General features: G+C 46.9%; 1 pseudogene; it reads left to right on the top strand.

The window, feature by feature from the left end:
* The first annotated feature begins 54676 nt into the window (after positions 1-54676).
* Positions 54677-55525, top strand: LOC147596780 (syncytin-2-like; annotated as a pseudogene).
* Positions 55526-144179: the final 88654 nt, after the last annotated feature.

The raw sequence follows: 144179 nt of genomic DNA on the forward strand, positions 1-144179 counted from the left end.
AGTTAAGCTGGGCCCCTGAAGAAGCCAACTTACTGGCTGGAATTCCTTTGTGCTGCTCTTCAGGTGCTCTCCTGCTGATCTGTGATCCTTTCCCAGGCTCTGGGCACCTGTTGCTGGCACTGGCATCAAACTGACAGTAGTGGGACAGATTGAGGTTCCCCTCCCCCGGCAACATTAATTTAAAGCCCTCTTCACCAGCTTGGCAAGCCTATGGCCAAAGATGCTCTTCCCCTTCTCTGACAGATGGAACCCATCAGCCCCCAGTAGGTTTCTCAAAGCAAATCCCATGGTCTAAGTAGCTGAACTCCCAGCTGTGGCACCAGTCCTGTAACCATTTTTTGATTCACTGGATTCCACTAGCCCTTTCAAATTCCTTCCCTTTGACCAGGAGGATTGATGAAAAAACTACCAGAGTCCTTTATCGCCACTCCCAGGGTTCTGTAATTCTTCTTGATAGTCTTCAGAGTGCTCCTGGCTGTGGCACTGGTGCCCACGTGAAACAACAGCAGTGGATAATAGTCAGTGGGCTGTACGAGGCTTGGTAGTCTCTCAGTGACATCCCTGATACAAGCCTCCAGTAAGCAGCACACCTCTCTAGAGAGTGTGTCAAATTGGCAAATGGGTGCCTCCATACCTCTCAGGATAGAGTTGCCTACTACTATAGCCTGTCACCTTTTCTTAGTTGCGCTGGTTGTTGTATGGGGAGCAGATCAGGCTGCCTTACTCAGCTCCAGCATCTCTCCCGATGTGCTGGGTCTTTCCTCTTCAGTCTGCAGAGCGGTGAAGTGGTTCTGAAAGGGCACCTCAGGCTTTGGTTGAAGTCTCTTCTACCTATTGGTCCTTGCCTTTGCAAGCTTCCATTCTTCTGCATCGTTGCCTCCCCTCCCTTTTGTGTGTGCTGGTGGGGGAGTTTTTGGCTGTTTGGACAGGGGCTTTAGGTCCAGTGCACACTGTGCTTGGAACCAGCTATCTAACTCCTTCTCAGCCTCTCTGATGCTATGCAGCTTTCTCACTGCCTCCTGCAGCGCAGGCACCTGCTGCAGGAGCTCCTCCACCTGGGCACAACTTTTGCAGGCAGGACTGTTGCCTGTCCCTGCCCCAGGAGAAAGGTCTAGGCGCTTCCTGCAGCCTGAGGTCTGCGCTGCAGCCTTGTGCTTCAGCAGTTCTGTCCACGCGGAGGCATCGGCCACTGCTGGGGTAGCTGGTGCAGACCTCCTATCTGGAGCTGCAGCCTTTGCTCTTGGACAAATGCCCACCATTCTGCCTTGATGGTCAGGTAGGATGAATGCCCTTGGCCTGTGCAGATGGTCACAGAACAGTGTCCACATGGTGGGTTACGTGTACTTCAGCTCTCCCACTTGTCCAGTGAGTGGAATGCCCCTCCTTCGAAGAGGAGACACCCTCCCTGCCTTTTTGTGCAAACTGCTGTGCCACACACTGTTTGCTAGCACTCCCCAAGGGCTGGCTTTGTACTTGTGGAGGAGGGCTTGGCTGCCATTGTCCCTGTCTCTGCCCAAGTCTCCTCAGCCACTGTCATGCATGCCTGGTGGTTTCTGGTGACTATCTCTGCTCTCCTGGTGTGTGTGTCGTCCGTCCGCCCCCCCCTCCGTGCACTTCGCTAGGACGCTCCTCTTCAGATCGTGCTGGCACTGAAGCTGTTGCCTTGGCGATGGAGGCAATATCTCAAATTATATCAGTATTTTCCCTTTCATTCTGAGAATCTAATAGAATGTTTTCTTAAGGTATATCATCTAAATACTTTAGACTGAAAACTGAAGAGGAACAAAGAATCATCTTTGGAAAGCCTAGTTTGAACAGAAAAATTATTTTTATGTTATTTTTTTAATAGATATTACTTTTTTAACCTGAACTAGAGATAACCAGGAGTAGCTGAATTCATATTAAGTATCAGTAAAAACTGAGCCTTAGAATTTAAATTCAATTTCAGTCCAATGTTAATACAATAAATAGAATTTGAACTCTTATTTGCATTATAATGAACCTGAACACTGATCCAAAATTAGAAAAGTAAAATTACTTAAAATTAACAACAGTAAGGCCAGTTTGAGAAGTCTATTTTCTACATCACAGCTAGGAGAAAGGAGGAAAAAGTAAACGTAAAATAAATAGTAAAACGTGGAAGAGGTAATCTTTTTAAAAAAACTCTGATAATATACAATATAAATTATTCAGCAAAAGTCATATAAGATACAAATTTAATGTAGATACCATGTAACACTAATTTAATACATGGCTAAACGTGCATACAACTTGCTCCTATAACCTATAAATGCTAAAAATGCATTAATTTCCCAGCTTGTAAATTACTCAGTAAGAGTGCTGAAGGATTTGAGTTAAACTCCTTTGTCTCCTCCTATGTAGGAAAACTTAATTATAGTAAAGTGAGCCCTGATTATGGTGAATTCTGAATTATATATTAATAGTACTTCTTACCAGGCTTATCATAAAGTCAGTGGAATTACATATCTTGTTTTTCCTTATATGACTTAATAGGAGCCGGCTCTCTTGCCAGCTAACCTACCCCACACGCACTGAAGCCCCGCTCCGGGGAAAGCAGGGCATCACACGGATACCATCAAGCCAAGCCTTCAATTTAATGCTGCGCAACACAGGGTTAAATAACTGTACACCCGCTACGCACGCGAATGCGAACACACCTGCCCCCTGCGACCATGGATCTATCTGTGACAGGCACGGGACCGCACCCGCCCCCTGCACTCATGGACTTATCCACGCCTAATGCGCGAATCACCACGGACCGTCCCTCCTGCATACATGCAGCCCTGCTAACGTTACCCCACAATTCCCCCCCTCTGTGCTAAATCATCCTGGTCTAATGGCTGGTACTCTGGGGCGGATGCCGCCATAACATAGTTGATCATGGATAGTTGCCTAGTGACCCCTTAATCATAGCATGCAAGAAAGGTAACAATAACAGAAACAAACAAAGCCTTATCAAAGCAACTGCTACGATGGTCAAACCTACAGACACAATATTTCTTAGCCATCTAGGTAAACCGAACAAGTCTGGAAACTACCCCTAGTCCTTTTAGGGCTTTGACGTTGAATACCGACTGGGCAGCATGCGCGCGTCTTCTCCAAGGCCGAGGAGGCGTTCTTGCTGAAATCCAAACAGCAGTAACCCTGGAGACCTAGGACTCCCTCTAGATCGTTGCAACCGATGCCAGGCCTCGCAAGGGCATAATCTAATGCCAACTTCATTTGTGTCAGTCCTTCGTCGTGTGCTGCTAAAGCAGTCGCCAGTTCAGATATGGCGAGGGCTGTGTGGTTGGCATTCCCAAGAGCCCAACAGGCCACGCGCTATGCAAACCTGAGTAGAGTCAGCGCAGTTCGTGAACCGCTCCCAGAAATTAGTCGTTATCACTGCCATTGGAAGACTCACAATCAGGATCAATCCCACTAGGGTGAGCTGGAGAGCGCCGCGCTGCTCGGTTACCCTGCCGATCCTCCAGCCACGGCTGTACCAACCGGGCCGGGATCCATCAGGTCCCCGCACCTGTGGAGATATAAGCATACCCTCGTCCCCATGTTAGCAAATCAGTGGGACCTTCCCAACGTGGGTTTTCTGGCAGGCGGTACCAGACCTTTGGGAGTGCCTTGCCCCCAAACAGCGGCTGACGCGAGGAAAAATGGTTTTGGATAGGGGAAACTGACTGGGGGTTAGCAAAGGACATATGATTCAGTACTACAAGTGCTTTATCGACTAAGACCTCTGGCGAACCCCTCTCTCCCCCCTCTCTTAAGCGCGTTAGCTGTGCGCCCTGATGTAGTATTCTCTGTATCACTTTTGTAGGCAGGTGACCAAGCACGGAATGTTAATGATTATACCTAGTATGATGCCTAGTATCACAATTCTGATTTTAACCAAGGACAGCAACCACCCAGTTATGCCACACACAAGCTTAGCCAATAAAATTACTGATCACACGTTAAACATATTCATGACTGCTAAGCAAACCTAAGTTTCACTACCTTCTAGTAATTTTCTACTGCAGCATTCTTCTACTATTACAAACATAACAACTCCAGTAACTTCCTTATCTACAAGAGCAATGATTAGTTTCTTTTTCGCAAGCCTCTGTTGAAACAAGCCATAAATTCTGCTAACAATGTTTTGTATCTTAAAGCCTCCCTTCTCATTCCATGGCTGTCTTCCAGCGAGCATGATTGTATCCCTCTCCCAAGGTCAGTTTGCTTTCACTGACACCGTACTGGCTCAAGAAATACCCACATCTCTCTCTTCTTTGTTTATGATAAGAGGCTTGTTTCAACACTTTATCTATTAAAGTCTGCACATATTTCAACACACACACAGAATACAGATCAAAATACATATATAAAAAGCATGAATAAGCATCCTACAGCTACTTGTAATAAGCTTATATCAATCCACCAAAAGGATTTCTGAATATATCAAAATCATCACTTTGTTGCAATTTTTTGTACACCTTTTTGCAAGTTTTGAATACTTTATGAATAGATTCCGAATAATCAGACAGATTCATGTAGCAAAGCCCATCAAAATCCTGACAATCATGATTTTGTGCTAATAATAAAAAAAAATCTATTACTGATCTATTCTGTTACCAACCCATCTATGCCAAAGACACCGCTGAGCAAGAGGATGATGATCAGCCGGGTCAGAGCAGAGAAAGGAGGTAGGCGCAGCACCTTCAGGGCGTCCCCTGTTGTAAATAAAGTGTGCTCTGGGTGTGTCCTCTCTCCCCCGCTCTGAGCCACCTCTGTTTATACCCTCAGCAGATTCAGTGGCAGAGTACTGACTAGACGTTGCTGCACACGCGGCCAGCGCACACAACAAGGCCTGACCAGACGTTGCTGCATGCGTGGCCAGCACATGCAACAAGGCCTATCATATATGAGCTCTGCAGGCTAACAGCGGTTCTGTTTTGTTAAGTAGCGTAGTGTATCGAATCTACATCAGTTAACAGCATTGATAGTACCAATGCAGTTGTATGCGTTTGCTTAGCAAGCCAACAGCCCAATTTATTTAGCGTAGTTAACGCCTAGGCACTTGCCACACCAGGTGGAAAGACTGAAGCAGCAGTAATTTTACTTAGTTTCCAAAACTCTGTATTATCTTGTCAACTAGATTCAATGCTATGTATGCTTCGTTTAGGTCTTTTATGCTGTCTGGATTTTGATATGTGCACGCATGATTACACCATGCTGTGTCGTTGCAATGTATAGGTCTTAAAGCATTTACAATCATTACCCCTCTAGTAACATTAGCTCTTGAATAGTTAAAGAAAATAGGCAGAAGTCCATCTTTAGTGATCCCAAAAGTTCCATCTTTTGTAATTTAGCACTCAGCACTCGCAGCTGCTGTTGTTATACACAGAGTTGCCGTCCTACCGCTATCTGAACTGGCAGATTGACCAAGCATGTTCCGAAAGGCTTATTTGAAGATGATACAGACAGACAAATGGCGCCCCACCCTGTGGCACCAGCCATAGTTACCCACACATTTGTTCTTTCCATGACTTGCTGACGCGGAAGTCACGGACACTGCTGACGACCAATATGATCAAGCAAATTCCGATTTATTGTTGATACATCCTGGTTAATATAGCCCTTCTAATTCCGTATCATGCGCAAGCTCTCTACTAATTGGCTAACTATATCATGCACGTGCTTTTAGCTAAAATATGATTCGTTAAGTCTCTTTGTTCACGCACACAGTTCTCTCCACCTGCACCTTGCTTCACGTTCAGCCCCCAGTCACGTATGCTGGCTGTTCTCCTTCTTCTCAAGGTTGCTTCGTTTACTTTCTCACAGGCTGCTTCATTTACTTTCCCACAGGCGGCCTCAGTACTTTCTCACAGGCGGCCTCAGTACTTTCTCACAGGCAGCTTCAGCGATGTCCTTGAGGCCTGCTTCTCACAAACATAACAATTCCATTCGGTCTGGATTGTTCACTAAGTGCCCCTGATACTCCAGGTATCCAACAAATCCCCCTTTTTGTTTTGAACAATCCAGACCCACTTTCATCATACGTTCCATAGCTTTCACAAAGCATTTTAAAATACACCCCAAAATCATCAGTGTCAACAGCAAACCCATCAATAATCATAGAATCATAGAATCATAGAATGGTTAGGGTTGGAAGGGACCTTCAAAGGTCATCTAGTCCAACCCCCCTGCAAGGAGCAGGGACATCCCTGACTAGAGCAGGTTGCTCAGAGCCTCATCCAGCCTGGCCTTGAACGTTTCCAGGGATGGGGCCTCCACCACCTTTCTGGGCAACCTGTTCCAGTGTTCTACAACTCGCATCGTAAAAAATTTTTTCCTAATTTCCGATCTAAATCTACCCCCCTCTATTTTAAAACCAGTACCCCTCGTCCTATTGCAACAGGCCCTACTAAACAGCTTCTCCCCATCTTTCTTGTAGGCCCCCTTGAGGTACTGGAAGACCGCTATCAGGTCTCCCCGGAGCCTTCTCTTCTCCAGGCTGAACAGCCCCAACTCTCTCAGCCTGTCCTCATAAGAGAGGTGCTCCAGCCCTTTTATCATCTTCATGGCCCTCCTCTGGACCCTCTCCAACTGGTCCATGTCCTTCTTCTTTTGGGGGCTCCAAAGCTGGACACAGTACTCCAGGTGGGGTCTCACCAGGGCAGAATAGAGGGGGAGAATCACCTCCCTCGACCTACTGGCCATGCTCCTCTTGATGCAGCCCAGGATGCGGTTGGCCTTCCGGGCCGCAAGGGCGCATTGCCCACTCATGTTAAGCTTCTCATGCACCAGCACTCCCAAGTCCTTCTCCTCAGGACTGCTCTCAATCCATTCCCCGCCCAGCCTGTATTTGTGCCAGGTATTGCCATGACCCAGGTGCAGGACCTTGCACTTGGCCTGGTTGAACTTCATGAGGTTGGCACGGGCCCACCTCTCCAGCCTGTCACGGTCCCTCTGGATGGCATCCCTCCCTTCCAGCGTGTCGACGGCACCACACAACTTGGTGTCGTCGGCGAACTTGCTGAGGGTGCACTCTATCCCACTGTCCATGTCGCCGACAAAGATGTTGAACAGGGCTGGGCCCAGCACGGACCCCTGAGGGATGCCACTCGTGACCGGTCTCCACATGGACACTGAGCCGTTGACCACCACTCTGAGTGCGGCCATCCAGCCAACTCCTTAACCACCGAGTGGTCCGTCCATCAAACCCATGTCTCTCTAGTTTAGAGAGAAGGATGTCATGCGGGACAGTGTCAATAATACCAGCCCATATACTACCAAATCTTTTAGCCAGCCTGTGACCCCCAAGGATTTCAACCAGTCTGTTAACCTGCTTTCCACTTGTATTGCATGCTTGAGTATGATTCCGTAATGTTCTCATAGATGGAGCAAACATTATCAATTTTCCAAAATAACATGGTCCTCCTATGGCCCTTTTTGGTACTCCTGACCTTATTTTACTACAATACCAACTAGGTTCATGTAGGCCTCTACTGAATCTCCCCCCTTTCTTTTTGTTTTGTTTTTTTTTATGAGCCAGATTGTCTGTATTGAGTTGGTAATCATTTTTTGCAAGCATGGTATGTTAATGATTATGCCTAGTATGATGCCTAGTATCACAATTCCGATTTTAACCAAGGACAGCAACCACCCAGTTATGCCACACACAAGCTTAGCCAATAAAATTACTGATCACGTTATACATATTCATGATTACGAAGCAAAGCTAAGTTTCACTACCTTCTAGTAATTTTCTACGATAACATTCTTCTACTATTATAGATATAACCACCTGGAGTACTGTGTCCATTTCTGGAGCCCCCAACACAAGAAGGACATGGACCAGTTGGAGAAGGTCCAGAGGAGGGCCACGAAGATGATAAAAGGGCTGGAGCAGCTCTCTTATGAGGACAGGCTGAGAGAGTTGGGGCTGTTCAGCCTGGAGAAGAGGAGGCTCCGGGGAGACCTGATAGCAGTCTTCCAGTACCTCAAGGGGGCCTACAAGAAAGATGGGGAGAGGCTGTTTAGTAGGGCCTGTTGCGATAGGACGAGGGGTAATGGTTTTAAAATAGAGGGGGGTAGATTTAGATTAGAAATTAGGAAAAAAATTTTTACGATGCGAGTTATAGAACACTGGAACAGGTTGCCCAGAAAGGTGGTGGAGGCCCCATCCCTGGAAACGTTCAAGGCCAGGCTGGATGAGGCTCTGAGCAACCTGATCTAGTTGGGGATGTCCCTGCTCCTTGCAGGGGGGTTGGACTAGATGACCTTTGAAGGTCCCTTCCAACCCTAAACCATTCTATGATTCTATGATTCTATGATAACAACTCCAGTAACTTTCTTATCTACAAGAGCAATGACTAGTTTTCTGCAGGCCTCTGTTGAAACAAGCCATAAATTCTGCTAACAATGTTTTGTATCTTAAAGCTTCCCTTCTCTTTCCATGGCTTTCTTCCTGAGAGCATGATTGCATTCCTCCCCCAAGGTCGGTGTGCTTTCACTGATACCATACTGACTCAGTGAAACACCCACATCTCCCCCTTCTTTGTTTATGAGAAGAGGCTTCTTTCAACACTTTATCTATTAAAGTCTGCACACATTTTAAGACACAGAATATAGATCAAAATACATATATAAAAGGAATGAATAAGCATCCTACAGCTATTAGTAACAAGCTTATATCAATCCACCAAAAGGATTTCTGAATATATCAAAACCATCACTTTGTTGCTGTTTTTGTACTCCTTTTTGCAAGTTTTGAATACTTTTGTGAATAGATTCCGAATGATCAGACAGATTCATGCAGCAAAGCCCATCAAAATCCTGACAATCATGATTTTGTGCTAATAATAAAAAATCTATTGCTGATCTATTCTGTTACTAACCCAACTACGCCAAAGACACCACTGAGCAAGAGGATGATGATCAGCCGGGTCAGAGCAGAGAAGGGAGGCAGGTGCAGCACCTTCAGGGCGTCCCCTGTTGTAAATAAAGTGTGCTCTGGGTCTGTCCTCTCCCCCTCGCTCCGAGCCACCTCTGTTTATACCCTCAGCAGATTCAGTGGCAGAGTACTGACTATACGTTGCTGCACGTGTGGCCAGCGCATGCAACAAGGCCTGTCAAATATGTGCTCTGCAGGCTAACAGCAGTTCTGTTTTGTAAAGTAGCATAGTATATAGAATCTACATCAGTTAACAGCGTTGATAGTGCCGATGCAGTTGTATTTATTTGCTTAGCAAGCCAACAGCCCAATTTATTTAGCGTAGTTAACGCCTAGGCACTTGCCACACCAGGTGTAAAGACTGAAGCAGCAATAATTTTACTTAGTTTCCAAAACTCTGTATTATCTTGTCAACCAGATTCAATGCTATGTATGCTTCGTTTAGGTCTTTTATGCTGTCTGGATTTTGATATGTGCTCGCATGATTACGTCATACTGTGTCGTTGCAATGTATCGATCTTAAAGCATTTACAATCATTACCCCTCTAGAAACATTAGCTCTTGAATAGTTAATAAAAATAGACAGAAGTCCATCTTTACTGATCCCTAAAAGTTCCATCTTTTGTAGTTTTAGCACTCAGCACTCGTGGCTGCTGCTGTTTTACACAGAGTTGCCGTCCTACCGGTATCTGGCAGGTCAACCAAACATGTTCTGAAAGGCTTACCCGCAGATGATACAGACAGAGATCCACTTGTTTACTGCTCCTGTAAAGACATAAGCGTATCCCTTCCCCCATGTTATAAGAGGGAACGGTCCTTCCACTTATACAAAGCTTGACTCAGACAGGAGTATCTGTTAACCATGTCAGGGGCGGTGGGTTGCAGGCTTCTCTTGCCTGTTAACCTACCCCGCACGCACCAGAGCCCCGCTCCGGAGAAAGCAGGGCATCACACGGATACCGTCAAGCCAAGCCTTCAATTTAATGCTGTGCAACACAGGGTTAAATACCCGTACACCTGCTGCGCACGCGAACGCACCCGCCCCCCTGCACCCATGGACCCATCCATGCCCGCCACGCACCTACCCCTACACTCATGGACTTATCCGTGCCTACCACGTATGTGGACGCACCTGCTCCCTGCACTCCTGGACTTAACCGTGCCCACCACGTACATGGACACACCTAACCCCTGCACTGATGGATTCATCCGCGTCCAGTGCGTGAGTCGCCACGGACCGCCCCTCCAGCGTACGTGCATCCCTTCTAACATTACCCACAATTCCCCCCCTCTATGCTAAATCACTCTAGTCTAGTGGCTGGTACCCTGAGGCGGATGCCGCTATAACATAGTTGATTACGAATAGTTGCCTAGTAACCCCTCAATCATAGCATGCAAGAAAGGTAACAATAACAGAAACAAACAAAGCCTTATCAAAACAACTACTAGGATCATCAAACCTATGGACACAATATTTCTTAGCCATCTAGGTAAACTGAGGAAGTCCGAAATCTACCCCCAGTCTTTTAGAGCCCTGACGTTGAATACTAACTGGGCAGCATGCGCACGTGTCTTCTCCGAGGCCAAGGAAGCGTTTTTGCTGAAGTCCAAACAGCAGTAGCTTAGGAGACCTAGGACTCCCTCCAAGTCACTGCAACTGATGCCAGGCCTCACAAGGGCATAATCTAATGCCAACTTCATTTGTGTCAGTCCTTCGTCGCGTGCTGAGTAAAGTTGATGTAGTTCGTGAACTGCTCCCAGAAATTAGTCGTTATCACTGGCACTGGAAGACTCACAATCAGGATTAAACCCACTAGGGTGAGCTGGAGAGTGCCACACTGCTCGGTTACCCTGCTGATCCTTCAGCCACAGCTGGGATCCATCGGGTCCCCGCACCTGTGGAGATAAAATCATGCCCTCATCCCCATGTTAGCAAATCAGCAGGACCTTCCCAACGTGGGTCTTCTGGCAGGCGGTACCGGATCCCCGGGAGTGCCTTGCCCCCAAACAGCAGCTGACATGAGGAAAAATGATTTTGGATAGGGGAAACGGGTTAAGGGTCAGCAAAGGACATATGATTCAGTACCACAAGTACTTCACCTACCAAGACCCCCGGAGAACCCCTCTTTCCCCCCTCTCTGAAGCAGATTAGCTGTGCTTTCAGGGTTTTGTGTGCGCGTTCTACAATCACTTGCTTGGTGCTGTTCAGAGGAATGCCAAACGTATGGCGGACTCCCCACGTCTGCAGGAAGTGGTGAGATACCCGTGACGGCCCACGGTCAGTCTTTATTTTCCGAGGTACCCTAGGCAAATAAAAGCCCAGCTCTGGTGCAGGATGGATTTTGTGTTATGGACGTCGTGAATGGACACACGAAGAGAGCTCGGGAGCAAGTGTCGATCGCAACATGAGTGTATTTGAAACATCCAAATAGCGCATAGTCTGTGATATCTAGTTGTCGTACCTGGTTCGGAGCATACCTCCGGGGTTAACGCCTGGGTAGTATAAGGCCTGGTTCAGGTTAGGTGCTTGACATGCTGGACAGGCTGGCACTACCGCCCAACCGTGTGAGATGGGCAGTTGGAACTGACATCGTATGGCGTGTGCGTTCTGATGTATTATTCTCTGTATCACTTTTATAGACAGGTGACCAAGCACGGAATGTTAATGATTATACCTAGTATGATGCCTAGTATCACAATTTTTTAGCTAAGGATAGCAACCACCTAGCTATGCCCTACACAAGCTAATAAGATTACTAATGACACCTTATATATACATATAAAAAAACCCCTAAATTTCACTATTTTCTACTAATTTTCTATTATGATATTCTCTATTACTACAAGCATAATAACTTCAGTAACTTTCTTATCTACAAAGCCAGTGACTAATTTTTGCAGGCCTCTGTTGAAACAAGCCATAAATTCCATTAACAATGTCTTGTATTTAAAGTTCCCTTCTCATTCCATGGCTTTCTCCCAACGACTATGATTGTATCCCCCTCCCAAGGTCAGTGTGTTTTCACTGACCTACATCTCCCCTTGTTTGTTTATGAGAAGAGGCTTGTTTCAATGCTTTATCTATTAAAGCCTGCACATATTTCAACACACACATGGAATACAGATCAAAATACATATATAAAAAGAATGAATAAGCATCCTGCAGCTATTTGTAATAAGCTTATATCAATCCACCAAAAGATTTCTGAATATATCATAATCATCATTTTGTTGCAGTTTTTTGTACTCCTTTTTGCAAGTTTTGAATACTTTTATGAATAGATCATAGAATCATAGAATCATAGAATGGTTAGGGTTGGAAGGGACCTTCAAAGGTCATCTAGTCCAACCCCCCTGCAAGGAGCAGGGACATCCCTGACTAGAGCAGGTTGCTCAGAGCCTCATCCAGCCTGGCCTTGAACGTTTCCAGGGATGGGGCCTCCACCACCTTTCTGGGCAACCTGTTCCAGTGTTCTATAACTCGCATCGTAAAAATTTTTTTCCTAATTTCTAATCTAAATCTACCCCCCTCTATTTTAAAACCATTACCCCTCGTCCTATCGCAACAGGCCCTACTAAACAGCCTCTCCCCATCTTTCTTGTAGGCCCCCTTGAGGTACTGGAAGACTGCTATCAGGTCTCCCCGGAGCCTCCTCTTCTCCAGGCTGAACAGCCCCAACTCTCTCAGCCTGTCCTCACAAGAGAGGTGCTCCAGCCCTTTTATCATCTTTGTGGCCCTCCTCTGGACCTTCTCCAACTGGTCCATGTCCGTCTTGTGTTGGGGGCTCCAGAACTGGACACAGTACTCCAGGTGGGGTCTCACCAGGGCAGAGTAGAGGGGGAGAATCACCTCCCTCGACCTGCTGGCCATGCTTCTCTTGATGCAGCCCAGGATGCAGTGGTCCGTCCATCAAACCCATGTCTCTCCAGTTTAGAGAGAAGGATGTCGTGCGGGACAGTATCAAAAGCTTTGCACAATCCAGGTAGATGATGTCAGTTGCTCGTCCCTTGTCCACCGATGCCGTCACCCCGTCATAGAAGGCCACCAAATTGGTCAGGCACGATCTGCCCTTGGTGAAGCCATGTTGGCTGTCACCAGCCACCTCATTGCTCTCCATGGGCCTTAGCATGGTTTCCAGGAGAAACTGCTCCATGACCTTGCCAGGCACAGAGGTGAGGCTGACCGGCCTGTAGTTACCTGGGTCTTCCTTATTCCCCTTTTTAAAAATGGGGGTTATGTTCCCTCTCTTCCAGTCATCGGGGGCCTCACCAGACCACCACGACTTCTGAAATACGATAGCCAGTGGCTTGGCAACTTCATCCGCCAGTTCCCTCAGGACCCACGGATGGATCTCATCAGGACCCATGGACTTGTGCACCTTCAGGTTCCTCAGATGATCCCGAACCTGCTCTTCGAGTACAATGGGCAGTTCTTCATCCTCGCAGTCCCTGCTTGCACCTTCTACAGCTTGGGCTGATTCCGAATGATCAGACAGATTCATGCAGCAAAGCCCATCAAAATCCTGACAACCATGATTTTGTGCTAATAATAAAAAATCTACTACTGATCTATTCTGTTACCAACCCGACTACGCCAAAGACACCGCCGAGCAAGAGGATGTTTATCAGCAGGGTCAGAGCAGAGAAAGGAGGCAGGTGCAGCACCTTCAGGGCGTCCCCTGTTGTAAATAAAGTGTGCTCTGGGTGCTCTCCCCCTCCCCGCCCCGAGTCACCCCCGTTTTATCCTCAGCAGATTCAGTGAAAGAGTAGCCACTAGACGTTGCTGCACGCGTGGCCAATGCATACAACAAGGCCTGACCAGACATTGCTGCATGTGTGGCCAGCACATGCAACAAGGTCTGTCAAATATGTGCTCTGCAGGCTAACAGCGGTTCTGTTTTGTAAAATAGTATAGCGTATAGAACCTATATCAATTAACAGTGTTAATAGTACTGATATAATTGCATGTGTTTACTTAGGAAGCCAAAAGCCCAATTTATTTAGCACAGCTAATGCCTAGACACTTGCCACATCAAGTGCAAAGATTGAAGCAGCAATAATTTCACCTGGTTTCCAAAACTCTATATTATCTTGGCAATCAGATTTAAAGCTATGTGTACTTCGTTTAGGTCTTTTATGCTGTCTGGATTTTGATATGTGCTCGCGTGATTACACCATGCTGTATCGTTGCAATGTATAGATCTTAAAGCATTTACAATCATTACCCCTCTAGTAACATTAGCTCCTGAATAGTTAAAGAAAATAGGCAGAAGTCCATCTTTAGTGATCCCAAAAGTTCCATCTTTTGTAATTTAGCACTCAGCACTCACGGCTGCTGTTGTTTTACACAGAAGTGTCGTCCTACCGCTATCTGATCTGGCAGATTGACCAAGCATGTTCTGAAAGTCTTATTTGAAGATGATATAGACAAACAAATGATGTCCTGTCCTGTGGCATTAACCATAATTACCCACACATTTGTTCTTTCCGTGACTGATGTCCATGGAGCTGCCACACAGGTTGTTAACAATCTGACGGACGCAAGGCAGCTTGGAGCACTGGTTGTAGCCATCGTGCAGGGATCCATTTGTTTACTGTCCCTGTGTTAGTGATTTGAAAAAGAAGCTTAACACTTATTTAATAGGATATTATCACGCAGGAAAGATTCACTCGGGCATCGAACATGCATCTGAACCCTTTACTGCTGGACAAATCCATTTAGCAGGCACCCATCGAGGGCCACTTGCAGTTTGCACACATGCATAACCTCGGCCCACTTGCAGTAGTGGTACTGGCCCGTGCCATTCTAAAGTGACTGGATCACAGAAGCACACTGGAGCTTCCGCTAAGCGGGAAGACAATGTAGTCGAAAAATGCTGGGAAATTGGGGATATCTCTGTTCCAGTCATTTGATTGATTACTACCAGAGCTCTTGTTAGGAACTCATAATGCCCCCCAGGGGACACTCTCTCCCCCCCTCTAACCTGATCAAGCTGACGCTTGATTGTTTGATGTGCCCATTCCACTATAGCTTGGCCACCACTATTGCCTGGGATGCCAGTACGGTGTTCCACTCCCCAGTTCTGTAAGAAATTGTTATACAAGCTGCTTTTATAGCAAGGCCCATTGTCTGTTTTTATCTGTTGAGGTACCCCCAATGTAGCAAATGCAGCACAACAATGTCGGATAGCAGCACGTGCATTAGTTTTGATTTCTGCGGTAGCATGGATGCAACCGCTACAAGTATCCACACTTACATGAAGATATTTAAACCGTCCGAAGGGGGGATATTCTGTAATATCTTGCTGCCAGATCTGGTTTGCTTGAAGACCCCGCGGATTAACACCTATTGCTATGGAAGAGGTAGATTTGCAGCTAGGGCAAGCAGCAATAATTGCTCGTGCGTCCGCTAAGGACACTTTGAAAGTTCTGGCCAGAGCTCGAGCCCCTTGATGAAAGAACTGATGAGATAACTGAGCTTGTTTTAGAGCAGGAACCCCCACCGCTGCTATCTGTAACAGAGTGCTTGCGGCCTCGTCTGCCCGACGATTACCCTCTGTAATAGCCCCTGGTAACGTGGTATGACTATTAACATGCGCCAAAAAAAATAGGTGCACTACGTTGTTCTAGTGCATTTTGAAGCAGTCGTGCTGGGGCTGTAGTTCCGGGCAAACTAAGTGTACAGCGGAGAGCTAATTGGTAGCAATACTCACTGTCAGTCACAATATTTATCGGGATATTGATCCATTTGTGTATGGCATGCGTTATTGCTTGCAATTCCAAGCCCTGAATAGAGCCCTCTGCCTTCCAAACTTGTGTGTGCCAAGTTCCTTGGTTATACCAAGCAATAGCCGCTTGCTGAGTCCGTCCGGAGGCATCTGTGAATACAGTAAGTCCCTGCACTGGGGTCATTACAATTGGGCTAACTGGCAGTACTGTGACTGACTCCAATGCCTTTAGCGCCGTGCATGGCCGGGCTGGACGGATGTCACCAGAAAAGTGTGCTAGCGCCCCCTGAATGTTGGTATCCATCATCATTAAATTTTCTAATGTTGCAATAGATAACGAGGTGGACAGGATGTGAGGATCTTTTCCTGACAATTGCCAACAGCGGAGCCGCCCTCGGCGTATAGCATCCCCTAGTAATTCTGTGTATTGGGGTGCAGCCTTTTTCTTGATAGAGGTGTAAAGCCACAGTAGCGGACAAAATTGTTGCTGCTCATTCCACTGAAACACTACTGCGTTCGCCCCCTCCTTTTGCAGAGCTATATGAAGCTCCAATTTGACACCTGGCTGATATCTGGCCAGGGAATTTTGACTTAGCTGAGAAGCTAGGTCCTGTAACAGTGTCAATTGCATTTCATTTAATTTACGAGGTGCAGCCAAATCTGGTGGACCTGCTAAATCAGTTATTAGGGGACTGTCGTAGTTCAGCCCTGATCAGGACCAGACTACGCAGTCTCTCTCTCACTCCCCCCACCTTCCGAGAGAACAGGGAGAAAAAATATAAGGAAAAATGACTCGAGGTTTGAGATAAGGACAGGGAGAAATCCTTAAAGTTACCGTCACGGGCAAAACAGACTCGACTTGGGGAAAACTATTCATTTATTACTACAAACAGCAGGATAATGAGACAGGGAACAAGATAACCTCCCCCCACCCCTCCCTCTTCCCGGGCTTAACATTATCTCTACTACCTTCCCCTCCCGAGTGGCACAGGGGGGAAGAGGGAATGGGGGTTGCAGTCAGTTCATCATACGTTGTTTTACGCCGCTGCTTCATGGTTGGGGGAAGAACTCCTCACATTCCTCCCCTGCTCCAGCGTGGGGTCCCTCCCACGGGCCACAGTCCTTCGTGGAAGTGCTCTGGCGTGGGTCATCTCTTCCACGGGTGCAGTCCCTCTAGAACAGCTGTCCCAGCGGGCCCTCCACGGGCCACAGCTGCCTTCAGGCATCCACCTCCCCCGGTATGGGGTCCTTCACGGGCTCCAAGTGGATCTCTGCTCCTCCGTGGACCTCCATGGGCTGCAGGGGGGCAACCTGCTCCACCATGGTCGTCACCACAGGCTGCAGGGGAATCTTGGCCAGGAGCCGCATTACTCCTCCCCCTCCTTCTTCACTGACCTTGGCGTCTGCAGCCGTTCCTCACAACAGGCTGGTAGATGTCTCTCAGGATCTTTTTTACATCTTATTCACTTCTCATCTCCTCTCCACTTCTTGCAGCCGGGCCGGGCCGAATTGGGCCCAGTCGGCTGCCTGGCGGGAGGCCAGAGGGTGAGGCCTGCAAGGCCCATGAGGCTCGCGCCTCCCCCTCTGTGCCTCTGCCCCCACTCAGCTTCTTCACATCTTCTCTTCTCTTTTCTTTTTTTTTTTTTCTGTTTTCCCATTCTTAAATACGTTATCGCAGAGGCGTTATCACGAGACATTCTGCTACCAATCGGCTCGGCCTTGGCCAGCAGCGGGTCCGCCCTAGGCCTGGCCAAGTGCCCTGAACAAAGGGGAGCGACTCCTAGCAGTTTCCTACAGAAGCTACCACCTTAGGCCCCCCCCTACTAAACAAAACCACGACAGGGACCTAGTTCCTTATGTGTGATAGGAATAAACTGTCGTAGCCATTGCAGATTGCCCACCAATACCTGCAAATCATGCAAGTTACGTATCTCTTTCATTATGGTCAGTTTCTGTGGCTTTACCGTTGTTCGCTCTACCAAGGTTCCCAGATACTGCACAGGAGTCTGCAACTGTACCTTTTCTGGAGCAACTGTTAAACCCCAACTCTGCAGGGCAGCTGTAAGCTGCTCAACTGCCTGTTCCACCCCCTCTGGCCCAGATATAATAATGTCGTCCATATAATGATAAATCACCCAGTCTCTATGGGCCTGCCGAAATTCTTGCAAGGCACGAGAAACTTACAACTGACATAGAGCTGGGGAGTTTTTCATCCCTTGTGGTAACACCGTCCACTGCAGTCGTCTTGCAGGTGCCGCATTGTTGATTGTTGGAATCGTCATGGCAAATCGCTTACTGTCATCAGGGTGCAATGGTATGGAGAAAAAGCAGTCTTTAATGTCTATGACCGCTACCGGCCAGCTGTCCGGTAACATGGACGGCCAAGGCATACCTGGCTGCAGTGGTCCCATGTCTTCCAGTACTGCATTCACTGCTCGCAAATCATGCAAAAACCGCCAAGTTCCAGACTTCTTTTTTTATCAGAAACACTGGACAATTCCAGGGGCTTATTGAGTGTATCAAATATCCTGCTGCTATTTCCCTATCTACTAGCAAATTTAATTGATTCAATTTTTCTTCAGTTAGCAGCCACTGATCCACCCATACCGGGTTGTCGGTTAACCATGTCATTCTAATGTAGGGTTTTTCTGGATCAGTGGCCTCCACTAAAAAGGCTTTTCTATGCTGAGCTGAACTTTAAGGGATTGCAAAACGTCCCGACCTAAAAGGGAAACAGATAGATTATTCAATACGTACGGTCGTATAGTTGTCTCACCTTTTTCTCCTCTTATTGAGAGACGTGCTGGGTATTGGCTCCGTAATGCTCTCTGACTGCCGCCAACGCCTTTCAATGGGGTGGCCACTGGGGCTAAAGGAAGCTCCTTTGGCCAATCTGTCAGAGAAATTACCGTAACATCTGCTCCAGTGTCTAACATGGCTTCAAAGCAGTTTGGTGGCTGTTGGTCTGCTTCCGTGGAAGGGTACCTGTGTGGACGTAGCTCGCACACGACTACCGGGCGTGTTGAAAGATCAAGTAATAAACGGACAAAAGTTGACCCTTTGGGCAAATATACGGGCATCTCGGACACCGGAGTAACACACACTGTGTTTTCCCCGTTTTGTGTCTTCATTTCTGGCACCACCTCCACCCCCAACTGTTGTGCCCCTGCCCCTACTATTATTCCAGGTGGTATTTTTTCATCAATGTGTACATAAGTAGGGGCTGTAATCCACAAACCTTCCGCACAAGTTAGTTGTACTCCTGAGTGGGACCCGACAGCAGGGCCCGCCCCTCTCTGTTTAGAAAGGTTAGTGGGGGCGTTTCTTTGCCTGGCGTATCCCTCCGCCCCCGTAAGAGACCGCGCCTCCCGTTTCCCTGCCCCTCTGCCAGGCGTGGCTGCAGACACTGTTTGGCAAGATGTCCGCCCCGCCCACATCGAAAACATCTCCTTTTTTGGCCATTTGTGGGTTCTGTCTCTTGATTGGTCCCTGAGGGACACTGTCGCTTAAAGTGTCCTACACCCCCACAACCAAAACAGGTGGGGCCCACGGTCGGTGATCGCATAGCGGATACTGCTGCAATGAGCGCTTTTGCTTGCTGCAGCGCTTCTGCCTCCATGACTCATTTAATCATCTGCGCCACACCTGCATTCCTGGGCAATTGAAGCAAAAGTTGTTGAGTTACCTCGTTTGCATTCTGTTTAGCTAGTTCTTTCGCCAGTATAGGTTTCACATCCTCTGGCAAATCAGAATTCTCAATCGCTTTTTGCAGCCTTTCCAAGAAAGAGGTATACGACTCTCCTACGCCCTGCTTCACCTGAGTGTACGACCACTTCTTGCCCTCATACTTACCCATTTTTGCAAACGCCACTCGTGCCGCCCGTACAGCAGCGTTGATGTCTCTGCCTCGCATGTTAGCCTGTGCAGCCGGATCAGTGAAGTTACCTGAACCCATAATCCTCTCCACAGTAATCCCGTGCAAGGGGTGATTCGGATCTAAAGCTTCTAAAACCATCCTATCTGCTTCCTCCTTTAACGTGGCCTCCCACAGCACCATTTGGGGGGCTGTAAAAACCGCTCTAGCCAGCTGCCTGCAATCAAAGGGAAGCGGATTCGCTGCCCAGATGACATCTAAAATCGCTCGAGTCGCCACCTCATTAACACCTTCCTCCTTCACCACCTTCTGCCACTCTCTAAGCAACTTGTAATCTAACGGGCTCCACTGCCTCCCGTCCTGCCCCTGTGTCACTGGGCACACCATTATACCCCCGTCTCCGTCTGGTGGCCCTAGAGAAACTCCTTCCAATACGCAATTTCTAGCAATCAGTGTCCAATCTGTAAATCCACGAGTCATCCCCTTTTCAGCTGCTGCCTCCGCCTTCCGCGCCGACCCCTCTACTTGATGTAATGTTTTTTCTACATCCGACACCAACCGCGTGAACCTTCGGATTAAAGCGTGCACTAATCCCACTTCAGTGGCCCCCTCCCTTCCTTTTTCAGTCCATGAATCGTTAGGGAGAGATGGTAAATTGGTCTCATCCTTCTACAAATTTTCTAACCGTGGAGCTGATGGGGCAGAAGTAGAGACAGAGGGCATTTCTGTATCCTCGTATTTGGGGGGTTGTTTTTTCAATTCTGGCTCTTCCGGCAAGGAAGGCATGATACACGGGGGAGTACATCCAAATTCTACCATCCCTTTGCTATCCTTAAAGGCTGCCGGCCGAACCGGGCAGACCACGGGAGCGCCACCCCCCTTCCCCTCCGCGCCGTCTCGAGCCCCTTCGTCCTCCTCCCCCTCTGCCTCCGGGGGCCGCTGTTCTCCCTTGATTGCAGCTAAAGTTGTAAGCCACAATTCACGCTCCTCATGAGCCTTAGTCAGCAATCTTTTTACTGAACCTAAGGTCTGCAGCCTCGTCGCCACACCCCTCGCTCCGACCTCCCCTTCTTTCTGTAACTCTTTCCCCCCCGCCTATAACCGCGCCACGTCCATCACCTCTCCCGGCTTGTTAATCAAGCCCCTTTTCTGCATCCATAGGATGAACTCCGTCAACGGTGCCCTATGCACCGGACAATGTAAATCTTTACCCAACGCCTTTAATACCTTCACTGTATCAGAGATGGATGCCATCCTAACGGCAGGCAGGCAGGCAGGACCGCCGCGCGGCCCCAGCTCAAAACCGTCCGGACCTGTCACACGTCGGGGTCACCACTTGCAGGCTTCTCTTGCCAGCTAACCTACCCCGCACGCACTGGATCCCCGCTCCGGGGAAAGCAGGGCATCACACGGATACCGTCAAGCCAAGCCTTCAATTTAATGCTGCGCAACACAGGGTTAAATACCCGTACACCCGCTGCGCACGCGAACGCACCCGCCCCCCTGCACCCATGGACCCATCCATGCCCGCCACGCACCTACCCCTACACTCATGGACTTATCCGTGCCTACCACGTATGTGGACGCACCTGCCCCCTGCACTCCTGGACTTAACCGTGCCCACCACGTACATGGACACACCTAACCCCTGCGCTGATGGATTCATCCGCGTCCAGTGCGTGAGTCGCCACGGACCGCCCCTCCAGCGTACGTGCATCCCTTCTAACATTACCCCACAGGGGTGGGGGCACCTGGCAGCGGCCGTGGCCCCAGACATATAGGAGGAAAGAAAACTAAAACCCGAGGTTTAAGACAAGAATAGGGAGGGATCCTTAAAGCCACCGCTACAAGCAAAACAGACCATCACTAAAACCAAAGCAGGATAATGAAAAAGGAAACAAGACAACCTCCCCCCACCCCTCCCTCTTCCCGGGCTTAACACCATCTCCACCTCCCTCCCCTGCCCCCTGAGCGGGACAGGGATGGGGGGCGGGGGGGCGGGAAGAGGGAATGGGGGTTGCAGACAGTTAATCACGCGCCGCTTTATTGATATCAACGGTTTAACTGCTGCACCTACAGCAGCAGCCATGACTGTAGCCTTTTCTTGTTCTAACATTCGCTCGGCAGCTTCCAGCGGTTGCCCTGTACTAGATCCTTTTGGCAGCACACTAAGGGCTCTCTTAGTTTTTTCATTAGCATTATTAAAGGCAAGCATATCTAAGAACTTTGCTTTCATGTCATCATCCAGATCAGGGTGAGCCATAATTGCAGTGTGCAACCGATCAATAAATTTCCCATATGGTTCTGTGGGACCTTGCCTTACTGACGTAAAGGCAGGTCCGGACTTCTCATCGTGCACCCTAGCAAGCGCTCTATAAGCCAAATCTTGGCCCAGTTGTAATACTTCAGTAGCAAATTGTGCTTGCCAATCAGATCGTGTGTAGGGTCCCGCTTGCATCAGCGTTTGAGTTTGCACCCCAAATAATGGATCACCCTGTTGTCGAGGCGTTGCAGGTGCCCTATCACAAGCAGTCTGCCAGTACTGAAAGAACTGCAGCTGCTGTGACGGTAGCAAAAGCATCTGGACAATCATTCTAATATCATAAGGAGTTAACAACTGTGACAAAAAAATATGCTGCAACACAGATTGAGTATATGATGATTTTAGCACTGCACTGCACTTCTAGCTTCCTTCAATATTTTCCAGTCTAATGCTTGCCACACACTTCTCCCAGTATTATTGGTCACAACTGGAAATGCCATGGGCAAAGGCTCTCCTTCTATCAAACCATCTCGAATCACCTCTTTCCACCGCGCTGTCGGATTCGGATCCCCAGCCCCTCCCGCCGGCGTCCCTTGCAAAGGTGCAAAAAGACTGATCTCACCCAATGCTCCGTTTGGAACGAATAGGTTGGATGCTGGCAGGTCTAGATGTGGCACAGGCGAAGGAGTTGACAAGTTTCCCAGCGACGCTTCTAGGCGAACCTCTAGGGCTTCCAGCCTTTTTAGCGTCTCTTGCAGCTGTGCATCCTTCAAGCCGGATGAATGTTCATCCCCCTCTTCCTCACACCATGGTGGTGGGGAAGAAGGTGGTAACGGGGGATAAACCGGAGCTGTTGGTGCCGGCGAAAAGGCTCGTGACTCTGAGCCTGCACTGGCGCAGTGTGGCGGGGTGCCTGGCGGTGGTACATCTGATGGTGGTGAAAAGTCTTTGGCAGTTTTTCCCTCTGGGGCTGTGGCTGCATTTCCTGGAGTCCTTGCTGGGGCTTGAGCCGCCCCGGCTCGTGGCGGCAGGGCTCGTTAAACCCAAGAACAGCATGCTGGTAGTGGAGGTGGACCCGCCGGCTGGAGTTAAGGCCGCAAAAGCAGATGTGGCAACTGAATGCTTGGCTTTCATGCTTATCAATGTTTCGTTAATTAGCCTCCACACGGTGGAGAGTTTGCTCGCCTCCTTTGATCCTTTACTTTTTTCATCCCACAGCTCTTTTCCTATCTTTTCCCATGTCGGGAGTTCAAAAGCATCATTAACTGTGGGGATTAATTCCCTTTTCTTTGCCCACTGTGGCAAAGCTTCTAGGATGGCCGAGTCATAACTCAGTCCTCTCATAGAGAGCATATGTTGGAGGAGCTTAACCACTGCTGACTCCTCTTTGGTCGGTGTGGACCCCATCTCCTCCCCGGCCGCTCGCCTGGCCAAGACGAGATTCCCTCCGTACCTTTTGTACCTTTTTGCGCTATAGCGACTTCCCGAGTGCCGGGGCAGCACTCGCCTTCGACCGGCTTCTGCCCCCTCATTTCTTCTTTCCTTCTTTGGCTTCATCGGGATGTCCAACACCGATCTGAGGGTCCCTGTACCCTCTCTCTGAGGGTCCCTGTTCGGGCGCCACCTGCTGACGCGGAAGTCAGGGACACTGCTGACGACCAATATGATCAAGCAAATGCCAATTTATTGTTGATACATCCCGGTTAATATAGCCCTTCTAATTCCGTATCATACGCAAGCTCTCTACTAATTGGTTAACTATATCATGCACGTGCTCCTAGCTAAAATATGATTCCTTAAGTCTCTTTGTTCACGCGCACTGTTCTCTCCACCTGCACCCTGCTTCATGTTCAGCCCCCCCAGTCACATATGCCAGCTGTTTTCCTTCTTCTCAAGGTTGCTTCGTTTACTTTCTCACAGGAAGCTTCATTACTTTCTCACAGGCAGCCTCATTATTTTCTCACAGGTGGCTTCAGTACTTTCTTACAGGCGGCTTCATTACTTTCTCACAAGCGGCTTCAGTGATGTCCTTGAGGCCTGCTGCTCACAAACATAACAATTCCATTCGGTCTGGATTGTTCACTAAGTGCCCCTGGTACTCCAGGTATCCAACACACCCCTTTGTTTACAGTTACAGTATTTATAACCTCTCCCGGTTCCCCCATCGTGCCTGTCTCCTTTTTGGGAGCTCACAATCTACATTCCATTGGTTACTCACACCGTTCGCGGCAGGTACTGATTGGCCAAGAGTGTATCACTAGCCACTATACAGGTGTTAATTGGCTAAAAGTACAGAAGCGGCTGGTTCCATATTTGGGGTTGTTTAGAATCATAGAATCATAGAATAGTTAGAGTTGGAAGGGACCTTCAACGGTCATCTAGTCCAACCCCCCTGCAAGAAGCAGGGACATCCCTGACTAGATCAGGTTGCTCAGAGCCCCATCCAGTCTGGCCTTGAACGATTCCAGGGATGGGGCCTCCACCACCTCTCTGGGCAACCTGTTCCAGTGCTCTACAACTCTCATTGTAAAAAATTTTTTTCTAATATCTAATCTAAACCTACCTCCTTCTAATTTAAACCCATTACCCCTTGTTCTATCACAACAGGCCCTACTGAACAGCTTCTCCCCATCTTTCCTGTAGGCCCCCTTGAGGTATTGGAAGACCGCTATCAGGTCTCCCCGGAGCCTCCTCTTCTCCAGGCTGAACAGCCCCAACTCTCTCAGCCTGTCCTCATAGGAGAGGTGCTCCAGCCCTCTGATCATCTTTGTGGCCCTCCTCTGGACCCTTTCCAACTGGTCCATGTCTTTCTTGTGTTGGGGACTCCAGAACTGGACACAGTACTCCAGGTGGGGTCTCACCAGGGCAGAGTAGAGGGGCAGAATCACCTCCCTCAACCTGCTGGCCACGCTCCTCTTGATGCAGCCCAGGATGCGGTTGGCCTTCTGGGCCGCAAGGGCGCATTGCCCACTCATGTTGAACCTCTTGTCTACCAACACTCCCAGGTCTTTCTCCTCAGGGCTGCTCTCGATCCATTCTCCACCCAGCCTGTATTTGTGCTTGGGATTGCCACGACCCAGACGCAGGACCTTGCACTTGGCCTGGTTGAACTTCATGAGGTTGGCACGGGCCCACCTCTCCAGCCTGTCAAGGTCCCTCTGGATGGCATCCCTCCCTTCCAGCGAGTCGACGGCACCACGCAGCTTGGTGTCATCGGCGAACTTGCTGAGGGTGCACTCTATCCCACTGTCCATGTCGCCGACAAAGATGTTGAACAGGGCCGGGCCCAGCACGGACCCCTGAGGGACGCCACTGGTGACCGGCCTCCACATGGACATTGAGCCGTTGACCACCACTCTCTGAGTGCGGCCATCCAGCCAACTCCTTATCCACCGAGTGGTCCATCCATCGAACCCATGCCTCTCTAGTTTAGAGAGAAGGATGTCGTGTGGGACAGTGTCAAAAGCTTTGCACAAGTCCAGGTAGATGATATCCGTTGCCCGTCCCTTGTCCACTGATGCTGTTACCCCGTCATAAAAGGCCACCAAATTGGTCAGGCACGATCTGCCCTTGGTGAAGCCATGTTGGCTGTCACCAACCACCTCCTTGCTCTCCATGTGCCTTAGCATGGTTTCCAGGAGAATCTGCTCCATGACCTTGCCAGGCACAGAGGTGAGGCTGACCGGCCTGTAGTTGCCCGGGTCTTCCTTGTTCCCCTTTTTAAAAATGGGGGTTATGTTCCCTCTCTTCCAGTCATTGGGGACCTCACCAGACCGCCACGACTTCTCAAATATGATGGCCAGTGGCTTGGCAACTTCATCCGCCAGTTCCCTCAGGACGTGCGGATGGATCTCATCAGGCCCCATGGACTTGTGCACCTTCAAGTTCCTTAAATGATCTCGAACCTGCTCTTCGAGCACTGTGGGCGGTTCTTCATCCTTGCAGTCCCTGCCTGTGCCTTCCACAGCTTGGGTGGGGAGACAAGAGTTCTTATCAGTGAAGACTGAGGCAAAAAAGTCATTGAGTACCTCAGCCTTCTCCACATCCCGGGTAACCACGACACCCGTTACCTTCCGGAGGGGGCCTACATTCTCCTTGGATTTTCTTTTGTCCCCTACATACCTGTAAAAGCTTTTCTTGTTACTTTTTATATTCCTGGCCATATTCGATTCCATCAGGGCTTTAGCCTTCCTCACCCTATCCCTGGCCGCTCGCACAGTCACTCGGTAGTCCTCCCAGGCTACCTGTCCCAGCTTCCACCCTCTATAGGCTTTCCTCTTCACTTTCAGTTGGTCCAGGAGCTCCTTGCTCATCCACGCTGGCCACCTGGCCTTTTTGCCCGACTTTTTCTTCATCGGGATGCACCTCTGCTGAGCTTGGAGGAGGTGCTCCTTAAATATGGACCAACTTTCCTGGGTCCCTCTTCCCTCCAGGGCCGCCTCCCATGGCACTTTGCCCATGAGGTTCCTGAAGAGGCCGAAGTCCGCCTTCCTGAAATCTAGGGCAGAGAGCTTACTGTGCAGTTTCCTTGCCGCCCCATGGATCTTGAACTCCACCGCGTCATGGTCACTGCAGCCAAGGCTGTCCATCAGTTTCACGTCCCCCACCAGCCCCTCCCTGTTGGTGAGCACAAGGTCCAGCATGGCACCCCTCCTTGTCGGCTCCTCTATCGCCTGCAGGAGGAAGTTATCATCCACGCATTCCAGGAACCTCCTGGACTTTCTGTGCCCTGTCGTGTTGTCTCTCCAACAGATGTCAGGGTGGTTGAAGTCCCCCATGAGGACCAGGGCTCGTGACCGCTGTGAGGCTGCTCCTATCTGGCTATAGAGCGCCTCGTCCGCTCTGTCTTCCTGGCCAGGCGGCCTGTAACAGACCCCCACCGTAACATCCCCCGTCCGTCCCTGTCCTCTGATCTTAACCCATAAGCTCTCTGTCAGCTCCTCCCCCATCCCCAGGCAGAGCTCCACGCACTCCAGCCGGTTGCTGACATAGAGAGCGACACCCCCTCCTCGTCTTCCCTGCCTGTCTTTTCTAAAAAGCCTGTACCCCTCCATGTTGACGCTCCAGTTGTAAGAGTCGTCCCACCACGTCTCCGTGATGCCAACAAGGTCGTAGCCCTGCTCGCGTGCACGCATCTCCAGTTCTTCCTGTTTATTTCCCATGCTGCGTGCATTGGTATAGAGACACTTCAGCAGGGCCCCCGATAAAACCAACTTGCTGGCTGGAGTGACAGGTGTTCTTTTGTATCGCAGATTAGGTTTATTTGCACCTACCTGCGATCCTTCCTCAGCTTCTGGACCCCCGGTGCTGGCACTGGCACCATGCTGACAGCAGTGGGCTGAACTGTGCTCCCCCTCCCCCAGCAACACTAGTTTAAAGCCCTCCGGACAAGTCTGGCAAGCCTACGTCCAAGCACAGTCTTCCCATTCTCGTTTAGGTGTACGCCATCCGGCCCTAGCAGCCCGGGCTTCTCAAAGCACGCCCCATGGTCAAGATACCCAAAGCCCTGGCTGTAACACCACTCCCTGAGCCATGAGTTGACTTGCCAGATACGCCTGGCCCTTTCAGGCCCCTGCCCTTCGACCGGGAGGATAGAGGAGAATACCACTTGAGCCCCAGAGTCTTTGACTGTAGAACCCAGGGCTCTGAAATCCCTTTTGATGTTTCTTAGGCTGCTGCTAGCTGTGTCACTGGCCCCCACATGAAAGACCAGTAATGGATAATAGTCTGTAGGCCGTATGAGGCCAGGTATTCTCTCGGTAACATCTCTGACATGAGCCCCCGGGAGACAGCACACCTCCCGAGAGAGTGGATCAGGTCGGCAGATGGGTGCCTCCGTCCCCCTCAGGAGAGAGTCACCCACTACTACCACTCGCCTCTTTTTCTTGGAAGCACTGGTAATCACGCGAGCCGGTCGGGCTACCTCGCACAGCTCCAGTGCCTCCCCTGAGGTGCTGGGTCTTACTTCTTCGGTCTGCAGAGCAGCAAAGCGGTTCTGCAGGGGCATCTCGGGTTTCTGGGGAAGCTTCTTCTTCCTCCTGTTGTGTTTTATCCTTGCAGGTTTCCACTGGTTGGCATCTTCTGCCTGATTGCTTATGTTGTGTGTAGGTGGGGGGGGTTTTGATTGGTTCACTAGGTACTGCGGTTCCGGTGCAGCCTGTGCCTGGAACCAAGTATCCAGCTCCCTCTCCGCCTCCCTGATGTCCCGCAGCCTCCTGACTGCCTCCTGCAGCTCAGCCACCTGCCGCAGGAGCTGCTCCACCTGGGCACACCTTCTGCAGCCAGGGCTGCCGCCTGCCCCTGCCCCGAGAGTAGGGTCCAGGCACTGCCTGCAGCCCGAGGTCTGCACCGCAGCCTCCCCCCTCGGCTGCTCCGGCTGCACGGAGGCATCGACCGCCGCAGGGGGTGCCCGTGCAGACCTTCCGGCCGGAGGTGCAGCCTTTGTTCGCAGGCGGGTGTTGGCCATGTCGCCCTGAGAGCCGTGAATCACCAGGTGAGTCACCAAGTGAGAGGCGTGAATCACCCAGTGCCCCGGGGCGGCGCCCTCGCTGACGCGCCCTTCCTGCGCGAACTGCCGCGCAAACTGCCGTGCCACGCCCTTCCTGACGTGGCACACCCTGTTTGCCGGTCCTGTTCGCCGCCCTCCGGGTCGCTGGCGCTCCCTAGGCCCTGCTTTATACGGGGAGAGGGGGCCGGGCCGCCGGTGCCCCCTGGCTCCACCCACGTCTCGTCAGCCGCTCTCGCGCGAGCTGCGGGCTCCTGGCTCCTCGCTCCGCTCCCCCCTGAGCTTCCCTGCTTCGGGAATCCCCTGGCTGCGCTGCGCTGCGCTGTGCCGCGCCGCTGCGAATCGTGCCGACTCCGAAGCTGTTGCCTCGGCGACTGAGCCTGTGTTTACGTGCCTGTGGTCATCAGCCCCCAGCCCGCTTTTCCTGCCTTTTGTTCACTCCATTGTCAAGTGTCCTTCTTATGCAAACAGCGCTGTTAAGCAGGTAAAATCCTTAATTATGTCAAACTACTAAGGCAGGAGTGAATCCTGCCAAACACATTTTCAATAACTTACATAAACCTCTCAAATACGTTTATAACTTGAAACAAAACTTTTAGAACTATGTACATATCTTCCTGTTTCCCCTAAGCCTGTGGCTATATAAGAACAAACAGGATAATTAAAGATTCCATATACAAAGAGGGTCACATTTCACCATGCAACCCTAGTATTGCTTCACATTAACACAAATCAGGTGAACATATCTCACAGCTATTAATCTAAGATTTTTTTCCTGTGCCTGATTTCAGAGGCCAAAGCTATCCGTTCTCCCTATTACCTCCATCGACACACATGCTTTCAGAGGCCTAGGCAGTTTCTGAAGCTTGTACTGACCACCTTGCAAACCAGTACGGATACCTACCTCCCTGCTGAACATACAGGGCTCTCACAAACACCTACTACCTGGCAACAAGAGCACGTGGGCTATGCTGGAGCCCAGCTCAGCATCCCCAGTGCCACACAGCTCCAGGCTCTTTTGCACAAGCTGCAAGCAACATCAAGGCATTGACGTGCGGAAAGCAGACTCCACAATCTGTAAGACTGTAGAGTAGGTATGTTTATTCGGCGCCGGGCAGCACGGGGGGGGGGTAGTCCCGCCAAAATCGTGCGCCCCTGGCACGGCAATTCACTTTGAATTTTATACAACCAAGTGTTACATATGCATGAAGTTAAAAAAACACGCCTATACATATGCATGAGCTATCCCCGCTCCGTATTAAAATTAGTTCCAAGAGGTCATTTAGGTATTACAATTAGTTCCAAGAAGTCATTTAGGTATTACAATTAGTTCCAAGAGGTCATTTGTCCAGTTTTAGCTGGCTCCTGAAGGAGGCCCCTTGGTTCTTATCAGGACTGTCCTTGTGTGGGAGGTGCAGGACTTCTCGCAGGAGACCCCTTGGTTCTTATCAGGACTGTCCTTGTGTGGGAGGTGCAGGACTTCTCGCAGGAGACCCCTTGGTTCTTATCAGGACTGTCCTTGTGTGGGAGGTGCAGGACTTCTCACTTCAGATAAAGAGTTCAAAGCACAAAGCAAGGCCCCTCGGTTGGGGAATACAAGACTTCCCCCCCTCGGGTAGTTTTTACAATAGCTAGTTAGCAAAGCATCAAGCGCTATTTGTATTAGCATGCACAGCAATAATCAATAAATGCCATATCTATTAAAGTTTCCTTAGCCCCTCTTCTCATTCCCCCCTTTTCTAGAGAATTAGTAAATTCTTTTACTATACCTAATTCTGGCACAATGTTTATTTATTTTGCACTTTCTCAAAGTATTGGTTAGACTCAAGCCTCTGTCGTAATTGGTTTTTCTTCCAATTACTGTAGGAATTTCCCGTGCTCTGGAAACACCAGAAGCCACACCGAACTGTTATAAAAAGGATTATGAACAAAGCTATAATTATAATTGTTGCCAAAAATAGTTGTTTCAGCCATGTTAAATTTGGTAGCCAAGAGGTTAACTTTTCCCATAAGTCAAACCCCCAGGAAATGTTGTCCCTGGTTATTTCATGAAAACTTTTAGTTTGTTCCCAGATTTTAGATAAGTCTTTTTCTATCCTTTTCTCCTGGTTTACATATGTACAACAATGTTCACCTATAGCAGTACATAATCCCCCTTGCTGGGCAAACAACATATCCAAACCCAGCCTATTCTGGAGGACCATTTTTTTCAGGGAAGAAGTCTCCTCTTGGAGGGCTTGAATCGCATCCCCTGTTGCAGTACTGAGACTTTCCATAGTAGCAGAAATATTTACTAAAGCCTTTTCTAACTCACTCACTCCCAACCCTGGAATAAGCCATCGTATAAAACTATGAAAGCCAGTGGGCTTGTCTATCAGGGGGTTGTTACCACGCCTCTGCCGAAAAAGTCTCATGTGTGTGTGTAAGAATTTTGGTGTGTTAAGGTAGGTCAGGTTCTGTGTAACAGTAATGTTAGGTATTATGATCCCTATAGTACATCGGCCAGCCCAATTATATGGTAAGATTTTATATCCTGTATGTCCACAAATCCAGTACCAACCACGTGGGGCAGGGAATCCCATCAGTTTGATTTTTTTATTCATGTGGACTTGGTCTTTTGTCCATACGTATTTAGCTCCTGCCCACGGAAGATAGTTGGTACAATTGGGATATTGTCCTACGAATGTCTTCTCCTTACACCTTGGATCAGCGCTATTTTCCCCCGCAAGTGGTGCGGCAGTTTTTAAATTGCACTCTTGAATGCACGGTACACCTTGGGTTTCGTCCCATAAATTTAAGTTTATCTGCCAATTAAGATCTTCCTGTTTTATCTCTGCATACGCCTCGGGAGACATGCCTAGGAAAGCCTTGAGACCTTTAGGGAAGACCATGGCCGTTACAGGGTGTCCACTCCCCATGTTTTTCGGCAGATGCGAGCATAACCAACAGTCAGACCAATTCATGACTTTAGCAACTTTTTCATGGAGCTGCAGAAATGTGTTACTTTCCCATGCCCCGACTTTACTTGTCAGGATAACGACTAGCGTCGTGATAATATAAGTTTTTGAGGCTGTACTTGTGTGACCCTCCATGTAGACTTAGGTGCTCTTTTTACCCTGGTGTGGTGTATCCAGGCACTCTGTTCTCTGATCTTGATTGCTGTGAAGGAGGTGAGGAGTACCTGATATGGTCCTTCCCACTGTGGTTCCAGGGTTTTTTCTGCAAGAGACTTTACATATACATAATCTCCAGGTTGTATATCATGCACAGGTTCATCTAGACCTCTTCCCCGGGTCCCAATTACATGCTTTCTAATTTTATTGAGCTGTTTGCTCAATGCCACCATGTAGGAAGTCATAATTTCGTCCCCAATTTGCATAGATATCCCTTTTTGTATTCCATAGGGTCGTCCATACAGAATTTCAAAGGGGCTCAGTCCTTCCTTTGCCCTTGGTCTCGTTCGTATACGCAAAAGGGCTAAAGGGAGAGACTGAGGCCATGTCAGGTTTGCTTCTTGTCCCAATTTCACAATTTGCTGTTTGATTAAGTGGTTCATTTTCTCCACTTGGCCACTCGACTGAGGGCGATACGGGGTATGAAGTTGCCAATCTATACCTAAATGGTGGCTGATTTGTTGCACTATTTTTGAGACAAAATGTGGTCCTCTGTCTGAGGATATGGTTGCCGGAACCCCAAAACGTGGTATTATCTCTTGCACCAATACTTTAGTTACCTCCCGAGCCTTGGCTGTCCTAGTTGGGAACGCTTCTGGCCAACCTGAAAAGGTATCAGTTAATACCAGTAAATATCGGTACCCCCCTTTTCTTGGAAGTTCTGTAAAATCAACCTGCCATTGTTGTCCAGGCCCATTGCCCTTCCCAATCTGGCCCATTTCTGGTTTGGGAGTATTTTTTGGATTAGTCTGGAGGCAAAGGTCACACTGTTGAGTCACCTGTCTCACTGTGGTATATAAGTTTCTAGCCACGATTTCCCTTATCAAATGTTTATACAGAGCCTCTGTTCCCCAATGCCTTTTCCTATGTTCCTCCCGTATCAAGTGCCACAGTAAACAAGAGGGAATAATTAGTCTTCCCTGTGGGGTATAAGCCCACCCCTCTTCATTATATGACCCTTCTAAGTCTGTAATAAGTTTCTGATCTTCTTTGGTATATTTTGGCTTACCTTGTAGGGAGATTTGCCTATCAGGAATTAGAGCCCCTTCTATTTTTACCTTCGTTTTGGCCACTTGTTTTGCCTCTCTGTCCGCCAGTTCATTCCCTTTCTCCAAATCGGAGCTCACTCTCTGGTGTGCCTTAATATGCATAATTGCCACTTTCTCAGGGAGTTGGACAGCTTCTAGTAGCTTCAGAATTTCTTCTGCATGTTTGATGTTTTTCCCTGGGAGTTCAATAGTCCTCTTTCTTTCCAGATTGCTCCATGTGCGTGCACAACTCCGAAGGCATATTTTGAGTCCGTGTAAATGTTCACAGTTTTGCCCTGGGCCAACTCCAGGGCTCGGGTTAGGGCAATTATTTCTGCCTTCTGTGCGGAGGTGTTCATGGGCAAAGGCCCTGATTCTATTACCTCTTGACTGGTGGTGATGGCGTATCCTGCATGTCAATTGCCATTTAAGACATAACTGCTCCCGTCTGTGAACCAGTTTTCCCCGTTTTCCATGGGGCTATCCTTCAGGTCTGGGCGGCTTGCATATGTTGCTTCGATGGTTTCCAAACAGTCATGATGCACCGGTTCTCCTGTGTTCCCACTGAGAAAAGAAGCTGGGTTGACAATGTTAGTGACCACGATTTCCACATCATCCTGTTCCACTATCACAGCTTGATATCTCAGAAATCTTTGTGGAGAGAGCCAGTGCCCACCCTTTGCTTCCAGTACTGCTGACACTGCATGGGACACAAAAACAGTCATTTTCTGACCCAGAGTAAACTTTCGGGCTTCCTGTATGTTCAGTATCACAGCTGCAACCGCCCGTAGGCATCCAGGCCAGCCCTTTGCAGTCACGTCTAACTGCTTAGAGAGGTAGGCATCTGCCCGTCGATGCGGACCCAGATCCTGTACCAGTATTCCTAGGGCAATGCCCTGCTTTTCATGAGAGAAAAGAAGAAATGGCTTACTCACATCTGGGAGTCCTAAGGCCGGGGCTGACATCAGAGCCTTTTTCAGTCGCTCAAAAGCTTGTTCAGCCTCCTTATTCCATTCAAGGTGTTTCTGCTCAGTCGCTGTCAGTGCATACAGTGGTTTAACAAGCAGTCCATAATTGTAAATCCATAATCGACACCACCCTGTCATTCCCAGAAAAGTCCGCAACTCCTTTACTGTCTGGGGTTTCTGAGTTTGGCATATCACCTCTTTGCGGGCCTGCCCCAAAGTTCTCTGCCCCGCACTAATTTCATAGCCCAAATAATTCACTTTACGTTGCATTACCTGGGCCTTCTTCTTGGACACCCGGTATCCTTGGAGTCCTAAGAAGTTTAACAGACTCACCGTCCATGCCATACAGTCTTCCTCTGTCCTGGTGGTGATCAGGATATCATCCACATACTACAACAATTTTCCTTTCTCAGACGGGGTTTCCCAGGATTCCAGGTCTTTCGCAAGCTGATTGCCAGAAATGGTAGGGCTATTCTTAAATCCTTGCGGCAACACCGTCCAAGTGAGCTGGGTCTTCCGACCACTTTTAGGGTTTTCCCATTCGAATGCAAACAATTTTTGACTGGCTTCGTGGAGAGGGAGGCAAAAGAAAGCATCCTTCAAATCTAAAACAGTAAACCAAATTAGATCAGGTGTTAACGCAGTCAGCAAGGTATATGGATTGGCCACTACTGGGTAGAGGTCTTCAGTTATCTTATTCACCGCCCGTAAGTCTTGGACCACCCTATATGACCCATCAGGTTTCCGAACAGGTAATATAGGGGTATTGAATTCTGACTCACACTCCTTTAATAGTCCTAACTGTAGAAATTTTTCTATCACCGGCTGGATTCCTTCTCTATCTTCTTTCTTTAAGGGATATTGTTTAATTCTTACCGGTTGTTGGTCTTTCTTAACTTTAATTTTGACCGGTGGAGCATTTTTCGCTCTTCCAGGTACATCGGTAGCCCATACCCCCGGGTACACTTGGTTTAGGATTTCCTCGTTAATTTTTCCTTCTGAGGGGAGACTGGTTAAGGTTAGACTCAATATTTGAACGTATTGTTGATCTTTTACCTCCAGAGTAATTTCTCCTTTTTCAAATGTGATTTTTGCTCCCAATTGTTCCAACAAATCTCTTCCCAAAAGTGCTTTTGGGGAGTTGGGCATATATAAAAATTTATGAATGCCCCATTGTTTTCCCAAGTTGTATTTTAGAGGCTTACAAAAATATGCCTTTTCACTTTGGCCAGTCGCCCCTTTTACCACAACATAATCATTCCCCAGGGGCATCAAGGCTTGATTCAAAACAGAGTATGTTGTCCCTGTATCTATTAAGAATTCTACTTTTTCTTGTTTTTCCCCTAGCTTAATTATAACCAGTGGATCCGCTAGGGTAGATCCCCCAGGTTCCCGTCAGTCGTTCCCTACATGGGCTATTGTTCTTCCTGTGTGAGCCCTTTGGCCCCCTTTCTTATTCTTTGGGCATTCCCTCTTCCAGTGACCAAAATTCTTACAGAAAGCACACTGATTTTTACCCACACGAGGCAGGTTCCGTTTAATCCCTTTTTCCCTTTCCTCCCGCATGACAGCTATCAGCTTCTTTTGCCCTTGCCTATATTCTTCCTCTCTGTTACTAAACACTCTCCATGCTTCATCCAGCAGCACTTCTAAATTCCTGCTTTCTGTGGGGCGTAATTTCTGAAGTTTGCGTCTTATATCTCCTGCAGATTGACCCAAGAATAGGGAGATTAATTGTTGTATTCCTACCTCTGACCCAGGATCCAGCGGTGTGCTACGGCGCATCACGTCCCTCAATCGATCCAGGAATTCAGATGGGGACTCGGAAGGGCTCTGTCTGATTGCATACAAAGCTGACCAATTTATAGTTTTGGGGATTGCCTTCTCCATTCCCTTTACTTAGTTACACTTACCGGGTCACTCCTATAATCTTTTGCAATCTTTTTCCACTCCCCTAGGTCAGCAGTAGAAAAGGGTACTTTAATTAACATCGTCCCACCATCCGGTCCCACCGCCTCCCGGAGAGGTGCTTGCAAAACTGTTGTGAGAGAAGGAGTTAAAGAAATCTTAATAGATATGGCATTGATTAATTATTGCTGTGCATCCTAAGGAATCAAGTTGATAAATAGTGCTTAATGTTTTGTTAACTACTTGCTTAATAATTTGCTAACCATTGTGCAAACTATTTGAAGCAGAAAGTCTTGCAATTCTTCACGAAAGACAGTTCCCGGTAAGGACTAGGGGGGTCGCTTCAAGAACCAGCTAAAACCGACCCTGCAGCTTGAATGAAAGCCAAGGGATAACTGAGTTTGCGCAAGAACAAAAGGTTACTAGCGGTGACGAAGAGGAGTCACCTGCCTTCATCCCCACGACCCCCGACGACCACCACCAGGAGGCACTGCGCAAGCCCAGACAGGAGGAGTTTATGAAAATGACCCCTTGGGACTAATTTTAATACGAAGCGGGGATAGGTCATGCATATGTATAGGCGTATTGTGAAACTTTATGTATATGTAACACTTGGTTGTATAAATTTAAAGTGAGTTGCCACGTAAGGCGCGCACGGTTTTGGTGGGACTACCCCCCTGTGCTGCCCAGCACTGAATAAACATACCTACTTTACAATCTTACAGATTGTGGAGTCCGTTTTCCGCACGTCAGTTTGGCGAGCCAGCCAGGAGGCTCTCTGCTTGGCTGCGGGATCGACTGCGGAGCGGACGCCCCTAGGCGCGCCCTGAGCACTTTCCTCGGAGGAGCCTCCGCTGCCAGCCGCTCACCGCAGGAGCAGACAACAACCTCCAGAAACCGCGGGCCAAACGGTATGTTTAATGGTAGGGGCCTGTAAGTCATACGCGTGGCTGGGGCAGCTGGTAAATCGCGCAGAGACGTCTGGCGTGCAGCATAGTCCCCGTTGGTTGGGTACCCAGGTTAGTTTGGAGCATCAAAGGGGGACTCGCTGACCGATAGAGCGGCCGCTAGCAATCTTGGGGGTAGATCGAGCGAGTCCGAGGTAACCGCTGCATCCCATTGCTGGGAGCCAGGACGGACCTGCTGATGATCGGTACATGAGAAGCAGGAGAAGGGTAAGCGGGCCTCTTTAACCCGGATTTGGAGATAGTTTAACATCAGTAGGTGAGTTTGTTCTTGCAACCATTTTGCAGCTGCTTTAAAAGGCTGGTATGAATGAGGGATCCCTGTGCTGTATGGTTAAGAGAGTGTGGTTGAGTGATTGATTGTAAGTGTGGTGTGGAGGAGTGAAATAGTTAGTCTAGATTTGAATCATTCATTGAGACCCTCTCACAGAGGAAATATAAAATGGGTAACACTCAAGGGGGAATATTAAGGAAAAGCCCCCTGGGCTGCATACTCGCCCACTGGAAAGATATTGCTGGGGGTGGAGGTACGGAAAGTAAAAAGACTCTTATTAAATATTGCAATCAGTGGTGGCCATTGTATAAGTTAGAGGGTGAAGTCAAGTGGCCGTTCAATGGAACGTTGGATTACAATACTTTGTTGCAGCTTATGTTGTTTCTTAGAAGAGAAGGGAAATGGGACGAGGTGTCGTATGCAGATATGTTTTTTTACCCTACGAAATCACCCAGAGTGGCAAAGGGACTGTGGGATGATATCCCCGCAGGATCCTATGGTGCTCGCACTCGAACGGGAGAACAAGGAGGGTGGAGGCAGGTTAAAAAGGTGCTGTTCATCATGCAGCATTGGGCAGAGGTGTACGAAAGCAGATAAAGTACGCCAGGTTCCAGAACAAGATTTAAGTGATTTGTTTAAACCTCCCCCCCCCGATCACAGGACCAGGACGCAGACTCAGAAGGGACATCGAATCCCCCTGATAGCCCTGTATCTTCCTGTACTAGGCAGAAATCTGCTCCGACAATCTTACAAGCACCCCTCCGGGAGGCGGTGGGGCCGGATGGCGGAACAATGTTAATTAAAGTACCCTTCTCCACCGCTGACTTGGGAGAGTGGAGAAAAATTGCTAAAGATTACAGAAGCGATCCGGTAAGTGTGGCTAAACATTTCCAGTTCATTGTAAAATAACATAATCCGGACTGGAAAGACATACAACTGCTATTAGAATACATGACTGAAACGGAGAAGCAGTTGATTTTAAAAACGGCAGGAAATCTAGCCGAGGATTATTATAAAGTTACCGGGGGAGATGTTAAGGAACACTTCCCCCTCCAGGACCCAAAATGGGAGGTAAACAGGTCAGTACATATGGAAAGATTGCAGGAATATCAGGAGTGGATTTCGAAGGGGATGGAACGGGCAATCCCTAAGACTATAAATTGGTCAGCCTCATATGCAATTAAACAAGGTCCTTCCGAGTCTCCATCTGAATTCCTGGATCGACTGAGGGATGTGATGCGTCGTAGCACGCCGCTGGACCCGGGGTCTGAGGTAGGGATACAGCAACTAGTTTCTCTGTTCCTGGGTCAGTCTACGGGGGACATAAGACGAAAGCTTCAAAAGTTGCATCCTGCGGAAAGCAGGAATTTAGAGATATTGCTGGATGAGGCTTGGAGAGTGTTCAGTAATAGAGAAGAAGGGTATCGGCAGGGACAAAGAAGGTTGGTGGCTGTCGTTCGGGGAGATGGGGAGTGGAGAGGTAGGCGAAATCAGCCTCGGTTGGGGTTGGAAAAGGATCAGTGTGCAATGTGCAAGGGCTTTGGCCACTGGAAAAAGGAATGCCCAAGGAACAAGAAAGAAGGCCGGAGGATCCCGGCGAATGCGATGTGATGGATCCATGCGAATGCGATGTGATGGAAGACTGACGGGAACCTGGGGAGTCTACCCTAGCGGATCCACTGGTTATAATTCAGCTAGGGGAAAAACAACAACAAGTAGAATTCTTAGTAGATACAGGGGCAACATATTCGGTTCTGAATCAAGCTTTGATGCCCCTGGGAAACGATTATGTCATAGTAAAAGGAGCGACTGGCCAAAGTGAAAAGGCATATTTTTGTAAGCCTCTAAAATACAAATTGGGAAAACAATGGGGTATCCACAAATTTTTATATATGCCCAGCTCCCCGAAAGCACTTTTGGGGAGAGATCTATTGGAACAATTGGGAGCAAAGATTATATTTGAAAAAGGAGAAATTACTCTGGAGGTAAAAGATCAGCAATATATTCAGATATTGAGTCTAACCTTAACCAGTCTCCCCTCAGAAGGAAAAATTAGTGAGGAAATCCTAAACCAAGTGTACCCGGGGGTATGGGCTACTGATGTACCTGGAAGGGCGAAAAGTGCTCCACCTGTTGAAGTTAAGGTTAAGGAAGGCCGACGACCGGTAAGAATTAAACAATATCCCCTAAAGAAGGAAGACAGAGAAGGAATCCGGCCGGTGATAGAAAAATTTCTACAGTTAGGACTATTAAAGGAGTGTGAGTCAGAATTCAATACCCCTATATTACCTGTTCGGAAACCCGATGGGTCATATAGGGTGGTCCAAGACTTACGGGCGGTGAATAAGATAACTGAGGACCTCTACCCAGTAGTGGCCAATCCATATACCCTGCTGACTGTGTTGACACCTGAACTAATTTGGTTTACTGTTTTAGATTTGAAGGATGCTTTCTTTTGCCTCCCTCTCCATGAAGCCAGTCAAAAATTGTTTGCGTTCGAATGGGAAAACCCTAAAAGTGGTCGGAAGACCCAGCTCACTTGGACGGTGTTGCCACAAGGATTTAAAAATAGTCCTACCATTTTTGGGAATCAGCTTGCAAAAGACTTAGAATCCTGGGAAACCCCATCTGGGGAAGGAAAATTGTTGCAGTATGCAGATGATATCCTGATTGCCACGAAAACAGAGGAAGACTGTATGGCATGGACGGTGAGTCTGTTGAATTTCTTGGGACTCCAGGGATACCGTGTCTCCAAGAAGAAAGCCCAGGTAATGCAACGTAAAGTGAATTATTTGGGCTATGAAATTAGTGCGGGGCAGAGAACTTTGGGACAGGCCCGCAAAGAGGCAATATGCCAGACTCAGAGACCTCAGACAGTAAAGGAGTTACGGACTTTTCTGGGAATGACCGGGTGGTGCCGATTGTGGATCTATAATTATGGACTGCTTGTTAAACCACTGTATGCGCTGACAGCGACTGAGCAGAAACACCTTGAGTGGAACAAAGAGACCGAACGAGCCTTTGAGCTACTGAAAAGGGCGTTGATGTCGGCCCCGGCCTTAGGACTCCCAGATGTGAGTAAGCCGTTTCTTCTTTTCTCCCATGAGAAACAGGGTATTGCCCTGGGAATATTAGCACAAGATCTGGGTCCATATCGACGGGCAGTTGCCTACCTCTCTAAGCAGTTAGACGCCACTGCAAAGGGTTGGCCTGGATGCCTACGGGCGGTTGCAGCTGTGATACTGAACATACAGGAAGCCCGAAAGTTTACCCTGGGCCAGAAAATGACTGTTTTGGTGTCTCATACAGTATCAGCAGTACTGGAAGCAAAGGGTGGGCACTGGCTCTCTCCACAAAGGTTCCTGAGATATCAAGCTGTATTAGTAGAACAGGACGATGTGGAAATCGTGGTCACTAACATTGTCAACCCAGCTTCTTTTCTCAGTGAGAACACAGGAGAACCAGTGCACCATGACTGTTTGGAAACCATCGAAGCAACATATGCAAGCCGCCCAGACCTGAAGGATAGCCCCATGGAAAATGGGGAAAACTGGTTCACAGACGGGAGCAGTTATGTCTTAAATGGCAATCGACATGCGGGATATGCCATCACTACCAGCCAGCAGGTAATAGAGTCAGGGCCTTTGCCCATGAACACCTCCGCACAGAAGGCAGAAATAATTGCCCTAACCCGAGCCCTGGAGTTGGCCCAGGGCAAAACTGTGAACATTTACACGGACTCAAAATATGCCTTCGGAGTTGTGCACGCACATGGAGCAATTTGGAAAGAAAGAGGACTATTGAACTCCCAGGGAAAAAATATCAAACATGCAGAAGAAATTCTGAAGCTACTAGAAGCTGTCCAGCTCCCTGAGAAAGTGGCAATTATGCATATTAAGGCACACCAGAGAGTGAGCTCCGATTTGGAGAAAGGGAATGAACTGGCGGACAGAGAGGCAAAACAAGTGGCCAAAATGAAGGTGAGAATAGAAGGGGCTCTAATTCCTGATAGGCAAATCTCTCTAGAAGGTAAGCCAGAATATACCCCACAGGGAAGACTAATTATTCCCTCTTGTTTAATCACAGACTTGGAAGGGTCATATAATGAAGAGGGGTGGGCTTATACCCCACAGGGAAGACTAATTATTCCCTCTTGTTTACTGTGGCACTTGATACAGGAGGAACATAGAAAAAGGCATTGGGGAACAGAGGCTCTGTATAAACATTTGATAAGGGAAATCGTGGCTAGAAACTTATATACCACAGTGAGACAGGTGACTCAACAGTGTGACCTTTGCCTCCAGACTAATCCAAAAAATACTCCCAAACCAGAAATGGGCCAGATTGGGAAGGGCAATGGGCCTGGACAACAATGGCAGGTTGATTTTACAGAACTTCCAAGAAAAGGGGGGTATCGCTATTTGCTGGTATTAACTGATACCTTTTCAGGTTGGCCAGAAGCATTCCCAACTAGGACAGCCTAGGCTCGGGAGGTAACTAAAGTGTTGGTACCAGAGATAATACCGCGTTTTGGGGTTCCGGCAACCATATCCTCAGACAGAGGACCACATTTTGTCTCAAAAATAGTGCAACAAATCAGCCACCATTTAGGTATAGATTGGCAACTTCATACCCCGTATCGCCCTCAGTCGAGTGGCCAAGTAGAGAAAATGAATCACTTAATCAAACAGCAAATTGTGAAATTGGGACAAGAAGCAAACTTAACGTGGCCTCAGTCACTCCCGTTAGCCCTTCTGCGTATACGAACGAGACCAAGGGCAAAGGAAGGACTGAGCCCCTTTGAAATTCTGTATGGACGACCCTATGGGATACAGAGGGGGATGTCTATGCAAGCTGGGGATGAAATTATGACTTCCTACATGGTGGCATTGGGCAAACAGCTCAATAAAATTGGAAAGCATGTAATTGGTACCCGGGGAAGAGGTCTAGATGAACCTGTGCATGATATACAACCTGGAGATTATGTATATGTAAAGTCTCTTGCAGAAAAAACCTTGGAACCACAGTGGGAAGGACCATACCAGGTACTCCTCACCTCCTTTACAGCAATCAAGATCAGAGAGCAGAATGCCTGGATACACCACACTAGGGTAAAAAAGGCACTGTTGACGCGGAAGTAACGGACACTGCTGACGACCAATATGATCAAGCAAATGCCGATTTATTGTTGATACATCCCGGTTAATATAGCCCTTCTAATTCCGTATCATGCGCAAGCTCTCTACTAATTGGTTAACTATATCATGCACGCGCTCCTAGCTAAAATATGATTCGTTAAGTCTCTATGTTCACGCGCACTGTTCTCTCCACCTGCACCCTGCTTCACGTTCAGCCCCCAGTCACGTATGCCAGCTGTTTTCCTTCTTCTCAAGGTTGCTTCATTTACTTTCTCACAGGAAGCTTCATTACTTTCTCACAGGCGGCCTCATTATTTTCTCACAGGTGGCTTCAGTACTTTCTTACAGGCAGCTTCAGTACTTTCTCACAAGCAGCTTCAGTGATGTCCTTGAGGCCTGCTGCTCACAAACATAACAATTCCATTTGGTCTGGATTGTTCACTAAGTGCCCCTGGTACTCCAGGTATCCAACAAATCCCCCTTTTTGTTTTGAACAATCCAGACCCAGTTTCATCATAAGTTCCATAGCTTTCACAAAGCATTTTAAAATATACCCCAAAATCATCAGTGTCAACAGCAAACCCCTCAATAATACCAACCCATAAAATATCAAATCTTTTAGCCAGCCTGTGACCCCCAAGGATTTCAACCAGTCTGTTAACCTGCTTTCCACTTGTATTGCATGCATGTTGCATCATAACTCTGCCAACTGATAGCATATCGACTTAGAGTGATCAGAAACATTCATGCAACACATACCTTCAAAATCTTCACATCCATGTCCATGCGCTAATAACAAAAAATCAATGGCTGCTAGATTCTGCAAAAATATCATGACGCATGCTATCCATGTCTTCTAATAATCCTGATAACATGCTAGAGGTTAAATTCATTTGCTTTTGTGCCCAACAAGCTAATTTATTTAAGTTAGCTAAAGTTTTTGCAGTTGCTGCCCAAGGAACAAATAAAGATAATGCTATCCGCTCAGCTGTACTCAACAGGGTTAAATTGCCGTCACAATGGGGAGTCAATACTTTTAGCGATCTTCTTGCTCGAGTATGATACCGTAATGTTCTCATAGATGGAGCAAACACTATCAATTTTCCAAAATAACATGGTCCTCCTATAGCTTTTTTTGGTACTCCTGACCTTATTTTACTACAATATCAACTAGGTTCATGTAGGCCTCTACTGAATCTCCCCTTTCTTTTTTTTTTTTTTTTTTTTTTTTTTTTCTTTTTTCTTTTTTTTTTTTTTTGATTAGCCAGATTGTCTGTATTGAGTTGTTAATCATTTTTTTGCAAGCATGGTATGTTAATGATTATGCCTAGTATGATGCCTAGTATCACAATTCCGATTTTAACCAAGGACAGCAACCACCCAGTTATGCCACACACAAGCTTAGTTAATAAAATGACTGATCACACGTTATACATATTCATGATTACAAAGCAAAGCTAAGTTTCACTACCTTCTAGTAATTTTCTACTATAACATTCTTCTACTATTATAGATATAACAACTGCAGTAACTTTCTTATCTATAAGAGCAATTACTAGTTTTCTGCAGGCCTCTGTTGAAACAAGCCATAAATTCTGCTAACAATGTTTTGGATCTTAAAGCTTCCCTTCTCATTCCATGGCTTTCTTCCTGAGAGCATGATTGCATTCCTCCCCCAAGGTCGGTGTGCTTTCACTGATACCATACTGGCTCAGCGAAATACCACATCTCCCCCTTCTTTGTTTATGAGAAGAGGCTTGTTTCAACGCTTTATCAGTTAAAGTCTGCACACATTTTAAGACACAGAATATAGATCAAAATACATATATAAATGGAATGAATAAGCATCCTACAGCTATTAGTAACAAGCTTATATCAAGTCACCAAAAGATTTGTGAATATATCAAAACCATCACTTTGTTGCTGTTTTTGTACTCCTTTTTGCAAGTTTTGAATACTTTTGTGAATAGATTCCGAATGATCAGACAGATTCATGCAGCAAAGCCCATCAAAATCCTGACAATCATGATTTTGTGCTAATAATAAAAAATCTATTGCTGATCTATTCTGTTACTAACCCAACTATGCCAAAGACACCGCTGAGCAAGAGGATGTTTATCAGCCGGGTCAGAGCAGAGAAGGGAGGCAGGCGCAGCACCTTCAGGGCGTCCCCTGTTGTAAATAAAGTGTGCTCTGGGCCCGTCCTCTCCCCTTCGCTCCGAGCCACCTCTGTTTAATACCCTCAGCAGATTCAGTGAAAGAGTACTGACTAGGTGTTGCTGCATGCGTGGCCAACGCATACAACAAGGCCTGTCAAAATATGTGCTCTGCAGGCTAACAGCGGTTCTGTTTTGTAAAGTAGCATAGTATATAGAATCTACATCAGTTAACAGCGTTAATAGTGCCGATGCAGTTGTATTTATTTGCTTAGCAAGCCAACAGTCCAATTTATTTAGCGTAGTTAACACCTAGGCACTTGCCACACCAGGTGTAAAGACTGAAGCAGCAGTAATTTTACTTAGTTTCCAAAACTCTGTATTATCTTGGCAACCAGATTCAATGCTATGTATGCTTCGTTTAGGTCTTTTATGCTGTCTGGATTTTGATATGTGCTCGCATGATTACACCATGCTGTGTCGTTGCAATGTATAGGTCTTAAAGCATTTACAATCATTACCCCTCTAGAAACATTAGCTCTTGAATAGTTAAAAAAAATAGACAGATGGACTTTACTGATCTCAAAAAGTTCCATCTTTTGTAGTTTTAGCACTCAGCACTCGTGGTTGCTGCTGTTTTACACAGAGTTGCCGTCCTACCGGTATCTGGCAGGTCAATCAAACATGTTCTGAAATACCCGCAGACGATACAGACAGGGATCCACTTGTTCACTGCTCCTGTAAAGACATAAGTGTATCCCTTCCCCCGTGTTATAAGAGGGAACGGTCCTTCCACTTATACAAAGCTTGACTCAGACAGGAGTATCTGTTAACCATGTCAGGGGCGGGGGGGTGGGGGCGCCTGGCGGCGGCTGTGGCCCCGGGCATATAGGAGGAAAGAAAACTAAAACCCGAGGTTTAAGACAAGAATAGGGAGGGATCCTTAAAGCCACCGCTACAAGCAAAACAGACCATCACTAAAACCAAAGTAGGATAAGGAAAAAAGGAACAAGACAACCTCCCCCCACCCCTCCCTCTTCCCAGGCTTAACACCATCTCCACCTCCCTCCCCTGCCCCCTGAGCGGGACAGGGATGGGGGGCGGGGGGGCGGGAAGAGGGAATGGGGGTTACAGACAGTTAATCACGCACTGCTTTATTGATATCAACGGTTTAACTGCTGCACCTACAGCAGCAGCCATGACTGTAGCCTTTTCTTGTTCTAACATTCGCTCGGCAGCTTCCAGCGGTTGCCCTGTACTAGATCCTTTTGGCAGCACACTAAGGGCTCTCTTAGGTTTTTTTTTGGTTTTGGTTTTTGGTTTTGGTTTTTGTTTTTTTTTTTTTCATTAGCATTATTAAAGGCAAGCATATCCAAGAACTTTGCTTTCATGTCATCATCCAAATCAGGGTGAGCCATAATTGCGGTGTGCAACCGATCAATAAATTTCCCATATGGTTCTGTGGGACCTTGCCTTACTGACGTAAAGGCAGGTCCGGACTTTTCATCGTACACCCTAGCAAGCGCTCTATAAGCCAAATCTTGGCCCAGTTGTAACACTTCAGTAGCAAATTGCGCTTGCCAATCAGATCGTGTGTAGTGTCCCGCTCCCATTAGCATTTGAGTTTGCACCCTGAATAATGGATCACCCTGTTGTCGAGGCGTTGCAGGTGCCCTATCACAAGCAGTCTGCCAGTGCTGAAAAAACTGCAGCTGCTGTGACGGTAGCAAAAGCATCGGGACAATCATTCTAATATCATAAGGAGTTAACAACTGTGACAAAAAAATATGCTGCAACACAGATTGAGTATATGATGATTTTAGCCCATACTGAGTAACTGCATTTTTAGCTTCCTTCAATATTTTCCAGTCTAATGCCTGCCACACACCTCTCCCAGTATTATTGGTCACAACTGGAAATGCCATGGGCAAAGGCTCTTCTATCAAAGCATCTCGAATCACCTCTTTCCACTGCACTATCGGATTCAAAACCCCGGCCCCTCCCGCTGGCGTCCCTTGCAAAGGTGCAAAAAGACTGATCTCACCCGATGCTCCGTTCGGAACGAATAGGTTGGACGCTGGCAGGTCTTGATGTGGCACAGGCGAAGGAGTTGACAAGTTTCCCAGCGACGCTTCTAGGCGAACCTCTAGGGCTTCCAGCCTTTTTAGCGTGTCTTGCAGCTGTGCATCCTTCAAGATGGATGAATGTTCATCCCCCTCTTCCTCACGCCATGGTGGCAGGGAAGAAGGTGGTAACGGGGGATAAACCGGAGCTGTCGGTGTCGGCGAAAAGACTCGTGATTCTGAGCCTGCACTGGCGCAGCGTGGCGGGGTGCCTGGCAGTGGTACATCTGGTGGTGAAAGGCTTTCGGCAGTTTTTCCTTCTGGTGCCCACATATCTATAGTTATAGGGGCTGTGGCTGCATTTCCTAGAGTCCTTGCTGGGACTCGAACCCCCCCACCCTCAGCAAGAGCCGGGGCGGCGGCAGGGCTCGTTAAACCCGAGAACAGCATGCTGGTAGCGGAGGTGGACCCGCTGGCTGGAGTTAAGGCCGCAAAAGCAGACGCGACGACTGAACGTTCGGCTTTCATGCTTATCAATGTTTCGTTAATTAGCCTCCACGCGGTGGAGAGTTTGCTCGCCTCCTTTGATCCTTTACTTATTTCATCCCACAGCTCTTTTCCTATCTTTTCCCATGTCGGGAGTTCAAAAGCATCATCAACTGTGGAGATTAATTCCCTTTTCTTTGCCCACTGCAGCAAAGCTTCTAGGACGGCCGAGTCATAACTCAGTCCTCTCATAGAGAGCATATGTTGGAGGAGCTTAACCACTGCTGACTCCTCTTTGGTCAGTGTGGACCCCATCTCCTCCCCGGCCGCTTGCCTGGCCAAGACGAGATTCCCTCCGTACCTTTTGTACCTTTTTGCGCTATAGCGACTTCCCGAGTGCCGGGGCAGCACTCGCCTTCGACCGGCTTCCGCCCCCTCTTCTTTTCCTATTTCGGTTCCGTTGGGATGTCCAACGCCGATCTGAGGGTCCCTGTTCGGGCGCCACCTGTTGACGCGGAAGTAACGGACACTGCTGACGACCAATATGATCAAGCAAATGCCAATTTATTGTTGATACATCCCGGTTAATATAGCCCTTCTAATTCCGTATCATGCGCAAGCTCTCTACTAATTGGTTAACTATATCATGCACGCGCTCCTAGCTAAAATATGATTCGTTAAGTCTCTATGTTCACGCGCACGGCTCTCTCCACCTGCACCCTGCTTCATGTTCAGCCCCCAGTCACGTATGCCAGCTGTTTTCCTTCTTCTCAAGGTTGCTTCGTTTACTTTCTCACAGGAAGCTTCATTACTTTCTCACAGGCGGCCTCATTATTTTCTCACAGGTGGCTTCAGTACTTTCTTACAGGCAGCTTCAGTACTTTCTCACAAGTGGCTTCAGTGATGTCCTTGAGGCCTGCTGCTCACAAACATAACAATTCCATTTGGTCTGGATTGTTCACTAAGTGCCCCTGGTACTCCAGGTATCCAACAAGGCACCACAAAAACTCTGGACTTCTGAAGTTCAGGGACCCCTAAAGCTTAAACTGAGAAGGTAGAATGTGGATTAATAATAGATCCGTAATCCTTTGTATAGCAATTCGATGCGGCTTGTGGTGTTTTAAGAATACAGGAGATTCCTACAGTGAATGGAAAAGAAACCAATTACGACAAAGGCTTGGGTCTAACAAATATTTTGAAAAAATGTTAGATAGAGAAACACTATACTAGAATTAAATTAAATACAGTAAAAGAATTTACTAATTTTCTAGAAAAGGGGGGACTGAGAGAAGGAGTTAAAGAAATCTTAATAGATATGGCATTGATTAATTATTGCTGTGCATCCTAAGGAATCAAGTTGATAAATAGTGCTTAATGTTTTGTTAACTACTTGCTTAATAATTTGCTAACCATTGTGCAAACTATTTGAAGCAGAAAGTCTTGCAATTCTTCACGAAAGACAGTTCCTGGTAAGGACTGGGGGGGTCGCTTCAAGAACCAGCTAAAACTGACCCTGCAGCTTGAATGAAAGCCAAGGGATAACTGAGTTTGCGCAAGAACAAAAGGTTACTAGCGGTGACGAAGAGGAGTCACCTGCCTTCATCCCCACGACCCCCGACGACCACCACCAGGAGGCACTGAGCAAGCCCAGACAGGAGGAGTTTATGAAAATGACCCCTTGGGACTAATTTTAATACGAAGCGGGGATAGGTCATGCATATGTATAGGCGTATTGTGAAACTTTATGTATATGTAACACTTGGTTGTATAAATTTAAAGTGAGTTGCCACGTAAGGCGCGCACGGTTTTGGTGGGACTACCCCCCTGTGCTGCCCAGCACTGAATAAACATACCTACTTTACAATCTTACAGATTGTGGATTCCGTTTTCCGCACGTCAGTTTGGCGAGCCAGCCAGGAGGCTCTCTGCTTGGCTGCGGGATCGACTGCGGAGCGGACGCCCGTAGGCGCGCCCCAAGCACTTTCCTCGGAGGAGCCTCCGCTGCCAGCCGCTCACCGCAGGAGCAGACAACAACCTCCTGAAGCCGCGGACCAAACGGTATGTTTTACTGAAGGGCCTGTCACGCGTGGCCAGGGCGGCTGGTAAATCGCGCAGAGACGTCTGGCGTGCAGCATAGTCCCTGTTGGGTGGGTACCCAGGTTAGTTTGGAGCATCAAAGGGGACTCGCTGACCGATAGAGCGGCTGCTAGCGATCTTGGGAGTAGATTGAGTGAGTCCGAGGTAACCGCTGCATCCCATTGTCGGGAGCCAGGACGGACCTGCTGATGATCGGCATATGAGAAGCAGGAGAAGGGTAAGCGGGCCTCTTGCAATTTTGAAGGCTATATTTTGCAGCTGCTAAAAGGGATGTCAATTGGAGTGTTAATTAAGCGTCCGGACAAATTCATGTGTGTGCGAAGAACGTTCTGCTGTGGGAGTGCCTGTGTTGTGAGAGAGTGATTGAGTCATGAGAATTCAAGCGAGACTGCAACTGTGTGTGTGTGGTGTGAGAGGCTGGTCTAGCCGCCCCTAGCCGCCCAGCTTGTCTGAGGTTGGTTAGAACGCAAGGGGGCCATCCTCTCATCCAAATTTAGTAAACGTCCTTGTATGTCAGGATGGAGAGAAACATTCCTGAGTTGGTTTGGACTTGAACCGTAGGAATACGTGTACATTACTGGATTTCCCCAAATTCCTTGGAGTAGGGGATATCTGGGGAATATCCCCTGTTTTGTCCGGAAATTTGGGACGTGTGGGAGGAAAATTAGGAGAAAACTATAGGGGTTTGCAGGAAGTGATTTGCGTGGAGACCTTACAAGATGGGTAATACACAAGGAGATATATCAAAGAAAAGCCCTCTGGGGTGTGTACTTGCCCACTGGAAAGATATTGTTGGGACTGGAGGTACGGAAAGTAAAAGGACCCTTATCAAATACTGTAATCAGTGGTGGCCGTTGTATAAGCTAGGAGGCGAGGCTAAGTGGCCACTCAATGGGTCAATAGATTACAATACTCTGTTACAACTAATGCTCTTTCTAAGAAGAGAAGGAAAATGGGATGAGGTTTCATATGCAGATATGTTTTTCACCCTCTGAAACCACCCAGAGTGGCAAAGGGACTGTGGAATGGTACCCCCGCAGGACCCTATGGTACTCGCACTCGAGCGAGAAAACAACAAGGAACTTAGAGGTAAACTGAGGCGGTGTTGTTCGGCATGTAGTATTGGACAAAGATGTACTAAGGCAAATAAGATTCACCAGGCACCAGAACAAGATTTAACTGATTTGTTTAAGCCTCCCCCTCGACCACAGGAACAGGATGCGGACTCAGACAGATCTTCGACCCCCCCCGGACAGTCCCATATCTTCCCGTACCAGGAAGAAATCTTCTCCAACAGTTTTGCAAGCACCTCTCCGGGAGGCGGTGGGGCCAGATGGTGGGATGATGTTAATTAAAGTACCCTTTTCTACTGCTGACCTAGGGGAATGGAAAAAGGTTGCAAAAGATTATAGGAGTGACCTGGTAAGTGTAACTAAGCATTTCCAATTTATTGTAAAACAGCATAATCCTGATTGGAAGGATATACAACTATTATTGGAGTATATGACCGAGACAGAGAAACAGCTGATTTTAAAGACAGCAGGGAATCTGGCCGAAGACCATTATAAGATTACAGGAGGGGACGTTAAGGAATATTTCCCTCTCCAAGATCCAAAGTGGGATGTTAATAGATCTGTACATATGGAAAGATTGCAGGAGTATCAGGAGTGGATTTCAAAGGGAATGGAGAGGGCAATCCCCAAAACTATAAATTGGTCAGCTTTATATGCAGTCAAGCAAAGTCCTTCTGAGTCCCCATCCGAATTCCTGGATCGATTGAGGGACGTGATGCGCCGCAGCACACCGCTGGATCTTGGGTCAGAGGTAGGAGTACAGCAATTAGTCTCCCTATTTTTGGGTCAATCTACAGGGGATATAAGGCGCAAACTTCAGAAATTACGCCCCACAGAAAGTAGGAATTTAGAAGTACTGTTAGATGAAGCATGGAGAGTATTCAGTAACAGAGAGGAAGGATATAGACAAGGGCAAAAGAAGCTGATAGCTGTTATCCAGGAAGAGGGAGGAAGAAGGACTAGACGAGACCTGCCCCGACTGGGCAAGGATCAATGTGCTTTGTGTAAAAATTTTGGTCACTGGAAAAAGGAATGCCCAAGGAACAAGAAAGAAGGTCAAAGGGCTCAAACAGGAAGAACGATAGCCCATGTGAAGAAAGACTGACGGGAACCTGGGGAATCTACCCTAGCGGATCCACTGGTTGTAATTAAGCTAGGGGAAAAACAACAAGTAGAATTCTTAGTAGATACAGGGGCAACATATTCGGTTCTGAATCAAGCTTTGATGCCCCTGGGAAACGATTATGTCATAGTAAAAGGAGCGACTGGCCAAAGTGAAAAGGCATATTTTTGTAAGCCTCTAAAATACAAATTGGGAAAACAATGGGGTATCCACAAATTTTTATATATGCCCAACTCCCCAAAAGCACTTTTGGGAAGAGATCTATTGGAACAATTGGGAGCAAAGATTATATTTGAAAAAGGAGAAATTACTCTGGAGGTAAAAGATCAGCAATATATTCAGATATTGAGTCTAACCTTAACCAGTCTCCCCTCAGAAGGAAAAATTAATGAGGAAATCCTAAACCAAGTGTACCCGGGGGTATGGGCTACCGATGTACCTGGAAGGGCGAAAAGTGCTCCACCTGTTAAAGTTAAGGTTAAGGAAGGCCGACGACCGGTAAGAATTAAACAATATCCCCTAAAGAAGGAAGACAGAGAAGGAATCCGGCCGGTGATAGAAAAATTTCTACAGTTAGGACTATTAAAGGAGTGTGAGTCAGAATTCAATACCCCTATATTACCTGTTCGGAAACCCGATGGGTCATATAGGGTGGTCCAAGACTTACGGGCGGTGAATAAGATAACTGAGGACCTCTACCCAGTAGTGGCCAATCCATATACCCTGCTGACTGTGTTAACACCTGAACTAAGTTGGTTTACTGTTTTAGATTTGAAGGATGCTTTCTTTTGCCTCCCTCTCCATGAAGCCAGTCAAAAATTGTTTGCGTTCGAATGGGAAACCCCTAAAAGTGGTCGGAAGACCCAGCTCACTTGGACGGTGTTGCCACAAGGATTTAAAAATAGTCCTACCATTTTTGGGAATCAGCTTGCAAAAGACTTAGAATCCTGGGAAACCCCATCTGGGGAAGGAAAATTGTTGCAGTATGCAGATGATATCCTGATTGCCACGAAAACAGAGGAAGACTGTATGGCATGGACGGTGAGTCTGTTGAATTTCTTGGGACTCCAGGGATACCGTGTCTCCAAGAAGAAAGCCCAGGTAATGCAACGTAAAGTGAATTATTTGGGCTATGAAATTAGTGCGGGGCAGAGAACTTTGGGACAGGCCCGCAAAGAGGCAATATGCCAAACTCAGAGACCTCAGACAGTAAAGGAGTTACGGACTTTTCTGGGAATGACCAGGTGGTGCCGATTGTGGATCTATAATTATGGACTGCTTGTTAAACCACTGTATGCTCTGACAGCTACTGAGCAGAAGCACCTTGAGTGGAACAAAGAGACCGAACGAGCCTTTGAGCTACTGAAAAGGGCGTTGATGTCGGCCCCGGCCTTAGGACTCCCAGATGTGAGTAAGCTGTTTCTTCTTTTCTCCCATGAGAAGCAGGGTATTGCCCTGGGAATATTAGCACAAGATCTGGGTCCATATCGACGGGCAGTTGCCTACCTCTCTAAGCAGTTAGACGCAACTGCAAAGGGTTGGCCTGGATGCCTACGGGCGGTTGCAGCTGTGATACTGAACATACAGGAAGCCCGAAAGTTTACCCTGGGCCAGAAAATGACTGTTTTGGTGTCTCATACAGTATCAGCAGTACTGGAAGCAAAGGGTGGGCACTGGCTCTCTCCACAAAGATTCCTGAGATATCAAGCTGTATTAGTAGAACAGGATGATGTGGAAATCGTGGTCACTAACATTGTCAACCCAGCTTCTTTTCTCAGTGGGAACACAGGAGAACCAGTGCACCATGACTGTTTGGAAACCATCGAAGCAACATATGCAAGCCGCCCAGACCTGAAGGATAGCCCCATGGAAAATGGGGAAAACTGGTTCACAGACGGGAGCAGTTATGTCTTAAATGGCAATCGACATGCGGGATATGCCATCACTACCAGCCAGCAGGTAATAGAGTCAGGGCCTTTGCCCGTGAACACCTCCGCACAGAAGGCAGAAATAATTGCCCTAACCCGAGCCCTGGAGTTGGCCCAGGGCAAAACTGTGAACATTTACACGGACTCAAAATATGCCTTCGGAGTTGTGCACGCACATGGAGCAATCTGGAAAGAAAGAGGACTATTGAACTCCCAGGGAAAAAATATCAAACATGCAAAAGAAATTCTGAAGCTACTAGAAGCTGTCCAGCTCCCTGAGAAAGTGGCAATTATGCATATTAAGGCACACCAGAAAGTGAGCTCAGATTTGGAAAAAGGGAATGAGCTGGCGGACAGAGAGGCAAAACAAGTGGCCAAAACAAAGGTGAAAGTAGAAGGGGCTCTAATTCCTGATAGGCAAATCTCCCTACAAGGTAAGCCAGAATATACCCCACAGGGAAGACTAATTATTCCCTCTTGTTTAATCACAGACTTGGAAGGGTCATATAATGAAGAGGGGTGGGCTTATACCCCACAGGGAAGACTAATTATTCCCTCTTGTTTACTGTGGCACTTGATACGGGAGGAACATAGGAAAAGGCATTGGGGAACAGAGGCTCTGTATAAACATTTAATAAGAGAAATTGTGGCTAGAAATTTATATACCACGGTGAGACAGGTGACTCAACAGTGTGATCTTTGCCTCCAAACTAACCCTAAAAATACCCCCAAACCAGAAATGGGCCAGATTGGGAAGGGCAATGGGCCTGGACAACAATGGCAGGTTGATTTTACAGAACTTCCAAGAAAAGGGGGGTTTCGCTATTTGCTGGTATTAACCGATACCTTTTCAGGTTGGCCAGAAGCATTCCCAACTAGAACAGCCAAGGCTCGGGAGGTAACTAAAGTATTGGTACAAGAGATAATACCACGTTTTGGGGTTCCAGCAACCATATCCTCTGATAGAGGACCACATTTTGTCTCAAAAATAGTACAACAAATTAGCCACCATTTGGGAATAGATTGGCAACTTCATACCCCATACCGCCCTCAGTCGAGTGGCCAAGTGGAGAAAATGAATCACTTAATCAAACAGCAAATTGTGAAATTGGGACAAGAAGCAAACTTGACGTGGCCTCAGTCTCTCCCTTTAGCCCTTTTGCGTATAAGAACGAGACCAAGGGCAAAGGAAGGACTGAGCCCCTTTGAAATTCTGTATGGACGACCCTATGGGATACAGAGGGGGATGTCTATGCAAGCTGGGGATGAAATTATGACTTCCTACATGGTGGCATTGGGCAAACAGCTCAATAGAATTGGAAAGCATGTAATTGGTACCCGGGGAAGAGGTCTAGATGAACCTGTGCATGATATACAACCTGGAGATTATGTATATGTAAAGTCTCTTGCAGAAAAAACCTTGGAACCACAGTGGGAAGGACCATACCAGGTACTCCTCACCTCCTTTACAGCAGTCAAGATCAGAGAGCAGAATGCCTGGATACACCACACTAGGGTAAAAAAGGCACCACAAAAACTCTGGACTTCTGAAGTTCAGGGACCCCTAAAGCTTAAACTGAGAAGGTAGAATGTGGATTAAGGTTTGTGTAATCCTGGTAAATATACAAATGATGAACATAGCTGCTTGGCAAGGGAATTTGTATGTTCAGCTGACTCAAAACATCACTAAAATCTTAAACAAGACCGATTGTTGGGTTTGTACCCAAATGCCAAGGCATTCTTGTCATGGAGTGCCTTTAATAGGTATCCCATTGTCGTTGAATGTCTCCTGGACAAATAGGATCTTTTGGGAAAGTACCACTCTTAGTAAAGATACTCAAGCCACGTGGGGCCGGGAGTTGGAAATAAACAAAATAGTAACCAATACCTCAGGAGACCGCTGCCTGGTAAGCTCGAGAAACGGTACGTTTGTTGGGGAGTATCTAAATTGTAACAAAACTATCTCATTGAACATGACGAATATTGACCCAGTATTTCAATCGTTTAATTATACTGGTCTTCCGGTTCCACTGGGAACAGGATGGTACTGGTTGTGTGGCACAGTGGCCCGTAAGACTCTGCCTCTAGGATGGCGAGGAGCCTGTACTTTAGGCGGTCTGATCCCCAATATCACTATTATTGACTAAATAACACAGAGTCCCGTAAGGAGAAAACGGAGAATCAATTCAATTAGGAGCTGGAGGACAAACAATCCCCTAATAGAAAGGCCAACGGGTTTTCATAGCTTTGTGCGGTGGCTGATCCCATCTCTAGGGGTTAGCGAATTGGAAAAGGCCATAGTAAATATTTCAGCTGTAATAAAAATAATAGAAAACAGAACAATAGGTGCTATTCTTGCACTCCAAGAAGAAGTGACTGGGTTATCAAAGATAATATCACAGAATCGCATGGCCTTAGATTTATTATTGGCCTCACAAGGAGGAGTATGCACAGCAATCAACGTTGACTGCTGTATGTATGTAGACCAGAGTGGGCGGATTACTGACGACCTCCAGGAGATCAGGAGGCAAGCAAAGATCCTACATGAGATAACACAAGATGACACCTCTTGGAGTTTTTCCGAACTCTGGGAGAAGTTAACCTCCTGGCTGCCAAATTTAACATGGTTAAAACAATTGTTTGTTACAATAATAGCAATCATCCTTTTATCCATAATCCTTTGTATAGCAATTTGATGCGGCTTGTGGTGTTTTAAGAATACAGGAGATTCCTACAGTGAATGGAAAAGAAACCAATTACGACAAAGGCTTGAGTCTAACAAATATTTTGAAAAAATGTTAGATAGAGAAACACTATACTAGAATTAAATTAAATACAGTAAAAGAATTTACTAATTTTCTAGAAAAGGGGGGACTGAGAGAAGGAGTTAAAGAAATCTTAATAGATATGGCATTGATTAATTATTGCTGTGCATCCTAAGGAATCAAGTTGATAAATAGTGCTTAATGTTTTGTTAACTACTTGCTTAATAATTTGCTAACCATTGTGCAAACTATTTGAAGCAGAAAGTCTTGCAATTCTTCACGAAAGACAGTTCCCGGTAAGGACTAGGGGGGTCGCTTCAAGAACCAGCTAAAACCGACCCTGCAGCTTGAATGAAAGCCAAGGGATAACTGAGTTTGCGCAAGAACAAAAGGTTACTAGCGGTGACGAAGAGGAGTCACCTGCCTTCATCCCCATGACCCCCGACGACCACCACCAGGAGGCACTGCGCAAGCCCAGACAGGAGGAGTTTATGAAAATGACCCCTTGGGACTAATTTTAATACGAAGCGGGGATAGGTCATGCATATGTATAGGCGTATTGTGAAACTTTATGTATATGTAACATTTGGTTGTATAAATTTAAAGTGAGTTGCCACGTAAGGCGCGCACGGTTTTGGTGGGACTACCCCCCTGTGCTGCCCAGCACTGAATAAACATACCTACTTTACAATCTTACAGATTGTGGAGTCCGTTTTCCGCACGTCACCGGTTCTGCTGCTTTTGAACATCCAGGAACTTCACCGGCCCACACCAAAGGGGTTATTGCATTCTCCACTTCTCGAGGCATTTCATATGCCTCTGGAGTTGTCTGTAACATAAAAATCCTTGCCTCTATGGCTTTTGATTCAAGAATATTTAATTGAATTTCACTGTTTCCAAAACTAATTTGTGCTTCCAATTTGCTCAATAAATCTCTCCCCAATAAGGGGACAGGACACTCTGGTGTATATAAAAATTGGTGAATTCCCCATTGTTTACCCACCTTAAAAGTTAAAGGTTGAAAGAAAAATTTCTTTTCAGCTTTTCCTGTGGCACCAATTATGTCTCTATGCTTTTTACTCAGTTTTCCTCTACAAGTATTTGAAACTGAATAGGCAGCTCCAGTATCCACTAGAAAATCCATGGTTTGGGTCCCCAGCTGGATTGTAACCAGGGGTTCTGATGGGGAATTCTCTCCCAGTCCTCTTTACACTTCTGATAAAGGCATCTGCTCTGCTGCCAGTCTCATTCCTTCTTCAGAATAAGTACATTCTTTTTTCCAGTGCCCTTTTCCCTTACATTTTGCACACTGATTTCTCCCCAGTCTCTCTCCTACTACAGTTATTTTATCCATTCTTCTACCACACACCCGACCTCATCTCTGTTTTTTTTCCCATACTGCTTGTCAAAGTTGGGGGTGGGGCTTGAACCACTCCTTGTTCTGCCTGTTCTTGTCAACTTCTAGTTCTCCCTGCAATAGGGCTGAATCTCTCATTATCCAACTGCTCCACTCTCCAGCTCCCACCAGGGGTTCGGTGTTCTGCCCCCTTTTCTATTGCTCCATTTGTTAAACCTGCATCAACACTTAAAGATAACACATACATTCTAACACATAAATTTAACACATAAATTCTACGTCCTCCTCTTCAGTTCCACATTTTAAACACCACTTTCCTATGCTACAAGCGACCTATCTGGGTCGCCAGAAACTGTCATTGAAATCGGGAATCAAACTCCTTAATACCAATGTAGCATTAAGGAGCAGGCATTCTTTATTACAGTGCTGGATGCACGGGGGATCCTTCCACCTAGCATGCATGCCGATCTGAAAATCTGGACAGAATATATTTAGTGATTTAATACATAATCATCAATAATTCCCAGAATAATAATACATAATCATCAGTTTTCCTAGAAATCATGATAATATTCCCCACCCACTTGTGCATGCTCAGTCTTTTGAGTCAAGGGTCTTCTGGTGGTCCCGGGGGTCGTTAGAGCGCCCCCTCCTCGAATTCACTGGTTGAACCCCTCCTTAAAATCTCCATATATGGTCTTGAGAACAGGTCTGGTTGCTCCTTGACTTTCTGGCTCCAAAGTGTTGGCTCAGGGCCTGTTTTCACATCTGGTGTTTGAGGCCTACTTTTGTTCTACCACCTTTCTTAATTACCCCAGATATGCTAGGCTAACTTCTAACAAACAAAATATTGTATTTTCTTAACAGTTCTAAGACTCCCTGTTCCCTCTAAGGATAAATAGATTTCATATGAAATTTAACCTATGTGACTACAGTTCTATAGTTAGCAAGAATCACCTCATATTGATATTTAATTTTCAAAAATCATATTATTCTAAAATTATGTTGATTAATCATTTTTATCATCTAACAGTATGTCCATTTTCTTACTACTCGTGCTGCTGTTGCATATGCTTTGTCCACTCTGCACAGGAAACTCCTCCGCATGCAAGAAAGCTGTGAAGTTTCCAAAGTGGCATCACCAGTATGCAACTCTGCTTAGCCCCTTAACACTCACAATCATTTTTCTTTTTCTTTTTCTTTTTCTTTTTCTTTTTCTTTTTCTTTTTCTTTTTCTTTTTCTTTTTCTTTTTCTTTTTCTTTTTCTTTTTCTTTTTCTTTTTCTTTTTCTTTTTTCTTTTTCTTTTTTTTTTGTGTGGTGGAAGAACGAAGAAAAGCTTGACAGTGAGCAAAAATCCTATGAAAGCACTGATTCAGTATCTGCACCCCTGGTCAGTCAATAGCTCTTCAGCTCCTCCTCTAGTGGAGCAGGGTACTGCAGGAGTACTAAACTCTAGGGATCAGTTTGGTTGACAGAAGGTGAAAGATCAAACTAGCTCATTTTTCAGGGAGATTTCTCTTGGAAATGCAAGTAGGGTCAGAGCAAAAGTGAGAGCAACTGGCCCAGCAAGGAGACAAGTTTGAGGAAGGCGGTCTTTAGGCAACTCCACTATTCCAAAGCCTGGAGCCATATAGACGTGTCTGTATATGTGCATGCAGGTAGATGCAGTGCGTGAATGTCAGTAGTTGTCCTTTTTTCAGAACAATATTTCCTACTACTGTTTTTATCTTTCAGTAGGGAAAACTTTTTTGTTTGGAAAGCACAGCTTGGAAATAATTAACCTTACTATATATTATGCTTTTAATTGTAAACATTTTACCATGGGCAAGTTAATGAATTAATCATGAATATCTTCATTAAAAAAATCCAGTAGGTCAATAAATTGTTCATAACCATGGCTAATAATTATGTACAATCACTATCTACAATCTGCTTGAGGCAGGAGGAGGTATCTTCCCCTTCCCCCTGAAGTGCCCCTACGTAACAGGTACGATGCCCTGGGGCTGGAGAATGAAGAGAATGCGAGTAATGGGCAAGACCCAGGAAAGGCCAACCATGCAAAGTTGGTCCAATCACTCACTCACATTAGAACTGGTGCCACCAGAAAAGTATGTAGAGCCTTAGTAATTGGAGATTCCTTGCTGAGAGGCACCGAAGTGCCAATTTGTCGCCCAGATAATGTCTCTGGAAGCTCGCATCCATAATATCACAGAGAGGCTGCCAAGCCTGGTAAAGCCTGCGAACTATCACCCATTCCTACTATTCCAAGTAGGGTCGAATGATGCTACAAGGAAGCAACTCAGAAATATCAAGAGACCTCATGTCCCTCAGAACAATGTTAAAGGGATCGGGAGGTCAAGTGGTGTTCTCCTCTATCCTCCCAGTTGGAGAAGGGAGTTTGAGAAAAAGGAGACGAATTGAACAGGAGAATGACTGGCTGTGTAGCTGGTGCCATGCTCGAGGTCTCAGCTTCTACTATCTTGGGCATACCTTTGAGAAACTGGGCCTGGTGACAGCTGACGGGGCTCAACTGACCAAATGGGGCAAGAGTGTCCTGGGCAACAAGGTGTCTGGACTTATAGACAGAGTTTTAAACTAGATTTAGCAGTGGAAGGGGATGGAGTTCTAAGTACTAGAGAAGAACCAGGGGCTGCTGAGGCATTAGGAAGCAACAGGGAAGCACCTGTGAATTGCCTAAAGGGAATTAGGGTGACCATCTAAGGAACTTGAATATGCACAAGTCCATGGGACCTGATGAGATGCATCCGCGCATCCTGAGGGAACTGGCAGATGAAATTGCTAAGCCACTCTCCATCATATTTGAAAAGCCATGGCAGACTGATGAAGTTCCAGGTGACTGGAAAAGGGGAAACTTAACCCCCATTTTTAAAAAGGGAAACAATGAACACCTGGGCAACTACCCGGTCACTCTCATCTCTTGCAGGCTTCTCTTGCCGGCTCACCTACTGTCATGGCTTTGTTTAATGAGGGGGGGCCTAAGGTGGTAGCTTCTGTAGGAAACTGCTAGAAGTCGCTCCCCTTTGTTCAGGGGACTTGGCCAGGCCTAGGGCGGACCCACTGCTGGCTAAGGCCAAGCCGATTGGTAGCAGAATGTCCCATGATAACGCCTCTGCGATAACGTATTTAAGAAGGGGAAAACAGAAAAAAAAGAGAGGACAGAAGATGTGAAGAAGCTGAGCGGGGGCAGAGGTGCAGAGGGGGAGGCGCAGGCCTCATGGGCCTTGCAGGCCTCACCCTCTGGCCTCTCGCCAGGCAGCCAACTGGGCCTGACTCGGTCCAGCCCGGCTGCAAGAAGTGGAAAGGAGATGAGAAGTGAATAAGATGTAAAAAAAAAGATCCTGAGAGACATCTACCAGCCTGTTGTGAGGAACGGCTGCAGACGCCAAGGTCAGTTCAGAAGGAGGGGGAGGAGTAATGCGACTCCTGGCCAAGATTCCCCTGCAGCCTGTGGTGATGACCATGGTGGAGCAGGTTGTCCCCCTGCAGCCCATGGAGGTCCACGGAGGAGCAGAGATCCACTTGGAGCCCATGAAGGACCCCGTACCGGGGGAGGTGGATGCCTGAAGGCAGCTGTGGCCCGTGGAGGGCCCGCTGGGACAGCTGTTCTGGAGGGACTGCACCCGTGGAAGAGATGACCCACGCCGGAGCAGTTCCACGAAGGACTGTGGCCCGTGGGAGGGACCCCACGATGGAGCAGGGGAGGAATGTGAGGAGTTCTTCCCCCGACCATGAAGCAGCGGCGTAAAAGAATGTATGATGAACTGACTGCAACCCCCATTCCCTCTTCCCCCCTGTGCCGCTCGGGGGGAGGGGGGCAGGTAGTAGAGATAATGTTAAGCTTGGGAAGAGGGAGGGGTGGATGGAGGTTATCTTGTTCTCTGTCTCATTATCCTGCTGTTTGTAGTAATAAATGAATAGTTTTCCCCAAGTCGAGTCTGTTTTGCCCGTGACGGTAACTTTAAGGATTTCTCCCTGTCCTTATCTCAAACCTCGAGCCATTTTTCCTTATATTTTCTCTCCCTGTTCTCTCGGAAGGTGGGGGGAGTGAGAGAGAGACTGCATAGTCTGGTCCTGATCAGGGCTGAACTACCACACCTACCCCGCACGCACCGAAGCCCCGCTCCGGGGAAAGCAGGGCATCACACGGATACCGTCAAGCCAAGCCTTCAATTTAATGCTGCGCAACACAGGGTTAAATACCCGTACACCCGCTATGCACGCGAACGCACCCACCCCCTGCGCCCATGAATCTATCCGTGCCCGCCACGCACCTACCCCTACACTCATGGACTTATCCGTGCCTACCACGTACGTGGACGCACCTGCCCCCTGCACTCATGGATTCATCCACGTCCAGTGCGTGAGTCGCCACGGACCGCCCCTCCAGTGTATGTGCATCCCTTCTAACGTTAACCCACAATTCCCCCCCTCTGTGCTAAATCACTCTAGTCTAATGGCTGGTACCCTGAGGCGGATGCCGCTATAACATAGTTGATTACGAATAGTTGCCTAGTAACCCCTCAATCATAGCATGCAAGAAAGGTAACAATAACAGAAACAAACAAAGCCTTATCAAAGCAACTGCTAGGATCGTCAAACCTATGGACACAATATTTCTTAGCCATCTAGGTAAACCGAAGAGGTCCAAAAACTACCCCTAGTCCTTTTAGAGCCCTGACGTTGAATACTGACTGGGCAGCATGCGCACGTGTCTTCTCCGAGGCCAAGGAAGCATTTTTGCTGAAGTCCAAACAGCAGTAGCTTAGGAGACCTAGGACTCCCTCCAAGTCACTGCAACTGATGCCAGGCCTCGCAAGGGCATAATCTAATGCCAACTTCATTTGTGTCAGTCCTTCGTCGCGTGCTGAGTAAAGTTGATGTAGTTCGTGAACCGCTCCCAGAAATTAGTCGTTATCACTGGCACTGGAAGACTCACAATCAGGATCAATCCCACTAGGGTGAGCTGGAGAGTGCCATGCCGCTCGGTTACCCTGCTGATCCTCCAGCCACAGCTGTACCAACCAGGCTGGCATCCATCGGGTCCCTGCACCTGTGGAGATACAAGCATACCCCCGTCCCCATGTTAGCAAATCAGCGGGACCTTCCCAACGTGGGTCTTCTGGCAGGTGGTACCGGATCCCCGGGAGTCCCTTGCCCCCAAACAGCAGCTGACATGAGGAAAAATGATTTTGGATAGGGGAAACGGGTTAAGGGTCAGCAAAGGACATATGATTCAGTACCACAAGTACTTCACTGACCAAGACTCCTGGTGAACCCCTCTTTTCCCCCTCTCTGAAGCAGATTAGCTGTGCTTTCAGGGTTTTGTGCACGTGTTTTACAATCACTTGCTTGGTGCTGTTCAGAGGAATGCCAAACGTATGGCGGACTCCCCACGTCTGCAGGAAGTGGTGAGATACCTGTGACGGCCCACGGTCAGTCTTTATTTTCCGAGGTACCCTAGGCAAATAAAAGTCCAGCTCTGGTGCAGGATGGATTTTGTGTTATGGACGTCGTGAATGGACACACGAAGAGAGCTCGGGAGCAAGTGTCGACCGCAACATGAATGTATTTGAAACATCCAAATAGCGCATAGTCTGTGATATCTAGTTGTCGTACCTGGTTCGGAGCATACCTCCGGGGTTAACGCCTGGGTAATATAAGGCCTGGTTCGGGTTAGGTGCTTGACATGCTGGACAGGCTGGCACTACCGCCCAACCGTGTGAGATGGGCAGTTGGAACTGACATCGTATGGCGTGTGCGTTCTGATGTATTATTCTCTGTATCACTTTTATAGACAGGTGACCAAGCACGGAATGTAAATGATTATACCTAGTATGATGCCTAGTATCACAATTTTTTAGCTAAGGATAGCAACCACCTAGCTATGCCCTACACAAGCTATTAAGATTACTAATGACACCTTATATATATAAAAAAAAAACAACACCTAAATTTAACTATTTTCTACTAATTTTCTATTATGATATTCTCTATTACTACAAGCATAATAACTTCAGTAACTTTCTTATCTACAAAGCCAGTGACTAATTTTGCAGGCCTCTGTTGAAACAAGCCATAAATTCCATTAACAATGTCTTGTATCTTAAAGTTCCCTTCTCATTCCATGGCTTTCTCCCAACGTCTATGATTTATCCCCCTCCCAAGGTCAGTGTGTTTTCACTGACCTACATCTCCCCTTGTTTGTTTATGAGAAGAGGCTTGTTTCAATGCTGTATCTATTACAATCTCCACACATTTCAATACACACAAAATACAAATTAAAATACATATATAAAAGCATGAATGAGTAAAACATCTTACAGCTATTTGTAATAAGCTTCTATCAGTCTAACTTTCACTTTTTTTTTTTTCAATTGAACATATTCATGCAGCTAAGCCCATCAAAATCCTGACAATCATGATTTTGTTATCTACTCTGTTACCAACCCTACTATGCCAATAACACCACCGCCGAGCAAGAGGATAATTATCAGCTGGGTCAGAGCAGAGAAAGGAGACAGATACAGCACCTTCAGGGCGTCCCCTGCTATTAATAAAGTGTGCTCCGGATCCTCTCCCCCTCCCCGCCCCGAGTCACCCCCGTTTTATCCTCAGCAGATTCAGTGAAAGAGTAGCCACTAGACGTTGCTGCACGCGTGGCCAATCCATACAACAAGGCCTGACCAGACGTTGCTGCATGTGTGGCCAGCACATGCAACAAGGTCTGTCAAATATGTGCTCTGCAGGCTAACAGCGGTTCTGTTTTGTAAAGTAGTATAGCGTATAGAACCTATATCAATTAACAGTGTTAATAGTACTGATATAATTGCATGTGTTTACTTAGCAAGCCAAAAGCCCAATTTATTTAGCGTAGCTAATGCCTAGGCACTTGCCACACCACGTGCAAAGATTGAAGCAGCAATAATTTCACCTGGTTTCCAAAACTCTATATTATCTTGGCAATCAGATTCAAAACTATGTGTACTTCGTTTAGGTCTTTTATGCTGTCTGGATTTTGATATGTGCTCGCGATACCATGCTGTATCGTTGCAATGTATAGGTCTTAAAGCATTTACAATCATTACCCCTCTAGTAACATTAGCTCCTGAATAGTTAAAGAAAATAGGCAGAAGTCCATCTTTAGGGATCCCAAAAGTTCCATCTTCTGTTATTTAGCACTCAGCACTCGCGGCTGCTGTTGTTTTTACACAGAGTTGCCGTCCTACCGCTATCTGATCTGGCAGATTGACCAAGCATGTTCTGAAAGTCTTATTTGAAGATGATATAGACAAACAAATGATGTCCTGTCCTGTGGCATTAACCATAATTACCCACACATTTGTTCTTTCCGTAACTGATGTCCATGGAGCTGCCACACAGGTTGTTAACAATCTGACGGACGCAAGGCAGCTTGGAGCACTGGTTGTAGCCATTGTGCAGGGATCCATTTGTTTACTGTCCCTGTGTTAGTGATTTGAAAAAGAAGCTTAACACATATTTAATAGGATATTACCACGCAGGAAAGATTCACTCGGGCATCGAACATACATCTGAACCCTTTACTGCTGGACGAATCCATTTAGCAGGCACCCATCGAGGGCCACTCGCAGTTTGCACACATGCATAACCTCGGCCCACTTGCAGTAGTGGTACTGGCCCGTGCCATTCTAAAGTGACTGGGTCACAGAAGCACACTGGAGCTTCCGCTAAGCGGGAAGACAATGTAGTCGAAAAATGCTGGGAAATTGGGGATATCTCTGTTCCAGTCATTTGATTGATTACTACCAGAGCTCTTGTTAGGAACTCATAATGCCCCCCAGGGGACACTCTCTCCCCCCCTCTAACCTGATCAAGCTGATGCTTGATTGTTTGATGTGCCCATTCCACTATAGCTTGGCCACCACTATTGCCTGGGATGCCAGTACGGTGTTCCACTCCCCAGTTCTGTAAGAAATTGTTATACAAGCTGCTTTTATAGCAAGGCCCATTGTCTGTTTTTATCTGTTGAGGCACCCCCAATGTAGCAAATGCAGCACAACAATGTCGGATAGCAGCACGTGCATTAGTTTTGATTTCTGCGGTAGCATGGATGCAACCGCTACAAGTATCCACACTTACATGAAGATATTTAAACCATCCGAAGGGGGGATATTCTGTAATATCTTGCTGCCAGATCTGGTTTGCTTGAAGGCCCTGCGGATTAACACCTATTGCTATGGAAGAGGTAGATTTGCAGTTAGGGCAAGCAGCGATAATTGCTCGTGCGTCCGCTAAGGACACTTTGAAAGTTCTGGCCAGAGCTCGAGCCCCTTGATGAAAGAACTGATGAGATAACTGAGCTTGTTTTAGAGCAGGAACCCCCACTGCTGCTATCTGTAACAGAGTACTTGCGGCCTCGTCTGCCCGATGATTACCCTCTGTAATAGCCCCTGGTAACGTGGTATGACTATTAACATGCGCCAAAAAAAATAGGTGCACTACGTTGTTCCAGTGCATTTTGAAGCAGTCGTGCTGGGGCTGTAGTTCCGGGCAAACTAAGCGTACAGCGGAGAGCTAATCAGTAGCAATACTCACTGTCAGTCACAATATTTATCGGGATACTGATCCATCTGTGTATGACATGCGTTATTGCTTGTAATTCCAAGCCCTGAATAGAGCCCTCTGCCTTCCAAACTTGTGTGTGCCAAGTTCCTTGGTCATACCAAACAATAGCCGCTTGCTGAGTCCGTCCGGAGGCATCTGTGAATACAGTAAGTCCCTGCACTGGGGTCATTACAATTGGGCTAACTGGCAGTACTGTGACTGACTCCAATGCCTTTAGCGCTGCACATGGCCGGTCTGGATGGATGTCACCAGGAAAGTGTGCTAGCGTCCCCTGAATGTTGGTATCCATCATCATTAAATTTTCTAATGTTGCAATAGATAACGAGGTGGACAGGATGTGAGGATCTTTTCCCGACAGTTGCCAACAGCGGAGCCGCCCTCGGCGTATAGCATCCCCTAGTAATTCTGTGTATTGGGGTGCAGCCTTTTTCTTGATAGAGGTGTAAAGCCACAGTAGCGGACAAAATTGTTGCTGCTCATTCCACTGAAACACTACTGCGTTCGCCCCCTCCTTTTGCAGAGCTATATGAAGCTCCAATTTGACACCTGGCTGATATCTGGCCAGGGAATTTTGACTTAGCCGAGAAGCTAGGTCCTGTAACAGTGTCAACTGCATTTCATTTAATTTACGAGGTGCAGCCAAATCTGGTGGACCTGCTAAATCAGTTATTAGGGGACCTAGTTCTTTATGTGTGATAGGAATAAACTGTCGTAGCCATTGCAGATTGCCCACCAATACCTGCAAATCATGCAAGTTACCTATCTCTTTCATTATGGTCAGTTTCTGTGGCTTTACCGTTGTTCGCTCTACCAAGGTTCCCAGATACTGCACAGGAGTCTGCAACTGTACCTTTTCTGGAGCAACTGTTAAACCCCAACTCTGCAGGGCAGCTGTAAGCTGCTCAACTGCCTGTTCCACCCCCTCTGGCCCAGATATAATAATGTCGTCCATATAATGATAAATCACCCAGTCTCTATGGGCCTGCCGAAATTCTTGCAAGGCACGAGAAACATACAACTGACATAGAGCTGGGGAGTTTTTCATCCCTTGTGGTAACACCGTCCACTGCAGTCGTCTTGCAGGTGCCGCATTGTTGATTGTTGGAATCGTCATGGCAAATCGCTTACTGTCATCAGGGTGCAATGGTATGGAGAAAAAGCAGTCTTTAATGTCTATGACCGCTACCGGCCAGCTGTCCGGTAACATGGACGGCCAAGGCATACCTGGCTGCAGTGGTCCCATGTCTTCCAGTACTGCATTCACTGCTCGCAAATCATGCAAAAATTGCCAAGTTCCAGACTTCTTTTTTATCAGAAACACTGGACAATTCCAGGGGCTTATTGAGTGTATCAAATATCCTGCTGCGATTTCCCTATCTACTAGCAAATTTAATTGATTCAATTTTTTTCAGTTAGCAGCCACTGATCCACCCATACCGGGTTGTCGGTTAATCATGTCATTCTAATGTAGGGTTTTTCTGGATCAGTGGCCTCCACTAAAAAGGCTTTTCTATGCTGAGCTGAACTTTAAGGGATTGCAAAACGTCCCGACCTAAAAGGGAAACAGATAGATTATTCAATACGTACGGTCGTATAGTTGTCTCACCTTTTTCTCCTCTTATTGAGAGACGTGCTGGGTATTGGCTCCGTAATGCTCTCTGACTGCCGCCAACGCCTTTCAATGGGGTGGCCACTGGGGCTAAAGGAAGCTCCTTTGGCCAATCTGTCAGAGAAATTACCGTAACATCTGCTCCAGTGTCTAACATGGCTTCAAAGCAGTTTGGTGGCTGTTGGTCTGCTTCCGTGGAAGGGTACCTGTGTGGACGTAGCTCGCACACGACTATCGGGCGTGTTGAAAGATCAAGTAATAAACGGACAAAAGTTGACCCTTTGGGCAAATATACGGGCATCTCGGACACCGGAGTAACACACACTGTGTTTTCCCCATTTTGTGTCTTCATTTCTGGCACCACCTCCACCCCCAACTGTTGTGCCCCTGCCCCTACTATTATTCCAGGTGGTATTTTTTCGTCAATGCGTACATAAGTAGGGGCTGTAATCCACAAACCTTCCGCGCAAGTTAGTTGTACTCCTGAGTGGGACCCGACAGCAGGGCCCGCCCCTCTCTGTTTAGAAAGGTTAGTGGGGGCGTTTCTTTGCCTGGCGTATCCCTCCGCCCCCGTAAGAGACCGCGCCTCCCGTTTCCCTGCCCCTCTGCCAGGCGTGGCTGCAGACACTGTTTGACAAGATGTCCACCCCGCCCACATCGAAAACATCTCCTTTTTTGGCCATTTGTGGGTTCTGTCTCTTGATTGGTCCCTGAGGGACACTGTCGCTTAAAGTGTCCTACACCCCCACAACCAAAACAGGTGGGGCCCACGGGCGGTGATTGCATAGCGGATACTGCTGCAATGAGCGGTTTTGCTTGCTGCAGTGCTTCTGCCTCCATTGACGTGCGGAAAACGGACTCCACAATCTGTAAGATTGTAAAGTAGGTATGTTTATTCAGCGCTGGGCAGCACAGGGGGGTAGTCCCACCAAAACCGTGCGCGCCTTACGTGGCAACTCACTTTAAATTTATACAACCAAATGTTACATATACATAAAGTTTCACAATACGCCTATACATATGCATGACCTATCCCCGCTTCGTATTAAAATTAGTCCCAAGGGGTCATTTTCATAAACTCCTCCTGTCTGGGCTTGCGCAGTGCCTCCTGGTGGTGGTCGTCGGGGGTCATGGGGATGAAGGCAGGTGACTCCTCTTCGTCACCGCTAGTAACCTTTTGTTCTTGCGCAAACTCAGTTATCCCTTGGCTTTCATTCAAGCTGCAGGGTCGGTTTTAGCTGGTTCTTGAAGCGACCCCCCTAGTCCTTACCGGGAACTGTCTTTCGTGAAGAATTGCAAGACTTTCTGCTTCAAATAGTTTGCACAATGGTTAGCAAATTATTAAGCAAGTAGTTAACAAAACATTAAGCACTATTTATCAACTTGATTCCTTAGGATGCACAGCAATAATTAATCAATGCCATATCTATTAAGATTTCTTTAACTCCTTCTCTCAGTCCCCCCTTTTCTAGAAAATTAGTAAATTCTTTTACTGTATTTAATTTAATTCTAGTATAGTGTTTCTCTATCTAACATTTTTTCAAAATATTTGTTAGACTCAAGCCTTTGTCGTAATTGGTTTCTTGTCCATTCACTGTAGGAATCTCCTGTATTCTTAAAACACCACAAGCCGCATCGAATTGCTATACAAAGGATTACGGATCTATTATTAATCCACATTCTACCTTCTCAGTTTAAGCTTTAGGGGTCCCTGAACTTCAGAAGTCCAGAGTTTTTGTGGTGCCTTTTTTACCCTAGTGTGGTGTATCCAGGCATTCTGCTCTCTGATCTTGATTGCTGTAAAGGAGGTGAGGAGTACCTGGTATGGTCCTTCCCACTGTGGTTCCAAGGTTTTTTCTGCAAGAGACTTTACATATACATAATCTCCAGGTTGTATATCATGCACAGGTTCATCTAGACCTCTTCCCCGGGTACCAATTACATGCTTTCCAATTTTATTGAGCTGTTTGCCCAATGCCACCATGTAGGAAGTCATAATTTCATCCCCAGCTTGCATAGACATTCCCCTCTGTATCCCATAGGGTCGTCCATACAAAATTTCAAAGGGGCTCAGTCCTTCCTTTGCCCTTGGTCTCGTTCGTATACGCAGAAGGGCTAAAGGGAGTGACTGAGGCCACGTCAAGTTTGCTTCTTGTCCCAATTGCACAATTTGCTGTTTGATTAAGTGATTCATTTTCTCTACTTGGCCACTCGACTGAGGGCGATACGGGGTATGAAGTTGCCAATCTATACCTAAATGGTGGCTGATTTGTTGCACTATTTTTGAGACAAAATGTGGTCCTCTGTCTGAGGATATGGTTGCCGGAACCCCAAAACGTGGTATTATCTCTTGTACCAACACTTTAGTTACCTCCCGAGCCTTGGCTGTCCTAGTTGGGAACGCTTCTGGCCAACCTGAAAAGGTATCAGTTAATACCAGCAAATAGCGATACCCCCCCCTTTTCTTGGAAGTTCTGTAAAATCAACCTGCCATTGTTGTCCAGGCCCATTGCCCTTCCCAATCTGGCCCATTTCTGGTTTGGGAGTATTTTTTGGATTAGTCTGGAGGCAAAGGTCACACTGTTGAGTCACCTGTCTCACTGTGGTATATAAGTTTCTAGCCACGATTTCCCTTATCAAATGTTTATACAGAGCCTCTGTTCCCCAATGCCTTTTCCTATGTTCCTCCCGTATCAAGTGCCACAGTAAACAAAAGGGAATAATTAGTCTTCCCTGTGGGGTATAAGCCCACCCCTCTTCATTATATGACCCTTCCAAGTCTGTGATAAGTTTCCGATCTTCCTTGGTATATTCTGGCTTACCTTGTAGGGAGATTTGCCTATCAGGAATTAGAGCCCCTTCTATTCTCACCTTCATTTTGGCCACTTGTTTTGCCTCTCTGTCCTCCAGTTCATTCCCTTTCTCCAAATCGGAGCTCACTCTCTGGTGTGCCTTAATATGCATAATTGCCACTTTCTCAGGGAGCTGGACAGCTTCTAGTAGCTTCAGAATTTCTTTTGCATGTTTGATATTTTTTCCCTGGGAGTTCAATAGTCCTCTTTCTTTCCAGATTGCTCCATGTGCGTGCACAACTCCGAAGGCATATTTTGAGTCCGTGTAAATGTTCACAGTTTTGCCCTGGGCCAACTCCAGGGCTCGGGTTAGGGCAATTATTTCTGCCTTCTGTGCGGAGGTGTTCACGGGCAAAGGCCCTGACTCTATTACCTGCTGGCTGGTAGTGATGGCATATCCCGCATGTCGATTGCCATTTAAGACATAACTGCTCCCGTCTGTGAACCAGTTTTCCCCATTTTCCATGGGGCTATCCTTCAGGTCTGGGCGGCTTGCATATGTTGCTTCGATGGTTTCCAAACAGTCATGGTGCACTGGTTCTCCTGTGTTCCCACTGAGAAAAGAAGCTGGGTTGACAATGTTAGTGACCACGATTTCCACATCGTCCTGTTCTACTAATACAGCTTGATATCTCAGGAATCTTTGTGGAGAGAGCCAGTGCCCACCCTTTGCTTCCAGTACTGCTGATACTGTATGAGACACCAAAACAGTCATTTTCTGGCCCAGGGTAAACTTTCGGGCTTCCTGTATGTTCAGTATCACAGCTGCAACCGCCCGTAGGCATCCAGGCCAACCCTTTGCAGTGGCGTCTAACTGCTTAGAGAGGTAGGCAACTGCCCGTCGATATGGACCCAGATCTTGTGCTAATATTCCCAGGGCAATACCCTGCTTCTCATGGGAGAAAAGAAGAAACGGCTTACTCACATCTGGGAGTCCTAAGGCCGGGGCCGACATCAACGCCTTTTTCAGTAGCTCAAAGGCTCGTTCGGTCTCTTTGTTCCACTCAAGGTGCTTCTGCTCAGTAGCTGTCAGAGCATACAGTGGTTTAACAAGCAGTCCATAATTATAGATCCACAATCGGCACCACCCGGTCATTCCCAGAAAAGTCCGTAACTCCTTTACTCTCTGAGGTCTCTGAGTCTGGCATATTGCCTCTTTGCGGGCCTGTCCCAAAGTTCTCTGCCCCGCACTAATTTCATAGCCCAAATAATTCACTTTACGTTGCATTACCTGGGCTTTCTTCTTGGAGACACGGTATCCCTGGAGTCCCAAGAAATTCAACAGACTCACCGTCCATGCCATACAGTCTTCCTCTGTTTTCGTGGCAATCAGGATATCATCTGCATACTGCAACAATTTTCCTTCCCCAGATGGGGTTTCCCAGGATTCTAAGTCTTTTGCAAGCTGATTCCCAAAAATGGTAGGACTATTTTTAAATCCTTGTGGCAACACTGTCCAAGTGAGCTGGGTCTTCCGACCACTTTTAGGGTTTTCCCATTCGAACGCAAACAATTTTTGACTGGCTTCATGGAGAGGGAGGCAAAAGAAAGCATCCTTCAAATCTAAAACAGTAAACCAACTTAGTTCAGGTATTAACACAGTCAGCAGGGTATATGGATTGGCCACTACTGGGTAGAGGTCCTCAGTTATCTTATTCACCGCCCGTAAGTCTTGGACCACCCTATATGAACCATCGGGTTTCCGAACAGGTAATATAGGGGTACTGAATTCTGACTCACACTCCTTTAATAGTCCTAACTGTAGAAATTTTTCTATCACCGGCCGGATTCCTTCTCTGTCTTCCTTCTTTAGGGGATATTGTTTAATTCTTACCGGTCGTCGGCCTTCCTTAACCTTAACTTCAACAGGTGGAGCACTTTTCGCCCTTCCAGGTACATCAGTAGCCCATACCCCCGGGTACACTTGGTTTAGGATTTCCTCGTTAATTTTTCCTTCTGAGGGGAGACTGGTTAAGGTTAGACTCAATATCTGAATATATTGCTGATCTTTTACCTCCAGAGTAATTTCTCCTTTTTCAAATATAATCTTTGCTCCCAATTGTTCCAATAGATCTCTCCCCAAAAGTGCTTTTGGGGAGTTGGGCATATATAAAAATTTGTGGATACCCCATTGTTTTCCCAATTTGTATTTTAGAGTCTTACAAAAATATGCCTTTTCACTTTGGCCAGTCGCTCCTTTTACCATGACATAATCGTTTCCCAGGGGCATCAAAGCTTGATTCAGAACCGAATATGTTGCCCCTGTATCTACTAAGAATTCTACTTGTTGTTGTTTTTCCCCTAGCTGAATTATAACCAGTGGATCCGCTAGGGTAGACTCCCCAGGTTCCCGTCAGTCTTCCATCACATTAGCTATCCTCGCATTCGCCGGGATCCTCCGGCCTTCTTTCTTGTTCCTTGGGCATTCCTTTTTCCAGTGGCCAAAGCCCTTGCACATTGCACACTGATCCTTTTCCAACCCCAACCGAGGCTGATTTCGCCTACCTCTCCACTCCCCATCTCCCCGAACGACAGCCACCAACCTTCTTTGTCCCTGCCGATACCCTTCTTCTCTATTACTGAACACTCTCCAAGCCTCATCCAGCAATATCTCTAAATTCCTGCTTTCCGCAGGACGCAACTTTTGAAGCTTTCGTCTTATGTCCCCCGTAGACTGACCCAGGAACAGAGAAACTAGTTGCTGTATCCCTACCTCAGACCCCGGGTCCAGCGGCGTGCTACGACGCATCACATCCCTCAGTCGATCCAGGAATTCAGATGGAGACTCGGAAGGACCTTGTTTAATTGCATATGAGGCTGACCAATTTATAGTCTTAGGGATTGCCCGTTCCATCCCCTTCGAAATCCACTCCTGATATTCCTGCAATCTTTCCATATGTACTGACCTGTTTACCTCCCATTTTGGGTCCTGGAGGGGGAAGTGTTCCTTAACATCTCCCCCGGTAACTTTATAATAATCCTCGGCTAGATTTCCTGCCGTTTTTAAAATCAACTGCTTCTCCGTTTCAGTCATGTATTCTAATAGCAGTTGTATGTCTTTCCAGTCCGGATTATGTTATTTTACAATGAACTGGAAATGTTTAGCCACACTTACCGGATCGCTTCTGTAATCTTTAGCAATTTTTCTCCACTCTCCCAAGTCAGCGGTGGAGAAGGGTACTTTAATTAACATTGTTCCGCCATCCGGCCCCACCGCCTCCCGGAGGGGTGCTTGTAAGATTGTCGGAGCAGATTTCTGCCTAGTACGGGAAGATACAGGGCTATCAGGGGGATTCGATGTCCCTTCTGAGTCTGCGTCCTGGTCCTGTGATCGGGGGGGGAAGTTTAAACAAATCACTTAAATCTTGTTCTGGAACCTGGCGTACTTTATCTGCTTTCGTACACCTCTGCCCAATGCTGCATGATGAACAGCACCTTTTTAACCTGCCTCCACCCTCCTTGTTCTCCCGTTCGAGTGCGAGCACCATAGGATCCTGCGGGGATATCATCCCACAGTCCCTTTGCCACTCTGGGTGATTTCGTAGGGTAAAAAAACATATCTGCATACGACACCTCGTCCCATTTCCCTTCTCTTCTAAGAAACAACATAAGCTGCAACAAAGTATTGTAATCCAACGTTCCATTGAACGGCCACTTGACTTCACCCTCTAACTTATACAATGGCCACCACTGATTGCAATATTTAATAAGAGTCTTTTTACTTTCCGTACCTCCACCCCCAGCAATATCTTTCCAGTGGGCGAGTATGCAGCCCAGGGGGCTTTTCCTTAATATTCCCCCTTGAGTGTTACCCATTTTATATTTCCTCTGTGAGAGGGTCTCAATGAATGATTCAAATTTAGACTAACTATTTCACTCCTCCACACCACACTTACAATCAATCACTCAACCGCACTCTCTTAACCATACAGCACAGGGATCCCTCATTCATACCAGCCTTTTAAAGCAGCTGCAAAATGGTTACAAGAACAAACTCACCTACTGATGTTAAACTATCTCCAAATCCGGGTTAAAGAGGCCCGCTTACCCTTCTCCTGCTTCTCATGTACCGATCATCAGCAGGTCCGTCCTGGCTCCCAGCAATGGGATGCAGCGGTTACCTCGGACTCGCTCGATCTACCCCCAAGATCGCTAGTGGCCGCTCTATCGGTCAGCGAGTCCCCTTTGATGCTCCAAACTAACCTGGGTACCCAACCAACGGGGACTATGCTGCACGCCAGACGTCTCTGCGCGATTTACCAGCTGCCCCAGCCACGCGTACGATTTACAGGCCCCTACCATTAAACATACCGTTTGGTCCGCGGCTTCAGGAGGTTGTTGTCTGCTCCTGCGGTGAGCGGCTGGCAGCGGAGGCTCCTCCGAGGAAAGTGCTCGGGGCGCGCCTAGGGGCGTCCGCTCCGCAGTCGATCCCGCAGCCAAGCAGAGATCCTCCTGGCTGGCTCGCCAAACTGACGTGCGGAAAACGGACTCCACAATCTGTAAGATTGTTAAGTAGGTATGTTTATTCAGCGCTGGGCAGCACAGGGGGGTAGTCCCACCAAAACCGTGCGCGCCTTACGTGGCAACTCACTTTAAATTTATACAACCAAGTGTTACATATACATAAAGTTTCACAATACGCCTATACATATGCATGACCTATCCCCGCTTCATATTAAAATTAGTCCCAAGGGGTCATTTTCATAAACTCCTCCTGTCTGGGCTTGCGCAGTGCCTCCTGGTGGTGGTCGTCGGGGGTCGTGGGGATGAAGGCAGGTGACTCCTCTTCGTCACCGCTAGTAACCTTTTGTTCTTGCGCAAACTCAGTTATCCCTTGGCTTTCATTCAAGCTGCAGGGTCGGTTTTAGCTGGTTCTTGAAGCGACCCCCCTAGTCCTTACCGGGAACTGTCTTTCGTGAAGAATTGCAAGACTTTCTGCTTCAAATAGTTTGCACAATGGTTAGCAAATTATTAAGCAAGTAGTTAACAAAACATTAAGCACTATTTATCAACTTGATTCCTTAGGATGCACAGCAATAATTAATCAATGCCATATCTATTAAGCTTTCTTTAACTCCTTCTGTCACCATGACTCATTTAATCATCTGCGCCACACCTGCATTCCTGGGCAATTGAAGCAAAAGTTGTTGAGTTACCTCGTTTGCATTCTGTTTAGCTGGTTCTTTCGCCAGTATAGGTTTCACATCCTCTGGCAAATCAGAATTCTCAATCGCTTTTTGCAGCCTTTCCAAGAAAGAGGTATACGACTCTCCTACGCCCTGCTTCACCTGAGTGTACGACCACTTCTTGCCCTCATACTTACCCATTTTTGCAAACGCCACTCGTGCCGCCCATACAGCGGCGTTGATGTCTCTGCCTCGCATGTTAGCCTGTGCAGCCGGATCAGTGAAGTTACCTGAACCCATAATCCTCTCCACAGTAATCCCATGTAAGGGGTGATTCGGATCTAAAGCTTCTAAAACCACCTTGTCCGCTTCCTCCTTTAACGCAGCCTCCCACAGCACCATTTGGGGGGCTGTAAAAACCGCTCTAGCCAGCTGCCTGCAATCAAAGGGAAGCGGATTCGCTGCCCAGATGACATCTAAAATCGCTCGAGTCGCCACCTCATTAACACCTTCCTCCTTCACCGCCTTCTGCCACTCTCTAAGCAACTTGTAATCTAACGGGCTCCACTGCCTCCCGTCCTGCCCCTGTGTCACTGGGCACACCATTATACCCTCGTCTCCGTCTGATGGCCCTAGAGAAACTCCTTCCAATACGCAATTTCTAGCAATCAGTGTCCAATCTGTAAATCCACGAGTCATCCCCTTTTCAGCTGCTGCCTCCGCCTTCCGCGCCGACCCCTCTACTTGATGTAATGTTTTTTCTACATCCGACGCCAACCGCGTGAACCTTCGGATTAAAGCGTGCACTAATCCCACTTCAGTGGCCCCCTCCCTTCCTTTTTCAGTCCATGAATCGCTAGGGAGAGATGGTAAATTGGTCTCATCCTTCTACAAATTTTCTAACGGTGGAGCCGATGGGGCAGAAGTAGAGACAGAGGGCATTTCTGTATCCTCGTATTTGGGGGGTTGTTTTTTCAATTCTGGCTCTTCCGGCAAGGAAGGCATGATACACGGGGGAATATATCCAAATTCTACCATCCCTTTGCTGTCCTTGAAGGCTGCCGGCCGAACCGGGCAGACCACGGGAGCGCCACCCCCCTTCCCCTCCGTGCAGTCTCGAGTCCCTTCGTCCCCCTCCCCCTCTGCCTCCGGGGGCCGCTGGTCTCCCTTGATTGCAGCTAAAGTTGTAAGCCACAATTCACGCTCCTCATGAGCCTTAGTCAGCAATCTTTTTACTGAACCTAAGGTCTGCAGCCACGTCGCCACACCCCTCGCTCCGACCTCCCCTTCTTTCTGTAACTCTTTCCCCGCCGCCTGTAACCGCGCAGCTTCCATCATCTCTCCCGGCTTGTTATTCAAGCCCTTTTTTTGCATGTCATGGAGCAGATTCTCCTGGAAACAATGCTAAGGCACATGGAAACAGAGAGGTGATTGGTGACAGCCAACATGACTTCACTAAGGGCAGATCGTGCCTGAATAATTTGGTGGCCTTCTATGATGGGGTTACAGCATTGGTGGATAAGGGATGAGCAACTGACATCATCTACCTGGACTTGTGCAAAGCATTTGATGCTGTCCTGCACAACATCCCTGTCTCTAAAGTGGAGAGACATGGATTTGATGAGTGGACCACTCCGTGGATAAGGAATTGGCTGAATGGTCGCACTCAAAGAGTTGTGGTCAACGGCTCAATATCCAAGTGGAGACCAGTGACGAGTGATGTTCCTCAGGGGCCCATATTGGGACTGGTGCTGTTTAACATCTTTGAAGGGGACATGAACAGTGGGATTGAGTGCACCTTTAGCAAGTTTGTGGATGACATCAAGCTGAGTGGTGTGGTTGATACTGCAGAGGGAAGGAATGCCATCCAGAAGGTCCTTGACAGGCTGGAGAGGTGGGCCCATGCAAACCTCATAAAGTTCAACCAGGCCAAGTACAACGTCCTGCACATGGGTCGGGGATTGCGAGCAGGCCTGAGGAGAAGAACTTGATGGTACTAGTGGACAAGAAGCTCAACATGAGCCGGCAATGTGTGCTCGCAGCCCAGAAAGCCGACTGCATCCTGGGCTGCATCAAGAGGAGTGTGGCCAGCAGGTCAAGGGAGGTGATTCTGCCCCTCTAACTCCACTCTCATGAGAACCCACCTGGAGTAATGCATCCACCTCTGGGGCCCCTAACATTAAGAAGGCTGTGGACCTGTTGGAGTGAGTGCAGAGGAGGGCCACGAAGATGATCAGAGGGCTGGAGCACCTCTCCTATGAGGACAGGCTGAGAGAGTTGAGGTTTTTTAGCCTAGACAAGAGAAGGCTCTGGGGAGACCTTATAGCAACCTTCCAGTATTTAAAGGGGGCCTACAGGAAAGATGAGGAGGGACTCTTATAAAGAGTGTAGTGATAGGACAAGGGGTAGTGGTTTAAACTGAAAGAGGGTCGATTTAGATTTGATATTAGGAAGAAATTATTTACTATGAGGGTGGTGAGGCACTGGAACAGGTTGTCCAGAGAAGTTGTGGATGTCCCATCCCTAGAAGTGTTCAAGGCCAGGTTGGATAGGGCTTTGAGCAACCTGATCTAGTGGAAGGTGTCCCTGCCCGTGGCATGGAGGTTGAAAGTAGATTATCTTTAAGGTCCCTTCCAACCCAAACCATTCTATGATTCTACGATCATAGATGTGCATAGGACCTTCTCTAATGCTAGCCACTGGAGCCTGGCACACTACTTATTCATCATTTAGGGACTCTTTACAAGTAGAGTCTCCATAGAAATTGTGATGAAGGATTGTTAAAAGTCACCCATTTCACAATCTGCCACCTTTCTAAATAAGAAATATGTGGGTTCGTAATGTCACAGTCCTCTGCAGTGGCGCGCAGTCACTTCCGTGTGTGCGTAGGGCTCTTGTGTCTTAAAATAGCAGAATTTTGCTTTGCCAGGTGAGATTTCTTGGACAGTTCTGTCATTGTCCATAAAAAAAAAATAAAATCAATCTGAATTGTTAGGTGTATTTTTGTCATCCTTCCCAGTTTACAGGAATCCTGCACATTCATTCTCCACAAGAAGAATTTTCTTGTCCTTTGAGGATAATCTTTCATTACATAGGAGCTAAGATGCATATGCTTGTAACCCTTAAAATGTAATTCCCTCTTTCTAGTCATGAAAGAACATGCATCAAAGTCACACTGTGAAGAGCAAGATCAGTGCCATTACTCTCAAAAGACTTTTGAGTCACTAGCATAAAATGAAGGCTTCTCTAGACTGTCCAGGCAGTGCGTGCAGCCCAATGTTACTTGTTTATTCTTCAAAATAACTTATTATTCACAACTGTTTAGTCTTTCATAGACAAGTCATGCACAAAGGCATATGCTCTCTGCAGCTTATTTTTGTAAGCCCTAAAAACAGTGTCTGAACAGCAGCTTTTTCACTCACGGTAATATCCAGGTCCTAGTGAACATCCACTTAGCAAGAACCACAGAGTGCCCAGTGCTGAGCTGAAGCAGGCTGTGAGGATGGTGCTGTGAGAGACCTATGGGCTCTCCAAATGATGTGGCTTCAAAAATATTTCAAATTTGAAAAAAAGCCCTTGAGTCTACAAAGTTTGACTGGTTTATACCAGAAACAGTGGGTTCATAATTCATTTTTATACAATATTAATGACATTAAACAATCTTTTCCCAAATGATCTGAATAGAGATTGTTATTTCCTTCATTACATTCAGATTTACAATACAGAATGAAATTTAGAAGGCACCACATAAAGCAATTCACACTGTGCTTCTTCAGAGGCTCTAATGCACAGTGTTTACTTCTCTCTTCTATGTATGCATCTAATCAGGATTGTGATACAGGGAGTTAATGGTCTGCTAAATATTGCTTGATTTAGGAGACTGTCTGCTAGAGAATGCCTAACAATCCTGCTTGCCTTGAAACTCACTTAAGCTTATCAGGGACTGGTATGTGTCAAGAAACTGGTATTTGTCAAGGACTAATGTCTAGCAAAGGACGGAATATTAGTTCCACCACAAATTCGGTCAGAAGTCGGGAAACTGCTGAAATCACCAAGCGAAAGGAGAGCATGGGTGAATGACTAAAGTTCATCTAGAGGAAGATAAGACCCCTGAAGAAGTAAACAACCACCAGAGACAGATCTGAAATGCTAAGAAAGTGTTTTTTTTTAATAACCCCGCCTCACTTATGCATATGTATGTCTGTATTGTGCAATCCTATGAATATGTATACCTGCACCGTATAAATTTTTGGTAAAACATGCTGTCGGTGTGTGTGCTTTTGGAGGAGCAATCCCCCACGCACCCGGCGCTGAATGAACATGCCTGCTTTATAACTCTTTCCGAGTTGTAGAGTTTGATCTGCACGTCAATTGTACAGATTTCATACAGGTTTTTACATAATCCTCATCACTGTAGCATCTGAAGGGTTTCTGTGGTACTTCAGTCAGGCATGGGCCATTCTGTAATATGTCTTCAGAGGGAAAAATGTAATTGCAGAAGAGCATTTTACTTCAGAAATATTTTTGTTTAGATTTGAACCTTTTTAAGTTTCAGGTCCTACTAATGTTACATGGCTATAGTTCTGGTGGCAATACTAAAAAGCTGTGAAACCAAGGCTGGGTCACATGCAAGGATGGGAATGAACCTTTTACAGACATGGCAATTGTTATAAATGAGCTGAGTCCCAAAACAGGATTCCAATTATAGTTTCCAATTTATTGAATAGAAACAAGCAAACAGCGCTGGGTGCGCTGGGAGTCTTCGCTCCACCAAGACGCACACCCCTTTGTTTACAGTTACAGTATTTATAACCTCTCCCGGTCCCCCCATCGTGCCTGTCTCCTCTTTTTTTTGGGGAGCTCACAATCTACACTCCATTGGTTACTCACACCGTTCGCGGCAGGTACTGATTGGCCAAGAGCGTATCACTAGCCACTATACAGGTGTTAATTGGCTAAAAGTACAGAAGCGGCGGGTCCCATATTTGGGGTTGTTTACATGCCCATGGTCATCAGCCCCCAGCCCGCCTTTCCCGCCTTTTGTTCGCTCCATTGTCAAGCGTCCTTCTTATGCAAACAGCGCTGTTAAGCAGGTAAAATCCTTAATTATGTCAAACTATTAAGGCAGGAGTGTATCCTGCCAAACACATTTTTAATAACTGAAGTAAACCTCCCAAAGACGTTTATAACTTGAAACAAAACTTTAAGAACTATGTACATATCTTCCTGTTTCCCCTAAGCCTGTGGCTATAGAAGAACAAACAGGATAATCAAAGATTCCATATACACAGAGGGTCACATTCCACCATGCAACCCTAGTATTGCTTCACATTAACACGAATCAGGTGAACATATCTCACAATCCCCCATCTTCTTTTTGTTGGTATTGATTCGTGTTTTTGTTTCCAATCGTGCTAACACTTGCAGAATTGACGTTAATTCTGGATCCTCTTTTGTTTTTATCATCATCAGGGAATGGTTTCTTTCTTTCCCTGGTTCTGGATCAATAGGTATCACTGAATGTATTAGTTTAGTAAAGCAAGGTATTAAACATGGAATTATTAATAATCCTCCACATATCCCCAATATAACTATTCCAATTTTCATAAGCCAATCACCGCCCATAAAGTCTCCCATACTTCCCCTAAATTGATTCCATTCCAAGTCTGAACTGGAACATGCGCAATTTTCTTCATTTCCTTTACAAGCTCAGTTATAGCTTTTCCTTCATCATCAATTTCTAGACAGCAATTACTAAGATTAAATTTTCCACAAACACCCCCTTCTTGTGCTAGCAAATAATCCAAAGCTAAGTGATTTTGATATAGGGCAGTTCTCATCTTGGTGTTCTGTTTTGCAATTAATCCAAGTGCATCTCTGATTCTATTTACAACTATTTCTACTACAGCTTGTAACCTTATTATTCTATTAAGCATATATATTGGGGTTCTGTAGCCCCAGGATCTGTTTTCTGCCCATGTAGCTGGATAATAATAGGCAATGATTCTTTCAGGAGGCCATTCGTTATCTTTCCAATTTCCAATCCGTAAGTCTCGCTTATGGCGCCTTTTTCTTAACTCTTCGGCTTCAGTATACACCTGAACCCCTAGCCGTTCTCCCCTATTTATAGGTAACAGGAAAAAACTGGGTCTTATAGTTCCTAATACACAGGATCCTGTCCAATTCTTTGGCAAATATGCATAAGCTGATTTGCCAGAAATCCAATAATGTCCTTCAGGAGCTGGCCAACCATTTGGTATATTTGTTCCATTGGTTCAATTCTTAAATTGATTATTTATTTCCAGGGGGCTTCCCCACTTATCCCAATTATTCCGAGTTTCATTCCATAGGTAACCTCCTTCACACTCCAGGTTACCTACTTGACTCCCATTGTCCCTTAAATTTTGCCAACAACTTTTTCCAATTATATTTGTTTGGAGTACCCATCGTTGTTTCCTATTACCTTTTCCCATTGTTTTCCATATTTGGGGTTCACTTATGTTGCTTTCCATAGCCTCCCATGGCCATAGTTCACCTTGATTTGTTCCACCACAAACATAACAGTTAGTTACATTTAATGATTTAGCTATGTTTTCTGCAAGATTCACAAATATATTTTTAGCAACTTTGGGAATTTCATATTTCACTCCTGTTTCCATCTCATGATAAAAAGAGTTAAATAACTGGTGTTGTATTGATTCTCTAGACTTTTATTTAATTTTTTAAATTCAAAACAATGCCTGGGTCTTCTCCTGTCCCATAGATTTTGTTTGTTCTAATTTCCACCTAATATTGATAAGGGAGTTCTTTTGGATCATAGCATATAGTTCTGTTTCACAAGGTATACTATGTCTGGTTATTAATACAGTTTCCCAACTTCTGACCCTTACAGTCATAAACAGTATGACAGACCAAAGTCAGGGATGTTATTCTTCCCCTCTTTGTGGTCACTACACACTGACTACAGTTACTCACTGTCGTCACCAGAGTCAGGAAGCTCACCCCTAACACGGTTAGAAGAGGTCCGTTTAGGGCCATAGTGCTTGGTAGTCACAGCCCGAAGGGGTTGCAGCCCTTGGCAGACTTCTTCAAACCACAGCACCGGTTCCCACTCCGGTCTTGCCCTCTCCTTTACCTTTTGTGTTCCAAAGGGGTGGTTCCTTTAAGGGTCAAATGGGACCAGAAAGTAATTCCTGTGCAGTTGTTAACCATCCTTTAAAACCTGTATGTTATGTCCCAAAAGTTTATACTTCCTCTACACCAGTCTTCAATCTATTTTAAAAGAACCTTTGTTATTACAATGTTTACTTAGAACCTTTTCAGATTGCTACAGGAGTTGCCACAATGAAATTTCTCAGTTACTCAGCTTATTGAGGTGTTTAATTCTGTTGTCAGCAGCCTCGATTCAGGTTCACTTTCGTTGTAACACTATTTTGGTCTCCCCTGGTGTCGAAGTCACGGTCCACTCAGAAATGGGTCCTTTAACTCGTGACACGTGAGTCCACCCCTTCTCTGCAGTCCGGATGGCAGTATCTGTTGTTAACAAGACGAGAAAAGGTCCCTCCCATAGGGGAGATAAGGTTTCTCCTTTCCATGTTTTTATTAAAACTCTATCCCCAGGTCTAAATTGATGGATGGCAAATCCCAAGGGTGGTGTTTGAGCCATCATTCCCATTTCCCTCAGTTCCTTTAGTCTCTCCCCAATAGCAGTTATATACTTTTGCATATCATAATCTTCAACTATATGGTTTCCCAGGGGCATCCCCTGAGAATATGGCATTCCGTACAACATTTCGTATGGTGATAATCCAGTCTCACTATGAAATTTTGTTCTTATATTCAAAAGTGCCAATGGTAAGCATTTTGTCCAAGGCATTTGGGTCTCAATCATTAGTTTAGCCAATTTTTGTTTTATTGTTTGATTCATCCTTTCTACTTTCCCTGAGCTTTGTGGATGCCATGGAGTATGGTATTTCCACTGAATACCTATTGACTGACATAATAGTTTTATTATCTTAGAAGTAAAGTGTGTGCCCTGATCAGAATCAATGTACTGGATTATCCCATATCTAGGTATCAAGTGTTCCAATAAAATTTTTAACACCATCTGTACTGTGGCTCGGGCTACAGGGTAAGCTTCTACCCATTGTGTTAAATGATCCACTATTATCAATAGATATTTTATCCTCCCCACCTTGGGCAATTCAGTGAAATCGATTTGTACTTGAACTTTTAATTTGGTTCATCCCATTAATCAATGCTTATAATTTGGTACATCCCATTAAATGTAATGTATGACTACCATTTGCAGTGGTTTGCATTTATGTTTGCATGTTTGTATATGCTGGAATTTTACAAAGGAAGCAGTGAAAAAGGCTAACTCATGATCCTAATTAGCTGTCCCAGAATATGTTTTTGAATGAGTTTTGAGCTCTCCAGACATGTCAGTTCCTTCTGTAAAAGGAAGTTAAGCCATCTTTCCCATGGGCCTGGCTCAGCAAATGATACACGTTTGCCAAAACAACTCTTCAGAGTCTGAACAAAGTAAGGGGATTTGGAAATAGGCAGGTCTTTGAAATAAGATTTTAAAAATTAGTAGCTATTAATATTCTCACTTGAACTATAAGCATTTTTTTTTATATAGAGAGATGCTGGACAAAGTTAGTACATCCTTGAACAACCACCTGAACTAAGTACAGTATATAAATTAGAGGATTGTTATGGGCAAAATGTACAAGGGCCTAAACCTAGACTTGAAATAGCACCAGAAGAAATGAGTAACGAGTTAGCCTCTCCCGATGTACCGGGTCATTCGGATCCCACTGGGGGTCTGCCGAAGGAAAATTCTTTTGCAGTGTTCCCGAGAACACTCCACCCACACCTGTCGCCTCTGCTTGTGCTTTTCCAACCTTTAAAACCATCTGCTTCTCCGTGCTATCCAACAAATTATCTAATATCACTTGTAAATCATTCCAATCAGGATCCTGAGTTCTAATAATTGTTTCAACCACTCTCCCTACCTTTTCTGGGTCCTCTCTATAAACCCCTGCTGCCTGTTTCCATGCCATGAGATCTGTGATAGAAAATGGTGTTTTAACGTATACCGGTCCATTTACTCCCACTCCTTGCCTTAAGGGAGCCAGCATCTGGGTTTGCTGACGAGTTCGTCTAGACACCGGAGTATGAACTACTACCTCTGATATTTCACCAGTTTCCTCCCTTGTACTGTCCGGTTCTATTCGCCCTGACTCACTCCTTCCTTGTGAGGAGAGAGACTCCGCTCCCCCCCTTCCCGGTGGGGCTACATCTAAGTCTAATTCCATTTCATCCTCTTTTGGCACCGTACACCTAATGCACCTCTTCCCAATATCACAAGCTGAGCAACAACTCTTAGTTCTCTTAGTTTTCTGATTTTTTGAAGTTAATGCCATCACCAAATTATCTCGACTTATCAACTTACACTCGTTCTGCCAATCTGTCCTTTGTCTTAAGTAAAAGAACAAATCCACATACGGCACCTCACTCCATTTACCTTCTCTTCTACAGAACAGCATTAACTGTAAAATAGTATTATAGCTCAAAGTCCCATTAACTGGCCACTTCTCCTGGTCTTCTAGGACATATAAAGGCCACCAATGATTACAATATTCAATCATTTTACTCCTGCGTAAATCATCATGCAGCTCACTCCAATGTGCCAACAAACATCCTAACGGTGATGTTTTCGGTATCTTTTCATTAAGACTTCCCATACTATTACTCTTACTCTTAAACAACTTAAACAAGGACATTATAACAAGTAACAAGTATAACGAATACAGCGAATATAGCAAATATAGCGAGGATAACAAAGATAGCAAGTATAGCAAGTACAGCAAGTATAGCAAGTATACACGTGTATATATATCAGAGTACCAGGTGTTTCCAAAAACCAAATGCCGTATTCCATATATCAGTTACCGTGTTCCGAGTCCAAATATATCAAATGTCAAACACCAAATAATACAAATGACAATTGTCCCCAAATACACAAATGTCCAACCCAGCAATAGCTTTCGCTTATGACTTACAGGCAGACGCCTAGGCTCCCAAACCAAACGGGTACCCTCTGAGCCCCAACCCTGCGAAGCTTTCGCTGCGTCTTATGGGCAGGCTATCCAAATTCCAAATAAAAGAAGTGCCTTACCCTAATCCCAGGGGTCTTGCTTCGAGCCCTTCGGTCCGGGGATCGGGGGTTCTCCCCGAGAATCCCTCGGTGTGCGCTGGAGGTCCCGCGATCCCTCGGATCCATCGAGGTTCAGAAGCGGTGTCCCATCTGGGTCGCCAAAACTGTTACCGAAATCCGGAACAAAACTCCTTAACAGCAATGAGAAGTTAAGAAGCAGGCACTTCTTTATTGCAGCGCTGGGCGCACAGGGGATCGCTCCACCTAGCGTGCGCATCCATTTGATCAACAGCATGGGTTAAATACACATTAATTATACATATTCATTAAATTCCAAGGAATAATATGCATAAACATAAATTTTCTGAGAAACCATTACATCATTTCCCCACCCACTCGCGCATGCCCAGTCTTTTGAGTTGAGGGTCTTTTGGTGGTCTCGGCGGTCGTCAAAACGCCCCCTCCTCGAATTCGCTGGTCAAACTCCTCCTTGAAATCTCCATATATGGTCTTGAGAACAGGTCGCGATGCTCCTTGGTTTTCCTGGCTCCAAAGTGATGGCTCAGGGCCTATTTCTGCAGGTGGGGTTTGGGGGTGTTTGGGACTTACCATTGTATTAAAGATATGCTAGGCTAGCTTCTAACAAATGCGTATTATAAGATCTCTAGGGTCCCACTCCCTATGCGGCTACAGTTCTACGATTAATAAAATTATCTCATTAATCTCCCTTATCTCTATTGCCTCGATTCCCAGATTGAGATGGAAAGGGTAGGGGATTTCTAGCAGCGAATTGGTGTCAGTGGCAGTTTCCTTATTTTAAAGTTATAATTTGTAATTACTGTTGATTCTTAACACTTCTATATTCTATGATTCATTTTAACTCCTAATATCTGCAACAGGTGTGCCGGGAGTCTTCGCTCCACCAAGACGCACACCCCTTTGTTTACAGTTACAGTATTTATAACCTCTCCCGGTCCCCCCATCGTGCCTGTCTCCTTTTTTTTGGGGGGGAGCTCACAATCTACACTCCATTGGTTACTCACACCGTTCGCGGCAGGTACTGATTGGCCAAGAGCGTATCACTAGCCACTATACAGGTGTTAATTGGCTAAAAGTACAGAAGCGGCGGGTCCCATATTTGGGGTTGTTTACATGCCCATGGTCATCAGCCCCCAGCCCGCCTTTCCCGCCTTTTGTTCGCTCCATTGTCAAGTGTCCTTCTTATGCAAACAGCGCTGTTAAGCAGGTAAAATCCTTAATTATGTCAAACTATTAAGGCAGGAGTGTATCCTGCCAAACACATTTTCAATAACTTACATAAACCTCCCAAAGACATTTATAACTTGAAACAAAACTTTAAGAACTATGTACATATCTTCCTGTTTCCCCTAAGCCTGTGGCTATATAAGAACAAACAGGATAATCAAAGATTCCATATACAGAGAGGGTCACATTTCACCATGCAACCCTAGTATTGCTTCACATTAACACGAATCAGGTGAACATATCTCACATTACATATACATGAAGTTTTAAAACACGCCTATACATATGTATGAGCTATCCCTGCTTTGTATTAAAATTAGTCCCAATGAGTCATTTGGTAGGTTTTAGCTGGTTCTTTAAGGAGGCTCCCCAGTTCTTATCAGGAACTGTCCTTATGAGGAAGTGCAGGACTTCTGCTTCAGGGCACAAAGCAAGGCCCCTCGGTTCTTATCAGGGACTGTCCTTGTGAGGAATGCAAGACTTCCCTTCCCCTTAGGTAGTTTTAACAATAGCTAATTAGCAAAGCAGAGGATCATTTGTGTTAGCATGCACAGCCATAATTAAACAATGCCATATCTACTAAGGTTTCTTTAACACCTTCTCTCAAAACCAGGGTGGTTCAGCAGTATTTCTAGGTACTTTGCAAGACAACGCAAAATGCAGAGAAGAGAGTTGCTCTCTGAAAGGACTTGTTTCAGCCATGCATGCAGGGCTGCCAGCATTATGGATGCATGGAGGCACTCTCATTGTTGTGGTTTTGTTTAGTGAGGGATAGCCTAAGGTGGTAGCTTCTGTAGGAAACTGCTAGAAGTTGCTCCCCTTTGTTCAGTGGACTTGGTCGGGCCTAGGGCGGACCGGGTGCTGGCCAAGGCAGAGCCAATTGGTAGCAGAATGTTCCCTGATAACGCCTCTGCAATAACATATTTAAGAAGGGGAAAACAGAAAAAAAAAAAAATAGAAGATGTGAAGAAGCTGAGCGGGGGCAGAGAGGGGGAGGCGCAGGCCTCGTGGGCCTTGCAGACCTCACCCTCTGGCCTCTCGTCAGCCGACTGGGCCCGACTCGGCCCGGCCCAGCTGCAAGAAGTGGAGATGAGATGTGAATGAGATGTAAAAGATCCTGAGAGGCATCTGCCGGCCTGTTGTGAAGAATTTTTCTTGTGAGAGGAACAGCTGCAGATGCCAAGGTCAGTGAAGAAGGAGGGGGAGGAGTTGAGAGAAGGGGTTAAAGAAATTTTAGTGGATATGGCATTGATTAATTATTTCTGTGAATACTAAGGTGATAAATAGTGCTTGAACCACTTGCTTAACGATTTGCTAAACCTTTTGTGGGGAGTCTTGCAATTCTTCATGAAAAGACAGTTCCTGATAAGGACTAGGGGGCCTCCTTCAAGAGCCAGCTAAAACCGACCCTACAGCTTGAATAAAAGCCAAGACATAACTGTGCCTGCGCAGGAACAAAAGGTTACTAGCGGTGATGAAGAGGAGTCACCTACCTTCCTCCCCACGACCCCCGACCCCCGTCGTCCACCACCAGGAGGCACTGCGCAAGCGCAGATGGGAGGAGTTTATGGAAATGACCCCTTGGGCCTAATTTTAATACGAAGCAGGGATAGGTCATGAATATGTATAGGTGTATTGTGAAACTTCATGTATATGTAACACCTCGTTGTATAAATTCAAAGTGAGTTGCCGTGTCATGACCGGTCAGCCTCACCTCTGTGCCTGGCAAGGTAATGGAGCAGATTCTCCTGGAAACCGTGCTAAGGCACATGGAGAGCAAGGAGGTGGTTGGTGACATCCAACATGGCTTCACCAAGGGCAGATCGTGCCTGACCAATTTGGTGGCCTTCTATGACGGGGTTACGGCATCGGTGGACAAGGGACGAGCAACTGACATTATCTACCTGGACTTGTGCAAGGCATTTGACACTGTCCTGCACGACATCCTTCTCTCTAAACTAGAGAGAAATGGGTTTGATGGACGGACCACTCGGTGGATAAGGAGTTGGCTGGATGGCCGCACTCAGAGAGTGGTGGTCAACGGCTCAATGTCCATGTGGAGACCGGTCATGAGTGGCGTCCCTCAGGGGTCCGTGCTGGGGCCGGCCCTGTTCAACATCTTTGTCGGCGACATGGACAGTGGGATAGAGTGCACCCTCAGCAAGTTCGCCGACGACACCAAGTTGTGTGGTGCCGTCGACACGCTGGAAGGGAGGGATGCCATCCAGAGGGACCTTGACAGGTTGGAGAGGTGGGCCCGTGCCAACCTCATGAAGTTCAACCAGGCCAAGTGCAAGGTCCTGCACCTGGGTCAGGGCAATCCCAGGCACAAATACAGGCTGGGCGGGGAATGGATTGAGAGCAGCCCTGAGGAGAAGGACTTGGGAGTGCTGGTGGATGAGAAGCTTAACATGAGCAGGCAATGTGCCCTTGCGGCCCAGAAGGCCAACCTCATCCTGGGCTGCATCAGGAGAAGCGTGGCCAGCAGGTCGAGGGAGGTGATTCTCCCCCTCTACTCTGCCCTGGTGAGACCCCACCTGGAGTACTGTGTCCAGTTCTGGAGCCCCCAACACAAGAAGGACATGGACCAGTTGGAGAAGGTCCAGAGGAGGGCCATGAAGATGATCAGAGGGCTGGAGCACCTCTCTTATGAGGACAGGCTGAGAGAGTTGGGGCTGTTCAGCCTGGAGAAGAGGAGGCTCCGGGGAGACCTGATAGCAGTCTTCCAGTACCTCAAGGGGGCCTACAAGAAAGATGGGGAGAGGCTGTTTAGTAGGGCCTGTTGCGATAGGACGAGAGGTAATGGTTTTAAAATAGAGGGGAGTAGATTTAGATTAGAAATTAGGAAAAAATTTTTTACGATGCGAGTTATAGAACACTGGAACATCTTGCCCAGAAAGGTGGTGGAGGCCCCATCCCTGGAAACGTTCAAGGCCAGGCTGGATGAGGCTCTGAGCAACCTGATCTAGTCAGGAATGTCCCTGCTCCTTGCAGGGGGGTTGGACTAGATGACCTTTGGAGGTCCCTTCCAACCCTAACCATTCTATGATTCTATGATTCTATAAATTCAAAGTGAGTTGCCGTGTCAGGCGCGCACGGTTTTGGCGGGACAACCCCCCCCCCCCCCCCCCGTGCTGCCCAGCGCTGAATAAACATACCTACTTAACAATCTTACAGATTGTGGAGTCCGTTTTCCGCACGTCAGTTTGGCGAGCCAGCCAGGAGGATCTCTGCTTGGCTGCGGGATCGACTGCGGAGCGGACGCCCCTCGGCGCGCCCCGAGCACTTTCCTCGGAGGAGCCTCTGCTGCCAGCCGCTCAGTGCAGGAGCAGACAACAACATCCTGAAGCTGCGGACCAAACGGTATGTTTAATGGAGGGGGCCTGTAAGTCGTACGCGTGGCCAGGGCAGCTGGTATGTCGTGTAGAGACATTTGGCGTGCAGCATAGTCCCCGTTGGGTGGGTACCCAGGCTGGTTTGGCACGCCAAAGGGGGACTCGCTGACCAATAGAGTGGCCGCTAGCGATCTTGGGAGTAGATCGAGTGAGTCCAAGGTAACCGCTGCATCCCATTGTCGGGGGCCAGGACGGACCTGCTGACGTGAGAAGCAGGAGAAGGGTAAGCGGGCCTCTTGCAATTTTGAAAGATACTTGCAGCTGCTGGAAGGTTGTCAACTGGAGCGATAATTGTATGATTTGAAGATCTTTGTGTGTGTGCGTCTTCCTGCACGATATCCTTCTCTCTAAACTAGAGAGACATGGGTTTGATGGACGGACCACTCAGTGGATAAGGAGTTGGCTGGATGGCTGCACTCAGAGAGTGGTGGTTAATGGCTCAATGTCCATGTGGAGACCGGTCACGAGTGGCGTCCCTCAGGGGTCCGTGTTGGGGCTGGCCCTGTTCAACATCTTTGTCGGCGACATGGACAGTGGGATAGAGTGCACCCTCAGCAAGTTCGCCGACGACACCAAGTTGTGTGGTGCCGTCGACACGCTGGAAGGGAGGGATGCCATCCAGAGGGACCTGGACAGGTTGGAGAGGTGGCCCCGTGCCAACCTCATGAAGTTCAACCAGGCCAAGTGCAAGGTCCTGCACCTGGGTCAGGGCAATCCCAGGCACAAATACAGGCTGGGCGGGGAATGGATTGAGAGCAGCCCTGAGGAGAAGGACTTGGGAGTGCTGGTGGATGAGAAGCTTAACATGAGCAGGCAATGTGCCCTTGCGGCCCAGAAGGCCAACCTCATCCTGGGCTGCATCAGGAGAAGCGTGGCCAGCAGGTCGAGGGAGGTGATTCTCCCCCTCTACTCTGCCCTGGTGAGACCCCACCTGGAGTACTGTGTCCAGTTCTGGAGCCCCCAACACAAGAAGGACATGGACCAGTTGGAGAAGGTCCAGAGGAGGGCCATGAAGATGATCAGAGGGCTGGAGCACCTCTCTTATGAGGACAGGCTGAGAGAGTTGGGGCTGTTCAGCCTGGAGAAGAGGAGGCTCCAGGGAGACCTGATAGCAGTCTTCCAGTACCTCAAGGGGGCCTACAAGAAAGATGGGGAGAGGCTGTTTAGTAGGGCCTGTTGCGATAGGACGAGAGGTAATGGTTTTAAAATAGAGGGGGGTAGATTTAGATTAGAAATTAGGAAAAAATTTTTTACGATGCGAGTTATAGAACACTGGAACATCTTGCCCAGAAAGGTGGTGGAGGCCCCATCCCTGGAAACGTTCAAGGCCAGGCTGGATGAGGCTCTGAGCAACCTGATCTAGTCAGGAATGTCCCTGCTCCTTGCAGGGGGGTTGGACTAGATGACCTTTGAAGGTCCCTTCCAACCCTAACCATTCTATGATTCTATGATTCTATGATTCTATGATTCTGTGTTGCGTGGTGGAAATTTTATGTTGCGTGTGGGACCTTCTATGGTGTAAATGCCTGTGTTGTGAAAGTATGAGTGAGTCCCGGGAATCCAAGCAAACCTGCTACTGTGTGTGTGGCGTGAGGTCAGTCCAGCCGCCCCTAGCCGCCCAGATTCTTCTGAGGTGGGCTAGAAAGCAAGGGGACTTTCCTCTGTCTTGTATGATTGTGTGGCCACTGTGAGTGAAATTTAAGAATCATTGGGAGAGATTGTAAAATGGGAAACAACCACGGAGGAATATTAAAGAAGAGTCCTCTGGGGTATGTACTTGCCCACTGGAAAGATATTGTTGGGACTGGAGGTACGGAAAGTAAGAAGACCCTTATCAGATATTGCAATCAGTGGTGGCCGTTGTATAAGCTAGAAGGCGAGGCTAAGTGGCCGCTCAATGGGTCAATAGATTATAACACCCTTTTACAACTAACACTATTTTTAAGGAGAGAAGGGAAATGGGATGAGGTTTCATATGCAGATATGTTTTTCACCCTCCGAAACCACCCAGAGTGGCAAAGGGACTGTGGAATGGTACCCCCACAGGACCCTATGGTACTTGCACTTGAGCGAGAAAACAACAAGGAGCTTAGAGATAAACTGAGGTGGTGGTGTTCAACATGTAGTATTGGACAAAGATGTACTAAAGCAGATAAGATTCACCAGGCGCCAGAACAAGATTTAACTGATTTGTTTAAGCCTCCCCCTCGACCACAGGAACAGGATGCGGACTCAGACAGATCTTCGACCCCCCCCGGACAGTCCCGTATCTTCCCGTACTAGGAAGAAACCCGTTCCAACAGTTTTGCAAGTACCTCTCCGGGAGGCAGTAGGGCCTTGGGGTGGGACAATGTTAATTAAAGTACCCTTTTCTACTGCTGACCTAGGGGAATGGAAAAAGGTTGCAAAAGGTTATAGGAGTGACCTGGTAAGTGTAACTAAGCATTTCCAATTTATTGTAAAACAACATAATCCTGATTGGAAGGATATACAACTATTATTGGAATATATGACTGAGACAGAGAAACAGCTAATTTTAAAAACAGCAGGAAATCTGGCCAAAGACCATTATAAGATTACAGGAGGGAATGTTAAGGAATATTTCCCTCTCCAAGATCCAAAGTGAAATGTTAATAGATCTATACATATGGAAAGGTTGCAGGAATATCAGGAGTGGATTTCAAAGGGAATGGAGAGGGCAATCCCCAAAACTATAAATTGGTCAGCTTTATATGCAGTCAAGCAAAGTCCTTCCGAGTCCCCATCCAAATTACTGGATCGACTGAGGGACTTGATGCGTTGCAGCACACTGCTGGATCCTGGGTCAGAGGTAGGAGGTACAGCAATTAGTCTCCCTATTTTTGGGTCAATCTACAGGGGATATAAGGTGCAAACTTCAGAAATTACGCTCTACAGAAAGCAGGAATTTAGAAGTACTGTTAGATGAAGCATGGAGAGTATTCAGTAACAGAGAGGAAGGATATAGACAAGGGCAAAAGAAGCTGATAGCCGTTATCCAGGAAGAGGGAGGAAGAAGGACTAGACGAGACCTGCCCCGACTGGGCAAGGATCAATGTGCTTTGTGTAAAAATTTTGGTCATTGGAAGAAGGAATGCCCAAGGAACAAGAAAGAAGGTCAGAGGGCTCAAACAGAAAGAATGATAGCCCATGTGGAGGAAGATTGACGGGAACTTGGGGAATCTACCCTAGCGGATCCACTGGTTGTAATTAAGCTAGGGGAAAAACAACAAGAAGTAGAATTCTTAGTAGATACAGGGGCAGCATACTCGGTTTTGAATCAGGCCTTGATGCCCCTGGGAAATGATTATGTCATGGTAAAAGGAGCGACTGGCCAAAGTGAAAAGGCATATTTTTGTAAGACTCTAAAATACAAATTGGGAAAACAATGGGGTATCCACAAATTTTTATATATGCCCAACTCCCCAAAAGCACTTTTGGGAAGAGATCTATTGGAACAATTGGGAGCAAAGATTATATTTGAAAAAGGAGAAATTACTCTGGAGGTAAAAGATCAGCAATATATTCAGATATTGAGTCTAACCTTAACCAGTCTCCCCTCAGAAGGAAAAATTAACGAGGAAATCCTAAACCAAGTGTACCCGGGGGTATGGGCTACCGATGTACCTGGAAGAGCAAAAAGTGCTCCACCTGTTGAAGTTAAGATTAAGGAAGGCCGCCGACTGGTAAGAATTAAACAATATCCCCTAAAGAAGGAAGATAGAGAAGGAATCCAGCCGGTGATAGAAAAATTTCTACAGTTAGGACTATTAAAGGAGTGTGAGTCTGAATTCAATACCCCTATATTACCTGTTCGGAAACCCGATGGGTCATATCAGGTGGTCCAAGACTTATGGGCGGTGAATAAGATAACTGAAGACCTCTACCCAGTAGTGGCCAATCCATATACCCTGCTGACTGTGTTAACACCTGAACTAAGTTGGTTTACTGTTTTAGATTTGGAGGATGCTTTCTTTTGCCTCCCTCTCCATGAAGCCAGTCAAAAATTGTTTGCGTTCGAATGGGATAACCCTAAAAGTGGTCGGAAGACCTAGCTCACTTGGACAGTGTTGCCGCAAGGATTTAAAAATAGTCCTACCATTTTTGGCAATCAGCTTGCGAAAGACCTGGAAACCTGGGAAACCCCATCTGAGGAAGGAAAATTGTTGCAGTATGTGGATGATATCCTGATCGCCACCAAAACAGAGGAAGACTGTATGACATGGACGGTGAATCTGTTGAATTTCTTGGGACTCCAGGGATACCGTGTCTCTAAGAAGAAAGCCCAGGTAATACAGCATAAAGTTAATTATTTGGGCTATGAAATTAGTGCGGGACAGAGGACTTTGGGACAGGCCCGCAAAGAGGCAATATGCCAAACTCAGAAACCTCAGACAGTAAAGGAGTTATGGACTTTTCTGGGAATGACCGGGTGGTGCCGATTGTGGATCTATAATTATGGACTGCTTGTTAAGCCACTGTATGCATTAACAGCCACTGAGCAGAAGCACCTTGAGTGGAACAAGAAGACTGAATGAGCCTTTGAGCTACTGAAAAAGGCTTTGATGTCAGCCCCAGCCTTAGGACTCCCAGATGTGAGTAAGCCATTTCTTCTTTTCTCCCATGAGAAGCAAGGCATTGCCCTGGGAATATTAGCACAAGATCTGGGTCCATATCGACGGGCAGTTGCCTACCTCTCTAAGCAGTTAGACGCCACTGCAAAGGGTTGGCCTGGATGCCTACGGGCGGTTGCAGCTGTGATATTGAACATACAGGAAGCCCAAAAGTTTACTCTGGGCCAGAAAATAACTGTCTTAGTGTCTCATGCAGTATCAGCAGTACTGGAAGCAAAGGGTGGGCACTGGCTCTCTCCACAAAGATTCCTGAGATATCAAGCTGTATTAGTAGAACAGGATGATGTGGAAATCATGGTCACTAACATTGTCAACCCAGCTTCTTTTCTCAGTGGGAACACAGGAGAACCGGTGCATCATGACTGTTTGGAAACCATCGAAGCAACATATGCAAGTCACCCAGACCTGAGGGACAGCCCCATGGAGAATGGGGAAAACTGGTTCACAGACGGGAGCAGTTATGTCTTAAATGGCAATTGACATGCGGGATATGCCATCACCACCAGTCAAGGGGTAATAGAATCAGGGCCTTTGCCCATGAACACCTCCGCACAGAAGGCAGAAATAATTGCCCTAACCCGAGCCCTGGAACTGGCCCAGGGCAACGTTGTGAATATTTATAAGGACTCAAAATATGCCTTCGGAGTTGTACGCGCACATGTGTTGCCGCGCGACAACTAACCGACCCCCGCTACCGGGATCCCATCCCAGGGAGAGAGACACAGACACAGATGCCGTGGAGTCAGCTCTCAATTTACTGCTGCGTCACATCGCAATATATACCCGTACGCCCGCTACGCAAGCAAATGCACCCGCCCCCTACGCCCATGTACCTATCCGCGCCTAGCACGAGGCATTGTGTCAGCAAGCGCGTGAATCGTTGCGGTCCGTTCTTCCTGTGTACGTGCAGCCCTGCTCGTAGCCTTGTTGCTGCCTTCCAGGGCCCTACATCTCTCCCCTCTCTTTGCTCTTTACAATTGTGCCCCGACATCCTGCTGCTGAAGGGGCTGATACCCCTGGGTGGATGCTGTCATAGCGAGATTGACTGTCTAGCGACCCCATCAACAATGCTGTGAACAAGCCGCAACAATAGTGGAAACAAGCAGAGTGCTATCAAAGCGACAATTATGATAGTTAAACCCATAGACATAGTATTTCCCAGGCACTGGGGCGAACCGAATAGCCCTGAGAACTACCCCTAGTCCTTTAGGACCCTGATGTTGAATACTGACTGGGCAATACTTGCAGCATGCGCACGCGCCTTCTCCAAGGCCGAGGTGGCGTTCTTGCTGAAGTCCCAACAGCAATAGTCCTGAGTGGAGTTGGTGTAGTTAGTGAACCGCTCAAAAGAATTAGTCGTTATCACTGGCATTGGAAGACTCACAATCAGGATCAATCCCACTAGGGTGAGCTGGAGAGCGCCGTGCTGCTCGGTCACCCTGCCGATCCTCCAGCCACGGCTGTACCAACCGGGCCGGGATCCATCGGGTCCCCACACCTGTGGAGATAAAATCATACCGTCGTCCCCATGTTAGCAGATCAGCGGGACCTTCCCAATGTGGGTTTTCTGGCAGGCGGAACCAGACCTTTGGGAGTGCCTTGCCCCCAAACAGCAGCTGACACGAGGAAAAATGGTTTTGGATAGGGGAAACGGATTGGGGGTCAGCGAAGGACATATGATTCAGTACTACAAGCACTTTATCGACTAAGACCTCTGGTGAACCCCTCTCTCCCTCCTCTCTTAGGCGCGTTAGCTGTGCTTTCAGGGTTCCGTACGCGCGTTCTACAGTCGCCTGCCCGGTGCTGTTCAGAGGAATGCCAAACATATGGCGGACTCCCCACGTCTGCAGGAAGTGGCAAAACGCCCATGATCAGTAATTCGGCCCATTGTCGGTCTTTATCTCCCGAGGTACCCCTAGGCAGGCAAAAGCCCATTTCCGGTGCAGGATGGATTTCTGCCCTGTGGACCTCGTGAATGGACACGCGAAGAGAGCTCAGGAGCAAGTGTCGACTGTAACATGAATGTATTTAAGACAGCCAAATGGCACGTACTCTGTGATATCCACTTGCCATACCTGGTTCGTAGCATACCCCCGGGGTTTAATGCCTGGGTAGTATAAGGCCTGGTTCGGCTTTGCTGCTTGGCATGCTGGACAGGCTGCCACTACAGCCCGAGCCTGTGAGATGGGCAGTCGCAACTAACGTCGTATGGCGTGCATGCCCTGATGTGGTATTCTCTGTAGCATTTTTTGTAGGCAGGCGACCAAGCATGGAATGTTAATGATTATACCTAGTATGATGCCTAGTATCACAATTCTGATTTTAGCCAAGGATAGCAACCACCCAGTTATACCACACACAAGCTTAGCCAATAAAGTTACCGATCACACATTATACATATTCATAACTGCTAAGCAAAACTAAGTTTCACTACCTTCTAGTAATTTTCTACTATAACATTCTTCTCCTATTACAGACATAACAACTCCAGTAACTTTCTTATCTACAAGACCCGTGACTAGTTTTTTGCAGGCCTCTGTTGAAACAAGCCATAAATCCTGCTAACAATGTTTTGTATCTTAAAGCTTCCCTTCTCATTCCATGGCTTTCTTCCTGCGAGCATAATTGCATTCCTCCCCCAAGGTCAGTTTGCTTTCACTGATACCGTACTGGCTCAGTGAAATACCCCCATCTCTCTCTTCTTTGTTTATGAGAAGAGGCTTGTTTCAATGCTTTATCTATTAAAGTCTGCACACATTTCAACACACACGGAACAGAGATCAAAATACATATCTAAAAGGAACGAATAAACATCCTACAGCTATTTGCAATAAACTTTTCTATCAATCCATAGAAAGATTTCTGAACATATCAAAACCATCACTTTAGTACAGTTTCTGCACTTTTTGCAAGTTTTGAATACTTTGATGAATAGATTCCGAATAATCAAACAAATTCATGCAGCAGAGTCCATCAAAATTCTAGCAACCATAATTTTGTACTACTAGTAAAATCTACTATTACTCTCTTCTGTTACTAACCTGACTACGCCAAAGACACCACCGAGAAGGAGGGTGATTGTCAGCAGGGTCAAAGCAGAGAAACGAGGCAGGCGCAGCACCTTCAGGGCATCCCCTGTTGTTTGCTTCATGCGCTCTAGATCCCTTCTCCCCGCTCCGAGTCACCTCTATCTACACCCTCAGAAGATTCAGTAGAAGAATACTGATTAGACGTTGCTGCATGCGTGGGCAGCGCACACAAGGCCTGACTAGACATTGCTGCACGCATGGCCAGCGCATGCAACAAGGCCTGTTAAATGTGCTCTGCAGGATAACAGCGGTTCTGTTTTGTAAAGTAGCACAGCGCATAGAATCTATATCAGTTAACAGCGCTGATAGTGCCGATGCAGTTGCGTTTGTTCACTTAGCAAGCCAATAGCCCGATTTATTTAGCGTAGCTAATGCCTGGGCACTTGCCACACCAAAGATTGCAGCAGCAATAATTTCACTTGGTTTCCAAAACTCTATATTGTTGGATACCTGGAGTACCAGGGGCACTTAGTGAACAATCCAGACCGAATGGAATTGTTATGTTTGTGAGCAGCAGGCCTCAAGGACATCACTGAAGCCGCTTGTGAGAAAGTACTGAAACTGCCTGTAAGAAAGTACTGAAGCCACCTGTGAGAAAATAATGAGGCCACCTGTGAGAAAGTAATGAAGCTTCCTGTGAGAAAGTAAACGAAACAACCTTGAGAAGAAGGAAAACAGCTGGCATACGTGACTGGGGGCTGAACGTGAAGCAGGGTGCAGGTGGAGAGGGCCGTGCGCGTGAACATAGAGACTTAACGAATCATATTTTAGCTAGGAGCGCGTGCATGATATAGTTAACCAATTAGTAGAGAGCTTGCTCATGATACGGAATTAGAAGGGCTATATTAACCGGGATGTATCAACAATAAATCGGCATTTGCTTGATCATATTGGTCGTCAGCAGTGTCCGTTACTTCCGCGTCAACACTATATTATCTTGGCAATCAGATTCAAAGCTATGTGTACTTCGTTTAGGTCTTTTATGCTGTCTGGATTTTGATATGTTAGTGCTCGCATGATTACACCATGCCGTATCGTTGCAATGTATAGGTCTTAAAGCATTTACAATCATTACCCCTCTAGTAACATTAGCTCCTGAATAGTTAAAAAAAAAAAATAGACAGAAGTCCATCTTTACTGATCCCAAAAGTTCCATCTCTTGTAGTTCAGCACTCAGCACTCGTGGCTGCTGCTGTTTTACACAGAGTTGCCATCCTACAGGTATCTGGCAGGTCGACCAAGCATGTTCTGAAAGGGTTATTTGCAGATGATACAGACAGACAAGTGGTATCCTGTCCTGTGGAATTAGCCATAGTTACCCACACGTTTGTTCTTTCCGTGACTGATGTCCATGGAGCTGCCACACAGCTTGTTAACAATCCAACGAACACAAGGCAGCTTGGAGCGCTGGTCCTACCCATCATGGAGGGATCCACTTGTTCACTGCTCCTTCTGTGACAGGTCCTGGAAGCGAGGTGTGAGCTCTCAGATGTACAATACAGTGAGGATGATCCCGCACATGTAACACCGATAATAGCTGATCACACAACAAAGGGTTATTAATTTCCTTTAACATTGCCCGTTCATTGCGTTGTATTACATTGACCACATCGGCAGAATCGGAGACAACATTGAGGGGTTCATCTTTTCACTTATACAAGGCTCATACCACTGCCTCAAGTTCTACTATTTGGGTTGAACCTTCTACCAATTGTATGTCATGATGACACTCATCATTTTTCTTCCACACAATCACGGATTTGTGCGTTATTCCTGATCCATCTGTAAATATTGTTAAGGCATTTTCTATGGGAGTGTAACTTAGATGAGTTGCTGGATATAACATTAATTCTCCTAAAAATTTCAGCATTGGTTGCTTAGGCCAATGAATGGAGACCTGTAGCAAAACTGTTTGTAATGCAGTTTGTGCTTCTGGAGTGAGTCTCCTTTAAGTATTTGGAATAGTGGAGAAAGCAATTCTGTAGATTAGCCTAATACTGGGCGTACCCAGTTGATAGCTCCCAGCAATTTCTGCAAATCGTTTAAGGTAAACACTGTTTGAGGGATTTTTAACTTTTGCGGCCTAATTGTTCTTTCCATAATTTGTCAGCCGAGATACTGCTAGGGACATAGATTTTGAATTTTTTCTTGAGCAATAACCACTTTAAATCCGGATAATGCACTGGTGATATCATTAAGAACTCTGTCCACCAGAGAATCATCGGGTGCTGCAATGAAGATATTATCCCTATAATGATAAATGAGGCTATTCTTATGCAAGCGCCTTACTGGTGCTATGGCCTGTGTGACGTACCACTGGCAGATGGTTGGACTATTTTTCATACCTTGTGGAAGTACCGTCCAGTGATATCGCTGATTAGGCTCTCCCATATTGATTGAAGGCACAGAAAATGCGAATCGTGGAGCATCACTCGATGTCCAAATGACCGATACTCCGTCTGTTTTTGGCCCAGCTTCCTGCACCTGCTCGTTAACGAGACTTGGAAAGCCAGACAGTGTCCTTGGTCTCATTAACAACAACTCTTATCATCAAAGCATTTTATCAACATTCTTCACATACAAAATCCAAAGCTTCTGAGAGGAAAATTAACTCCATCCCTGCTGAAACCAAGACAGTATTCACCCCTTATTCTGTTAATTTCTCTGTTTGCACTGCCTGTCCGTTTCCACTTAAAGATCTTATAATTTTACACTGTGCCTTGTATGCAGCAATATCAACCTGGATGTATAACTTGTTCTAACAGCATCGACCTACGACACCGCACACACCCGAACACTAAGCAATAGCACAAATATAGATACTAAGTCTTCCTCTCCCCCCATCGATGACTGTGGACCCATCGACGGGGGAAGGGGAATCCTCTCCGGCCAGACCGAGGGCACGCTTATGTCCTCAAGCGGGCCCTCGTAGGCCGGTGGCACAGAGGGTGGAGGCCTCCCCAAGGCAGGCATCACTGGAAAATCGGGCTCCCCTCCAAAGAACACATCAGCCGTGGCGTCCCCTTTCCCCACCGGGAAGGCGCTAGGACCCAGCTCCGCGTCCCGCGGCTCCTCGGGCGCCACCTCGAAACTGGCTCCCGCCTCACTATCGCTCCACGTATCACTACTATCCTGACCGTCAGAACCTGAGTCGGGTCGCCTTTTACTCAGTGGATCCCTACAAACCACTGAGGCCACGGCTTGCCAGACACCCCAAACTTCGCGGACCTTCTCAAGGCCCCTCTTAACTGCCCCCCACTCGGGAATAACGGACTTGGCAGTTTTGTCCCCCGCGGCGGCAGAAGCTAACAGCTCCCCCCCCACCGCGGCTATCTTCCGCAAGTCCATCACCTTGGAAGGCTGATGGATCAATCCCTTGCGCTTCATCCAATTGGATGAGATCCTCCGTACCGCTAGAGGAGACCCCCTTGCCTACCTCCGTAGCCAGTACCTTCAGAACCTTCACCATTTCCTTGACGGATACTGTCGACATGATGAGGTCTGGATTTCCCCGAGCCCCGTTTGCCTTGGTGCACCGAAAAACCCGATCCGTCAGATCACGTCGGATCACGTCGGGGTCACCACTTGTTGCCGCGCGACAACTAACCGACCCCCCCTACCGGGATCCCATCCTGGGGAGACAGACACAGACACAGATGCCGTGGAGTCAGCTCTCAATTTACTGCTGCGTCACATCACAATATATACCCGTACGCCCACTACGCAAGCCCGTACACCTGCTACGCACGCAAAGGCACCCGCCCCCTACACCCATGTACCTATCCGTGCCTAGCACAAGGCATTGTGTCAGCAAGCGTGCGAATCGTTGCGGTCCGTTCTTCCTGTGTACGTGCAGCCCCGCTCGTAGCTTTGTTGCTGCCTTGCAGGGCCCCACACACATGGAGCAATTTGGAAAGAAAGAGGACTATTGAACTCCCAGGGAAAAAATATCAAACATGCAGAAGAAATTCTGAAGCTACTAGAAGCTGTCCAGCTCCCTGAGAAAGTGGCAATTATGCATATTAAGGCACACCAGAAAGTGAGCTCAGATTTGGAAAAAGGGAATGAGCTGGTGGACAGAGAGGCAAAACAAGTGGCCAAAACAAAGGTGAGAATAGAAGGGGCTCTAATTCCTGATAGGCAAATCTCCCTACAAGGTAAGCCAAAATATACCAAAGAAGATCAGAAACTTATTACAGACTTAGAAGGGTCATATAATGAAGAGGGGTGGGCTTATACCCCACAGGGAAGAATGATGATTCCCTCTTGTTTACTGTGGCACTTGATACGGGAGGAACATAGGAAAAGGCATTGGAGAACAGAGGCTCTGTATAAACATTAATAAGAGAAATTGTGGCTAGAAATTTATATACCACGGTGAGACAGGTGACTCAACAGTGTGATCTTTGTCTCCAGACTAATCCTAAAAATACTCCCAAACCAGAAATGGGCCAGATTGGAAAGGGCAGTGGGCCTGGACAACCTTTCATGGGGAGCCTTGCAATTCTTCATGAAAAGACAGTTCTTGATAAGGACTAGGGGGCCTCCTTCAAGAACCAGCTAAAACCGACCCTACAGCTTGAATAAAAGCCAAGACATAACTGCGCCTGCGCAGGAACAAAAGGTTACTAGCGGTGATGAAGAGGAGTCACCTACCTTCATCCCCACGACCCCCGACGACCACCACCAGGAGGCACTGCGCAAGCGCAGATGGGAGGAGTTTATGAAAATGACCCCTTGGGCCTAATTTTAATACGAAGCGGGGATAGGTCATGCATATGTATAGGTGTATTGTGAAACTTCATGTATATGTAACACCTCGTTGTATAAATTCAAAGTGAGTTGCCGTGTCAGGCGCGCACGGTTTTGGCGGGACTACCCCCCCCCCCCCCGCCCCGTGCTGCCCAGCGCTGAATAAACATACCTACTTAACAATCTTACAGATTGTGGAGTCCGTTTTCTGCATGTCAGAGTAATGCGGCTCCTGGCCAAGATTCCCCTGCAGCTTGTGGTGAAGACCATGGGTGGAGCAGGTTGTCCCCCTGCAGCCCATGGAGGCCCATGGAGGAGCAGAGATCCACCTGCAGCCCATGGAGGACCCCATGCCAGGGCAGGCGGATGCCTGAAGGAGGCTATGGGCCACAGAGGGCCCACTGGGGCAGCTGTTCTGGAGGGACTGCACCCCGTGGAAGAGATGACCCACGCCAGAACAGTTTCATGAAGGACTGTGGCCCATGGGAGGGACCACACGCTGGAACAGGGGAGGAATGTGAGGAGTTCTTCCCCTGATGATGATACAGTGGCGTAAAACAACGCGTGATGAACTAACCATGATCCCCATTCCCTCTTCCCCCCTGTACCGCTTGGGGTGGGGAGAAGGTAGTAGAGATAATGTTAAGCCTGGGAAGAGGGAGGGGTGGAGGGAGGTTATCTTGCTCTCTGTCTCATTATCCTGCTTTTTGTAGTAATAAATGAATAGTTTTCCCCAAGTTGAGTCTGTTTTGCCCGTAACGGTGACTTTAAGGATTTTCTCCCCGTCCTTATCTCAAACCTCGAGCCATTTTTCTTATATTATCTCTCCCTATTCTCTTCGAGGGTGGGGGTAGTGAGAGAGAGACTGCATAGTCTGGTCCCGATCGAGGCTGAACTACGACACTCATCTTTGCTTATTCTGCCAACTTATATGTGTTAATGCTATTTAATGTTCACTTTGAGGAGGGTCTTTTGGATGACTTCTAAGGACCAGTTTGGTGTCAGACTTGTTTTGGGTGGGGGGAGAGTCTGCAAAGAGCATCTTCTCAGAAGTTCTTAAAGAGCATCCCCAGGGCTGTTTTGTACCTTGAGGGGTGCAGCAGAGCATATGCTGTCATGGGTTGTTGTGGGACAACTGTGTAAGGGGGGAGCTGGGCAGTACTGTGGCAGGTCCCGTGTTTTTGTCACCCAGCCAGGCCAAGTGCAGAGGGAAGCCACCGAGGAAGAGCCTATGAGCCCTTGTCCTTCTCCCCTAGTTTGCTGCAACCTCACAGGCAGCTGATCTGTCCTGCTAGCCTGAGGATGAAAACAGTAATAGCAATAATATGATTTTTTTCACAGAGATTTATAAATTGCACTGCATCATTCAAATGAGAGAACAATTTTTTAAATAGAATAATCCAAACATTCCAAGTCCTTATTTTGTGATGATTTTTTATTAACATGAGTCACTGAACACTGTTGTTAAAATAAAAACTATTGTCCTAGTTGCTGCAGAGACAATATTTTACAGCAGAAGTTATTTTACCTGCAGCTGTGTAGAGATTGGTGCTTTTTATTGAGTTAGAGAGCATTAAAATTTGAACAACACATTAGTACAAAAGGAAAATCTCATAATTTTGTTGCTTGATATGGTGATACATCTGTACTTTGATATCATCAGTCTTATATCGGATGGTAATAAAATCATTTTGAGCTGAGGTACAAATCTGTTTTGTTTTTTTTTTTAAACTGAATAGAGACCTTTTCTGCCATTTTTAAGGAGCTTTCCTTGCTAAGAGAACAGAAATTGCTTTTACTTGATCCAATTTCACATTAGGACAAAAAGTAAATTTCATGCTTCATTTAATTTTCAGATGTAGGGTATAAAATCATGAGCTACAAAAGAAAGTTGCATACTGTTCCTATCCTTTGTCTCATAATAAAACAACAACAACAAAATCTGCATGAAGAGAAGTTTTCTAGGGAAAAAATTCCTACTACTTAGAGGCTGCCCTGAGGAATTGAACCCAATCTGTTCTCTGAAGAAGGAGAGTGCAAACAAGGGGACAGTATTTGAAGGCTAAATCATTGTACCGAGTTTTGCCATAGGTCTCCAGAAATTGGAAAGCTTGGAAATATCACCGCAGGCCAGCCCATGCAGCAATGCTTGTAACTCCCCAAGTAGTGCTTTGTCCTCATTGATTGTTGGATACCTGGAGTATCAGGGGCACTTAGTGAACAATTCAGACCGAATGGAATTGTTATGTTTGTGAGCAGCAGGCCTCAAGGACATCACTGAAGCTGCTTGTGAGAAAGTAATGAAGCTGCCTGTAAGAAAGTACTGAAGCCACCTGTGAAAAAATACTGAGGCCACCTGTGAGAAAGTAATGAAGCAACCTTGAGAAGAAGGAAAACAGCTGGCATACGTGACTGGGGGCTGAACATGAAGCGGGGTGCAGGTGGAGAGAACCGTGCGCGTGAACAAAGAGACTTAACGAATCATATTTTAGCTAGGAGCGCATGCATGATATAGTTAACCAATTAGTAGAGAGCTTGCGCATGATACGGAATTAGAAGGGCTATATTGACCAGGATGTATCAACAATAAATCGGCATCTGCTTGATCATATTGGTCGTCAGCAGTGTCCGTGACTTCCGCGTCAGCAGGTGGCGCCCGAACAGGGACCCTCAGATCGGTGTTGGACATCCCGACGGAACCGAAGAAGGAAAGAAGAAATGAGGGGGCAGAAGCCGGTCGAAGGCGAGTGCTGCCCCGGCACTCGGGAAGTCGCTATAGCGCAAAAAGGTACAAAAGGTACGATGGGAATATCGTCTTGGCCAGGCGAGCAGCCGGGGAGGAGATGGGGTCCACGCTGACCAAAGAGGAGTCAGCAGTGGTTAAGCTCCTCCAACATATGCTCTCTATGAGAGGACTGAGTTATGACTCGGCCGTCCTAGAAGCTTTGCTGCAGTGGGCAAAGAAAACGGAATTAATCCTCACAGCTGATGCTGCTTTTGAAGCCCCAACATGGGAAAATATAGGAAAAGAACTGTGGGAAGAAATAAGTAAGGGATCAAAGGAGGCGAGCAAATTCTCCACCGTGTGGAGGCTAGTTAATGAAACCTTGAAAAGTATGAAAGCCGAACGTTCAGTCGTCACGTCTGCTTTTGCGGCTTTAACTCCAGCCGGCGGGTCCACCTCTGCTACCAGCATGCTGTTCTTGGGTTTAATGAGCCTTGCTGCTGCCCCAGCTTGTGCTGAGGGTGGGGGGGTTTGAGCCCCAGCAAGGACTGCAGGGACTGCAGCCACAGCCCCTATAACTATAGATATGTGGGCACCAGAGGGAAAAACTGCCGAAAGCTTTTCACCACCATCAGATGTACCACCGCCAGGCACCCCGCCACTCTGCGCCAGTGCAGGCTCAGAGTCACGAGCCTTTTTGCCGGCGCCAACAGCTCCAGTTTATCCCCCGTTACCACCTTCTTCCCTGCCACCACGGCGTGAGGAAGAGGGGGATGAACATTCATCCGGCTCGAAGGACGCACAGCTGCAAGAGATGCTAAAAAGGCTGGAAGCCCTAGAGGCTCGCCTAGAAGCGTCATTGGAAAACTTGTCGACTCCTTCGCCTGTGCAACATCGAGACCTGCCAGCGTCCAACCTATTCGTTCCTAACCGAGCATCGGGTGAGATCAGTCTTTTTGCACCTTTGCAAGGGATGCTGGCGGGAGGGGCCGGGGATCCGAATCCGACAGCGCGGTGGAAAGGGGTGATTCGAGATGCTTTGATAGAAGGAGAGCCTTTGCCCATGGCATTTCCAGTTGTGACCAATAATACTGGGAGAAGTGTGTGGCAAGCATTAGACTGGAAAATATTGAAGGAAGCTAAAAGTGCAGTTACTCAGTATGGGCTAAAATCATCATACACTCAGTCTGTGTTGCAGCATATTTTTTGTCACAGTTGTTAACTCCTTATGATATTGGAATGATTGTCCAGATGCTTTTGCTACCGTCACAGCAGCTGCAGTCCTTTCAGCACTGGCAGACTGCTTGTGATAGGGCAGCTGCAACGCCTCGACAACAGGGTGATCCATTATTCGGGGTGCAAACTCAAATGCTGATGCGAGCGGGACCCTACACACGATCTGATTGGCAAGCGCAATTTGCTACTGAAGTGTTACAACTGGGCCAAGATTTGGCTTATAGAGCGCTTGCTAGGGTGCACGATGAAAAATCCGGACCTGCCTTTACGTCAGTAAGGCAAGGTCCCACAGAACCATATGGGAAATTTATTGATCGGTTGCACACCGCAATTATGGCTCACCCTGATCTGGATGATGACATGAAAGCAAAGTTCTTAGATATGCTTGCCTTGAATAATGCTAATGAAAAAACTAAGAGAGCCCTTAGTGTGCTGCCAAAAGGATCTAGTACAGGGCAACTGCTGGAAGCTGCCAAGCGAATGTTAGGACAAGAAAAGGCTACAGTCATGGCTGCTGCTGTAGGTGCAGCATTTAAACCGTTGATATCAATAAAGCGGCACATGATTAACTGACTATAACCCCCATTCCCTCTTCCCACCCCCCCCCTCCCTGTCCCGCTCAGGGGGCAGGGGAGGGAGGTGGAGATGGTGTTAAGCCCGGGAAGAGGGAGGGGTGGGGGGAGGTTGTCTTGTTCCTTTTTTCCTTATCCTACTTTGGTTTTAGTGATGGTCTGTTTTGCCTGTAGCGGTGGTTTTAAGGATCCCTCCCTATTCTTGTCTTAAACCTCGGGTTTTATTTTTCTTTCCTCTTATATGTCTGAGGCCACGGCCGCAGCCAGGCGCCCCCACCCCCCCGCCCCTGACATGGTTAACAGATACTCCTGTCTGAGTCGAGCTTTGTATAAGTGGAAGGACTGTTCCCTCTTATAACATGGGGGAAGGGATACGCTTATGTCTTTACAGGAGCAGTAAACAAGTGGATCCCTGCACCATGGGTACGACCAGCGCTCCAAGCTGCTTTGCGTTCATTGGACTTTTAACAAGCTGTATGGCACCTCCATGGACATCAGTCATGGGAGCGTGTTCTGAAAGGGTTATTTGCAGTCTGTATCATCTGTGGGTAAGCCTTTCAGAACATGTTTGGTTGACCTGCCAGATAACGGTAGGACGGCAACTCTGTGTAAAACAACAGCAGCCACAAGTGCTGAGTGCTAAACTACAAAAGATGGAACTTTTAGGATCAGTAAAGATGGACTTCTGCCTATTTTTTTAACTATTCAAGAGCTAATGTTTCTAGAGGGGTAATGATTGTAAATGCTTTAAGACCTATACATTGCAATGACACAGCATGACGTAATCATGCGAGCACTAACATATCAAAATCCAGACAGCATAAAAGACCTAAACGCAGCATACATAGCATTGAATCTGATTGCCAAGATAATACAAAATTTTGGAAACTAAGTAAAATTATTGCTGCTTCAGTCTTTACACCTGGTGTGGCAAGTGCCTAGGCGTTAACTACGCTAAATAAATTGGACTGTTGCCTTGCTAAGCAAATAAATACAACTGCATCGGCACTATCAATGCTGTTAATTGATGTAGATTCTATATACTATGCTACTTTACAAAACAGAACCGCTGTTAGCCTGCAGAGCGCATATTTGACAGGCCTTGTTGTATGTGCTGGCCACACGTGCAGCAACACCTAGTCAGTACTCTTCCACTGAATCTGCTGAGGGTATAAACAGAGGTGGCTCGGAGCAGGGGAGAGAGGACAGACCCACAGCACACTTTATTTACAACAGGGGACGCCCTGAAGGTGCTGTGCCTGCCTCCTTTCTCTGCTCTGACCCGGCTGATAAACATCCTCTTGCTTGGCGGTGTCTTTGGCATAGTTGGGTTAGTAACAGAATAGATCAGCAATAGATTTTTTATTATTAGCACAAAATCATGATTGTCAGGATTTTGATGGGCTTTGCTGCATGAATCTGTCTGATCATTCGGAATCTATTCACAAAAGTATTCAAAACTTGCAAAAAGGAATACAAAAACAGCAACAAAGTGATGGTTTTGATATATTAAGAAATCTTTTGGTGACTTGATATAAGCTTGTTACTAATAGCTGTAGGATGCCTATTCATTCCTTTTATATATATGTATTTTGATCTATATTCTGTGTCTTAAAATGTGTGCAGACTTTAATAGATAAAGCGTTGGAATAAGCCTCTTCTCATAAACAAAGAAGGGGGAGATGTGGGTATTTCACTGAGCCAGTACGGTATCAGTGAAAGCACACCGACCTTGGGGGAGGAATGCAATCATGCTCTCAGGAAGAAAGCCATGGAATGAGAAGGGAAGCTTTAAGATACAAAACACTGTTAGCAGAATTTATGGCTTGTTTCAACAGAGGCCTGCAGAAAACTATTAATTGCTCTTGTAGATAAGAAAGTTACTGGAGTTGTTATATCTATAATAGTAGAAGAATGTTATAGTAGAAAATTACTAGAAGGTAGTGAAACTTAGCTTTGCTTCGTAATCATGAATATGTATAACATGTGATCAGTAATTTTATTAACTAAGCTTGTGTGTGGCATAACTGGGTGGTTGCTGTCCTTGCTTAAAATCGGAATTGTGATACTAGGCATCATACTAGGCATAATCATTAACATACCATGCTTGCAAAAAATGATTAACAACTCAATACAATCTGGCTCATAAAAAAAAAAAAAAGGGAGATTCAGTAGAGGCCTACATGAACCTAGTTGATATTGTAGTAAAATAAGGTCAGGAGTACCAAAAAGGGCCATAGGAGGACCATGTTATTTTGGAAAATTGATAATGTTTGCTCCACCTATGAGAACATTACGGAATCATACGCGAGCAAGAAGATCGCTAAAAGTATTGACTCCCCATTGTGACGGCAATTTAACCCTGTTGAGTACAGCTGAGCGGATAGCATTATCTTTATTTGTTCCTTGGGCAGCAACTGCAAAAACTTTAGCTAACTTAAATGAATTAGCTTGTTGGGCACAAAAGCAAATGAATTTAACCTCTAGCATGTTATCAGGATTATTAGAAGACATGGATAGCATGTGTCATGATATTTTGCAGAATCTAGCAGCCATTGATTTTTTGTTATTAGCGCATGGACATGGATGTGAAAATTCTGAAGGTATGTGTTGCATGAATGTTTCTGATCACTCTAAGCCGATATGCTATCAGTTGGCAGAGTTATGATGCAACATGCATGCAATACAAGTGGAAAGTGGGTTAACAGACTGGTTGAAATCCTTGGCGGTCACAGGCTGGCTAAAAGATTTGATAGTATATGGGTTGGTATTATTGACAGGTTTGCTGTTGACACTGATGATTTTGGGGTGTATTTTAAAATGCTTTGTGAAAGCTATGGAACGTATGATGACAGGGGTCTGGACTGTTCAAAACTAAAAGGGGGATTTGTTGGATACCTGGAGTATCAGGGGCACTTAGTGAACAATCCAGACCGAATGGAATTGTTATGTTTGTGAGCAGCAGGCCTCAAGGACATCACTGAAGTCGCTTGTGAGAAAGTAATGAAGCCGCCTGTAAGAAAGTACTGAAGCCACCTGTGAGAAAATAATGAGGCTGCCTGTGAGAAAGTAATGAAGCTTCCTGTGAGAAAGCAAATGAAGCAACCTTGAGAAGAAGGAAAACAGCTGGCATACGTGACTGGGGGCTGAACGTGAAGCGGGGTGCAGGTGGAGAGAACAGTGCGTGTGAACAAAGAGACTTAACGAGTCATATTTTAGCTAGGAGCACGTGCATGATATAGTTAGCCAATTAGTAGAGAGCTTGCGCATGATACGGAATTAGAAGGGCTATATTAACCGGGATGTATCAACAATAAATCGGCATTTGCTTGATCATATTGGTCGTCAGCAGTGTCTGTGACTTCCGCGTCAGCAATTGATTACTGAGCCAATGCTGCAACCGTCTGCTTTCAATATGGTCTTCCAGACAAGATGTGAAATCGAGGCCCTGTGCACCTTCTTATAGAATATGTTGTGGCTTTATTTAAGGAGCAGTGATTTGCCGACTGGAAGGTCAGGAAATTATATCCCTTGCCTACCTTTGATTCCTGCCTGTGGTTCTTACTGAATGCACAGTCTTTCATTCACTGGTCCGATTGGCTGACTAATGGATATTAAGGCTGGAAGATAACGCTAGTTATTTAATCTGACCCATATGCCATGTGCTATAAAGCTTCACCCTGGTCCATTGATCTATAATTTATTTTCGAGAAAGATACACAGTAAAGTATGATTAAGTGATGGCTGAACATCTGTCGTAGTTCAGCCCTGATCAGGACCAGACTACGCAGTCTGTCTCTCGCTCCCCCCACCCTCCGAGAGAATAGGAGGAGATGATATAAGAAAAAAACAGCTCAAGGTTTGAGATAAGGACGGGGAGAAATCCTTAAAGTTACCGTCACGGGCAAAACAGACTCGACTTGGGGAAAACTATTCATTTATTTTCTAAAATTAGCAGGAGAATGAGACAGGGAACAAGATAACCTCCCCCCACCCCTCCCTCTTCCCGGGCTTAACATTATCTCTACTACCTTCCCCTCCCGAGCGGCACGGGGGGGGAAAAGGGAATGGGGGTCGCGGTCAGTTCATCACGTGTTGTTTTACGCCACTGTATCATCGTCAGGGGAAGAACTCCTCACATTCCTCCTCTGCTCCAGCGTGGGGTCCCTCCCACGGGCCACAGTCCTCCGTGAAACTGCTCCGGCGTGGGTCATCTCTTCCACGGGGTGCAGTCCCTCTAGAACAGCTGTCCCAGCGGGCCCTCCACGGGCCACAGCCTCCTTCAGGCCTCCACCTGCTCTGGCGTGGGGTCCTCCACGGGCTGCAGGTGGATCTCTGCCCCTCCGTGGACCTCCATGGGCTGCAGGGGGACAACCCGCTCCACCATGGTCTTCACCACGAGTTGCCTCTGCAACATCTCTTGGTGTTTTGTTCCAGTTGTCAGCATCTTCACCAGACAGACTTTGTGTCCTTATATCTTTAAAGTTATGTCTACCATCCATTCTTGTTATTGTTAGTCTGTGACAGAGATGACTTGTCTTTACCGATGGTTGTATTTCAGCAGGTGGCAAAAGGAACCCTTATTTAGAATCATAGAATTATAGAATCATAGAATAGTTAGGGTTGGAAGGGACCTTCAGATGTCATCTAGTCCAACCCCCCTGCAAGGAGCAGGGACATCCCCGACTAGATCAGGTTGCTCAGAGCCTCATCCAACCTGGCCTTGAATGTTTCCAGGGATGAGGCATCCACCACCTCTCTGGGCAACCTGTTCCAGTGTTCTACAACCCTCAGTGTAAAAATTTTTTTCCTAATATCCAACCTAGATCTACCTCCCTCTATCTTAAAACCATTACCTCTCATCCTGCCACAACAGGCCCTACTGGACAGCCTTTCCCCATCTTTCCTGTAGGCCCCCTTGAGGTATTGGAAGACTGCTATAAGGTCTCCCTGGAGCCTCCTCTTCTCCAGGCTGAGCAGCCCCAACTCTCTCAGCCTGGCCTCATAGGAAAGGTGCTCCAGCCCTCTTATCATCTTTGTGGCCCTCCTCTGGACCCTCTCCAGCTGGTCCATGTCCTTATGTTGGGGGCTCCAGAACTGGACACAGTACTCCAGGTGGGGTCTCACAAGAGCAGAGTAGAGGGGCAGAATCACCTCTCTTGACCTGCTGGCCACACTTCAGATGCGGCCCAGGATGCAGTTGGCTTTCGGGGCTGCAAGGGGGCATTGCTGGCTCATGTTGAGCTTCTCGTCCACCAGCACTCCCAAGTCCTTCTCCTCAGGGCTGCTCTCGATCCATTCTCTGCTTAGCCTGTATTTGCACCTGGGGTTGCCCTGACCCACGTGCAGGACCTTGCCCTTGGCCTGGTTGATCTTCATGAGGTTTGCACAGGCCCACCTCTCCAGCCTGTCAAGATCCCTCTGGATGGCATTTACCTTCTGAGCTTTACAGTTTTAGGAAGCTTTACAGTTTTTATCCAACCAAAAAATATATATACTCATATAGTAATCTTTACCTCCAGAAAGCTCCATGTTCCTGGGAAGATAGTACTCCTGGGACAAGTTCTCAGTTGCTTGAGGTGCACAGGGCATCTTCAGTTGAGTATCCCTGTAGTAAGAGGAGAGATTGGGCGGAGCATGAGCCTGACTGTGATGATACAGAAGCATATAGCACATTTTTCTTTAGGATCAGAGATTGGTACTAATGCATAATGTTCTGGTTTTGTTTAGTGAGGGGGTCCTAAAGTGGTAGCTTCTGTAGGAAACTGCTAGAAGTTGCTCCCCTTTGATCAGTGGACTCGGCCAGGCCTAGGGCAGACCCGCTGTTGGCCAAGGCCAAGCCAATTGGTAGCAGAATGTTCCCTGATAACGCCTCTGTGATAACGTATTTAAGAAGGGGAAAACAGAAAGAAAAAGGGAGAAGATGTGAAGCAGCTGAGCAGGGGCAGAGAGGGGGAGGCGTGAGCCTTGTGGGCCTTGCAGGCCTCACCCTCTGGCCTCCCGCCAGGCAGCCAGCTGGGCCCAACTCGGCCCGGCCCAGTGTACCTGGTTCGTAGGATTCCTATGAACAAAGATCACCCAGCATATGATATTTAAAAGCACAACAGTATTTATTGCTCTATTATAGCCTTGCATAAGCAGTTACCAGCATAAGCAGTTACCAGCGTATTGTTTTCCCTTTGTGAGAGTCTTACTCTAAGTCTTACTAAGCCAGAGACACCGCCAAGCAGGAGGGTGATTATCAGTGGGGGTCAGAGCAGAGAAAGGAGGTAGGTGCAGCACCTTCAGGGCATCCCCTGTTGTTCATAGTGTGCGCTCTGGGTCCTTTCTCTCTCCTTCTGCTCTGAGCCGCCTCTGTTTATCCCCTCAGCAGATTCAGTGGAAGAGTACTGACCAGGTGTTGATGCACGTGTGGCCAGCGCATGCAGCAAGGCCTGCCAAGTACGTGCCCTGCTGGCTAACAGCGGTTCCCAGTTAGCAGCAAGATACTGCTCAATAACAACCCTCCTAGCTCCCCTCTCTGAGATAACAACCCTCCTAGCTCCCCTCTCCAAGGTCACATTCTCACAGCTGTGTGCAGCTTGTAATTTCCCACAGTGGCCCTACATGGACCATCACTGAAATCCCTCACACATGCCACTGCGTGGTCCGTAGTTGGGACACTGTGGTACTCCACAACCCGCACTCTTAAGCTTGTAATTTCCCACAGTGGCCCTACACGGACCATCATTGAAATCCCTCACATACCCGGCTGCAAGAAGTGGAGAGGAGATGAGATGTGAACGAGATGTAAAAAGATCCTGAGAGGCGTCTGCCAGCCTGTTGTGAAGAATTTTTCTTGTGAGAGGAACGGCTGCAGATACCAAGGTCAGTGAAGAAGGAGGGGGAGGAGTAATGCTGCTCCTGGCCAAGATTCCCCTGCAGCCTGTGGTGATGACCATGGTGGAGCAGGTTGTCCCTCTGGAGCCCATGGAGGCCCACGGAGGAGCAGAGATCCACCTGCAGCAGGAGGAGGACCCCATGCCAAGGCAGGCGGATGCCTGAAGGAGGCTGTGGCCCATGGAGGGCCTGCTGGGGCAGCTGTTCTGGAGGGACTGCACCCCGTGGAAGAGATGACCCACGCCGGAGCAGTTTCACGAAGGACTGTGGCCCATGGGAGGGACCCCACGAAGGAGCAGGGGAGGAATGCGTGGTGTTCTTCCCCCAACCATGAAGCAGTGGCATGAAACAACGTGTGATGAACTAACCATGATCCCCATTCCCTCTTCCCCCCCTGTGCTGCTTGTGGGGGGAAGGTAGTAGAGATAATGTTAAACCTGTGAAGAGGGAGGGGTAGGGAGAGGTTATCTTGTTCTCTGTCTCATTATCCTGCTAGTTTTAGAAATAAATGAATAGTTTTCCCCGAGTCGAGTCTGTTTTGCCCGTAACGGTGACTTTAAGGATTTTCTCCCCGTCCTTATCTCAAACCTCGAGCCATTTTTCTTATATTATCTCCCCCTATTCTCTCGGAGGGTGGGGGTAGTGAGAGAGACACTGTGCAGTCTGGTCCCGATCGGGGCTGAACTACGACACTTGCTAAAAAAAAATTGAACAAAACACCCTAACCTTCTCCAATATTGTAAGGGTCGGTCAGAAAATCAGTATTGTCTCAACCTTGTCATCGAGGACTTCCAGGTGGACTATGGACTTGATCTGGTCTAAAAGTTAGGCTCACAACTTGACATGAGTTGCTGCGAGCAGCCTGCCTGAGATGCAGTTGTTTTTTTTTTCCCCCGGGAACAGAACGGAACTGTTATGGACAAGGCTGACTCTGGCCTAACAACAAAATGTACAGCATCCTTGAAACAGCGGACAGAGTGGCGCTGAGGTGCCATGGCTCATCCCTGTTGTCAAAACTGGCAGAGATAACCGTGCAGCTGCTATCGAGGAGGATGAATCACAACTGCTGTCTCAAAAACAACGGTGAGAAAGTGCCCTTTAACAAAACTTTGCTAATTAGAATGTACAAAAAACACACTTCTATCCTAAGGGCCGAAAACAGGCGGAGATCCCCGAAGTAAGGAGGAACAAGGTTTGCTACTTGGCATAAAAGGTCGACCCCTAACAACGAGACCCCCAAAGAGCTCTCCCCACCAAGGATCGACATCGACATCGATCGTGAGGACCGGCGGGATGCTGCCTGGATCTGGGACCATAGGGACACCTTGGACCTGTGGTGGTAGCTATTATCTTCTTTTTTCCCTTCCCTATCTTTACTTTTCCTTTTCACTCCCTTTCACCTATCGCATGCCGCTTTACGGGCAAAATAATAAAGTTTGTGCTGTTTGATTGAAACCAACCCCTTTGGCGTGTTCGCCGTAATTTTGCACTTTGAGATCGCATTAAAAGAATCATCATGAGTCCCGAGTGGGCCGTGACAAATATATATATTCACACCCTGCAGTAGGGCAAGGGAATGGGCCAGGCAAGCAGGAAGATGGGGTGACCCATAATTAAGGTGTTGCCCCCAGACTTTACTTTTAGGCTCCTCTTGCCCAATTTTTAAATATTTCTGGACCTTGCTATCTCATTTGTAAAATGATGGCTTGAATTACTGCTTTTGTCTTTTATCCAGATAAAATGAGTTTTTCTTAATGATTGTAAGGGATTGGGATAATGTGATGATGGGACAAATACCATTTGGTTTTGAATCTGTGGTCCTACTTGGATAAAATCAAACTTAATGTCTAAACATCAATGAGTATTTTCTAAAATTACAAATGGTGAGCAAATAAATAATTCAGGATATGTTTAATTAAAGCCCTTGGAACAGCTTAGGTGAAAGTCACCATAAAATTGCTCATTATCATATTTCTACACTGGACTGAAATGTAGAAGCTTTTCCATTCTTTTCACTCAGCCTTGCTTTGTTTAGAAGGCACATTCGATGCTTTGATACTGCTTCTTGCTTAAATGAAAAGACCATGTTTTTTACAAAATGGCACAAATCCAGACCACATGTCCCACTTGTGCTTGTCTGAAAAGTTACCATGATGGGGCCACACTGTGCTTACAAAGGTGACCAAGCCACTGCTCCCAGTAGCAGTCCATGCCCTGGTTAAGCCTCAAATATTAGCCAATGGTGAAGAAGCTGCTAATCTGAAGAAACCACACCCTCACATTGCTTACCACCTCACTGTCATGCTCAGGTCAGTGGGATGGGAGGACACATATGCTCGCAGACTTCTGCTGCTACTCTGTGCAGAGCAGAGGGGTCCTGGGGGAAGATCAGAGAGTGGGAGTTGGAGAGCTCCTCCTTGCCTGGACTTGCCAAGCCACAGGAATGTGTGTGACGACAGAGCCAGGGAGGATGTATTGGGATACACACAGCAAGCCGTGAAGCAAAACAAAGCTGTTAGATCTAGTTTTACATGTAGCAGCACTAGCAGCATGTCTCAAGTTCAGGGAGATTACAGAATTACAGAATGTCCTGGTTTTGGCAGGGATGGAGTTAATTTTTCCTCTCAGTAGCTGGTATGTTTTGGATTTTGTGTGTGAAGAATGTTCATAAACACCCTGATGATACCAGTTGTTGTGAATGAGACCAAGGACACCGTCCTGCTTTCCGAGTCTCGCTAATTTGCAGATGCAGGAAACTGGGAGAAAGACAGACAGCATAATTGATCCAAACAGGCCAAAGAGAGTATTCCATGCCATAAACGTCATGCTCAGTATATAAGTGGGGGCAGGCGAGGGTGGGTATCTGCCTTCCTGGCATCCATCCTTCCTGCTTGTTTTGGCTGGTATCGTTCCCCCTACCTTGCTGGCTCCCTTTTGCTCCTTTGCTTGCTGCTCGGGTTTGTTTCCGTGATCGCTGCTCGGGACGGGCTGTATCGGTCATTGGGACATCGGGTGGTGAGAAAACACATATTGTTCACTTTGTATATTTTTTAATATCCTTATATTCTGTTATTATTGTAGTTTTCCCTTTTATTTTAGTAAATTGTCTTCATCTCAACCCACGAGTTCTCCTTCCTTCCCAATTCTCTCCCCCATCCCCCTGGGGAGGGGGAGAGTGAGCGAGAAAGCTGTGTGGTGATTTGGGCTAAACCATCACACAGAATTACAGAATTATTATCAAGATTGGAAAAGACCTAAAAGATCATCCAGTCCAACCATCACCAATACTTCTCAGCTAAATCATATCCCTCAACACAACATCCAAACGTTTCTTGAACACCCCCATGGTCGGTGACTCCACCACCTCCCTGGGCAGTGCATTCCAGTGCCTGACTACCCTTTCCGAGAAGTAATGTTTCCTAATGTCCAGCCTGAATCTCCCCTGGCGCAGCTTGAAACCATTGCCTCTAGTTCTATCACTGTCTACACGAGAGAAAAGGCCGACCCCTAGCTCACTACAACCTCCCTTCAGGAAGTTATAGAGAGCTATAAGGTCTCCCCTGAGCCTCCTCTTCTCCAGACTGAACAATCCCAGCTCCCTCAGCCGCTCCTCATAAGGCCTGTGCTCCAGACCCCTCACCAGCTTCGTAGCCCTCCTCTGAACGCGTTCCAGGGCCTCAATGTCTTTCTTGCAGTGAGGGGCCCAAAACTGAACACAGTACTCGAGGTGCGGCCTCACCAGTGCCGAGTACAGGGGGACAATTACCTTCCTGTTCCTGCTAGTAACACTGTTTTTGATGCAAGCCAGGATGCCGTTGGCCTTCTTGGCCACCCGGGCACACTGTCGGCTCATGCTCAGCCGAGCAGCAATCAGTACCCCCAGGTCCGTTTCCTCCACACAGTCCTCCAGCCACTCCGCCCCAAGCCTATAGCGCTGCCTGGGGTTGTTGTGGCCGAAGTGCAGGACTCGGCATTTGGTCTTGTTGAACCTCATCCCATTGGCTTCAGCCCAGCTCTCCAGCCTGTCCAGATCCCTCTGTAGGGCCTCGCTACCCCCAGGCAGATCCACACTCCCAGCCAATTTGGTGTCATCTGCGAACTTACTGAGGGTGCACTCAATGCCCTCATCCAGGTCATCAATAAAGATATTGAAGAGGACAGGCCCCAGCACCGACCCCTGGGGAACACCACTTGTGACCGGTAGCCAGCTGGATTTAACTCCATTCACCACCACTCTCTGAGCCCGGCCCTCCAGCCAGCTCCTTACCCAGCCAAGAGTGTACCCATCCAAGCCATGGGCTGCCAGCTTCTGCAGGAGAATACCGTGGGAGACAGTGTCAAAGGCTTTGCTGAAGTCTAGGTAGACCACATCAACAGCCTTTCCCTCATCCAGCAGATGGGTCACTTGATCATAAAAGGAGATCAGGTTGGTCAAACAGGACCTGCCCTTCATGAACCCATGCTGGCTAGGCCTGATCCCCTGGCCATCCCGCACATGCTGCATGATCTCCCTCAAGACTATCTGTTCCATAACCTTCCCTGTAACCGAGGTCAGGCTAACAGGCCTGTAGTTCCCCGGATCCTCCTTACAACCTTTCTTGTAAATGGGAGTCACGTTGGCAATCCTCCAGTCTTCCGGGACCTCACCAGTCAACAAGGAGCGCTGATAGATGATGGAAAGTGGCTCGGCTATCACCTCCGCCTGTTCCCTCAGCACTCTTGGGTGGATCTCATCCGGCCCCATGGACTTGTGGCAGTCCAGTTGGAGTAGTAAGTCTCTGACCGTTTCTTCCAGAATCACAGGGGGGTTAGCGTGCTCCCCAGCCGAGACTACCAGGTCAGAGAGAGGAGTACCCTGAGGATAACTGGTCTGACCTTTAAAGACAGACGTAAAGAAGGCATTCAGAACCTCCGCCTTTTCCTTATCCTCAGTGGTCACATTCCCAGCCTCATCCAGCAAAGAGTGGATATTCTCCTTTGTCCTCCTCTTACTGTTAATGTATTTATAAAAGAGTTTCTTATTCCTTTTCACCCCAGTGGCCAGGTTAAATTCAAGCTGGGCTTTTGCCTTTCTGATTTCACCTCTACACATCCTAACGACTTCCTTGTATTCATTCTCAGTTGCCCGTCCCTCCTTCCACAGGCGGTAGATTCTCTTTTTCTCCCGGAGCCTCAAGAATAGCTCCCTATTCATCCACGCCGGTCTTCTTCCCCGCCGGCTCATTTTGCGGCTCAGGGGGACCGCCTGCTCCTGCGCCCTTAAGACTCCCTTCTTGAAGAGCAACCAGCTCTCTTGGACCCCTTTGTTCGCTAAGACTGAATGCCAGGGGACTCCCCCTACTAGTCTCTTGAACAATTCAAAGTCCGCCCTCCGGAAGTCCAAGGTAGCAGTTTTACTATTCCCCCTCCAAGCTCCACCATGAATTGAGAAATTTATCATTTCATGGTCACTCTGTCCAAGGCAGCCCCCAACCTCCACATCTCCCACCAGACCTTCCCTGTTTGCGAACAGCAGGTCTAGCGGGGCAGTTCCTCTCGTGGGCTCTCTGACCAACTGCATTAGGAAGGCATCCTCTATGCACTCCAAAAACCTCCTAGACTGCTTCTTCTGTGCTGTGCTGTGCTGTACTCCCAGCATATGTCAGGGAAGTTGAAGTCCCCCATGAGGACAAGGGCTGACGACTGTGCAGCTCGTGCCAGCTGCTTGTAGAATACCTCATCTGTCTCTTCATCCTGGTTTGGCGGTCTATAACAGACGCCCACCAGGATGTCTGCCTTGTCAGCCCTTCCTCTGATCTTTACCCATAGGGATTCAATGTTATCATCCCCAGTCACAATCTCAGTAGCAGAAAAGGATTCCCTAACATAGAGAGCCACACCACCACCCCTCCTTCCTTGCCTGTCCCTCCTGAAGAGTTTGTAGCCATCCATTGCAGCGCTCCAGTCATGGGAGCAATCCCACCACGTTTCTGTTATGGCAACTAGGTCATAGTTTGCCTGCCGCACTATGGCTTCCAACTCTTCTTGCTTGTTCCCCATGCTGCATGCATTAGTGTAGACGCACCTCAGCTGAGCCCCTCGCCTCTCTCCTAATCCCAATACCACTTCCCCAGGCCAATCTCTAGCAGGCCTGGCTTTATCCCCTTTCCCCTTCCTATCTAGTTTAAAGCTCTCTCTATAAGTCCTGCCAGCTCCTGGGCAAGTATCCGTTTCCCTTTTGGAGACAGGCAATTCCCATCAGCCAACCTCAGGCCAGGTGCCGAGTAGACCGCCCCGTGATCAAAGAATCCAAAATTTTTGCGTTTGCACCAGCCTCTCAGCCATGCATTTATAAGATGGCTTTTTCTGCTTATCTCAGTGTTTGTCCCTGCCACCAAAGGAATACTGGCAAACACTACTTGTATGCCCGCTCCATCAGCTAATTTCACCGGCCTCCTAAAATCATGTTTTATAATCCTCAGGCTTCTATCAGCAATCCCATCACTGCCAGCCTGAACTATCAATAAAGGGTAATAATCAGAGGGGCGGATAAGGCTGGGGAGTTTTCTAGAAATATCCCTGACCCGGGCCGCAGGAAGGCAGCACACCTCCCTATGGGTAGGGTCAGGCCGACATATTGGACCCTCTGTTCCTCTCAGAAGAGAGTTGCCCACAACTATCACCCTCCTTTCTTTCTTGGAGGAGGCAGTCTTCAAACGTGGAGCCGTCCACCTCACCTTGGGCAAGCTTGGCGGCAGCGCTCCCATGTCATCATCACTCACCTCAGCTCCTTTTGTTTTGCCTTAGAAAATCATACTGTAAGAAATTACTTAGTGTAACTGGGATTTAATAAAGTAGTTCTATTACATTTTACATTGTGGAAAATTATGTTGAAGGAAGAACATATTCAGTAGGAAAGAGGCTGTGCCCTTTTGTAATGGTTGTCTCCCTCAGGAAAGAGGGCTGTTGGCAGCAAGGACTTGCCATTCCACTGCTCGCCGGGAGTTTTGGGGTCACGGTTCTCACTGGTATGAATGGGAGTCACTCCTCTGTGTGAAAGTAAGCCCTGTTGGCAGCAAAAAAAAATCAACTCATTCCTTTCCTTGCAATTACTATTTTGAAATCAGTGAGCTCCAAAGTTGTCAATTATGTATATATCTCTGTTAAAAAAAAAATAAATTAAAATTGTGGCAATGTGAAAACGTTGGTATTGGTAGTAAGTAGAGTGGTGTGAAATTAAATCAGTCATGTTACTACCAGAAAATCTGTTATGATTATCAAGCAAATAGAAAGTTCAGGGATTATTCCCAATTAATTTGATATACATGACATTCATTCTCTTTTCTGTACACACTATCTATTTCTACTGCAGCCAATAAAATTAAGCTATCCCTAAACCTGAAGGCTCTTCTCTCATATGCAGTTTAATATGTCAATAAGAACAACACAATTTCCTGCAGATGAATAACTAGGGGCTTGCTGGGAGCTAATGGGCCAAGGCATGTACAGAAACAATTACACCCTTCTGGCCATTAATTAGCATGTTCTGATTATTACTGTGTAATTAGTTAACAAACTCCCTTTCAAAGCAGAAGAGAGCCACTTTCTGCATTGCACCTATCATGGTTTATTCATTCTGGATTAATCTGATTCTCATTTAAGAGGATCTGTTCTGGGAACTTAACATTTGTATTTTAATGTTTCTGTTGTTTTCAACACTACAAAAATAAAAGATGGTGATGGTCATTAATTATTTTAATCTGAAAAAATTTTTTAAGAAGCAATTCACATTGGGAATAGTGTTTTGGGTTGGATATAAAAAGTAGAGGTGAAGGAGGGAAATTTTTATTTCAGAGAGATATTTGCATGTGTGACTTGGACAATATAACAATTTGATCAACAAATATTTTCACTCTCTGTTGTCTAGAAATGGAGTGAAATTTTATTTACTATCTACTATTAAATTACTATTTACTATTAAATGCATTTTTGAAATCACTACTTTGAAGAGTAGATAGTCTTCAAAAAGAATCCTCTTGAACTTTTAATTTAATGCATATATTGCATAGTATTTAAGTGTAAGCTGCCAGGTCAAAGGTTTTGGAACTCAAAACAACTTAACATTAAGTTGTTAAAACAGCTTAACAACAGCTTTTAACAATTTAACATTTTCCACATCAGATCACAGAGTAAATTCATTGAACAGAATATTCACAGAAACAAGTACAAAGAAACAATGCGGACAGACATTCTTTTATTGCTGTTTTTTTTTCTATACATCTCTGATTATCCAACATGCTCTTCTTTAGGTGCATCAGTGTGAATAGTCTTTGAAGGCCAACTGGATCTCTGGGCACAACAGAGCTGATACCACACACGCAAGGTTAGTACAGTCTGTATTTGCATTTGTAGTTAGGTCAAGTGAATGTTTCTTCTTCTGTGATTGAATTTGCTCAGCTTGGGGATTATTTCAGTGGGGATTGAAGGGGAAATTCAAATTTGAACTGCTCAGCAGTGGTAATTTGTGACTGAGGAATGATCTGGCACAGAGGGCAAGAAGGCCCAACTGTAAGAAAGGGTTAAACTGGCTGGAAGCAGGAACGCCAGAGACAGAGCGACTCCCTGCAGGGGAGTGAAGTTTCCCTTGATAATGAGATGCAAAACTGCCTCAGCATTGTCCTGTAGTCATCCTGGAATAAAAGAGCTCATGGGCCACCTTTGGGCAGAAGAGCTGGGCTGGGGAATGGATCCAGGGCCTGGCTGAGGTGCTCCATGCAACTGCTCTCAGGATTAGAGCTGGTGCAAGAGTATATAAGGAATCTGCTTGTGATGCATCTCTACAGACTCCATGTAGAATAACTTATGGTAACAGGACTCTGCTCAACTGTCCTGGTTTCAGCAAGGATAGAGTTAATTTTCCTCTCAGTAGCTGGTGTGTTTTGGATTTCATATGTGAAGAATGTTGATAAAAACACCCTGATGATATGAGTTATGAAGGAGACCAAGGACAGTGTCTGGCTTTCCAAGTCTCACTAATGTGCAGACGCAGGAAGCTGGGAGAAAGACAGACAGAATAATTGACCCAAATTGGCCAAAGAGAGTATTCCATGCCATAAACATCAAGCTCAGTATATAAATGGAGGTTGGCTATGGTGGGTACTTGTCTTCCTGGCATCCATCCCTCTCTCTCCTTCACTGACATCACTCTCGCTACCTTGCTGGCTCCCTCTTTCACTCCTTTCCTTGCTGCTCAATTTTGTTTCCGTGATCTCTGCTCAGGACGGGCTGTATCGGTCATTGGGACATCGGGTGGTGAGAAATCATGCATTGTTAATTTTTGTATATTTTAGTATCCTTATATTTCATTATTATTGTAGTTTTCCCTTGTTATTTTAGTCAGCTGTCTTCATCTCAACCCACAAGTTTTCCTTTCTTCCCAGTTCTCTCCCCCATCCCACTGGTGAGGGGAAGTGAGAAATTGGGTGGTGACTTCAAGCCACTCAATAAGTGAAATGAGGTGTCTGGCAAGACTTTTTTTCCATAAAACCACATTGACTCAAGTCTTACTCTAATTCTTTATTAAACTCCTACAATAGATTAGATAGAGCTTATTCATTAGCTGCTCTTAGAGTCTTTCTCCAGTAACAACTAAAGAGAATTGACTCAGTGTCGTAGTTTAGCCCCACTCAGGACCAAACTACGCAGTCTCTCACTCACTCCCCCCACCCTCCAAGGGAATGAGAGAGAGATAAGAAAAAAGGCTCAAGATATGAGATAAGGATAGGGAGAGATTCTTAAAGTTACCATGACAGGCAAGACAGACTCGACTTGGGGAAAACTATTCATTTACTGCCAGCTCTCTTGCCAGCAAACCAACCCAGGACGCACTGGAGCCCCGCTCCGGGAAAAGCAGGGCATCACACGAATACCGTCAAGCCAAGCCTTCTATTTAACGCTGCGCAACACAGGGTTAAATACCCATACACCCACTACGCACACAAATGCACCTGCCCCCTGCACCCATGGATCTATCCGTGCCCACCACGCACGCGACCCCTGCACTCATGGACTTATCCGTGCCCACCACGTACGTGGACGCACCTGCCCCCTACACTCATGGGCTTATCCGCACCTAGCGTGCGAATCAGCGCGGACTGCCCCTCCTGCATACATGCAGCCCTGTTAACGTTACCTCACAATTTACTATTAAAACCAAAGCAGGATAATGAGGAAGAGAACAAGATAACTTCCACCTCAACCCTCCCTCTTCCCGAGCTTAACATTATCTCTACCTCCTTCCCCACACCCTGAAAGGCACAGGGGGGAATAGGGAGTGGGGGTTATGGTCAGTTCATCACATGTTGCTTTACGCTGCTCCTTCCTCCTCGGGGGAAGAACTCCTCACATTCCTCCCCTGCTTCATCATGGGGTCCCTCTCACAGACTACAGTCCTTGATGAACTGCTCCAGCATGAGTTGTTTTTCCACAGGGTGCAGTCCCTCTGGAATGGGTGCCCCAGCAGGCCCTCCATGGGCCACAGTCTCCTTCAGGCATCCACCTGCCCTGGCATGGGGTCCTCCACAGGCCGCAGGTGGATCTCTGCTCCTCTGTGGACCTCCATGGGCTGCAGGGGGACAGCCTGCTTCACCATGGTCTTCACCACAGGCTGCAGGGGAATCTTGGCCAGGAGTGGCATTACTCCTCCCCCTCCTTCTTCACTGACCTTAGCATCTGCAGGCATTCCTCTCACAAAAAATTCTTCCCAACAGGCAGGCAGATGCCTCTCAGGTTCCCTTCACATTGCCTCTTGGCTTCTTGCAGTTGGGCTTGGCCAAGTTGGCCCTAGATGGCTGCATGGAAGGAGGCCAGAGGGTGAGGGCCACGAGGCCCACATCTCCCCTCTCTCTGCCCCCACTTCAGCTTCTTCACTTTTTTTTTTTCCCTGTTTTTCTCCTTCTTAAATACATTATCGCAGAGGCATTATCAGGGAACATTCTGCTACTAATTGGCTCAGTTCTGGCTAGCTGTGAGTCCACTGAACAAAGGGGAACAACTTCTAGGAGCTTCTTACAGAAGCTGCCACCATAGCCCCCTCCCTCACTAAACAAAACCCAATTCACTCTGGAAAAAACAAGAAGTAGGGCAAAGAGCACAGAAAAGGCAGAAATCCGAGGCTAAGGTCAAAAACGCCTTGACTTTTGAGATCAGCTATATCTTCCTCTCATCATGGCTTAGGGGTCCATGAGTACTGGTCAGTCTTTAAGAATCATCTTTTAAAAGCACAGGAGCAGGCAATCCCATTGTGTTGAAAGTCAAGCAAGTGTGGCAGATGACCAGCTTGGCTGAACAGGTAACTCCTTGTAGAGCTCAAGAGGAAAAAAAAAAATTGTACAATCTCTGTAAGTAAGGTCAGGCTTTGCAGGAAGATTACAGAGTTGTGGTTCATACATACAGGCAGAAGACACAAAACGTCGAAGTTCAATTAGAGTTGAAACTGGCCAGTGGTATGTCTAAAAAAGCCTTTCTTATTGTTTAAGTACATTAATAGAAAGAGACAATCTGAAGAAAATATTGGTCCAATACTTGTTAAAGATGGTCACCTGATTAATAGTAATTGTCATAGTTCAGCCCCGATCGGGACCAGACTACGCAGTCTCTCTCTCACTCCCCCCACCCTCCGAGAGAATAGGGGGAGAATTGGTAAACAAAAGAAAACGAGAAAAAAAACAAAACACAACACATGGGTTGAGATTGAACAACAATTTAACAGCAATAACAGAAGAAAACAAAACAGTGATGGAATACAAATACAGTACAATGGCTTACAACAGATCTCCACACCCAGTTTCTTCCAAGTAGCAGAAAGCTGCCCTTACCCCCCTCCTCACTTATATACTGAGCATAATGTCAGATGGGAAGGAATAGCCCTTTGGCTAATTTGGGTAAATTAACCACAGCTGTTTGCTAATTAGTTAATTATCCCAGCCATAGGGGCTACCAGCTCCAGTTCTCCACCCAGCTCAGGTGAATATTAACTCTATCCTAACCAGAACCAGGACATATTCCACCCCTTATTCCATACCATCTACATCATGCCCAGATCCTACACTTTCCGATTAGTCATCAACTTTTTCTTCCTTTGATCTACTTGTATGCATACACACAGATGTAACTCCCTTAGTCCATGGCCCATCCCTTCAAAAGGTCTGTTGAGTTTATCCAGTCCATCACTCTGGGCTCCATCTGTCATAACAGTCTCTCAGCATAGGACAGACAACGCAGTGTTTCCTCAGGTAGTGTATCTGCTGCGAGTGATTTAGCAAGTTCATAGTCTGCAGACTGAAGATCTGTTGGTAGGTGCTAGTAGCAAGAGCCAGTTCTGGTTCCATCACTGCTGCAATTTTTCCTGTTTTATTAAAGTTCATTCTTTGTTGGTCTAGATGATTTTACTATAATACTTTTACTATAATACTGAGAGTTGTAGAGCACTGGAACAGGTTGCCCAGAGAGGTGGTGGATGCCCCATCCCTGGAATTGTTCAAGGCCAGGCTGGATGGGGCTCTGAGCAACCTGATCTAGTCAGGGATGTCCCTGCTTCTTGCAGGGGGGTTGGACTAGATGACCGTTGAAGGTCCCTTCCAACTCTAACTATTCTATGATTCTATGAAATATGCATACATCTCCACAGAAATTTTATTAAAAACCTGCTCTTATTTATCCAGGGAATTTACTTGTTTTTTTTCTTGAAGTTCAGATATTGTGCTAAGACCCACAAAAATCAGCTTGTAAAAATGATATGTAATAATGGTTCTTGGACAACCTTGAACAGCATTTACTTTGAGGACAATTACAATAAGTTGTTATCGTTTGTGTTTCATGCTATAAGAGTAGGAGAGGAGGAAAAAGCCCTTCCGTTGTTTCTGGATTTTAATCTCAAACCCCAAACTTCTCCACTTGTTCTTAATACAATCAGTGATATCTGCGTGAACAAAAACATGCCTCCCCAGAGCAGGGCATGCTCTCCTGGCTGCACTTTACAGCCATGGGTAAGGTGCTATGCATGGTATGAGAGCACAGAGATGCACTCCTAGAGGATGGAGAGCTTTGAAATACAGTTCTAAAGGCTTATTTCCCTTTCAGCACAACTCTTCCTTTTGAGCTCAGAAACACTCCCATAGAAATTATTATCTAACGAGTCAGTTCTGAGGGTCAACCTCAGCTAAATAAGTGTTTGATGGGAAGGAGAGGCTGATGAGGAATAAACAAATGGCCCTAATGAGTTTCATGAGGCTGCCTGAAGGGGAGATAACTGGCCATGCAAAAATGGCTTGTCAGACTGAGGAAAAGGAATTTGGAAGAGAGATGTTCTGCTAAGAAAGTTGTGACTCAAATCTTGTTTGTTTGCTGGTCAAATGTTAAGGTAATTTTGTTTTAATTTTTTTTTTCCTGGGAATCAGAAATGGTTTTTTGGTAGATCTATAACTAAGGTACTGGGAAAAAGTGCCTGCTCCAAGCTTTGAGAATGGTTGTTTGAGAGGTGATTTTGAAGCCTTGTAAAAGAGCTGGATTTACAGAAAGTTGTGCATCTTCAAGATATTTAAAATTTAGTACAGAGATAATCAGCTGATTCTGAAAACTTTGATTGCTATATCTACCTGCAACCAAATATATCTTTGAGGATTATTGACTGTGTTATATATCTCCTACATAAATTAACATCCTTAACTGCGGTGGGTCCCTTAACTGTTGTGCTCAGTCAAAATAACAGCTACTAAATCCCTAGTAAGCTTTTGTTGCCTGAATTTTCCTTAATGCTCTTTTGTTAACATAAAGAATAAGGTTAGTGCTCTCATTCTGAGGCACAGGAAGAGGACAGCCCAATGGATATGCAGTACCAAGCAGCTAATAAAGGAAGCCCATATGTTTGTCTTCATTATATTGTTTGCTTGTCTGGCTGCGCAGCCTATGAGATAGCAGTGCACTGATTTATAATGTTGTTGTGTTTTAGCCCTAGTCACCACACAGTTTCTCGCTCACCCTCCCCTTCCCCAGCAGGATGGGGGAGAGAATTGGGAAGAAAGGAAAACTCATGGGTTGAGATAAAGATAGTTTACTAGAATAGCAAAGGAAAATTACAATAATAACAAAATATAAGGACACTAAAATACACAAAAGGAACAATGCACGATTTCTCACCTCCCAATGAACAATACAGCCCATCCCAAGTAGAGATCATGGAAACAAAACCAAGCAGCAAACAAAGGAGCGAGAGGGAGAGAGCAAGGGATGCCCCCCCCGATAACCCCCACTTATATGCTGAGCATGACGTTATGGCATGGAATACTCTCTTTGGCCAGTTTGGGTCAATTATTCAGGCTATATCCCTCCCAGCTTCCTGCACATTAGTGAGACCTGGAAAGTCTGGTCTCATTAGCAGCAACTCATAACATCAGTTAACATAATAACATCAACATTCTTCACATACGAAATCCAAAACACACTGGTTACTGAGAGGAAAATTAACTCCATCCCTGCCGAAACCAGGACATATGTAAAAGTTATCTTTGCAGGCAGATGTGTAAGAAACATTTTACCTTTAAATATCAGCTTGAATTTGGAAGAACAAAGTGTGATCCAGGGGAAACACCTAATCTATAGTGAAGTTGTTTATTATGTTTAAAATTGTTCAGAGGCCTCCTTTATTTGCCTGAGGATAATAAAGCTCAATATCTGAGTCTTAAGGACAAAAATTTGTATATGATGTAGCTTAATTTAACTGAAAATATTAAGGCCAGACACAAGTGCATCAATCTCTCTGCTTTGTACCACTTCAGTAACACTCAAAAGAGGAGAGGGAGGCTGGTTGAGCCCAGGGTGGTCTGTTGCCGGGGAAGAAACAAAAGGAGTTCATGGTCCGTGTTACCAATCTGTAGCTACAGTATAATCCCTCAAGCTGTCTTGAGACTGCTTTACGTATTTGCTATGGCTTGTTCAGCTGGGAGTAAACCAGTGGAAATCAACATGTTTAGATGCGTAAGAAAAAAGGATGTAGAATCTGTACTCATAAGACAAATTAATAATTTGCACTCATTGCTGAGAAAGGCTATTACAGAGCTAGGAGCACCAGAGCAGTGCAATAAAAATTATAAGAGGCAAGGAAGAGTCCTTGTGTAAAGTGAATGTGAGAAATTCAAAACCTTTTACCTGAAAAAGAAGGCTTGAGTAAGAACAAGTCTTTATTAAAGCACATATGGTGAGAAATTAAATAGCACATGTAAGTCAACAAATACCTTCTATACCTTTCACCTACAATGAGAGGCAGACAACTTCAAGTGAAACTAAAAAGTGAAAAATTCAACCTGCTGGAAAAGATTTTATCTTCTTAAAATTATATTCAAGTGCTGACGCGGAAGTCACGGACACTGCTGATGACCAATATGATCAAGCAAATGCCAATTTATTGTTGATACATCCCGGTTAATATAGCCCTTCTAATTCCGTATCATACGCAAGCTCTCTACTAATTGGTTAACTATATCATGCACGCACTCCTAGCTAAAATATGATTCGTTAAGTCTCTTTGTTCACACACACAGCTCTCTCCACCTGCACCCTGCTTCATGTTCAGCCCACTGTCACGTATGCCAGCTGTTTTCCTTCTTCTCAAGGTTGCTTCGTTTACTTTCTCACAGGCGGCCTCATTATTTTCTCACAGGTGGCTTCAGTACTTTCTTACAGGCAGCTTCAGTACTTTCTCACAAGTGGCTTCAGTGATGTCCTTGAGGCCTGCTGCTCACAAACATAACAATTCCATTCGGTCTGGATTGTTCACTAAATGCCCCTGGTACTCCAGGTATCCAACAAATCCCCCTTTTTGTTTTGAACAATCCAGACCCACTTTCATCATACGTTCCATAGCTTTCACAAAGCATTTTAAATATACCCCAAAATCATCAGTGTCAACAGCAAACCTGTCAATAATACCAACCCATAAACTATCAAATCTTTTAGCCAGCCTGTGACCCCCAAGGATTTCAACCAGTCTGTTAACCTGCTTTCCACTTGTATTGCATGCATGTTGCATCATAACTCTGCCAACTGATAGCGTATCGACTTAGAGTGATCAGAAACATTCATGCAACACATACCTTCAAAATCTTCACATCCATGTCCATGCGCTAATAACAAAAAATCAATGGCTGCTAGATTCTGCAAAAATATAATGACGCATGCTATCCATGTCTTCTAATAATCCTGATAACATGCTAGAGGTTAAATTCATTTGCTTTTGTGCCCAACAAGCTAATTTATTTAAGTTAGCTAAAGTTTTTGCAGTTGCTGCCCAAGGAACAAATAAAGATAATGCTATCCGCTCAGCTGTACCCAACAGGGTTAAATTACCGTCACAATGGGGAGTCAATACTTTTAGCGATCTTCTTGCTCGCGTATGATTCCGTAATGTTCTCATAGATGGAGCAAACATCATAAATTTTCCAAAATAACATGGTCCTCCTATAGCCCTTTTTGGTACTCCTGACCTTATTTTACTACAATATCAACTAGGTTCATGGTTGTTTGGTTTTTTCCTTGGGTTTTTTTTTTGTTTGTTTTTTTTTTTTTTTTTTTTTTTTTTTTTGAGCCAGATTGTCTGTATTGAGTTGTTAATCATTTTTTTGCAAGCATGGTATGTTAATGATTATGCCTAGTATGATGCCTAGTATCACAATTCCGATTTTAACCAAGGACAGCAACCACCCAGTTATGCCACACACAAGCTTAGTTAATAAAATTACTGATCACACGTTATACATATTCATGATTACGAAGCAAAGCTAAGTTTCACTACCTTCTAGTAATTTTCTACTATAACATTTTTCTACTATTATAGATATAACAACTCCAGTAACTTTCTTATCTATAAGAGCAATGACTAGTTTTCTGCAGGCCTCTGTTGAAACAAGCCATAAATTCTGCTAACAGTGTTTTGGATCTTAAAGCTTCCCTTCTCATTCCATGGCTTTCTTCCTGAGAGCATGATTGCATTCCTCCCCCAAGGTCGGTGTGCTTTCACTGATACCATACTGGCTCAGTGAAATACCACATCTCCCCCTTCTTTGTTTATGAGAAGAGGCTTGTTTCAACGCTTTATCTATTAAAGTCTGCACACATTTTAAGACACAGAATATAGATCAAAATACATATATAAAAGGAATGAATAAGCATCCTACAGCTATTAGTAACAAGCTTATATCAAGTCACCAAAAGGATTTCTGAATATATCAAAACCATCACTTTGTTGCTGTTTTTGTACTCCTTTTTGCAATTTTTGAATACTTTTGTGAATAGATTCCGAATGATCAGACAGATTCATGCAGCAAAGCCCATCAAAATCCTGACAGTCATGATTTTGTGCTAATAATAAAAAAAAAAATCTATTGCTGATCTATTCTGTCACTAACCCAACTATGCCAAAGACACCACTGAGCAAGAGGATGATGATCAGCCGGGTCAGAGCAGAGAAGGGAGGCAGGCGCAGCACCTTCAGGGCGTCCCCTGTTGTAAATAAAGTGTGCTCTGGGTCCGTCCTCTCCCCTTCGCTCCGAGCCACCTCTGTTTATACCCTCAGCAGATTCAGTGGAAGAGTACTGACTAGGTGTTGCTGCATGCGTGGCTAGCGCATGCAACAAGGCCTGTCAAATATGTGCTCTGCAGGCTAACAGCGGTTCTGTTTTGTAAAGTAGCATAGTATATAGAATCTACATCAATTAACAGCATTGATAGTGCCGATGCAGTTGTATTTATTTGCTTAGCAAGCCAACAGTCCAATTTATTTAGCAAAGTTAACGCCTAGGCACTTGCCACACCAGGTGTAAAGACTGAAGCAGCAATAATTTTACTTAGTTTCCAAAACTCTGTATTATCTTGGCAACCAGATTAAATGCTATGGATGCTTCGTTTAGGTCTTTCATTCTGTTTGGATTTTGGTATGTGCTCGCATGATTACATCATGCTGTGTCGTTGCAATGTATAGATCTTAAAGCATTTACAATCATTACCCCTCTAGAAACATTAGCTCTTGAATAGTTAAAGAAAAAAAAAATAGAGAGAAGTCCATCTTTACTGATCCCGAGAAGTTCCATCTTTTGTAGTTTTAGCACTCAGCACTCGTGGCTGCTGCTGTTTTACACAGAGTTGCCGTCCTACCGTTATCTGGCAGGTCAACCAAACATGTTCTGAAAGGCTTACCCACAGATGATACAGACAGGGATCCACTTGTTTACTGCTCCTGTAAAGACATAAGCGTATCCCTTCCCCCATGTTATAAGAGGGAACGGTCCTTCCACTTATACAAAGCTTGACTCAGACAGGAGTATCTGTTAACCATGTCAGGGGCGGGGGGGTGGGGGCGCCTGGCGGCGGCTGTGGCCCCAGGCATATAGGAGGAAAGAAAACTAAAACCCGAGGTTTAAGACAAGAATAGGGAGGGATCCTTAAAGCCACCGCTACAAGCAAAACAGACCATCACTAAAACCAAAGCAGGATAAGGAAAAAGGGAACAAGACAACCTCCCCCCACCCCTCCCTCTTCCCGGGCTTAACACCATCTCCACCTCCCTCCCCTGAGCGGGTGTCGTGGTTTTGTTAGTGAGGGGGGGCCTAAGGTGGTAGCTTCTGCAGGAAACTGCTAGAAGTCGCTCCCCTTTGTTCAGTGGACTCGGCCGGGCCTAGGGCGGACCTGCTGCTGGCCAAGGCCGAGCCGATTGGTAGCAGAATGTCCCGTGAGAACGCCTCTGCGATAACGTATTTAAGAAGGGGAAAACAGAAAAAAAAAAAGAGAGGAGAGAAGATGTGAAGAAGCTGAGTGGGGGCAGAGGCGCAGAGGGGGAGGCGCAGGCCTCATGGGCCTTGCAGGCCTCACCCTCTGGCCTCTCGCCAGGCAGCCGACTGGGCCCGACTCGGTCCAGCCCAGCTGCAAGAAGTGGAGAGGAGATGAGAAGTGAATAAGATGTAAAAAGATCCTGAGAGACATCTACCAGCCTGTTGTGAGGAACGGCTGCAGACGCCAAGGTCAGTTCAGAAGGAGGGGGAGGAGTAAAGCGACTCCTGGCCAAGATTCCTCTGTAGCCTGTGGTGACGACCACGGTGGAGCAGGTTGTCCCCCTGCAGCCCATGGAGGTCCACGGAGGGGCAGAGATCCACTTGGAGCCCGTGAAGGACCCCGTACCGGGGGAGGTGGATGCCTGAAGGCAGCTGTGGCCCATGGAGGGCCCGCTGGGGCAGCTGTTCTGGAGAGACTGCACCCGTGGAAGAGATGACCCACGCCGGAGCAGTTCCACGAAGGACTGTGGCCTGTGGGAGGGACCCCATGATGGAGCAGGGGAGGAATGTGAGGAGTTCTTCCCCCAACCATGAAGCAGCGGCGTAAAAGAACGTATGATGAACTGACTGCAACCCCCATTCCCTCTTCCCCCCTGTGCCGCTCGGGGAGGGGGAAGGTAGTAGAGATAATGTTAAGCCCGGGAAGAGGGAGGGATGGGGGGAGGTTATCTTGTTCTCTGTCTCATTATCCTACTATTTGTAGTAATAAATGAATAGTTTTCCCCGAGTCGAGTCTGTTTTGCCCGTGATGGTAACTTTAAGGATTTCTCCCTGTCCTTATCTCAAACCTTGAGCCGTTTTTCCTTATATTTTCTCTCCCTGTTCTCTCGGAAGGTGGGGGGAGTGAGAGAGAGACTGCGTAGTCTGGTCCTGATCAGGGCTGAACTACGACAGCGGGACAGGGAGGGAGGGCGGGGGGGGGGGGCGGGAAGAGGGAATGGGGGTTGCAGTCAGTTAATCACGCGCCGCTTTATTGATATCAACGGTTTAACTTCTGCACCTAGAGCAGCAGCCATGACTGTAGCCTTTTGTTGTTCTAACATTCGCTCGGCAGCTTCCAGCAGTTGCCCTGTACTAGATCCTTTTGGCAGCACACTAAGGGCTCTCTTAGGTTTTTCATTAGCATTATTAAAGGCAAGCATATCTAAGAACTTTGCTTTCATGTCATCATCCAGATCAGGGTGAGCCATAATTGCAGTGTGCAACCGATCAATAAATTTCCCATATGGTTCTGTGGGACCTTGCCTTACTTACGTAAAGGCAGGTCCGGACTTTTCATCGTACACCCTAGCAAGCGCTCTATAAGCCAAATCTTGGCCCAGTTGTAATACTTCAGTAGCAAATTGCGCTTGCCAATCAGATCGTGTGTAGGGTCCCGCTCCTATCAGCATTTGAGTTTGCACCCCGAATAATGGATCACCCTGTTGTCAAGGCATTGCAGCTGCCCTATCACAAGCAGCCTGCCAGTGCTGAAAGAACTGCAGCTGCTGTGACGGTAGCAAAAGCATCTGGACAATCATTCCAATATCATAAGGAGTTAACAACTGTGACAAAAAAAAATATGCTGCAACACAGACTGAGTATATGATGATTTTAGCCCATACTGAGTAACTGCACTTTTAGCTTCCTTCAATATTTTCCAGTCTAATGCTTGCCACACACTTCTCCCAGTATTATTGGTCACAACTGGAAATGCCATGGGAAAAGGCTGTCCTTCTATCACGGCATCTCGAATCGCCCCTTTCCACCGCGCTGTCGGATTCGGATCCCCGGCCCCTCCTGCCGGTGTCCCTTGCAAAGGTGCAAAAAGACTGATCTCACCCGATGCTCCATTCGGAACGAATAGGTTGGACGCTGGCAGGTCTTGATGTGGCACAGGCGAAGGAGTTGACAAGTTTACCAGCGGCGCTTCTAGGTGAACCTCTAGGGCTTCCAGCCTTTTTAGTGTCTCTTGCAGCTGTGCGTCCTTCAAGCCGGATGAATGTTCATCCCCCTCTTCCTCACACCATGGTGGTGGGGAAGAAGGTGGTAACGGGGGATAAACTGGAGCTGTTGGCGCCGGCGAAAAGGCTCGTGACTCTGAGCCTGCACTGGCGCAGTGTGGCGGGGTGCCTGGTGGTGGTACATCTGATGGTGGTGAAAAGCCTTTGGCAGTTTTTCCCTCTGGTGCCCGCATATCTATAGTTATAGGGGCTGTGGCTGCATTTCCTGGAGTCCTTGCTGGGGCTCGAACCCCCCCACCCTCAGCATGGGCCAGGGCGGCAGCAGGGCTCATTGGACCCGAGAACAGCATGCTAGTAGCGGAGGTGGACCCGCCGGCTGGAGTTAAAGCCGCAAAAGCAGATGCGGCAACTGAATGCTTGGCTTTCATGCTTATCAATTTTTCGTTAATTAGCCTCCACACGGTGGAGAGTTTGCTCGCCTCCTTTGATCCTTTACTTATTTCATCCCACAGCTCTTTTCCTATCTTTTCCCATATCGGGAGTTCAAAAGCATCATCAACTGTGGAGATTAATTCCGTTTTCTTTGCCCACTGTGGCAAAGCTTCTAGGACGGCCAAGTCATAAATCAGTCCTCTCATAGAGAGCATATGTTGGAGGAGCTTAACCACTGCTGACTCCTCTTTGGTCAGCGTGGACCCCATCTCCTCCCCGGCCGCTCGCCTGGCCAAGATGAGATTCCCTCCGTACCTTTTGTACCTTTTTGCGCTATAGCGACTTCCCGAGTGCCGGGGCAGCACTCGCCTTCGACCGGCTTCTGCCCCCTCATTTCTTCTTTCCTTCTTCAGTTCCATCGGGATGTCCAACACCGATCTGAGGGTCCCTGTACCCTCTCTCCGAGGGTCCCTGTTCGGGCGCCACCTGCTGATGCGGAAGTCACGGACACTGCTGACGACCAATGTGATCAAGCAAATACCAATTTATTGTTGATACATCCCGGTTAATATAGCCCTTCTAATTCCGTATCATGCGCAAGCTCTCTACTAATTGGTTAACTATATCATGCATGCGCTCCTAGCTAAAATATGATTCGTTAAGTCTCTTTGTTCACGCGCACTGTTCTCTCCACCTGCACCCTGCTTCATGTTCAGCCCCCCCAGTCACATATGCCAGCTGTTTTCCTTCTTCTCAAGTTTGCTTCGTTTACTTTCTCACAGGAAGCTTCATTACTTTCTCACAGGCAGCCTCATTATTTTCTCACAGGTGGCTTCAGTACTTTCTTACAGGCAGCTTCATTACTTTCTCACAAGCGGCTTCAGCGATGTCCTTGAGGCCTGCTGCTCACAAACATAACAATTCCATTCGGTCTGGATTGTTCACTAAGTGCCCCTGATACTCCAGGTATCCAACACACCCCTTTGTTTACAGTTACAGTATTTATAACCTCTCCCGGTTCCCCCATCGTGCCTGTCTCCTTTTTGGGAGCTCACAATCTATATTCCATTGGTTACTCACACCGTTCGCGGCAGGTACTGATTGGCCAAGAGCGTATCGCTAGCCACTATACAGGTGTTAATTGGCTAAAAGTACAGAAGTGGCTGGTCTCATATTTGGGGTTGTTTACGTGCCCGTGGTCATCAGCCCCCAGCTGAAGAAGGGGAAAACAGAAAAAAAAAAGGGAGAAGTGAAGAAGGTGAGCGGGGGCAGAGGCGCAGAGGGGAAGGCGCAGGCCTCATGGGCCTTGCAGGCCTCACCCTCTGGCCTCTCGCCAGGCAGCCGACTGGGCCCAACTCGGCCTGGCCCGGCTGCAAGAAGTGGAGAGGAGATGAGATGGATGATGTGAAGAGATTCTGAGAGGCGTCTGCCTGCCTGTTGTGAAGAACTTTTCTTGTGAGAGGAACGGCTGCAGACAACAAGGTCAGTGAAGAAGGAGGGGGAGGAGTAATGCGGCTCCTGGCCAGAATTCCCCTACAGCCTGTGGTGATGACCATGGTGGAGCAGGTTGTCCCCCTGCAGCCCATGGCGGTCCATGGAGGAGCAGAGATCCACTTGGAGCCCGTGAAGGACCCCATACCAGGGGAGGTGGATGCCTGAAGGCATCTGTGGCCCATGGAGGGCCTGCTGGGACAGCCGTTCTGGAGGGACTGCACTCCGTGGAAGAGATGACCCACGTCAGAGCAGTTTCACGAAGGACTGTGGCCCATGGGAGGGACCCCATGATGGAGCAGGGGAGGAATGTGAGGAGTTCTTTCCCTGACGACGAAGCAGTGGCGTAAAACAACACATGATGAACTGACTGCAACCCCCATTCCCTTTTTCCCCCCTGTGCTGCTCGGGAGGGGAAGGTAGTAGAGATAATGTTAAGCTTGGGAAGAGGGAGGGGTGGAGGGACGTTATCTTGTTCTCTTTCTCATTATCCTGCTTTGGTTTTAATAATAAAAAAATTGTTTTCCCCAGGTCAAGTCTGTTTTGCCAGTAACGGTAACTTTAAGGATTTCTCCCTGTCCTTATCTCAAACCTTGAGCCGTTTTTTCTTATGTTATCTCTCCCTATTCTCTCAGAGGGTGGGGGGAGTGAGAGAGAGACTGCGTAGTCTGGTCCCGATCGGGGCTGAACTACGACAATTATCTAGGTGTTGGCCCTTGACAAAGCTCTGCCAGGAGCTGCTTTAGCAATTTAGCAGTTCCAGTGCCTATGATAGTTCCCTGTCTCTAATTGATAAGGATAGATGTAGCCTAAGACACCATGTCATGAGGGACAAATTACCCCTCACCAGCCTGTTGTGGGATTCTTGTACTGTCCCTGGAAGTCTCTGTTGCTTATGTCTTCCAAGATTTCCAAACTGAAAGGATGTAGGATGGGTCTGAAACCATGGTGTTTCTGAATTCCCACGTGAACTGTTGTTCCCAGCTCTCTTCCAAACAGAGGCTGCTGCTGAGCGTCACCATCACAGCAAAGCAAGCCAAGTTACTTCTGCTCCCTGAGGAAGGACCATGGTCTACTTATGTGCCTTAGTCCTACAGCCTTAACAGGTTGTCAGAGTAGTCTGCTTTGACAGTTGATTTACTCTTCTATTATTAGATGTGTTATTTCAAGACAGAGTGAAAAGATGGCATCAGGTAACAGAAATGACTGTTATCTATCTTCTTGTGATTTTTTAATGTAATTATAAAAAATAGAAACAAGCAGGTAGTAGATGAATTAATTACATTCAGTTATGCATTCAGGCTTCAGTTATAATTAAACTTCCAAGGTTATTGCGACTCTGCCCAAGGCCTTCCCTAGCATTGTGAACTCCCCTTGTCTTCTGTGTAATTACCCTCAATGCACCCATGAACCAGAGGAGAAGTTGTTGCCTCACTTTAATGAGTATTGAGAGAAAATTGTAGAAGCCAATTACTTAAAATATTTTAGGTGTTTAAGAATAGGAGTTGTTACAAACCTGGCACTTGTCTTCACATGCAAGATAATGGCCTCAGGTCCTAGGGAAGTGCCCAGTGGATCTACAAAATCTGAACTAAGCTCACAGATTTTAATTTTGAGATGTTCAAAGTGTGCTAATTTTGGCTTAGAATCAGAGTCACCATGCAGAGCACTCTGAACTGCATGGCTGATGGAAAGTACACATACTCCACTGAGAAGTTCTGCTAACTTGAAATAACTTGAGACAACTTCAAAAATTTATTCTGCCTGCTACAAGAGGAAAAGGCAAATCAAGTCTGTTATCATAGAGTTTCCAAACTGCTCAGCTCCTGCTGTGACTTAAACCTGGCCAGGTTTCATATCCAGAGCTCACATCCACTGTGGTGACTTTATAGAAGACTTCATCCAGTCTATGAAAACCAGCCGAGATGCTGGAGTACTGAGCTCTTTGGTACATCTGGCCATCAACACCAGGTGATCTCAGGTATCTTCTTGCTACTCCTATGTTTTGGTTGTCTTACCTCCACATTTAGCAAAGAACTGAGAGTGTTAATCATTTCCATACATTTCTCCTGCATTGCTTATTGCAGAATGTAGGCTTGGATCAAATGGGAAACAATAAACTCTGGTCTGCAAGTTATGAGGTCAGGAGACATGACTGGTCTGTGCAAACTGCTGTGTAAATGGGAGAATAGATAATTGTGTCTTTCATAACTCCAGCCTCTCAGCAGGGAAAAGAAATCTACTTTATTTCACTAGCTTACTGCTTTGATGGTTTATGTCCCAAGGGCCTCTGTTCTAATTCTTCTTCAATCTTCTAAATCTTCAAAATATCATTTTAATTTTTCCATCTATTTCACACATCAAGTGGAACTGGAATTATCCCTTCATCTTCTGTCATACAACCAAATTCTGCTGAAACCCACTGACAGCTATGACAAGGCAAGTAAGTGATGAACAGGACATTGAGCTGTAAAGCAAAGTACAATGCCTCCTTCTCATATGAGTAAAGCTTTCTCATCTGTCATAGACTGAAGACTTAAGAAATTTAATTGGTCTTGAATAAAGTGAGAAAGTCATTGCCAAACTGAGCCTGAACTTAGCCCCACTCATAGGACATTTTGCACACATTGAAACTGCTGCACTTTCTCCCATGGCTGACATTCAGGCTCTGTCACTTCTGGTTTCACACTGGGCACTGAAGTAGAATGCAGACAGTCCTATTAAGGGTCGTAAAATTAAGGACTATTAAAGGTCTACTCTGAAATTATCCTATTGATTGAGCTTAAAAGGCACTGAATTATACAACTGTGACATAAATCAACATCGTGCATGTTCAATAAAAATATCTACTGCATGGAAGGAATCAACACTATTAAAAAGATATGATACACTTTGCAAAGTTACTGTTCGGTCATTTATCTATGGGTCATGAGTCAGATGGAAGGAGATAGGTACTATGTTTAAGCTTAAACATTCATCTCAGTTCTGCAGTAGCTGTTTGTTTCTGCTAAGCTTAGCAATGCTGAATCATAGCTGACAACAGGCTTATTAGGTTTCAGAGTTACTGACTTTACTATTGTCACCAGAAAAGCTAAGGCTCCAAAGCCCTATGTAGAAATATGAACCTGAATATTTTTATGCTCTGATGGTAATGAAAACTACAAGTTCTATCATGTAGTCCTTAATCTGCATGTATTGGGTTTGTGTGGCAAGGTTTTAGTAGCAGAGGGGCTACAGAGGTGGCTTCTGTGAGAAGATGCCAGAAGCTTCCCCTGTGTCCAATAGAGCCAGTGCCAGCCAGCTCCAAGATGGACCCACTGCTGGCCAAAGCTGAGCTAATTAGCGATAGTAGTAGTGCCTCTGTGATAACATATATAAGAAGGGGGTGGAGGAGGGGGGGAAACTGCTGCGCAACAGCAGCTGGAAGAGAGGAGCGAGAATATGTGAGAGAAACAACTATGCAGGCACTAAGGTCAGCGAAGGAGAGGGAGGAGGAGGAGATCCAGGCATTGGAGCAGAGATTCCCCTGCAGCCTATGGTGAAGACCGTGGTGAGGCAGGCTGTCCCCATGCAGCCCATGGAGGTTAATGGTGGAGCAGATATCCACCTGCAACCTGTGGAGGACCCCACACCAGAGCAGGTGCATGTGCCCTGAAGGAGGCTGTGACCCCATGGAGAGCCCACACTGGAGCAGGCTCCTAGCAGGACCTGTGGACCCGTGGAGAGAGAGGAGCCCACGTTGGAGGAGGTTTGTTGGCAGGACTTGTGACCCCATGAGGGACCCATACTGGAGCAGTCTGTTCCTGAAGGACTGAACCCCGTGGAAAGTATCCACGCTGGAGAAGTTCATGAAGAACTGCAGCCTGTGGAAAGGACCCATGTTGGAGTTCATAGAGGACTGTCTCCTGTGGGTGGAACCCCATGCTGGAGCAGGGTCAGAGAGTGAGTAGGAAGAAGTAGCAGAGACAAAGCATTATGAAATGACCACAACCCCCATTCCCAGTCCCCCTGCAATGTTGATGGGGAGGAGGCAGAGAATATGGGAGTAAAGTTGAGCCCAGGAAGAAGGGAGAGGTAGGAGGAAGGTGTTTTAAGATTTTTATTTCTCATTACTCTACTCTGATTTGACTTACATAAATTAATTTTGGTCCATCCATGGCTTTGATGGATGGACCACTCGGTAGATAAGGAATTGGCTGGATGGGTGCACTCAGAGAGTGGTGGTCAACCGCTCAATGTCCAAGTGGAGTCCGGTGACGAGTGGCGTCCGTGGTCCGTGTTAGGCCTGGCCCTGTTCAACATCTTTGTCGGCGACATGGACAGTGGGACAGAGTGCACCCTCAGCAAGTTCGCCGATGACACCAAGCTGTGTGGTGCCGTCGACACGCTGGAAGGGAGGGATGCCATCCAGAGGGACCTGGACAGGCTGGAGAGGTGGGCCCATGCCAACCTCATGAAGATCAACCAGGCCAAGTGCAAGGTCCTGCACCTGGGTCGTGGCAAACACAAATATAGGCTGGGCAGAGAATGGATTGAGACCAGCCCTGAGGAGAAGGACTTGGGAGTGCTGGTGGATGAGAAGCTCAACATGAGCAGGCAATGCGCCCTTGCGGCCCAGAAGGCCAACCGCATCGTGGGCTGCATCAAGAGGAGTGTGGCCAGCAGGTCAAGGGAGGTGATTCTGCCCCTCTACTCTGCCCTGGTGAGACCTCACCTGGAGTACTGTGTCCAGTTCTGGAGCCCCAACATAAGAAGGACATGGACCAGTTGGAGAGGGTCCAGAAAAGGGCCATGAGGATGATAAGAGCACTGGAGCACCTCTCTTATGAGCATAGGCTGAGAGAGTTGGGGCTGTTCAGCCTGGAGAAGAGGAGGCTCTGGGGAGACCTTTTAGCGGTCTTCCAATACCTCAAGGGGGCCTACAGGAAAGATGGGGAGAGACTCATCAGCAGGGCCTGTTGTGACAGGACTAGGGGTAACGGTTTCAAAATAGAGAGAGATAGATTCAGATTAGACATTAGGACAAAATTTTTTACAATGAGGTTGGTAGAACACTGGAACAGGTTGCCCAGAGAGGTGGTGGATGCCCCATCCCTGGAAACATTCAAGGCCAGGCTGGATGAGGCTCTGAGCAACCTTATCTAGTCAGGGATGTCCCTGCTTCTTGCAGGGGGGTTGGACTAGATGACCTTTGAAGGTCCCTTCCAACCCTAACCATTCTATGATTCTATGTAATGGCAAGACTTTGTTAAATCTGTACAGACATATATACTGAGAAAGCTTTATCTGATTTGTGCTTGTCGTAGTTCAGCCCCGATCGGGACCAGACTATGCAGTCTCTATCTCACTCCCCCCACCCTCCGAGAGAATAGGAGGAGATGATACAGGAAAAACGGCTCAAGGTTTGAGATAAGGACGGGGAGAGAATCCTTAAAGTTACTGTTATGGGCAAAACAGACTTGACTTGGGGAAAAACACTCATTTATTTCTAAAATTAGCAGGAGAATGAGACAGGGAACAAGATAACCTCCCCCCACCCCTCCCTCTTCCCGGGCTTAACATTATCTCTACTACCTCCCCTCCCGAGCGGCACGGGGGGGGAAAAGGGAATGGGGATCGCGGTCAGTTCATCACGCGTTGTTTTACGCCGCTGTATCATCGTTGGGGGAAGAACTCCTCGCATTCCTCCTCTGCTCCAGCGTGGGGTCCCTCCCATGGGCCACAGTCCTTCGTGAAACTGCTCTGGCGTGGGTCATCTCTTCCACGGAGTTCAGTCCCTCTAGAACAGCTGTCCCAGCGGGCCCTCCACGGGCCACAGCCTCCTTCAGGCCTCCACCTGCTCTGGCGTGGGGTCCTCCACGGGCTGCAGGTGGATCTCTGCCCCTCCGTGGACCTCCATGGGCTGCAGGGGGACAACCTGCTCCACCATGGTCTTCACCACGAGTTGCAGAGGAATCTTGGCCAGGAGCCATGTTACTCCTCCCCCTCCTTCTTCACTGACCTTGGCGTCTGCAGCCGTTCCTTACAACAGGCTGGCAGACGCCTCTCAGGATCCTTTTTACATCTTATTCACTTCTCATCTCCTCTCCACTTCTTGCAGCCAGGCTGGGCTGAGTTGGGCCCAGTCGGCTGCCCGTTGGGAGGCCAGAGGGTGAGGCCTGCAAGGCCCACGAGGCTCGCGCCTCCCCCTCTCTGCCCCCCGCTCAGCTGCTTCACATCTTCTCCTCTTTTTTTCTGTTTTCCCCTTCTTAAATATGTTATCGCAGAGGCGTTATCACGGGAAATTCTGCTACCAATTGGCTCAGCCTTGGTCGGCAGCAGGTCCGCCCTAGGCCTGGCCGAGTCCACTGAACAAAGGGGAGCGACTTCTAGCAGTTTCCTACAGAAGCTACCACCTTAGGCCCCCCCTTACTCACAAAACCAGAACAGTGCTTTAAATCTGATGTCTGTAGTTTTCTACTTTAACATGAAACTCTAATATCCCTGAACATTGCTGTTTGTTTGTTTAATAAATCTCAATTATGGATTAAGACTTGCCAGGCAAATAGAAGATAAATTTTCAAAGTGAATCTCTGTATTAACTGCAGGTAGGGATAGAACAGATAATAGACTAACAGAAATAACTTACTTGAACAAATCCATTTTCCAAGAGAGGAAGAGGTGAACAGAACTGTGTAAGAGTTATTGCGTTGGTTTAGGGGGGCTTCTGCAGAAAGCTGCTAGAAGTTTCCCCTTTGTCTGGTGGACTCTACCGGGCCTAGGGTGGATCCACTGCTGGCCAGGGCTAAGCCAATTGGTGGTGGAATGTTCAGTGATAACACCTCTGCGATAACGTATTTAAAACAAAACAAAACAAAAAAAACAAACTAAAAAGATGTGAAGAACCAGAAGCGAAGGCGAGAGAGGGAGGCGCGAGCTTTGTGAGCCTTGCTGCCTTCACCCTCTGGCCTCCTCCTGGGCAGCTGTCTGGGCCCGACTCAGTCCGGCCCAGTTGAGAGAAGTGAAGGGAGGAGATGTGATGAGAACCTGAGAGGTGGCTGCCTGAGCCTGACTGTGAAGAATTTCTTGTGAGAGGAAGGGCTGCAGATACCAAGGTCAGTGAAGAAGGAGGGGGAGGAGTAATGCGGCTCCTGGCCAAGATTCCCCTGCAGCCTGTGGTGACAACCATGGTGGAGCAGGTTGTCCCCCTGCAGCCCATGGAGGCCCACGGAGGAGCAGAGATCCACCTGCAGCCCGTGCAGGACCCCATGTCAGGGCAGGTGGATGCCTGAAGGAGGCTGTGGCTTGTGGAGGGCTCGTGCTGGGGCAGCTGGTTCCTGAGGGACTGCACCCCGTGGGAGAAACGACCTGCACTGCAGCAGTTCATGAAGCACTGTAGCCCATGGGAGGAACCACACACTGTAGCAGGGGAAGAATGTGATGAAATGACCGCAACCACCATTCACTATTCCCTCCATGTGCTGCTTGGGGGTGGGGGAAGGAGGTAGAGATAATTGAACATAAAGTTAAGCCTGGGAAGAGGGAGGAGTGAGAGGAAGTTGTTTTTGTTCTCTTCGTCATTATCCTGCTTTGGTTTTATATAATAATAATAACAAATAAATAGTTTTCCCCAAGTCGAGTCTGTTTTGCCTGTAACTTGAATGATCTCTCCCTGTCCTTATCTCAGTCCTCGAGCCTTTTTTGTTGT

This window comes from Chlamydotis macqueenii, chromosome W (assembly GCF_036417535.1).
Source record: "Chlamydotis macqueenii isolate bChlMac1 chromosome W, bChlMac1.mat, whole genome shotgun sequence".
Taxonomy (NCBI): domain Eukaryota; kingdom Metazoa; phylum Chordata; class Aves; order Otidiformes; family Otididae; genus Chlamydotis; species Chlamydotis macqueenii.